Source organism: Salvelinus alpinus, chromosome 7 (assembly GCF_045679555.1).
Source record: "Salvelinus alpinus chromosome 7, SLU_Salpinus.1, whole genome shotgun sequence".
Classification (NCBI taxonomy): domain Eukaryota; kingdom Metazoa; phylum Chordata; class Actinopteri; order Salmoniformes; family Salmonidae; genus Salvelinus; species Salvelinus alpinus.
In genome coordinates, this window is record NC_092092.1 from 43,213,629 (window position 1) to 43,357,807 (window position 144,179).

A 144,179-nucleotide genomic window follows, 5' to 3' on the forward strand; every position below is an offset into this window, starting at 1 on the left:
ATTAAAACAAAGCATTGTGAAGCCTCAATGTGAGTGTTGACGCGATGTGATTTCTGCTCATTGCTCTGAATGTCAAAGTGAAGAAATTCAATGAAGCGCGGGTAAACGGCAGGAGTAACTGTGACCCTCTTAAGGAGTCCTTAGCCCAGGACATTGGGGATCCATGCTTCCCGAATTAATGCAAAGTCAAATATAGGCGACTCCAAACCATACATTGTGTTACCTGCTTGCAGGTGGCCCTAACATAGCAACAAACAGGAGCAAAAGGTGCCTTCAGGTCGAACGAAATCCTGGTCCAGCTGAGAGTAACTACCTCGAATAGGTTAAGACAGGGGAGGTAAGGCAAGACGGCAAAGTCAGATCCATAACTTCGGGATAAATAGTACCATAGCCCTTGGAGGGCTCTTCCAACCCCTACTCTGTGTGTCACCTGTTTGAGGGAGTCTCTCCAACGGCTAGGAGGCAAACTGTCTCTAGTACACGGAGTGTAAGGGAGATAACGAGGTAGCCCTCTAGCAGGACACTTCCGATCCCTCCCTGTGTCACCTGTTTTTAGGTGTTGCTAACGATGCAATCCAAACGGGAGTTACCTGCAGATGGTGACGGCTGTTGATCGTTTACGGATGGCGGCAGTCGATCCTGGAATATGGGGCTTTCGGTCAAGCATGAAAATGTGTGGGCGGTTCCACCAGACTCAATGATTTGCTGCGGGGCTCTTGTAAATTAATCCTGACCTTGACAGGAAGCCAATCTGAGAATGATGGCTTGAACGCATCCCTGGCTTTAGCTGGGAGGGGAGAGTTAAGTCCTAGGAGACGGCTGATGAAAGTGTAGTACTGGCATCAGTCTGATCACAGAGCGGCTGTGGTGAAACGTTTAAACACGCGTCCCCCGTATACTTAGCTAACTCTAAACCACGAAGGTTTGAATCGAACGCTGGCTTCGGCTGGACCAGCTAACAGTGGAGCACTAAGTAGAGATGGAATGTGCTTAGCGGTTATGGATACTGCCAGGTCTCAGGACCGCCTGGGTGCGGGACTCTACACATTCTATGTGGGAGCTCTCCTCCACGCTCCTTGGAGCATGTATTGGAGATGGCATGTGCCTTACCATTAGCTGACACTACCAGGCCTCAGGCTTGCCTGAGTGCGGGACACCACACATTGTAGGTGGGGAGGTCTCCTCTATGCTCACTAGACTCGAGGCGGAGACTTAACCCATTGAACCCGCAGTGATAGGGAATTGCATGGATCTGGCTCATGCCCTACGAAGTGGAGAGAGGTATCTCCAGCTTGTCTGGGGAGGGAGGCCTACATCTGATGTGGGTAGTACCATCCACACCTATTGATTTGCTGCAGACCTCAGAAAACGGACGGAAGAAGCCTAGGTTCCCACTGGGCACGGATCACTGAATGTCAACTTCATGAAATTCAAAGGAGCGTACCCATCTGTAGTAATCCTGCTCAGTACGAGAGGAACCGCAGGTTCAGACATTTGGTATATGTGCTTGGCTGAGGTGCCAATGGTGCGAAGCTACCACCTGTGGAATAGCCCTAAACGTAACAATACCGTAGCGCTGCAGATCTTCGGTTGGCCTGGCATAGCCTGCTTCTTTTGGCAGGTGACTAGAGCCGTTCATGACGGGGTTGGGGTGCAGCCGGATGAGCTGACCCCCCTCTCCTGATGCGGACCGCATCTTTGTGGGGAACCTGGTGCTAATTCACTCGTAGACAAGTGAATGGGTCAAGGTTTCGTACGTAGCAGAGCAGCTCACACACTGCGATTTATTGAAAGTCAGCCGTCGAGCCAAGCTTTTGTCGGGGACGGAAGGCGTCTTCCTCCACCACCATCCCTCTTTACTAACGGGTTACCAGGTGCACGAAGAAGGGCCAGAGGCCAGACACAGAGTGTGAGGAAGGCCCCAGGAAGAAGGCCCAAGTGAATAGGTGTGTGTGACACTATCCTTCCGGGGGGCAGAGCAGGCAAATTAATGTAAAATGAAAATGGACAGACGAAAGGGTATGCAATGTGTAAGTCCACTGAGTGTACATTCAGAACCTTGTTTGAGGTCAGTAGGTCACATGACCAAGGGGCTATTGAAATTCTAAAGTTTACACAATTTATGTAAAATCGTGTGAGATGAAAATGGACACACTAAAGAGTGTGCAATATAGAATGGTAGTCAGTAAACTTCTTGAACCTTGTTTGAGTCCAGAAGGTGCTATTGAAATTCAAAACAATGAAAAACAGAAAAATTCAAGTAAAATCACCTGAGATTAAAATAGACAAACTATAGGGTGTGCAATATATATTGCTAGTGAGTGGATGCGCTGAAAGTAGTTGAGTTGTAGGTCACATGACCAAGGAGTTATTGAAATTAGAAACATTGAAAAACATTTAAAATGAAAGTAAAATCATGTGAGATGCAAATGGACAAACAAAAGGGTGTGCAATATGTAGGCCCACTGAGTGTACATTATGAACCTTGTTAAAAGGTGTGTGGGTGCTATTGAATTTCAAAAATGTAAATAAATAAAAAGTGCGAGATGTAAATCTACATCAGAAAAGTGTGCAATGTGTCTATGCCATCGGGTTAGCTAGAACCAGTTTAAAGTTTTAGGAGTAATGGTTAAAGAGCTATTGAAATTTGAAAAATTTGATTTGTCACTATGTTGACGGTCCCTAACTGCTGTTGGAAGACTAAGGAAAACTACAACCGAATATCCAACCTGAATCTGTCTTTACCTCGGTATGCCAAAAGGCCAAGGAGAGGAGTGCCCCCTACTGACCATCTTCTGTATGTACTGTACCAATTCTTCTTCATGGCATTATAATGGAAATTGCCATAATATTCACAGAACTGCAAAGTGATAAATGTACTATAGAACATGTAAATGTCTACTAAATTTCAAGTTTAAGTTCATAAGTGCTTTTCAAAAAGCCCTTTATTTTTTGAACACATGACAATTACAATTCATCATGTCATACAAAAGTCATTAGTATCTAACAATTGTACATAAAAGTTAACAACAAGCGTATCGTAGGCTAATGTGTAAGTTGGACATACAAAAAAAAAATGGCTATTATCCATGACAATTCAGGTTACAGTATAAGGGATGGAATTTAGCCTCCTTTGTTCAGCAGAATTCACTGTTTGCTATTGCCGTTAATGGGCAGTTTCTTGTAGGCGTCAGAGTCTAGGAAGGCCTTGATTTTGGGACGGGCAGACATCTTCTCGACAAAATTCTTCAGGGAGGGGAAGGTATCCAAGCAACAGGAGCAGAGCACCAGGTGGTTGAGCAGGACTTCAAACAGACTATAGTCAGCAAAGGAAGGCTATGTAGGATAGGGTTAGGGTTAGGATCATAGATCATAGAAATAGAATCTTGCATTATGGCATTATTAACTTCAATGGGGATGCCTGCTCTATTCATTCTAGTTTTGTGATAGGTAACAGACAGTACTGTGATTACAAGAGAACCATTTAGTTAATGCATTTTGGTAAATATAATTTTTTGGGACTACAACTAATGATCGCAGTATGTACTATGTTAGAACTCCATTTATTCAAGAACCCTATTTTCGTGCATTGCAGGATCGGTTACCTTGTCGCCAACAAGAAAACCAGTCTTGTTTTTGGCCATCACAGCTTCAAACTTGTCAAGGTGGTTAGGGAGGTCTTTGATGTATGCGTCTTTACCAGTATCCTATGAAAAGAGAAAGTGATTAATCATAATGACCCTTCATAAATGTTTACCCATTAAGCTGCATAAAAAAAATGTAAAACGTTTTGTGTCTCTACACTTTGAAACAAATGTTTACTGCACAGTACAGGTAAAATGTTTTATGAACTGTACCCTTAGTCCGAATTTCAGCTTTCATGAATACTTACGTATTCCTGGTAAATCATTTTTACGTATTTAAGACGAAGGTCCTCAACGCCATCACACATCATGTCAATGAGCGCAGCCTCCTTGCCATCTTTCCCATAGGCATCTGTGTGTGTGTTCGAGTTAAGCATGAAATGTTAATTATACTTTCACCTATATTTGATAGATTATAAAGGATAAATAGAGTGAGGAAAACAATGTAAATATATGGCATAACGATTGAGATCAATTACCATGATTGCGGCCCAAGTGCCTCAGAATGGCATTTGACTGGTACAGGGCAAATCCTCCATCTTCTAACTTGGGCAACTGACCAAATACCTAAAACCCCAAAATGGAAATGTTATTTATTATAGATTTTAACAACTAATGGGGACATGGGGGTTTACATTTGTTGTCGCTGAATCAAATCTACATTGATGATAACAGAAGATACAGGTAAATAATGGAACACAAAGCTCATGAGGTAAAATCTCTCTACTTAAATAAGAATGGAAAGCACCAGCAGAGATTGTAGAAACAAACAGTGTACACTAAACAAACCGATCATCCTTCAAATGCACATCCCAGCTGTTATCACTAGACCATCACTGGCTAAACTGAACATGTTGACAAATTAAAAAGATGGTAACAAAGGAATGATCCATTCCCCACTCACACAAGTGGCTTTCAGATCTCCCTTCATCCAGTCCGCAAAGTCCACCACGATCTCCTTCCATTCCTGTCCCTGGTCGGCCATCATGATTCTCATAGCGCCACAGCGCCCTGTGGTAAACAAGGGTCTCTGTTAGCACAGGTCAACCAAAACCGATCTCAATCATAAGACACTTTGGAACAGATCTAACAAGTCATACTTAGCACTAGTGTTGGGCAAATACATATGTTTCCAGACTAGATAATTATTTATACATACAACCTTTCTTGATTATTCAAGTCAAAAACCTTTTATGGGTTCAAGTCAATGAACCCTTAGTCCCATGACACAATTGTTCACCAGTGCACTCCACATTAATCTGGGTCACATGCTCCTGACAGAAAGCCAGCCCTTCTCATTGCTCAAGCACCATGAATAATGTAAACAAATACGAGTACTTTCGAAACAAAACTGTTTAAGTTCATGAACAGTGATCATGGGGGCCAGCTGAGCCAAACTAATACTCCAAGTATTTCCTGTGATAACAATCAAAAAGGTATGGGTGAGGCTAAACTGCCACTGTGATCTGAATCAGCTGTGCAGTGCTAGGGCAAAAACTAAAACACACCATTTGGGAAACCCTGGGCTATTGGGTAATGAATGACAGATAAAGGCTTTGGATATGACACTTAAATGCAAAGGTCATGAATATGCGCAGTAGCATTAGCAAGGCTTTTGTCTTTGACTTCAAACAATCTTACTCCATCACAATATAACATGTATGGCTGTCAAATTGAAGGAAAGATTTAGTAATAAATTATCAATATGAAAAGCTTATAACAGGGAATGCATTCTCCAATAGTAGGCTATTATTACTTCAAAACAATAGCCAGGCTCTATCATGTGATGTTGAATAGGATTAACTGACTCAACATACCTCGGACTCCAAAGTAGGTGATTGTGTAGGGACCCACTGGGGAGAGGTGATACAAGAACACAACACACGTCAAGTTATTCAAATAAAAAATATTTTAAATCAATGTAGTTGAATTAGTCTGACTTATTACATGGATTCAGACAAGTCTTTGTCCCGTTGATATTTCAACTAATTACATAGCTGATTTTAGTATGGTATAGTATCAAGTGCTATTCGCATGTGAAAATGCCATGCAACATTACATATTGCTTGACATAGTTTTGTTGCCAAACAAATCTGTCAGTGTGACCAGTCTGTGGGTCTTTTAGTTTTTTTTAGCATATCAAGTATCCGGGTCCTTTCTGGTCAAGTAAAGTTCACCCACACCACTGTAATGCAAGGAACATAAAAATCTTTGGCAACTGTCTGACAACACATCTCAACCGACTAAAATATAGACATGCTCGAATACGAAGTTTTAATCTGCACGTGAAAACATTGCACCTTCAGCTAACTAGAATATAATGAATTAAAAACGTCAACCATGCATAACTGGGTAGAAGGGCTATCGGTTGTGCCGTTACATAAGAACCATCCGTTTAAACTAAGAAAATAGCCTAACTTCCAGCTAACTATTGTGCCTTTCGGTCGTATTTTTTCTTTACCGACGATCAAGTTGCAAAAACGATTAGCCCTAGATAGCTTGGCTAGTTCAAATTAGCTTAATTAAAAGGCACCGTGAGTGCACGCACGACCGACTAAAGGACAGACAGCTGTCTGTGTGCTAGTATGAGGTGTAAATCCTAATTTAGAGTAGCTATTGCACATCGCTTTATAATGTTTAAAAGACATTACTGTCTATAGCTAGTTACTTACTTTTATGCTGTAAGAGTCGTGGTGGCCCTGACAGTAACTATGGAACCAGTGTTGCCAACTAATTTTCAGGGTAAGTTGCTAGAGGACAGTGTTGCCAACTACTTTTCAGGGTAAGTTGCTAGAGGCAGGTTGATTTGTTGCTAAAACGACGTTGTGATGTCATTGCGTGATAACGTAAAACTGCGTCATTGCGTGGAATACACAATAACGTTACTCAATTTGACATGACCATTCTCCCACCAGTCCTTCTCCACTACCCTCATCAACTTGCTGCACCACAACCTATGTACCAGCTACGGTGTCTGTTTTTATTGCCATAACATGTAAATGAAATGTTCTCCATATTTACTGTAAGATTTATTTATGGTAACATTGCACATATTGTAACATTATAGTCCTTTTTCATACATGACTTAACTACTTTGCATAATGCTCAGTTTACCGACTAAGAAATCAAACATTAATTAAAATATTAAAGCTGCATTATGTATTACTGTGTCCAATTGATTCTGATTGGTTGTAATGTTTTTGAAAACTTTCACGACACAACTTATTTTGCTGATGGTCGATCCTGTCGGAAACTTTCATAATATCAAGCCTTTTGGAACACATCACCAATTAACATTGGCTGCAGTTTTCTGAACTTTACTAGGTAGTTATGCAATAAACATTTAGGAAAATTCCCATTAAATTAATTAAAATTTTATTTGTCACATGCGCCAAATACAAAAGATGTAGACCTTACAGTGAAATGCTTACGTACAAGCCCTTAACCAACAATCCAGTTAAGAAAAATACCTTAAAGAAATAAAAGTATAATTAAATAACAAATAATTAAAGAGCAGCAGTAAAATGACAATATTGAGGCTATATACAGGGCATACCTGTACAAATTCAATGTGCGAGGGCACCGGTTAGTCGAGGTAATATGTACATGTAGGTAGAGATATTAAAGTGACTATGCATAGAGAGTAGCAGCAGCGGCGTGAAAGAGGGGGGGTTGCAATGCAAATAGTCTGGGTAGCCATTTGATTAAATGTTTAGTAGTCTTATGGCTTGGGGTAGAAGCTGTTTAGGAGCCTCTTGGAGCTAGACTTGGCGCTCCGGTACCACTTGCTGTGCGGTAGCAGAGAAAACAGTCTATGACTAGGGTGGCTGGAGTCTTTGGCAATGACACCAAATGTTGGTGACTGTAGAATTCCACTCTCCATTTTCTCCCTGAAGGCTGCGTAAGTTGGGTGAATTGGCAGCCTTAAAATAATGCTGCATGTATTTGCTTCCGGGAAGATCCTGGCAGCCTGTCACGATCCTCCTCCTGGAAATGACTGGACCAAAGCGCAGCGTGATGAGCGTACATTTCTCTTTATTTGAAATGAATGTCGCCAACAAAACAAGGAAACGACCGTGAATCTTAACTTGGGCAATAGTGCCACTAACAAAGTTAACTACACACAAATGCAAAAGGAAAATAGCCTAACCTAAGTATGATTCCCAATCAGAGACAACGATAGACAGCTGCCTCTGATTGATTGAGAACCACACCCGGCCAAACACAAAGAAATAGAAAAAATAGAAATAAAGAAACTAGAATGCCCACCCTAGTCACACCCTGGCCTAACCAAAATAGAGAATAAAAGCCTCTATGGCCAGTGCTTGACAACCTCCTTCTCTTGTTTGTGTAAGAACTGTAGCTGTGGCTCCGCTGGGAATCCCAGCCTAGGAATGGCCGAAGTCCCCGAAGTGAAAAGGAGAACCTTCTCCAGGGTTAAAGGTTATGCGTTCCCCTCTGAAAAAAGAAGAGGAGGTCATTAATGTCCATAAGTAACACTTATTGGAGAACACAATACTAAGTGAAAGTAGTTTGGGATTTAATTGATCTATTAGGTGAAAGAATAAGGTTATAACATGCTGTCCCACAGTTGTGAGAGTGATTAGGTGATATATTTTACTGATGTGGGCCGTGTTACTTCAATGATCATGGTATTGCATCTAACCTTCCACCTCCAGCAGCCAGTCCCTCCAGAAACATATGCCTCTGCTCTCTATTGCTCTTTGATTGGTACCAGGTGGGGAGAGCTCTGCTTTAAAGAGAGAAGCTATGTCTTTGGCCAAAAGAGGCTTCTCGGCGTAGATGAAAACCTCTCTGAAGAAGCTTGAGAGTCTATTAATGTAAGGCAGGAGACCTAGACACTCCAGACCCTCTTTGAATCTATAAAGTAAATAAAGTCACATAAGAATTTGTCCTGAAGAATTTAACTCAGCTTATGAGATGCCTTAGATATATGGAAACTCACTGCTCAAGAGCATCCTATAGCCTGCTTTCTAAGTAGAACTTCGTGGCTGACTCCACCAGGGCATCCCTCTCCTCCAATGTACGAATGTATCATACTGAACCCAACATGACCAGTTGTTTGGAGGCCTCTATGACCGCTTCCTGTGCCTCATCAACAGTTTGTGCTAACTGGATCTTGGATAGTTCAATAACAGTGTTTTGGGACAAATTAGCAGAACAATAAACTGATTATCACTACCCTTAAAAAAGATTGACTGCCAACAAAAGGAAACCAAATCCATGTGGAAAAGTATTCATGAACAACTACAACCATAATATTTTTTCAAACTTTGTGCAAATTAACAGTCACATAATATCCATGACAGTCTAAAGTTACTTACCTTCTCCAACTTCTCTCTGAGTCATATTTCGCAATTTCTGTTTTGGCACAGGAGGTTATAGGCGACACACTTGCCTGTATAGCCTCTCTGAAGAAATGTGTGGCTCTACACCCCCATGTACCAGACAGACCGCAATCATGCGGCCCACCTGCTTGTATACGCCATCATAGAGTGCTGTCACACAGAAGACAAACAGTAAATGAAGGACACATTTCATAACATAAAAACCAAATGTCTTACTCAAGTCATACATATTGCCATAAACAAATGTGTCTTTGTTGGTGTAACTCACCTTGAGAGTTGCAAGAAAGGCATTTTTGCCAATCAGTTCCCTCAAATATTGCAGAGGAATGGATGGCACTCATTACCAGCCAGAGAAATTCTCTTGAAGGACCACCCTCATCAGCTGCCCCTTCTCCGTCAGCATCCCTAAAAACCATGTCTATTTTTGCGGGATCTCTTAAGCCACAATCATAAACGTTGTCCCTCATCACGTTCATTTGGTTGGCATCAGGGGCAAAAGTGAGTCAACCTTGCTGCTCATTAACTTCAGCAGTACCTTCTACCTTTTAATGGGGTTATGGCTCCCTCTAATGTCCATTTACATACACACAGTCTGTTACCTGCCATTGCACTTTGACCAACCAATATCCAGACTGAATCCTACTGTAAAGATGGGATGGTACCTTTTCCCATGTGTTGAACTCTCTGTTACCTGCCATTGCACTTTGACCAACCAATATCCAGACTGAATCCTACTGTAAAGATGGGATGGTACCTTTTCCCATGTGTTGAACTCTCCTAAATCTCACCGAGCATAAACAAACGATATGAACCCTGAACCCGAACTATACTAAACCCGAAAATTAAACATGTAAAGATCCAAAAGGGGGTTTTCCCACTAGCTAATGTAACCCTGCGTTGTGTGTGGTTGATTGAGACTATAGACGTGGACTTTGGAGATCAGGTAGTTTTAATTAAGCAGAATTCACTCTCTGCATCCTGCATCTGCATCCAAAAGAAAATAAAACATTTGTAGAGCACATATGTTCTGCGAATCGTCATCTCTTTCCACAACAGATGCACAATACAAGGGACTGGGATCATTCGAGGAGCTAGCCATCGTTCACACATACAATAGCCTGCTAATACCTTAGCTAGCTATTAACCACATGTTGAATTCAGAATGTTGATATCATCCTAAAAAGTACAATTACAAGTGCATCTTAACAATACCATCCACTTATGAGTAACCTCTAAATATACAACATTATTCATGAACAAAACACTGTGTGTATGACTTTGTGCTTAAAATAAAACTTTTCTGAAGACGACAGAAAAAGCCTGCCTACCTCTCATAGTGCATCAAAATGATTTGAGCACGAGCACGCAGGGCAAAACGTAAGTACACACTCCCCTATTCCCAGGATGCAGGCATGCATAATAACAAATCAACATGCGATATTAATACACTGCTCAAAAAAATAAAGGGAACACTTAAACAACACAATGTAACTCCAAGTCAATCACACTTCTGTGAAATCAAACTGTCCACTTAGGAAGCAACACTGATTGACAATAAATGTCACATGCTGTTGTGCAAATGGAATAGACAAAAGGTGGAAATTATAGGCAATTAGCAAGACACCCCCAATAAAGGAGTGGTTCTGCAGGTGGTGACCACAGACCACTTCTCAGTTCCTATGCTTCCTGGCTGATGTTTTGGTCACTTTTGAATGCTGGCGGTGCTTTCACTCTAGTGGTAGCATGAGACGGAGTCTACAACCCACACAAGTGGCTCAGGTAGTGCAGCTCATCCAGGATGGCACATCAATGCGAGCTGTGGCAAGAAGGTTTGCTGTGTCTGTCAGCGTAGTGTCCAGAGCATGGAGGCGCTACCAGGAGACAGGCCAGTACATCAGGAGACGTGGAGGAGGCCGTAGGAGGGCAACAACCCAGCAGCAGGACCGCTACCTCCGCCTTTGTGCAAGGAGGAGCACTGCCAGAGCCCTGCAAAATGACCTCCAGCAGGCCACAAATGTGCATGTGTCTGCTCAAACGGTCAGAAACAGACTCCATGAGGGTGGTATGAGGGCTCGATGTCCACAGGTGGGGGTTGTGCTTACAGCCCAACACCGTGCAGGACTTTTGGCATTTGCCAGAGAACACCAAGATTGGCAAATTCGCCACTGGCGCCCTGTGCTCTTCACAGATGAAAGCAGGTTCACACTGAGCACATGAGCACATGTGACAGACGTGACAGAGTCTGGAGACGCTGTGGAGAACGTTCTGCTGCCTGCAACATCCTCCAGCATGACCGGTTTGGCGGTGGGTCAGTCATGGTGTGGGGTGGCATTTCTTTGTGGGGCCGCACAGCCCTCCATGTGCTCGCCAGAGGTAGCCTGACTGCCATTAGGTACCGAGATGAGATCCTCAGACCCCTTGTGAGACCATATGCTGACACATGCACATTTGTGGCCTGCTGGAGGTCACGCTCTGTAGTTCTTCTGTATGGCCTGCTATTGCTTCCAAGACCATTCCTATCTTAACATCGATCACTTTAGTAATGTTATTCGTCATTCTTTGAATCACCAGGTCCATTGTGCCTGGATCCACAATAGTGTTAGCTTCGCTAACGTTAGCTAGCTCCTCCTGCACATCATCTACAGAGGTGGTGGTTTTGGTCGAGTTCTTAGTAGTGCTGCTGGGCATTTTGTCGGAAATTTTGGAGAAATAGCCGTCAATACTCATTGTAGGATAGCTTATTTAGCAAATTATTTAACACTTTTTCAAGCTATAAAATGTATATAAAAAGAGAAATTAACGAATGCCACGGAAGTTCGCTGAAACACAGTGTTCTCTCTACGGCGCCATTTTGTCCCTCCCGAATCAACCTTGTTAACGTGGACTGAAGGGCATCAAGTCCAGGATTATTGGAGAGCAGAAGCCGAGTGCAGTCATTTAGGGTTTGTTTGCAGCGGATAAGGAAGTTCTTTCTCACAATATGGTGTTGTTGCTTTAAACTGACTGTACACCGATTAATGAAATCTGTTTGAAAGGAGGAGCTAGGGAAATTGGTTAGTAAAATTAGCATAATAAAGAACACGTTAAGTTATCGTGTGTAAGTGTATATTTAGCAGCTGTAGGTGTTAATTTGACTGTGCAGGACCGCTTGCAGCTGTTTATTTAGCACATTGGACCACCTGCAAGAACATTTGCACGTGCTTATTTGACGCGTGTAGGTGTTAACTTAGCGCTTGAAGACGTTACCTTAACGAGTGATGAGTGAACGCGTTAACGCCTGCACCTGCTTACTTTATTATTAAAAAGTATTAAAAAGATTGCGTTTTGACCACATGGTTTATTTTCCAAACGGCGTTCCATAGCTTTCTGCCAAGTCATACTGATTTACCATCACTGAAGTTACGCTGTTGCCTTGAATGAGTTGCAAAGCTTCTTTGTTTCCAACAATAGGCTGTAGTCTTGTGATATCAATCATGCAAATCCCAAGCAAAGTCTCAGGCGTGACCTTCAAGTCTATAGTCACGTTCTCATGGAACGGCGTTCCATAGCTTTCTGCCAAGTCGTACTGATTTACCATCACTGAAGTTACGCTGTTGCCTTGAATGAGTTGCAAAGCTTCTTTGTTTCCAACAATAGGCTGTAGTCTTGTGATATCAATCATGCAAATCCCAAGCAAAGTCTCAGGCGTGACCTTCAAGTCTATAGTCACGTTCTCATCGTCTGCAAGTCAATTGCTTATTTACAGTGGTGGAAAAAGTACCCAATTGTTACTCTAGAAAATCACTAAATTAAAAACTTAATTCACCCACTAAAATACTACTTGAGTAAAAGTCTAAAAGTATTTTGTTTTAAATGTACCTAAATATCAAAAGTAAATGTAAATGTTAAAATATACTTAAGTATCAAAAGTAAAATTATAAATAATTTCAAATATATTAAGATTTTTTTTTAAATATATGGATAGCCAGGGGCACATGCCAACACTCAGACACAATTTACAACTGTAACTCAAAGCATTTGTGTTCAGTGAGTCCGCCAGATCAGAGGCAGTAGGGATGACCAGGGTTGAGGATTATTTCTGTCTGTAATAAACCCCTTTTGTGGGGAAAAATGAATTCTGATTGACTGGGCCTAGCTTCCAAGTGGGTGGGCCTGTGCCCTTCAAGGCTCTCCCGTGGCTGTGCACTTGCCCAGTCATGTGAAAACCATAGGTTAGAGCCTAATGAATTGATTTCAATTGACTGATTTCCTTATATGACCTGCAACTCAGTAAAATCTTTGAAATTATTGCATGTTGCGTTAATATTTTTGTTCAGTGTACTTAACTGTAATTTTAACCTAGGTCTATTCTTTGGAAAAATATAGGCTCAATGACTTGAGGCAAGATGTGTGCTTTTTATATATGTCTCTGGAAGGTTCTTTGTGTAAATATGGGGTAACTCAAATGTGAGTACTATACATCTACAGACAACTATTATGGTAATTTCTATGACTTGGCAAAATCTCATGATCTGCATAAAGACATCTGTGGCCAGCCAGTGCATATCAGAAAATCTGTTTATCATTCTGAGTCACCCTGTCTACACCCTTAGAAAAAAGGGTTCCAAAAGGGTTCTTCCACTGTCGCCATTGGAGAATCCTTTTTGTTTCCAGGTAAAACCCGATTTTGGTTCCAGGTAGAACCATTTCGGGTTCCATGTAGAACTCTCTGTGGAAAGGGTTCTACCTGAAACCAAAAAAGTTATACCTGGAACAAACAAGGATTTTATAAAGGGTTCTCCTATGGGGACAGCCTAAGAACCCATTAAGCCCTTTTTCTAAGAGTGTACTGTAGATCTATCTTCAAGCATATCTCCTCATGTGAGCATGTAAAAATGCCTTCTCTAAGGTGTGGTCCATGAACATGCTACAGTTTAACTGTCCATGAATTCCATGCATACCTGGAATTAGGCCAAACCACAGAATATTGGGAAATTGAGAGCAAACAAATGTAGAGCTGCAAAAAGTTGACATTTCCTAAGGTCAATGAGTCTCTTTCAATTATACTGAACAAAAACATAAACACAACATCCAACAATTTCAATTATTATACTGAGTTACAGTAAATATAAGGAACAGCAATGGGTGGGCCTGGGAAGGCAAAAACCCACCCACTGGGGAGCCAGGCCCAGTCAATCAGAATGAGTTTTCCCCCACAAAAGGGCTTTATTACAGACAGAAATACTCCTCAGTTTCATCAGCGGTCCGGGTGGCTGGTCTCAGACGATCCTGCAAGTGAAAAAGCTGAATGTGGAGGTCCTGGGCTGGCGTGGTTACACATTGTATGCGGTTGTGAGGCCAGTTGGATGTACTGGCAAATCCTCTAAAATGACATTGGAGGTGGTTTATGGTAGAGAAATTAACATTACATTCTCTGTTAATAGCTCTGTTGGACATTCCTGCAGTCAGCATGCCAATACCACGCTCCCTCAAAACGTAGGAAATCTATGGCATTGTGTTGTCTGACAAAACTGCACATTTTATAGTGGACTCTTATTGTCCCTAGCACAAGGTGCACCTGTGCAATGATCATGCTGATTAATCAGCTCCTTGACCACACCTGTCAGGTGGATGGATTATCTTGGCAAAGGATTAATGCTCACTAACAGGGATGTGAACAAATGTGTGCACAACATTTGAGAGATATAAGCTTTTTGTGTGTATGGAACATTTCTGGGATCTTTTATTTCAGCTCATGAAATATGGGACAACACTTTACATGTTGCGTTTGTATTTTTGTTCAGTATAAATGCTCACTATATATGACTGCAAATACCAAACCTGATCCTCCTTCCCTATACATTGTCTCCTCACACTCTTTCTTAACTTGACACCTGACAACAACCGTGACTTGCACATTTGGCTCTTCACTGTATGTAAGTTGAGCTGCTGTTTGTAATAGAATACTTGAGACAATGTTTTAGTCAATTGTTTCTACAAGTGTCAATAGGATCCACGATCACTTATTCTAAAAGGAAAATATTAGATTTCAAATATTTAAGCAATGAAGCCCAGGAGGGCATGGTATATTGGATATATTGTCACGGCTGGGAGAAGGTGGCTGGAAAACTACCTAGCCATTACAATATATCTGATAGACCACAGCCTCAGGGGTATTATTGCTTTTATATAAAACGTATCTGCCAATATTTTCAACACACAAAACAATAGTGGAAATTCTATGTATATGCAAATGTACTTTATTAAACAATAACATAATTTTTAACACTCCTCGCTGCAAGTGGGTAGGACTGGTACCAGGCACAAACAGACAGAGACCTACTCCACCAAGACTCACAGTACTCAATATACAGCCAAATTACAATTCAAGGTGATCCATTCTGGTTGAATGTATACATATTGTGGCATATTAGATATGATATAATATTGAGGTACGATAAGTGGACTAAGGCCACATGGACTTCAAGCTCTTTTTCCAGGAATGATGGGTCTGTTCTTGAAGTCGTCGCTATGAAGGTAAGCGTGCAGGTTGGGTCGGGCACACAGCCTCTTCAGGTAGCTCTGGAGGGAGGGGAAGGCATCCAGGCAGGGGGGGCTGAGGACTTGGTGGTGGATCAGCAGGAGCACCAGGGCGTAGTCGGCTAAGGAGATCTGCCAGAGAGAGGAAGAGAGCATGAGTACATGAGAAGTCCAGGTCCAAAACAACCCCTTAAAACCCCTTACCCCTACCCCCATGTACAGTATATGCCAGTTGACATCTTTGATGATAATTAGAAAACATAAATAAATGTACCTTGTCGCCAACCAGAAAGCCTCCTTTATTGCTGGACAGGGTTTTCTCGAAGGGCTTCAGACCTGTTGGCAGTGCTTTAAGGTACCCCTCTTTACCGGAGTCCTGGGGAACCAAATATCATTATTAATCATTTTGGGGCTCAATCTAATCAAACTTGCATTGCAGTTACAGTAGGTAAGTGGCAATTTTTCCTACAGTCAATACTAAACTACAACTGTACTATGATATAAATATAGTATATTCATTTGATCACTGTTGTTGCAGAGAATTTTCCTGCTCTGAAAGAAATGATAAGTGCCCTAGTAGTAACAAACAGTTATCTTTCTCTCACTAGATCTCTCACGTAAACAAATGCCTACTGTAGCATAACAAAACTAATTTCTGTAAAAACTTTTTAAAGAATAATCAATTCCTCCTGCTGCAGGATTATTTTACTACTGTGACAAAACTGGTCAAATTAAGATCCAGCAACAGATCTGTATTATGAGGGAGACGATGGGTTTAGATCAAATTGGTTACATTTACCATACATTTGAACACTTACATCTTTCTCGAACATCAGTTTTATGTATTTGTTCAGGAGATCTTGAAGGGCTTCATCCATCATGTCAATGAGAGCAGCCTCCCTCTGGTCTTTGCCATAGAGTCCTGGAGCAGAGGATTGATCAAGACATATTGGGTGAGTCAATATGAATTTCATTATGTTGCAAGCAGGATTTTCTGTTTGTTCTCCATTTACCAAGTTTCCGTGCGAGATGTCTCCTTATTGCATTGGTCTGGTACAAAGTGAGGTCGCCGTCTTCAAATATAGGGAGCTGACCAAACAGCTGTGTACAAAAAGCAAAGGAAAAATGATCAACAATTCACTTGTAATCCTCTGTCAAAAATCAGAATTGTGATTTGTCATGTCCTGAATCACTTAGCATCTAAACGTCATGATTCAAATATGACGTTTTGGTAACACCTCCTATGAACACCCTCTTCATAATGCATTATAAGTGCATGCGCAACACCTTGTGAGCCATGCATAATGCACAGAAGTGTGCTTTATATAAAGACAGTATTTGTGATAGGTATGTTTTCTATTGATATGTTTATCAAGTTCCGTTTGGCTGATCTTGCATCCAACCTCCCCCTATAGAGCTTGTTAGGGGCTCTCTCCGTCTCTGTAAGGCCCACATGGATAATGTTGCTTAGAAGCCCGGGTTGCCAGTGTCATGTTTGCTCAGTTGATATCTAAACTGCCTTTTTAGGAGAACATTGTCGACGGTGTATCAGTAAACATTCAGCCAAGGATACACATGTATTCACTTTTTGAAAGTATTTTTTTTCTCAAAGGTTACTCCCTCCCCTGAATTAATTAAGACATTTTTGTCTGCATGTAAAAGTGATGTGAAATGCAATAACATAACTTGTCTATGGTACACTGGTTACCGGGTTACTCACACAGCTGGCTTTGAGAGTGCTCTCCGTCCACATCTCCATGGTGATGACCTTCTCATCAAACTCTGCCCCTTGGTCTTTGAGCATCACTCGGATGACCTCAGCACGACCTGTTATAGCACAGACCATAGAGATCCTATTCAAATACATTGTATTCTAATTCTTAATTCTACGGCACAGGGAAAAAAAATTGGCCTTTTTACACTGCATTGTTCTTAGCCCCGGGCTAAGGTGCAGTGTGAACGTGCCTAATCTCTACCAAATGAAACCCTATTAGAGCCTGACAAAATCTCTGGTTCTTACAACAAGGTTATAAAGAGAGTTATGGGCAAAATGCAATTTACTGTTTAATAAGCAAACTCTATATCAATAATTGTTTCTGTGTTTAAAAGAAAAGGTTAAAAAGGTCCAATGTAGCCATTTTTATCTCAATATCAAATCCTTTCTGGGTAACAATTAAGTACCTTACCGTGATTGTTTTAAATTAAAATGATACAATTATCTATATAAAAAAACACAGGTAAATCACGTTTTTAACTGCATTGGGCCTTTAAAAAGTCTACTTCAATAGCCAAGTTTGGCATGAAAATTCCATAAAGTGTTGGCAAGAGAGCAGAAACAGACTGACAGCCAGAGTAAATGTTGGCTACAGTATTTTGCACTTCAATAGCTGTCCATTCTTAAAGCTGAAAAGTTCAACATTGATGGAACATTGATCAGGTCAACATACAGTACCTCGGACTGGAAAATATGTGAGTGTGAGAGACACTAAAGAGAAAACAAAAAACAGTAATTATTAGTAAGAAAGACAGACAATTAAAGGCTCTGCACACTACAGTTAGTTCTCTGAAGTGTGCAGTACAAAGTCAATGTTCTTTGTCAGTTTCCTACTTCAGAATATCCAGCAGCACTTGCATAAATATATTGAATGTGCATGTTTTCTACCCTTTTTATACAAATCAACCATAATCCATAACTAAACAGGTAAGAAGAGTAGATAAAAAGTTTTGCTGTGCATTCACTTACTCTCTGCTATCAGCTGTGGTTTGTAGAGCCAAGTCGTGTGTTAACGCAAAATGCAATACCTGCTCTCCTCTTTGTATTGGCCTTATATACACCTTTGTTGGTTTTGCAATATGACTTGCACATTCAAGTTACCAATGGGAGGAGAATGGGTCATATACTAGAATTAAAGGTGTTCCCCCAGCCAATGAACCAGTTAGACTTGCCAGAAAGCAGAAAGTCTGCTGTTTTGGCTGAGTCATGATGATATATACTGAACAGTGTTGGTCCCATGTTTCATGAACTGAAAGAAAAGATCCCAGAAATGTTCCATGTGGACAAAAAGTTTATTTTGCTAAAATGTTTTGCACAAATTTGTTCACATCCCTGTTAGTGAGCATTTCTCCTTTGCCAAGATAATCCATCCACCTGACAGGTGTGGCATATCAAGAAGCTGATTAAACATTATGAGCATTACACAGACACACCTTGTGCTGGGGACAATAAAAGGTCATTCTAAAATGTGCTGTTTTGTCACACAACACAATGGCACAGAAGTCTCAAGTGTTGAGGGAGTGTGCAATTGGCATGCTAACTCCAGGAATATCCACCAGAGCTGTTGCCAGAGAATGTAATGTTCACATATTTTTTGAGAATTTGGCAGTACATCCAACTTGACTCACAACCGAAAACAATGTGTTACCACGCCAGCCCAGGACCTCCACTTCTGGCTTCTTCACCTGTGGGGTCATCTGAGACCAGCCAACCTGACAACTGATGAAACTGTGGGTTTGCATAACTTAAGAATTTCTGCAAAAACTGTCAGAAACCGTCTCAGGGAGGCTCATTTACGTGCTCGTTGTCCTCACCAGGTTATTGAATACACAGAGATATCGTGACGAGATCCTGAGGCCCATTGTCGTGCCATTTATCCACCGCCATCACCTTACGTTTCAGCATGATAATGCACGGCCCCATGTCGCAAGGATCTGTACACAATTCCTGGAAGCTGAAAATGTCCTCGTTTTTCCATGGCCTACATACTCACCAGACATGTCACCCATTGAGCATGTTTGGGAGGCTCTGGATTGGCGTGTAGGACAGCATGTTCCAGATTCCACCAATATCCAGCAACTTCACACAGCAATTGAAGAAGAGTGGGACAACATTCCACAGGCTACAATCAACAGCCTGATCAACTCTATGCAAAGGAGATGTATTGTGCTGCATGAAGCAAATTATGATCACACCAGATACTGACTGGATTTCTGATCCACACCCTAAGGTATGTGTGACCAACAGATGCATATCTGTATTCCCAGTCATGTGAAATCAATAGATTATGGCTACATTTATTTATTTAAATTGACTGATTTCTTTATATGAACTGTAACTCATCATTCATGTTGTGTTTATATTTTTCTTCAGTGTATGTACAGGTATCTGACGATAAAAGAAAACCACATTTTGGGTTCATTCAGAATATTTATGCTGTATTGTACATGTTAAAGTACCTGCCCAGTGTTCACAGATATCTATTAAAGATGACCTATAATTACTTACAATAGCTTTTCTGTGTTGGAATGGTGTGGGTGTATCCCAACAACTGAATGGTTTGGGCGTATACTGGTCATTACAAATATGAACGCAAGTAGACCACTGATTGGCCAGCTCATCTTCCTCTAGACTGCTGATTGGCCAGCCCATCCTCCTCATGAATATGACATGTTCTATGAGGAAATAGCAAGCATTTTTTAGTTTGAGGTGGGGTTTTTTAAAGTGTTTTTTTCTCAAATGTATGCTTTGGTCACAAAAATGAGTATAGGGTGAGTCAACATCATTTGGATATGAGTTAAAAGAATATGAACTTTTAAAAATGAGATTTTCACTGGGTAGCTACTTTAACCACATTAAACCGCCTGACATTCCACTTCTTCCTCTTCTTCTTCCCTTGCAGACATTGTTATTGGTTATTGACGTGAAACAACAACTATCCTTAAAATACAGCATAAACAGTCTGAGTGAACCCTCAGTGTAGTTTGTTTTATCTGCAATTGATTGATTTGGGACCTAAATCCCAATCTTCTATAGCGCACCACTGCCCTCTAGCTTGTAAAGACTATTTGCAAGGATCCCACTCTGCTATTGAACGTCTTGAATGTTTCCCTCATGGTGACGCTCTACTACCAGGTTTATACTTGATATAAGGGCTTTGCTACCTAATATCTTAGTATTACATTTACTCATGACTAAACAGGCTTGTAATAAAACATGAAATATGTTGGATTTGTATTAAACAATGTTTGTTTTCTCATCTCCTTTCGTTTGTGCTAAAAGAGTAGACGAGTGTATTTTGACTCCAAAGGTTGCCCTTTTAAAGAGTGCTTATGTTTACATAATGCTTTGCCTGGTCCCAAATCTACCTAATACCTTAGTATTACATTTACTTATGACAAAACATACAACAAAATCATTCCAACTCTGCTTTTTTCCAAAGGAATTTTAAAAAGAAAACAGGTTAAAAATATGCATCTCCATATAATTTCTAGATCATCTCATTCTACAATTATGTAATTATAACCATCAAAATAAAGTCATACATATGGATATATGAAAATGCATAAGTTAAATGTAAAAAAAATACCCTACTGTAACCAAAAAATAATGATGCCAGCTTTTCCCCACAAAATAGTTGCTGCGTCTATCCAAAACTAGTGGAGGCCTACAAGAAATCACTCTTTGATAATATTGCACATTTAAATATTACATACTGTATATATGAGATATATTGTATGAGGTTTTCCATTGCTTATCTAAAGCCTTCTTTATAACACAGCAGCTATGGATTTTCATATACAGTTGAAGTCGAAAGTTTACATACACTTAGGTTGGAGTCATTAAAACTCGTTTTTCAACCACTCCACAAATTTCTTGTTAACAAACTATAGTTTTGGCAAGTCGGTTAGTGCATGACACGTAATTTTTACAACAATTGTTTACAGACAGATTATTTCACTTATAATTCACTGTATCACAATTCCAGTGGGTCAGAAGTTTACATACACTAAGTTGACTGTGCCTTTAAACAGCTTGGAAAATTCCAGAAAATTATGTCATGGCTTTAGAAGATTCTGATAGGCTAATTGACATAATTTGAGTCAATTGGAGGTGTACCTGTGGATGTACCTGTGGATGTATCTCAAGGCCTACCTTCAAACTCAGTGCATCTTTGCTTGAAAATCAACAGAAATCAGCCAAGACCTCAGAAAAAAAATGGTGGACCTCCACAAGTCTGGTTCATCCTTGGGAGCAATTTCCAAACGCCTGTAGGTACCACGTTCATCTGTACAAACAATAGTACGTAAGTATACACACCATGGGACAACGCAGCCGTCATAACGCTCAGGAAGGAGACGCGTTCTGTCTCCTAGAGATGAACGTACTTTGGTGCGAAAAGTGCAAATCCATCCCAGAACAACAGCAAAGGACCTTGTGAAGATGCTGGAGGAAACAGGTACAAACGTATCTATATCCACAGTAAAACGAGTCCTATATCAACATAACCTGAAAGGCTGCTCAGCAACAAAGAAGCCACTGCTCCAAAACCACCATAAAAAAGCAAGAATACGGTTTGCAACTGCACATGGGGTCAAAGATCATACTTTTTGGAGAAATGTCCTCTGGTCTGATGAAACAAAAATAGAACTGTTTGTCCATAGACCATCATTATGTTAGGAGGAAAAAGGGGGGTGCTTGCAAGCCGAAGAACACCATCTCAACCGTGAAGCACGGGGGTGGCAGCATCATGTTGTGGGGGTGCTTTGCTGCAGGACGGACTGCTGCACTTCACAAAATAGATGGCATCATGAGGAGGAAAATTATGTGGATATATTGAAGCAACATCTCAAGACATCAGTCAGGAAGTTAAAGCTTGGTCGCAAATGGGTCTTCCAAATGGACAATGACCCCAAGCATACTTCCAAAGTTGTGACAAAATGCCTTAAGGACCACAAAGTCAAGGTATTGGAGTGGCCATCACAAAGCCCTGACCTCAATTCTATAGAACATTTGTGGGCAGAACTGAAAAAGCATGTGCGAGCAAGGAGGCCTAATACAAACCTGACTCAGTTACACCAGCTCTGTCAGGAGGAATGGGCCAAAATTCACCCAACTTATTGTGGGAAGCTTGTGGAAGGCTACCCGAAACGTTTGACCCAAGTTAAACAATTTAAAGGCAATGCTACCAAATATTAATTGAGTGTATGTAAACTTCTGACACACTGGGAATGTGATGAAAGAAATAAAAGCTGAAATAAATCATTCTCTCCACTATTATTCTGACATTTCCCATTCTTAAAATAAAGTGGTCATCCTAAATGACCTATTTTCCCTCCGATTAAATGTCAGGAATTGTGAAAAACTGAGTTTAAATGTATTTGGCTTAGGTGTATATAAACTTCCGACTTCAACTGTATACATACAAATATTTGTTTTCAACTATTTCTGTTGTCCTCAAAACTAGATTTAAAAGAGAACACTATAACCGAAATACTACAATTATTGAGTTAGAATAAACATTCTTTACAGTGTCTAAGAACATCCTAAGGAAAGACTTTCTATCAAATACATGTTTCTGTTCCCTAGTATAATTACAAAATGGTTATCGGACAAAGGGAATTAAATATCCTGCATAGATTATTAAGGAAATCTAAAGATATTTATCAAACCAATAAATGCATAAGTGCAGGTGTAAACCAACCCTGGCCCCGGAAAGGCAATATTCCACTTTCTATCCACAATTTTACACCAGGGCTACGCTACACAGAGAAAATAGGTTGAGACACACAAGGACCTCGATCAATAAGGTGGCAATGTATTCGACATAGCCTTGTATGGTGTATTTGACATTTGCAGTACAAGGAATTTTAAACGGAATAAGGAGACCCACATATAAGTATGTGTTATAGCATAGAATATACTGTAAGAGGCATGTTATATAGAATTTGTAACATTTGACCTGAGAGAAATGCTCAAGCAAGTCCCATCTAAGATGGAATGTCAACTACTGTATATCGTAACAATAACGTAAGATGGCTGTTACATCCATAGAATTAGAATGAATAGAATGATCGTCCCCATGCAGTTCAATTATGCCTTAAGTGCGCTAATGAGTTTACCAGTCAAAAGGCTGTGGGTTTCAAGCCCATTATACTAGTTCTATTTATATGGTATTTATATGTTTATATTTATATGAGCACCCTGTGGTTGTTGAAAGAGGCATTTCGGAATCTTAATGTCAAGCTTATGAAGGTGTTACAGGTTACATGTTATTCGCCTATACTGTTAACTGTATCACATTTACACACTCCAGGACCAGGGCTGGACACTTCTAAAACATAACATTTCTAGAATCCTGCAAAATAGCCAAAGCACTAAGACCAACAAGACCAGTGTTTATGTAGAAAATAAAGGTGCTTTGCAACTAGATGGATTTCAGTAAAAAAAAAAAATCACAATGACATTAATCAATGACTGATTATTTTATTTCTGAGGAAAATCTTGTCAGATAAACCTACTGTTTGGTTCAAAATCTCTAACGAGAGAAAGAAACAGATGAAACCAGTATTACACAACCATTGTCTAAGGCACGTGTCAAACACATTCCACGGAGGGCCGAGGGGCTGCGGGTTTTTGCTCCTCCGTTGTACTTGATTAATTAATTAAGGTCACTGACTAGTAAGGAACTCCCCTCACCTGGTTGTCTTGGTCTTAATTGAAAGGCAAAACCAAAAATCAGCAGACCCTCGGCCATAGCATGAGTTTGATAGCCCTGGCCTAAAGTGTATGTCTCAACAGAGACTATAACACTATTTGTTGCATAAAATACTGTATCTGCTTTTTTGCATTGGATGCATCTCAATCCGCCGAATCGCACTTCCGCATCTGCGGTGAAAGTTGGCAGAGCTAGAGGTGAGAAATCCTGAAAATTGGTGTTCTCACGAAAACGTCTGTAGGTGGATTGCCTATTGCTCTATGGAAAGGGGAGACTCTCAATAACACAACGGTGGTGTCCGTTTTGCTCTTACGACCCCAACAACTGTCAGGGGACTCATCTGAAGTTGGTACCGTCGATGTGCCAACTTCTGTTTGTAGCTTACGAACCGCTTGGGCTACAAACTTATATGACCCCAGTGTGGAAAGAGGAGATTCTCGCGAACACGATGTTCTCCGTTTTGCTCTATGTCCCCCACAAGCGTCACGGGATTTGTCTGAAGGTAACCGGTACCGGTTTTACAAAAAAAATTGAAGTATGAAGGTAGTTTTGTGCCTACCCAAAAAAGTGGTTAAATATGTGTAAAAAATATATATTCCCTGAGCTTTCTTATATCTCCTAGATATAGAACAAACACTTCAAAACCTTGTTTCTCATGATTTATTTGTTGACTGTTTGAATGTGTTATTCAATGTGTTTCTCTGGACTATAGTAGTAAAGGCCAAATGCAATATTTTATCTAATCATTTTTTGGGGAAACCTAAAGGGGTCCAAAAATTCTAATTCAAATAGCTAAATGATCCATAGTATGACCATCTTAAAACAATTCCATATGTCAGCTTAGAACCCCCACCAATATTTAATATTCATCTGAAAAATCTCTAACACTTTGACGTAATGGACAATTGTGGCTTTCAGGTGAAGTTTCCTCTAGGTACAGATCTAGGATCAGCTTCCGCTCCCCCAATCTTAACATCTAAGGGCAGCCTCTCCCTACAACAGAACAGTGAGGCAATCTTTTTTGCTATTTCCTTGTGCTGTTTTTGTCTGTTTAAACTACCTTCATGCAAAATAGCACATTGTCATTTACAAAACAACCTGGCCCGTGGGTTGCTGTGGAGGGTGTGGGGAAATGCTGGGATGTTGGCTGCTTCGATATACTCTTCTCTCTTGCATCTCTTGAACTGTGGGTGGTGGGGGGGGGGGGTCACTTGTAGGGCAAGCGTGTAGTAGGGCCTAGTTTCAGTTTGTCACTCAGTTTCTGGATAAGCAAGGACAGCTCCTCTGTAGCCTGAGACTTGTCTTCCAGGAGTTCGTAACGTAAACTGGAGATGTCCTGCTTGATTTCTTTCAGTTCACCTGCAAAGTAACATAATGTGAGGTCCTAACAGAAACAATGTGAGGTCCGTTCAAGTTGTTTGTATTGAGGAATTCTGTTAAAGGTTTCTCAAATGAAATATTTACTGAAATATTCACTGCATGACAATGTTGAACTGATGCACTCTCCATAATTCAATATATTTTTTATATACTGTACACAATGCAGTTAGCACGGTTTATTTGAGCTTCAAACACCAACGGGAACCCTGTGGAATTTGCAGTTTGTAGACCTCTTTCTACTCCTGAGAAATGTTCATTTTCTGCATTGTGTAACAACACCGCAAAAGATTCTCAAAGACTATTTCAAAGTAAAAGTGAAGATGCAACTTTACCTTCATTGACCTCGTCGTTTTCTTTGTCCACTTGTGCTTTGAAAACGTAGCGTTTGATGAGTCGCTTTATGATTTGCTGCAACAAGGAAGGAAAATGTAAAAAATGTAGGCCTATATGCTGTTATGTTAAAGTGGGGCTAAATTTCCTGATTTGGCCTTGTTTTTCAGCTTGGTCATTATTAACAAATGCAGCAGCCATGACTGAAGCCAAACGAGAGTTGTCTTGGAGGGGGTGGTTTATTGTGGGTCTCTTGTGTGTGTGTTTGCAAGTGGCAAGTGTTTGTACATTCACTCTGCCAAAACGGTACACAGTTACAGTCACTCATCCTTCTAGATAACTTGAAACAGTCTAACCAAGACCCGGTCTCCCAAAAGCATCGTACGGCTAAGTTCATCGTTAGAACCTTTGTATGAGCATCGTTAAAACTCTGAGCTGTTTCCCAAAACCATCATAATTAACAATGCACTTGAAAATGCAGGTAATCTAACGCATGCCTCGGACAACTTGTAGAACAGCTAAGTGCATGGTTAGATGTTTTCCCCCCCCTCCCGCATCACTGTATGCACAGAAGATCTCCGCTAAACATCTGTGACCGCCAATGACTTCAAAACAAAGTTGTCGATGTCTTTGCAATTAATACAAACAAGCGGCGTGCAAAAATATTATTTAAATGAAAACCGAGATGACTGCATTAAAATAAAGGCTATAGGCGTATCTCAATCATATTGAAATACATTTCTATTTTGCTACTTTTAGGCTACTGTTTGTAATTTGTCTCAATATAGTTAATGATGTACAGTATAGCCTAACATGCGTGCAATGATGTACCAAATCAGTGCTTTAGTGCATTTTAATTGGGTAAGCATTAGAATAATCCGAATCAATATTTGCAGCCGTAGGTGGTAATATCTCTCTATGAGCTAGTCAGTCATCAGTATTGTGAAATAATGTTAAGGAAAGATTTGAATAGAGAAAGCTGACCCGAGAGCAGCAGTTCCTTTCTTTCGATCCTATCAGTATAGACATATGCTCCAACGACACACTTAGTGACCATTCTTTCTGCGTGGTGAAACGCATGTTACATCTTCGGCCGTTGTAGGAAAGATACATCGCTAACACACTGGTAAGCCTAGGTTCCATCGCTATTGGGAAATCAGGCCCAGGTCTTGTGTCTCGAAGTCACCTAGGCAAGCTAGTGCTAGCCAACTTCTTCAGCAAATTAGCTTAACCTGGCAGGTGTGCGACCATGGCAAAGTTGGTTTGACATTGGATAACCTCTCTCTGGGCTAGTTAGGAAACATCAATAAATTTCACAAAGTAAATTGGACAATATTTTCATATTTTAGTTGTCTCATTAAATGCTTTCAATATTTGTATTTGAATTTCTACAATTTATAATTGGTTTGAGGTTTTTAAGTCATTGAAATTTGTATGTGTCAGCATATGGTCTCACAAGGGGTCTGAGGATCTCATCTCGGTACCTACTGGCAGTCAGGCTACCTCTGGCGAGCACATGGAGGGCTGTGCGACCCCACAAAGAAATGCCACCCCACACCATGACTGACCCATCGCCAAACCGGTCATGCTGGAGGATGTTGCAGGCAGCAGAACGTTCTCCACTGCGTCTCCAGACTCTGTCACGTCTGTCACATGTGCTCATGTGCTCAGTGTGAACCTGCTTTCATCTGTGAAGAGCACAGGGCGCCAGTGGCGAATTTGCCAATCTTGGTGTTCTCTGGCAAATGCCAAACGTCCTGCACGGTGTTGGGCTGTAAGCACAACCCCCACCTGTGGACGTCGGGCCCTCATACCACCCTCATGGAGTCTGTTTCTGACCGTTTGAGCAGACACATGCACATTTGTGGCCTGCTGGAGGTCATTTTGCAGGGCTCTGGCAGTGCTCCTCCTGCTCCTCCTTGCACAAAGGCGGAGGTAGCGGTCCTGCTGCTGGGTTGTTGCCCTCCTACGGCCTCCTCCACGTCTCCTGATGTACTGGCCTGTCTCCTGGTAGCGCCTCCATGCTCTGGACACTACGCTGACAGACACAGCAAACCTTTTTGCCACAGCTCGCATTGATGTGCCATCCTGGATGAACTGCACTACCTGAGCCACTTGTGTGGGTTGTAGACTCCTTCTCATGCTACCACTAGAGTGAAAGCACCGCCAGCATTCAAAAGTGACCAAAACATCAGCCAGGAAGCATAGGAACTGAGAAGTGGTCTGTGGTCACCACCTGCAGAATCACTCCTTTTTTGGGGGTGTCTTGCTAATTGCCTATAATTTCCACCTTTTGTCTATTCCATTTGCACAACAGCATGTGAAATTTATTGTCAATCAGTGTTGCTTCCTAAGTGGACAGTTTGATTTCACAGAAGTGTGATTGACTTGGAGTTACATTGTGTTGTTTAAGTGTTCCCTTTATTTTTTTGAGCAGTGTATTTTTTTAAAAATTGTCCCATATACATTGAGGTCATTTACTGATGGTCCCTAACTAGCCCCATTGGGATATTGAATGTCAAACCAAATTGACCATGGGCATTACGATTAGGTACCGTGCAGCTGTGCTCCAAATTGATGATATCATGTGTGGCTCAGTCGGTAGAGCATGGTGCTTGCAATGCCAGGATTGCGAGTTCGATTCCCATGGGGGACCAGTACAAAAATATAAGCACTCAGTCACTCTGGATAAGAGTGTCTGCTAAAATGTAAATGATTACTTGGGCAGGATTGAAATCAACCCAAGGAAAACTGTCATGGTATCCTTCATCTGTGACATACCTATCATCTCCCAAATCTCAGATTTGGACCAGACTGGCTTTATGACCAAAATTATCCTATTTATACTTTGTAGTAAATTTTGACACTAGAATACATGTTTCTGACTCATATCAATGCCACATAGGCCATTTTCAAAATGTAAAGTTGCTTTTTAAGGGCAGTCGATCTTTAATGTGACATTTTGCTAAACATTATATTTAGACTGACGGAGAGGTCAGCTTACCTGATAGCAAGTGGGTTGGTTCAGAATGCTGTGGGACTCTGCAATGCGTAGGTTGGACTGGGTGAAGAGATTGAGCTGCAAAAACAGACACGGACAAACAAAAGCACATTTGGATACTTTATCTAGATACTCAATTAACCATTATAAAAATAAGGACCAATTATCAACGAGAGTCTTAACCAGAGGTTGGAACCGGATCAGAGAACAGAACTGAAAAATAACTAAATCTTTCAAGGAACAGAAATGGAACCTGGAACGAAAGTGATCCATAATGTTCTGGAACAGAACTGTCATTTAAAAATCATGGGAACCGGTTAATATCGTTCTTTTACATTCCAGGCATTTATTTTCTAGTCCCACAACAAAACGCAACAAAGCCCTACTCTGTCACTCAGAAACGTATTCCAGTGTCTGCCTGCAAGCTGAAAATCTTTGCCTGTGAGTGTGCATGTTTAAGTTACCTGCGATCCTCCCCCCTCCTAAACAGACTCCTTTACTGACATTACAAGCTTGATTCAGAAGATAGGCAGAGACATTTGTAATTGGCTAGAGAAGAATGGATCAACATTTTCGATGCTAGTTAAGGATACTATAGGCCTAGTTATCACGTTTCACGTTGAATTTATTAACTACAAAAAGGTAAGACGTGTTTTTAATTCTGGTGCCGCTCTGCAATCACGAGCCTGTTAGCTAGCTAGCTCAAGCTTGTTAGCTAGCTAGCTCAAAGGACATTCAAAGCTCCTCCATAGAAGCCGCTCCTCCTTGGTATAATTCTGTGGACCTAATTTAGATAATGCATGTCATAACAAGATGCCCAGCGCTTCAAGCCTCCTCCTCAACTCTCTCTCGCTCTCTCCCCACCCACAAAATGTCTCCCTTGCTCTCTCCCCACCCACACAATTTCAGTAGCATCTTGCGCCATAGGCTACACACATGTAAACAACTAGCTTGCCTGCTCTCTCCGCACTGGTTGGTGAAGTCATGTAATCAGCTAAATGTTAAAAACTGTTGATTTCACAGGTTAAAAAATGAACAGAAAGGAACAATATAAACGGTTTCAAACCGGTTCAGAACCTTGTTTTGCTGGTAGGAACCGTGGTATGAAACAAAATAAATAGTGATGTTCAGAACAAAATGGTTTCAACCCCTGGTTTTAACACTTGCAAGCACACACACCCGTACATTTACACACACACACATATACGTTTTGGGGGATCAAAAAACGAATACTACATTGTTTCGCATCATTCCTGGAACATTGTCAAAATACCAGGGTCTCAACTGACCCTGTCACTGCTCTGATGAAGGCCGTGCATTAGCTGTCAGTGTCTTATGACTAAGGAGCTTGGAGAGGCTTCACTTACCAAGTATAGGTCGATAGTGTGTATAGTTCGATAGTGTGGTTAAAAAAAATTTGGACTGAAGGCCATCTGGCCTCAAGTGCACAGAGAGCCTTATTAGTCATCAGTCATGTCTTCTTCTTCCCATTACCCAGCCACTCTTCGATTCCCTACAGGCTAACAGGAGGTCTACCCAAGGACATTCTTGGCCCCTCACCCACCCGATCAATAGGTAGATAATGGAAGAAATACCTTGGGTTCAGGGTAACAGAAGCGGTGTCAACCCATTTTGCTTCTAGCCTCCCCCCCAAAATATAAAGACGTTTTGTGTGTCTGACCAGAAAGCACTGGAATTCAATGTACCCCATATTTGCATGTTTTAAAACCAAAAACCACATAACACACTATAGACCCCTTTCTGTGTTTGCAAACATTGCCGCATGAGCGCGATGCGCGCAAGTTGGTGGCAGAACACGGGGAAGTTCTTATAGCACGCCAGCAAAAAAAGCCTCTATTTATATGTTGCTTATGAGTGCATTTCACAATACTTTTGGATTATAATTGGATTTTAAGGCCCGTATGAATGTCCTGCTTAATATAATGTTTGTGTCATCATCGCAAGTCAACTGCATTATACTTAAAAAACACTTCAACTCAATAAAATGGCTCTTTGGCTAGCTTTTGCTACAGCCTATTGTATGTCAATTAGCGTTAGTATTCTAGCTAACAACTGCTGCATCCAAAATAGTTAATTTTGCAAAGGTCACAACCAAATATAATCTTAGCGACTGTTCAAGCAAGAATCAAAACATCACTGTAAGCGTATGAGAACCCCAAAAAGTTATTTTGTTTCGAAATAATAAGTGTAAATCTAGGCTATGTTGAATGGGCGCAGATGGCTTTCCTACTGCAGCCAAGAGTCGCGCGCATCTGTGCGTGACGTCAGTGTGTCGTGTAATGGAAAGGGGTCTATGTGACATTTAGACCAACTGCAACGAGTCTTCCTTGTGGCTCGCCTTCTGAGATAACAATGCTGCAACATTTCCATTCCACTTGTCAGATTGCCATGTGAAATATGCCTCAGAGAAGAAATCAATGTGGTCAAATGTAGTTAATGTAAAGGGAGAAAGAGAGAGAGGGACACAGAGAGAGACAGTAAGGGTGTGTTCGTAAATTCAATCTGGAGTTTCGCTCTTGGAGCGTTCAGAGAGCACATTGGACGCGCTGGCCGAGGAGTAGGTTTGATTTAGAGTGTTCTGACCTCACAACGGCAGTCAAGCACCCAAGCTAACTGACTAAATGTTGACTAGCTTGCTAGCTACTTTCAGACACAAATAAGAGAACACCTCAATCTGACAATTTTACTCCCCCTAGCAGAGCTGGTTAGGATGTTTTCATGTTATATAGAGCATTGGTGACTGTAACTGTGCTGCTGGCAACAATATAATTATGCTTTTATTCCGATGTTTACTGACACTGGAGCTTTGGTAAATGCATCAATTATTATGTGCTCTGTCACACTAAGACGAGAGTGCTCTGAAATTTGAGTAGATAGCCAGAGTGAATTAACTAACGCCCTGAGAGACAGAGAGAGAGGGTGACAGACAGACAAAGAGAGAAAGAATATATGCCATGGGGGCCTACTGATTCAAGATTTAAATAAATGATGTCTTCAAAGGGATCAAATTAGAGAGAGGCATCAAACTACATTGGTTCAAACCTCCATACATATACAGTTGAAGTCGGAAGTTTACATACACTTAGGTTGGAGTCATTAAAACTCATTTTTCAACCACTCCACAAATTTCTTGTTATCAAACTATAGTTTTGGCAAGTTGGTTAGGACATCTACTTTGTGCATGACACAAGTAATTCTTCCAACAATTGTTTACAGACAGATTATTTCACTTATAATTCACTGTATCACAATTCCAGTGGGTCAGAAGTTTACATACACTAAGTTGACTGTGCCTTTAAACAGCTTGGGAAATTCCAGAATATACCTTCAGAAGGTATTCACACCACTTGACTTTTTCCACATTTTGTTGTGTTACAGCTTGAATTTAACATTTATTAAATTTAGATTTTTTTGGTGACAGGCCTACATAATACCCCATCATGTCAAAGTAGATACATTTTTTTTTAAACAATGAAAAGCTGACATGTCTTGAGTCAATAAGTATTCAACCTTGTTATGGCAAGCCTAAATAAGTTCAGGAGTAAAAATGTACTTAACAAGTCACATAATAAGTTGCATGGACTCCCTATGTGTGCAATAATAGTGTTTAACATGATTTTCTAAAGACTAACTCATCTCTGTACCCCACACATACAATTATCTGTAAGGTCCCCCAGTCGAGCAGTGAATTTCAAACACAGATTCAACCACAAAGACCAGGGAGGTTTTCCAATGCCTCGCAAAGGGCATCTATTGCTAGATAAAAATTTTAAAAAACAGACATTGAATATCTCTTTGAGCATGGTTATTAATTACACTTTGGATGGTGTAATACACCCAGTCACTACAAAGATACAGGCGTTCTTCCTATAACTCAGTTGCCGGAAAGGAAGGACACTGCTCAGGGCTTTCACCATGAGGCCAATGGTGACTTTAAAACAGTTACAGAGTTTAATGGCTGTGAAAGGAGAAAACTGAGGATGTATCAACAGCACTGTAGTTACTCCACAATACTAACCTAATTGACAGAGTGAAAAGAAGGAAGCCTGTACAGAATACAAATATTCCAAAACATGCATCCTGCTTGCAACAAGGCACTAAAGTAATACTGCAATTAACTTTTTGTCCTGAATACAAAGTGTTATGTTTGGGGTAAATCCAATACAACACATTACTGAGTACTGTACCACTCTCCATATTATCAAGCATAGTGGTGGTTGCATCATGTTATGGGTATGCCTGTAATCATTAAGGATGAGGGGGTTTTTCAGGATAAAAAAGAAACGGAATGGAGCTAAGCACAAGGAAAATCTTACAGGAAAACTGGTTCAGTCTGCTTTCCACCAGACACTGGGAGATTAATTCATCTTTCAGCAGGACAATAACTTAAGGCCAAATCTACACGAGCCCAAATCTACACTGGAGTTGCTTACCAAGAAGACAGTGAATGTTCCTAAGTGGCAGAGTTACAGCTTTAACTCAAATCTGCTTGGAAATCTGTAGCAAGACCTGAAAATGGTTGTCCAGCAATGATCAACAACCAATTTGACAGAGATTGAAGAATTTTGAAAATAATAAATGGGAAAATGTTGCACAAGAGACTTTCCCAGAAAGACTCACAGCTGTAATCGCTGCCAAAAGTGCTTCAACAAAGCATTGACTCAGGGGTGTGAAAACTTGTGTCAATGAGATATTTTTTGTGTTTAATTTTCAATAAATGTACTAACATTTCTAAAAACATGTTTTCACTTTGTCATTATGGTTTATTGTGTGAAGATGGTTGAGCATTAAAAAATATTGAATCCATTTAGAATTCAGCCTGTAACAACAAAATGTGGAATAAGTGAAGGAGTATGAATATTTTTTGAAGGCACTGTACACACACACACACACACACACACATCAATACCCTGGACTTTGAACTGTCCAACCCCAGCTCTAGATCCTTCTTCACACTCCGTTGTCGGCAATGCAGCATGCCGACTATCCACCTGATGTGGTGGTAGAAGGACTTGGGAGTGGGAACGATGCTGAAGGGAGGAGGCAGTGTCTTGCCGTTGTCAAAGTACGAAAGCCATAGCTTGGAGCGTGCAAACTTCCACTCCACGTCTGCATCGTCCTGAGAGACAAGCAGAGTTATTTCTCTCTCTGAGCAAACACCCCCTTAACAGATTGACTTAGTGACGCTAGCTAATGTTACAAACACACATGATCAAACACCTATTTGAACTGATCATAACCTGTTCACTTCCTTTGCTGTAGGCCTAATCTGTGAGATAACAATAGTTTGTGATTTTTAGATAACAGCATTTGCCTAATACTGCCATCTAAAGTCATACACTAATTGTTGTCTCTGATAAGAAATTACAGCAGAGGCCTCATGTCACCTGTTGTCGCTTGTTTTGTGGGATTAGCAAAGGAAATTCCCACAACACATAACATGGATCACCTAAAAATGATTGATTAATGAAGCAATAATACACAAGGGGGCGTGATTCATTGTGGCTTTAGTACAGCTGTGCTGTGGTCATATGAGGCAAGTAGGGAAACAGTGAAAGATAGTCCCATTACACATAAGGATCATCTTGAAATGACTGATTTAAGACATATTCATTGCTGACCTGATGTTTCACAATCAGAGACATCAGAGCATAACTGCCTAGGATATGCTGTGCAACAGAATAATATATATATATTTACACAGTTGAAGTCGGATGTTTACATACACCTTAGCCAACTACATTTAAACAAAGTTTTTGACAATACCTGACATTTAATCCTAGTAAAAAATCCCTGTCTTAGTTCAGTTAGGATCACCACTTTATTTTAAGAATGTGAAATGTCAGAATAATAGTAGAGTGATTTATTTCAGATTTTATTTCTTTCATCACATTCCCAGTGGGTCAGAAGCTTACATACACTCAATTAGTATTTGGTAGCATTGCCTTTAAATTGTTTAACTTGGGTCAAACATTTTGGGTAGCCTTCCACAAGCTTCCCACAATAAGTTGGGTGAATTTTGGCCCATTCCTCCTGACAGAGCTGGTGTAACTGAGTCAGGTTTGTAGGCCTCTTTGCTCGCACACGCTATTTCAGTTCTGCCCACAATTTTTCTGTAGGATTGAGGTCAGGGCTATGTGATGGCCACTCCAATACCTTGACTTTGTTGTCCTTAAGGCATTTTGCCACAACTTTGAAAGTATGCTTGTGGTCATTGTCCAATTGGAAGATCTATTTGCGATCAAGCTTTAACTTCCTGACTGATGTCTTGAAATGTTGCTTCAATATATCCCCCAAAAAATTCCCCTCTTGATGCCATCCATTTTGTGAAGTGCACCAGTCCTCCCCTGCAGCAAAGCACCCCCACAATATGATGCTGCCACCCCTGTGCTTCACGGTTGGGATGGTGTTCTTCAGCTTGCAAGCGTCCCCCTTTTTCCTCCAAACATAACAATGGTCATTATGGCCAAACAGTTCTATTTTTGTTTCATCAGACCAGAGGACATTTCTCCAAAAAGTACAATCTTTGTCCCCATGTGCAGTTGAAAACCGTAGTCTGGCTTTTTTATGGCGGTTTTGGAGCAGTGGCTTCTTCCTTGCTGAGCGGTCTTTCAGGTTGTCGATATAGAACTCGTTTTTACTGTGGATACAGATACTTTTGTACCCATTTCCTCCAGCATCTTCACAAGGTCCTTTGATTTGCACTTTTCGCACAAGAGTACGTTCATCTCTAGGAGACAGAACGCGTCTCCTTCCTGAGCGGTATGACGGCTGCGTGGTCCCATGGTGTTTATACCTGCGTACTATTGTTTGTACAGATGAACGTGGTACCTTCAGGCGTTTGGAAATTGCTCCCAAGGATGAAACAGACTTGTGGAGGTCTACAATTGTTTTTCTGAGGTCTTGGCTGATTTCTTTTGATTTTCCCATGATGTCAAGCAAAGAGGCACTGAGTTTGAAGGTAGGCCTTGAAATACATCCACAGGTACACCTCCAATTGACTCAAATGATGTCAATTAGCCTATGAGAAGCTTCTAAATCCATGACATAATTTTCTGGAATTTCAGGCTGTTTAACGGCATACTCAACTTAGTGTATGTAAACCTCTGACCCACGAATTGTGATACAGTGAATTATAATTGAAATAATCTGTCTGTAAACAATTGTTGGGAAAATGACTTGTGTCATGCACAAAGTAGATGTCCTAACCGACATCCCAAAACTATAGTTTGGTAACAAGAAATTTGTGGAGTGGTTGAAAAATCGAGTTTTAACGACACCAACCTAAATGTATGTAAACTTTGACTTCAACTGTATATACACTAGCGTTCAAAAGTTTGGGGTCACTTAGAAATGTCTGTGTTTTTGAATTTTTTTATTCATTAAAATAACATAAAATTGATCAGAAATACTGTGTAGACATTGTTAATGTTGTAATTGACTATTGTAGCTGGAAACATTTGATTTATAATGGAATATCTACATAGGCATTATCAGCAACCATGCCTGTGTTCCAATGGCACGTTGTGTTAGCTAGTTTGCGCTGTTCTGTGAAGGTAGTACACCGCGTTGTACGAGATCTGCAGTTTCTTGGAAATTTCTTGCATGGAATAGCCTTCATTTCTCAGAACAAGAATAGACTAACGAGTTTCAGAAGAAAGTTCTTTGTTTCTGGCCATTTTGAGCCTGTAATCGAACCCACAAATGCTGATGCTCCAGGCACACAACTAGTCTAAAGAAAGACAGTTTTATTGCTTCTTTAAATCAGTACAACAGTTTTCAGCTGTGCTAACATAATTGCAAAAGGGTTTCCTAATGATCAATTAGCCTTTTACAATTATAAACCTGGATTAGCTAACACAACCCTGCCTTTGGAACACAGGAGTGATGGATGCTGATAATGGGCCTCTGTACGCCAATGTAGATATTCCATAAAAAATCTGTCGTTTCCATTCATTTACAGCATTAACAATGTCTACACTGTATTTCTGATCAATTTGATGTTATTTTAATGGACAAAAAAATTGTCTTTTCCTTCAAAAACAAGGTCATTTCTAAGTGACCCCAAACTCTTGAACAGTTGTGTATATATATGTGAGAAGGAATACAACAAGCTGTTTGTTTGTGGCTATGAAAGTTAATTGTTTGTGTGTGATCAGGGATGTATTCATTCCGCCGATTCTGTAAAAACAAAATCTTAAACAGAAGCAAACGGAACAAAACGGGGACATACATACGTGAATTTGTCCAATAGAAACTCAATTGTTTCATTGAACTGGGTGAATGGAATATGAATGACAGTCATACAATATGCTGTAATAGAAATAAGGCCATTCTCATAAAAATAAAAAATTGTCCTCCCTCATCTTAAACGGCACCGACGGCCACTACAGTACTAGTCAAATGTTTGGACACACCTACTCATTCCAGGTTTTTCTTTATTTTTTAAATATTTTGTACATTGTAAAATAATAATGAAGACATAAAAACGATGAAATCATGTAGTAACCAAAAAAGTGTTTAACAAATCAAAATATATTTTATATTTGAGACTCTTCAAAGAAGCCACCCTTTGCCTTGACAGCTTTGCGCACTCTTGGCATTCTCTCAACCACCTTCACCTGGAATGCTTTTCCAACAGTCTTGAAGGAGTCCCACATATGCTGAGCACTTGTTGGCTGCTTTTCCTTCACTCTGTAGTCTAACTCATCCCAAACCATCTCAATTGGGTTGAGTTCAGGGGATTGTGAAGGCCAGGTCATCTGATGCAGCACTCCATCACTTGCCTTGGTCAAGTAGCCCTTACAAAGCCTGGAGGTGTGTTTGGGTCCTTGTCCTGTTGAAAAACAAATGATAGTCCCACTAAGCACAAATCAGATGGGATAGCGTATCACTGCAGAATGATGTGGTAGCCATGCTGGTTAAGTGTGCCTTGAATTCAAAATAAATCACTGACAGTGTCACCAGCAAAGCACCCCCACACCATCACACCTCTTCCTCCATGCTTCACGGTGGGAACCACACATGCAGAGATCATCCGTTCACCTACTCTGCGTCTCACAAAGACACAGAGGTTGGAACAAAAAATCTCAAATTTGGACTCGTCAGACCAAAGGACAGATTTCCACCGTTCTTGTCTCCTTGTTCGGGCGGTGCTCGGCGGTCGACGTCACCGGTCTTCTAGCCATCATTGATCCATTTTTCATTTTCCATTGGTTTTGTCTTGTCTTCCTACACACCTGGTTCCAATCCCATTCATTACATGTTGTGTACTTAACCCTCTGTTTCCCCTCATGTCCTTGTCGGAGATTGTTTGTTGGTATGCTCGTGATTTATGAATGTTCCCTCAATCTACACACAATACCTCATGATGACAAATCGAAAACAAGTTTTTATAAATGTTTGCAAATGTATTAAAAAAAACGACATAAATGCCTTATTTACATAAGTATTCAGACCCTTTGCTATGAGACTCGGAATTCAGCTCAGGTGCATCCTCTTTCCATTGATCATCCTTGAGATGTTTCTACAACTTGAATGTCCACCAGTGAGTCCACCAGTGGCAAATTCAATTGATTGGACATGATTTGGAACGGCACAGACCTGTCTATATAAGGTTCCACAGTTGATAGTGCATGTCAGAGCAAAAACCAAGCCATGAGGTCGAAGTATTTGTCCGTAGAGCTCCGAGACAGCATTGTGTGAAGGCACAGATCTGGGGAAGGGTACCAAAATCATTCAGCAGCATTGAAGGTCCCCAAGAACACTGTGGCCTCAATCATTCTTAAATGGAGGAAGTTTGGAACCACCGCTTATCACCTGGCCAATACCATCCTTATGGTGAAGCATGGTGGTGGCAGCATCATGCTGTGGGGATGTTTTTCAGCGGCAGGGACTGGGAGACTAGTCAGGATTGAGGCAAAGATGAACGGAGCAAAGTACAGAGAGATACTTGATGAAAACCTGCTCCAGAGCTCTCAGGACCTCAGACTGGGGCGAAGGTTCACCTTCCAACAGGACAACGACCCTAAGCACACAGCCAAGACAATGCAGGAGTGGCTTCGGGACAAGTCTCTGAATGTCCTTGAATGGCCCAGCCTGAGCCCTTTCTTGAACCCAATCGAACATCTCTGGAGAGACCTGAAAATAGCTGTGCAGCAAAGCTCCCCATCCAACCTGACAGAGCTTGAGAGGATCTACAGAGAATGAAGAAACTCCCCAAATACAGGTGTGCCAAGCTTGAAGCGTCATATCCAAGAAAACTTAAGGCTGTAATCACTGCCAAAGGTGCTTCAACAAGGTACTGAATAAAGTGTCTGAATACTTACGTAAATGCGATATTTCCTTTTATTTTTTTATTTTTTTTTACACATTTGCAAAAAGTTCTAAAAACCTGTTTTTGCTTTGTCATTATGGGGTATTGTGTGTAACTTCATGAGATTATTTTAAAATAAGGCTGTAACAACATTTTGAAAAAGTTAATACTTTCCGAATGCACTGCATACAAAAAGATTACACCAAAATACACTAGTACCCCTATAACTATAATCAGATGTAATGGTGGGTCTACAGATGCCACTTACTTACCTCTGCGGCGAAGTTTCCCCCTACACACAGATCTAGGATCTGCTTCCCTTTCCCAATCCTAACCTTAATGATTAGTGGGGAATTTCTTTTATTTACCCAAGATCAGTATCTAGGGGCAACTTCACTACACCGGTGACTCACCTCGATTTCTTGATAGGAGCTGTTGATCATGGCGATCAGCATGTTGAGCAACACCACCACCATGGTCACGTTGTAGATTCCATAGAGAACGTAGCCGATGTTCTCGATGAACTTGTGGTTGTACTTGAGCACCACAGAGGACACCTCGGACAGTCCAAATATAGACCAGAACAGAGTCTTGAAGCTCTCCTCCACCCTATGGTGACAAGGAAGGAAGGAAGGAAGGAAGGGGATAAGAAAGCTATTGGACAAGCTGATCAGATCAGGGGTTTCTAGTTTGTTGTTGTGCCCTAGCGAAATCACAAACTATATTTGGCTGTTGCCCAAAGTGACAGGCGATAAAGCGCTGCTTCAAATAAAGTGATGTCACCTGTAGCCTAACTTATAAGTGTGTGGGGAATGAACCAAATATATCGGCATGTCTTGCTTAATACTAAAATGCATCATCCTGTGTTAAAGTATTCTGGTTGCCAAAGTCCCTTCGAGAAACATTTATAAACGTGAGAATTGTTGCCATGAAATTATATATATTTTTATTTCAGGTGATGTTGCTGTATTTTATATTTTGTGTAATATGAATTCCACAGATGTCCTTGGTAAGAGCAGAAATGACCATTGTGACTCTTGGCAATGTTAGATGTGTGTGTGTGTGTTCCATTTATGCCAAGGCAGCTTGGCTAATGAAATGCAATATGGACACTAAGACAATAGAGGAAAATAATAACCATAACAATGGGAAGGATTTCATTTTCTCAGCCTCAGCTTGGAAACAGTAACCTTGGCGGTAATCCACTCCAGTGTGAAATGAGTTATTTTTGCTGAGCTGCCACAATCTCGGCGGTGCCTTTTCCAATTCAGTTTAGAAGAACTCTTCGAAAGGGAATCCAAGGTTGGCCATTTTCAACTTCATTCTGCACTACAATGACTGAGTCGATAGACTGAATGAGCTAGCACCGCATGAATGGGCTCAAATAGAGGAAGAAAAGAGCTCCCTAACTGAATGGCGAACTCATTTGTTGGAGATTTTTGTTTCATGTAGATAGGTCCCAAGCAGTATTACTTTATAAAATGTGTACCAATCGTATTCTCAAGTCTTGTGTATTAATTTTAGGGGCTTTGGGGACAAAACAGTATGGTTGAACGTGTACAAAGCCTCCCTACTGACTGTCAGTCCATACAGAGTAACTGTGTACAGAGCAGTTCCTGTCACTGACTCCAGACCTGCCTGAGTGACCATCGATTAATGTTCTCTTATGTGGTGAGTCCCTATAAGTCTGTTCCCATAAGTGTCTCACCATATGTCTATTCCAACAAGTGTTCTCTATACACAAGTGTCCTCTATATGTTTGATATATCACTCACGTGGTGAAGGCCGGGTTGACCTTGGCACCCAAGTAGTACGAATAGAGGATGAACATGCCGATCATGAACGCCAGGAAGACCATGATGAACAGGACCATGAACTTGAAGATGTCTTTGACCGTGCGGCCCAGGGAGATCTGGAGCGGTCCGAAGCTCTCGTTAGCCGGCAGGATGTAAGCGATGCGTGTGAAACTCAGCACCACGGCGATGGCGTACAGCCCTTCTGAGATCAGCTGGGGGTCCGACGGCAGCCATTTGTCCCTTGCTAAGTGGAGGAATGGGCGACAGCAACATGAACAATGTGTTTAATGCATTGCGCTATATGACTGCTCTACACAATGGTTGGGTTACACCTTGTTTTACAGTCCCATTATGTCTTTGTGGGCTTTGAAATAACACAGCAAATAGTAATTGTATAATAATACCCCTAAAAGTAGTCTTTTGTTTCTTTACGATTCATCAACACAAGCACCAATACATACAATTTCTCAGTAAATATCAGCTAAAACTAAATGAAACAGGACTATAAAATAAGGTGCTACCACAATTTGCATAGGCCACTTATGCTCTCAATGTCAAATTAAAAACAGGTGTTTATGTGATTTTAAATGTTTGCCCTTTTGCATGTTCTAATGATATACCTAATGATAATTTTTCTCCCTTCTGCGTGCAGTGTACTAGGTGGATAATGTTGCACTTAAAGTTATTCTGTATGTGTACGTCACTGTGTACGATTAGACAATTAGAGCGGTAAGAATCTAATGATTCTTGAGATTAGTGTGCCTGCCCTTAAGCATAATCATTGCTAACACTGTTACACGTCTTGCAGGGCAAGTGGTCAGGAAACATCTGTATTGACATTTGTGGTAGTATTTGTAGATGTGTGCAAGATGCCTAATTGTCTCAACTGTATCACAGGTTTAAGAAGATGGCATTGCAGTGGATAGCTGCTGTTTTACGGGCTCCTGACGAAGCCTGCATTAAAAAATAATTTGGTTGTTGCTGATCTTACATTTTTTTTGTACATAATGTTTCTCGCCATCATTTCATATGACCGAAAACAGCTTGTGGACATCAGAACAGTGATCATTAACCTCGATTTGATGACGATTTCTACTTCAGCGAGTTTTGGACATTCTGCTTACCCCGGACCAGGCCCTGATCCCTGGCACTCGAAAGAGAAAGCAGCGGCGAAAGAGAGGCAAGCGAGGTGGTGTCTTGACTACGTTGGCAAGCAAGTAGACCATCATTGCCCTCTACTTTGTTGGCGGACGTGCAGTCACTGGAGAATAAACTGGATGAGCTCCGTTTGAGACAATTCTATCAACGGGACCGGAAAAAACTGTAATATCCTATGTTTCTCGGAGTCGTGGCTGAACGAGGACATGGATATCCAACTTTTTTCTCTGCATCGTCAAGATCAGATGGCAGACGAGAGGTGCAGCGGTGTGTCTCTTTGATAACAACAGCTGGTGCACGATCTCTAATGTTTAGGAAGTCTAGAGTTTTTCTTTTGACCGAGTTAGAATACCTCATGATAAGCTGCAGACCATACTATTTAACAAGAGAGTTCCCATCTATATTTTTCGTAGCTGTCAATTTATCACCACAAATCAATGCTGGCACTAACACCACACTCAACAAAATCCGTTTTACCAGATTTTTACCAGCATGTCACCTATGCAAATAGAGGCGACAAAACTCTAAATGACCTTTATTCCACACTCAGAAATGCATACAAGGCCCTCCCTCACCCTCCCTTTGGGAAATCAGTTACATCAGTCACCGGCTTCATTAATAAGTGCATCGACGACGTTGTCTTCACAGTGACCGTACAGTGGTTGCTCCTTTAAAAGTTGTGTCACACTGCAGCACACCTTGTGGGCTGCAGCAGCATTCTGTGGCACGTTATTTAATTGTCAGCCATTTTATCTGTTGATGCAAGTTAGTGCTAGTTTGACCACCAGTGGGCATCTTTGAGAAGCATTTGATAGTCTTCCATATTGGCATTACCAGCGAATTTAAAACCTTTTTTGTAATACCATAGTATATGGGATTGATTTTAAGAAATTTTGCTTAAATAATTTGAATAACATTATGGTGTTTCTATTCCGAGAAAAATTTAAAACAAAACCCTCAGGGTTTCCATTAGGATGGAATGGCGCTGTACAACGTGATGGTCGGGATTAGGTTACAGCATAAGAGGATTCTAAATTAACATAATATTTCCACACCCTAATTGTAGTGTAACCAATACCCAAATGGAGATAAAAATCTCATTGATTTATCAAGACCAGTCCCCATGCTTGTCTCAGAGCGGCGCGAAACCACCTGCGTTTGTTTAGTAGGCTACTGTGCAGTCTGACAAGTAAACATAGCCTACAACACATACTATAGTAAACATGGGAAAGTGCCTAATTCCTTACATAAGGGAGAGCACGCCATGTCCAGACTTTCTCCGTGACCTCAAGTACCTTCAATAATGGCTGTACTAAAGAGATGCGGGAGACCGGGGTTCAATTCCCCGACGGGGAGGAAGTATATCTGTCCTTGTAAAAAAGCTCTTAACTGTGTTATTTCATAGTTGTGATGTCTTTACTATTATTCTACAATGTAGAAATAGTAAAAATAAAGAAAAATCCTGGAATGACTAAGTGTGTCCAAACCTTTGACTCGTACTTTCTTAATTCATTTGATTAATATTATGGTGTTTCTACTCCAAGAAAAACTAAAAACCCTCTGGGTTTCTGTTAGGATGGAACAGAAAATATGGCACTGTACAACGTGACGGTCGGCAGTACAGTACTGGGCTATTTAGCTAAAGAATCCCTGTGTCGTGCGGGCTGGGCACGCGGGAGACCGGGGTTCAATTCCCTGCCAGGGAGGAAGGAGTAAGCTGTCCTTGTAAATAAGAATTTGTTCTCAACTGACTTGCGTAGTTAAATAAAGGTTACACTAAGAGCATAACATTTCATCACCCTAATTTTCTAATTCTAGTCTAACCAATACCCAAACGGAGATTAAGTGAAAATAAAATGTAATTGATTTATCAAGCTCATTCCCCATGCTTGTCTCAGAACAGTGCAAAACAGTGCTAAAATAGTTGTAGGCTTTTGCTTCTAACTTCAATATGCTCTTTAAATAAATAAGACCTACACCACTTTTAACAGGACATTATTCAACACTAGTGAGACTCGTGTCGCCTAGGGTAGGCCTACAGTATATCGAAAAATATGACGTGGCTCTCCGCTAATAATTACATATAGAGGATTGGAGGATTCTAACTTAAAACCAAAAGCCACCTCATGGGTCTCCCGGTGGCGGTCGGCACAGGTATCAAACCTGCACCAGCCAGTTAAGTTATTTTATATTGGTCTAGGCTCCGAAGAAATAGAATCCAAATAAGCGCTCTTGTTGTTTGTAAAGTCAAATTAAAATGAAGATTATTGTTGAAATGAATTGCTCGACTGGTGTAGGTTCTCTCCATCTGTTGGTGTGCAACACTTGCATAACAGGTTAGCTATATTTTCAGCACCTGCCACTGTTCAACTCCTATTGATTGCGCTGCGGTTGCCGCCAGTTTTTTTTATTTTTATGTAACCTTTATTTAACTAGGCAAGTCAGGTAAAAACAAATTATTATTTACAATGACAGCCTACCCCGGCCAAACCATCAATTCAGGACTAAGATTGAATCCTATGCTGGCTCTGACGCTCGACTGATGTGGCAGGGCTTGTAAACTATCATGAATTATAAAGGGAAGCCCAGCCGTGAGCTGCCCACCGACATGAGTCAACCAGACAAGCTAAATGCCTTCTATGCTCCTTTGAGGTAAGCAACACTGAACCATGCATGAGAGCACCAGCTGTTCTGGATGATTGTGTGATCTCGCTCTCCGTAGCCGATGTGAGTAAGACATTTAAACAGGTTAACATTTACAAGGCCACGGGGCCAGATGAAATACCAGGACGTGTTCTCAGAGCATGCACTGACCAGCTGGCATGTGTCTTCACTGACATTTTCAACCATCTCTGACCCGGTCTGTTATACCAACTTGTTTCAAACAGACCACCATAGTCCCCATGCCCATGAACGCCAAGGTAACCTGCCTAAATTACTATCGCCCAATAACACTCACATCTTTAACCATGAAATGCTTTGAAAGGCTGGTCATGGCTCACATCAACACCATCATCCCAGACACCATGAACTCACTCCAACTCGCATACCGCCCCAACAGATCCACAAATGACGACATCTCTATTGCACTCCACACTGCCCTCACCCACCGAGACAAAAGGAATACCCATGTAAGAACACTGTTTGCCTGAGGCTGATGCCGTGCAGGTGTTTGTACACATGCATATTAACACACTCTCATTCAAATAAACACATACAAGAACACACACATACATGTAATAGTGCCAGACATGCACACAAACGCATACAGTTGGCATTACTGTTATGATTTTAGTTGTTCTTGATGTCCTTTGTTAAATTCATTATTTTGTTTTATTATTTCTTTGCAATGTTGTTTGCTGTTTTCTTCTGTCTTTTCCTTTTTTCTATTTAGTTAATTCTCTTGGTTGTTGGTGCATTAAGGGGTTCTGGTTGTTGGTGCATTAAGGGGTTCTTGGGGGTGGGGAATGGAATTAATTGTATTTTCTTTCTTCCTCGGGAGGGCCTGTGGGAGGGGTCTCGAATGGTTGAGGGACAGCTATTGGGGAACTGTAGGGGGATCTTGGAGAGTTGGGGTTCACGTGTTTTGGCCTGGTGGTTGGATCGGTCAACATGCCCTTGAGCAGGGCATTGACTCTGTGTATTAAAGATTTTTACTTTAAAAAAGAAAGAAAAAAAGAATGCTGTTCATTCACTAAAGCTCAGCATTCAACATCATAGTGCCCTCCAAGCTCAGGACCCTGGGACTGAATGCCTCCCTCTGCAACTCAATCCTGCACTTCCTGACAGGCCGCCCCCAGGGTAGGTAACAACACAACCGACACGCTGACCATTAACACGGGGCCCCTCAGCGGAGTATGCTTTTGTCCCTTCCTCCCTGTACACCCACGACTGCATGGCCCGCACAGCTCCAACACCAAGTTTGCTGATGACAAGACGGTGGTAGGAGTGATCACCGATGTTGATGAGGCAGTCTATGGGGAGGAAATCTGTGACCTGGCAGTGTGGTGCCAGGACAACAACCTCTCCTTCAACTACAGCAAGAAAAAGGAGCTGATCGTGGACTACAGGAAACGGAGGGGCAAGTATGCACCCATCCACATCGATGGGGCTGTATTGGAGCGGTTCGAGAGCTTCAAGTTCCTCTGTGTCCACATCAATAAGGAATTAACATGGTCCATACACACCCACATAGTTGTGAACTGGGCACATCAGCTCCACTTCCCCCTTTTCAGGTGCCTGAAAATATTTGGCATGGGCACTCAGATCATCAAAATGTTCTACAGCTGCACCATTGATAGCATCTTGACTGGCTGCATCACTGCTTGGTATGGCAACTGCAAGGCATCCGACCACAAGCCGCTACAGAGAGTAGTGAGTGCGGCCCAGTACATCCCTGGGGCCGACCTCCCTACCATCCAGGTCTTCTACACCAGGCGGTGTCAGAGGAAGGCCCAAAAAATGGTCAAAGATTCCAGCCACCCAAGTCATACACTGTTGCCAAGTTTGGAACCAACAGGACCCTGAACAGCTTCTACCCCCAAGCCTTAAGACTGCTAAATAGCTAATCAAATGGCTACCCGGACTACCTGCATTTACCCTTTTTTTGCACTAACTCTCTTGCACTCTTTGCACACATACTGGACTCCACCCACACTGACATCCCAACACACACACACACACACACACACACACACACACACACACACACACACACACACACACACACACACACACACACACACACACACACACTACAGACACACACACTACAGACACACACACACTACAGACACACACACACACACACACACACACACACACTACAGACGCCCACACATAGCACGCGCACACATGCGTACTGACGCCACACACACACACGCTATTGCTACTGTCTGCAGTCACTTAAACCCTACCTATGTGAACATAGCACTGGAAGACACTGGAAGATGGCCCCAACGGAGATGGCAGCATCACTACTAGCTCTAAGAAAACTTTGCAGTATTTGGTTTCTTTATGTACTATTTTTTACATTATTAGCTCAGGAAATGTTTTGTGTCATTACATACAGCCGGGAAGAACTATTGGATATTAGAGAAGCGGTAACTCACCAGAACTACCAGCATTACGACCAGGAATACAACTTCCCTGGAACAGATCCTTTGTTCACTCTTCCCAGAGAAATTCAACTTATTCCAAAGTCCGACCCAAAACATTGCCGGTGGAGGAGAGGCACTCGAGGTGGCCTGCTGGTTTGACTTAGAGGCGCACACACCACCCAACGCTTCCGAGTATATTACTCGCTAATGTTCAGTCTTTCTTTCCAGAGAGACATCGGGCCCTGTAACATACTTTCTTTCACAGAAACATGGCTCTCTCGGGATATTCTGTTGGAGTCGGTAAAGCCAGCAGGATTCTCAGTACATCGCGCAGACAGGAATAAATATCTCTCCAGGAAGCAGAAGGGTGGAGGGGTGTGTTTCATGATTAACGACTTATGGTGTAATTCTAGGAACATACAGGAAAACTCAAGTCCTTTTGTTCACCCGATCTAGAATACCTCACAATTAAATGCCAACCATATTATCTCCCAAGAGAATTCTCCTCCATCATCGCCACGGCCGTTTACATCCCACCTCAAGCCGAAACCTTGACGGCCCTCAAAGAACTTCACTGGACTTTATGCAAACTGGAAACCACATATCCTGAGGCTGCATTTATAGTAGTTGGGGATTTTAACAAAGCAAATCTGAGGACTAGGCTGCCGAAGTTCTATCAACACATTGACTGTCCTACTCACGCTACTAAGACTCTCGACCATTGCTATTCAAACTTCCGGAATGCTTACAAGGCCCTCCCCCACCCTCCTTTCGGCAAATCTGACCACGACTCCATCTTGCTCCTCCCGTCCTACAGGCAGAAACTCAAACAGGAAGTGCCCGTGCTGGTCATTCAATGCTGGTCTGACCAATCGGTATCCACGCTTCAGGATTGGTTTGATCACTTGGACTGGGATATGTTCCGGGTAGCTTGCAAAAATAATCTAGACGCATACACGGATATGGTGACTGAGTTCATAAGAAAGTGTATAGGAGATGTAGTACCCACTATGACTATTAAAACCTACCCTAACCAGAAACCCTGGATAGATGGTAGCATTCAAGCGAAACTGAAAGCGCAAACCACCACATTTAACCAGGGCAAGGCGACTGGTAATATGGCAGAATATAAACAGTGTAGTTATTATCTCCGCAAGGCAATCAAACAAGCTAAACGTCAGTATAGAGAAAGTGTAGTCGCAAATCTACAGCTCAGACACGAGATGTATGTGGCAGGGACTACAGACAATCACGGACTACAAAAGGAGTCTTGCTCCTTTTGTAGTCTTGCTTCTGGACAGGAGTCTTGCTTCTGGACAGGCTAAACACATTCTTCACACGCTTTGAGGATAACACAGTGCCACCGACGCGGCCCGCTACCAAGGACTGTGGGCTCTCCTTCTCTGTGACCAACCTGAGTAAAATATTTAAACGTGTTAACCATTAACCACCATTAACCAGCTGGCTGGTGTGTTTACGGGCATATTCAATATCTCCCTATCCCAGTCTGTTGTCCCCACATGCTCAAGATAGCCACCATTGTTCCTGTACCCAAGAAGGCAAAGGTAACTGAACTTAATGACTATGGCCCTGTAGCACTCACCTCTGTCATCATGAAGTGCTTTGAGAGACTAGTCAACGTTCATATCACCTCTACCTTACCTGCCACCCTAGACCCACTTCAATTTGCTTACCGCCCCATTAGATCCACAGACGATTCAAACGCCATCCCTCTGCACACTGCCCTGTCCCATCTGGACAAGAGAAATACCTATGTAAGAATGCTGTTTATTGACTATAGCTCAGCATTCAACACCATAGCACCCTCCAAGCTCATCATTAAACTTGAGCCCCTGGGTGTGAACCCCGCCCTGTGGGTCCTGGACTTCCTGACGGGCTGCCCCTAGGTGGTGAAGGTAGGAAACATCATCTTCACTCCGCTGATCCTCAACAATGGGGCCCCACAAGGATGTGTGCTCAGCCCCCTCACTCATGACAACTCAATCCTCAAGTTTGCAGACGACACAACAGTAGTAGGCTTGATTACCAACGATGACAAGAAAGCCTACAGTGAGGAGGTGAGGGCTCTGGGAGTGTGGTGCCTGGAAAATAACTTCTCACTCAACGTCAATGTCAACAAAATAAAGGAGATGATTGTGGACGTCAGGAAACAGCAAAGGGTGCACCCCCCATCTACATCAACGGTACCGCAGTGGAGAAGGTGGAAAGCTTCAGGTTTCTTGGCATACACATCACTGACAAACTGAAATGGACCACCCACACAGACAGTGTGGTGAAGAAGGCGCTACAGAGCCTCTTCAACCTCAGGAGGCTAAAGAAATTTGGCTTGTGACCTAAAACCCTCACACATTTTTACAGATGCACAATTGAAAGCATCCTGTCGGGCTGTATCACCATCTGGTACGGCAACTGCACCGCCCGCAATCGCAAGGCTCTCCAGAGGGTGGTGCGGTCTGCCCAACGCTTTACCGGGGGTAAACTATCCGCCCTCCAGGACACCTACAGCACCCGATGTCACAGGAAGGCCAAAAAGATCCTCAAGGACATCAAACACCCGAGCCACTGCCTGTTCACCCCGCTATCATCCAGAAGGCGAGGTCAGTACAGGTGCATCAAAGCTGGGACCGAGAGACTGAAAAACATCTTCTACCAGAAGGCCATCAGACTGTTAAACAGCCATCACTAGCACATTAGAGGCTGCTGCCTATAGGCAGACTAGGAATCACTGGCCACTTTAAGTAATGGAACACCAGTCACTTTAAAAATGTTTACATATCTGGCATTACTCATCTTATATGTATATACTGTATTCTATACTATTCTACAGTATCTCATTCACTTAATAATGTTTACATATCTTGCATTACTCATCTCATATGTATATACTGTATTCTATACTATTCTACTGTATCTTAGTCCGTTCCGCTCTGACATCGCTCGTCCATATGTATATAGTCTTAATTCATTCCTACTTAGATTTGTGTGTATTGGGTATATGTTGTGTAATTTGTTAGATATTACTTGTTAGATATTACTGCACTGTCGGAGATAGAAGCACGAGCACTTCGCAACACCCACAATAACATCTGCTAATCACGTGTATGTGACCAATACAATTGTATTTGATAGCAACCTCAATTACCTTGTACCCCTGCACATCGACTCGGTACTGGTACATATAGCCATGTTACATTTACTCCTTAATATTATTCATTATTCACTGTGTATTTATTGCTCGTGTCACTATTTCTGTGACAAATAACATTTGATTGGGTGCATCCTGACTTTAGGAAAAAAAATCGATACAGTAGCTCTTCTCTCACCGTAGGTAAAGTATTTGACCTCCGGGGGTAGGGTCACTAGGGAGAGGTCGGTGGTGTGGATCTTTTCGTTGACGTACTGCTGGGCTCTGGTGGCCTGGAGGAAGGCAAAGAACCGAGCGGTGAAAGCGGCAATGAAGATGGAGAGCATGCCAAAGTCCAGAACGTTCCACAGCTGCTGCATGTACTCCCTGGGCCCCTCGGTCCACAACTCCTTACACTCCGACCACATCATCCCTGCAGAGGAGGCAACAAAGTTGTGGGTTGTGTTCAATAGGCACCAAACAGATTAAAAGGTTCTGAAACTGAGAGACAAATGTCTGCAGAGGAAACAACATCAAGAAGAAATGGGTTGTGTTAATTAGGTAACTGAATTAACTGAAAAAAAGGTCTGAAACGAAGAGGGACTATCTGGACGTATCCAATAAGAATGCCCATTGTCATTTTCCGTTGCAAATTGTTTTGCTATGTCATGCCCTAATTAACATGACTGGCAATAGTGAGACTGCAGTGTGTTGATTCAGTAATCACCTAATGTCTACCTAAAGAAACCACATTGAGGGCCTGAAAATAGGTTCATTTGTTTATTAAATCAACTGAATGAATCTAGCTGTGAATTTATTTAAACACTACAGATTAGAAACTCTAAGCCCTGGTACAAACACAGCTCTATCGCTGCACCAAACTAAAAAAGATGTCCATTTCTGTTTGGATCGTAGAGTGGGGATAGAGTGCCATCAAACTATGCAGTGCGCCTAGTCTGACTTTTGACGATAGTTCGCCAGCCTCTGCCGCAAGGTTATTTTAGTAAACGAAAACGAAAAGAAAAAAAATTACATTTGGAAAAGCAATTTAGTATACGCTGAAAAGGAAAATCCTAGCAGTTTAGAGAGTTGCGCCAGTAACCAAAAGGTCGCTGGTTTTAATCCCTGAGCTGACTAGGTGAAAAGTCTGTCGAGATGCCCTTGAGAAAGGAACTTAACCCTAATTGCTCCTCTAAGTCACTCTGGATGAGTGTCTACTAAATGACACAAATTTGAATATAGTAAACTGAAATTGTCACGCCCTGATCTGTTTCACCTGTCCTCGTGATTGTCTCCACCCCCTCCAGGTGTCGCTTATTTTCCCCAGTGTATTTATCCCTGTGTTTCCTGTCTCTCTGTGCCAGTTCGTCTTTATGTTTGGAACTGGAAACACTTACTGGAAACACTTATCTCCCTCACTAGCTTTAAGCACCAGCTGCCAGAGTGACTCACAGCTCACAGATTACTGCACCTGTACATAGCCCATCTATAATTTAGCCCAAACAACTACCCCTACTGTATTTATTTATTTATTTTGCTCCTTTGCACCCCATTATTTCTATTTCTACTTTGCACATTCTTCCAATGCAAATCTACCATTCCCGTGTTTTACTTGCTATATTGTATTTACTTTGCCACCATGGCCTTTTCTTGCCTTTACCTCCCTTATCTCACCTCATTTGCTCACATTGTATCTAGACTTATTTTTCTACTGTATTATTGACTGTATGTTTGCTTATTCCATGTGTAACTCTGTGTTGTTGCATGTGTCGAACTGCTTTGCTTTATCTTGGCCAGGTCGCAGTTGAAAATGAAAGCTTGTTCTCAACTAGCCAACCTGGTTAAATAAAGGTGAAATAAAAAAAATTAAAAAAAAATGTTAAATGCGTGCAAATAAAAGTTGCTTCGCTACCACACCCACAACGGAAGAACAATCATGGCCTTGGATTCTGAGATGGAAGACTTTTGTTAGTTCGGTGAGATGATAGGGCTGCGTTTGAACTATTAACATAGGACCTTTCATTATATGAGCTTCATAGAGATATCTGAAACACAGTTCCTAATAAGGCTACACAGTATTCATCACAGCATAGGCTATCCATTAATTTCAGATATTACAGAAAGGCTACTTACCAGGCTTTCTCGTGATTCCTTAGTAAAAGGGAGTTATGAAATCTGAAGACACGTTACACTAACCGAGACACATTAAACCAATCATATCCACTGTTTCAAACAAACTTTTCACTGCAATAAACTTGTGGTTTCTTTAACACAAGAGGGCGTTGTTATGTCTGAATTCATCCTCAAACCAACTAGGAAGTCTGCAGTGTTGAGAGCCAGCCTACACTTAATTTCTATTCAGTTATGACTCACCATATATTCGGAGTCTGAACTGTGCGTAACATAACCATTCAAAATTCAGAAGATGAAACATAGGCATAGTCACTGCATTGATTTGTTCGCTCAATACGTCATAGGGGGATAGAAAAAGGAAGAAATGTTCCCTCAGAGACAATTGATCTTGCGTTTAGATGCTTGGTCACAGTTTCTAAACCCAGAGGCGCAACATCGTAAGACTTCCGGTAACGCTTGCTAAACAGACCAAGCAGACCAGGCCGAGAAAATGAGAGAAGTGATCAATTATTCTTATTTTCTCGAAATCTAAAGTACAACCGAGCCAATGTCTTAAGTAATTGAAAGTGACAAACTGACCCTTTTTCATTTTCGTCAAAAACAACTTAATATCGAAGAAGTGCCTTTAATTTGAGGGCCTGCAAATGCACAGTTTGTCGCAAGATGACCGTTAGAATCGATGTGCTTCTGCGCATGAGCTTAGCTAGCCAACGTCACCATGATACCGCCTACAGGTGTGATTTGGTATTTCTATTGGAAAAGTAGTTTATTTCTATCTTCAAACTGTAATGTTGTTTGGTAAATGAAGGTCAGCGGACCTCTTGGGTCATGTCAAAAGACCGGTAGTGACTCATTATAATAACTTCCTATCCTACCAAACGAGATGCATCTTTAATAGTGGAGCAACCTCGCAATACCGGTCATTTCAAATCAAAATAGATATAAATCTAAATCAATATATTCTAAATAGAATACTGCTTATGTCAAATTGACATCAAAAGTTGAAATGTTTTGCATTTTAGCTAACCCTAAACCTTAACCCTTTTCCTAACCTTAACCTAATTCTCCTACACTGCTGTGTAAGTTCGCCTAACCTGCTACAAAAAGTAGATTTTGAGATAAGATGTATCTAATCTAGTCAAAACCTGCAGTACCTGGCAATGGTGTCACCCTCGACCGGGCCCGATGAGGGCCGTGTTCATTTGAGCAAGCAACGGAAACAGATTTTGAAACTTTTGCAACAGAAAACTAAAGTCCATGTAGTTTCTCCTTGTTTCAGTCCGTTTTCTTCCATTTGATGCCAAATTAACACAATCCTGGAAACCTCCCCATGCTGAGAACAGAATGGAGACTGTAGAGGAGAGGAAGGAGAGGGTTCATTTGCAGATATGTCACCATAATTGGTATTTCAATCTTGCGGGAGCCGCAGGGGGACTGAAGACTGCTCCTCGCCAAAATCTCATCTGTTTTTGCTCTCCCCAGAGAGTTGCCTGATCCTCTCGCTCGTAAGTATGTATTGTCACCTGCTCTTTCCAATTTAGATCAGTCTGGCTGCTAAGAGTTAAGAGATGGAAAGTGAATTGAAATTGTTCACTTTTCATTGAAAAGACCTCATTACTGTCAGTGTTTACATCAGTGTTTTAAAGGCAGAGATAGTCTCCTGACGATTGTGCCATACAGCTGGTCCGTTTTAAATGCTAGGTCCTTCAGAGCACATTGAAAAGGGATGTCCCTGCTAGATAAGTAGAGCACAGTATACAAAACAATATATTTAATTTAATTTGAATCTATCCAGGATAGTCCACTCCGTAACAATTGCCACAACTTTCAAGGGAGTCCTGGGAAATATATATGTAAATCAAATCAAATCGTTATTGGTCACATACACGTAATTAGGGAATGTTATTGCGGGTGTAGCGAAATGCTTGTGTTCCTAGCTCCAACAGTGCAGCAATATCTAACAATTCACAACAATACACACAAATCTAAAAGTAAAATAATGGAATTAAGAAATATAAATGTTAGGACGAAAAGTAAAATAATGGAATTAAGAAATATAAATATTAGGATGAGCAATGTCAGAGTGGCATTGACTAAAATACAGTAGAATAGATTACAGTATATACATATGAAATGATTAAAGCAGTATATAAACATTATTAAAGTGACTAGTATCCCATTATTAAAGTGACCAGTGATTCAATGTCTATGTACATAAGACAGAAGCCTCTAAGGTGCAGGGTTGAGTAACCGGGTGGTAGCCGGCTAGTGATGGCTATTTAACCTCTCTAGGGTACGTGAGACGGTAGCGTCCCACCTCTTCAACAGCTAGTGAAACTGCAGGGCGCCAAATTCAAAACAACAGAAATCCCTTAATTAAAATTCCTCACACATACATATATTTTACACCATTTTAAAGATACGCTTTACGACGAAAGCAAACCAAACGATTATGTTAGGTGAGTGCCTATTCACAGAATAACACAGCCATTTTTCCAGCCAAAGAGAGGATTCACAAAAAGCAGAAATATAGATAAAACGAATCACTAACCTTTGATGATCTTCATCAGATGACACTCATAGGACTTGTTACACAATACATGTATGTTTTGTTCGGTAAAGTTTATATCCAAAAATCTGAGTTTAGGCAAGACGCTACTGTCTCACTGGGCAAAAAGCCTGAGAAATTGCAGAGTGCCATATTCAAATTAATTACTATGAAAACTACTACAAAATCAAACTTTCATTAAATCATACATGAAAGATACCAAATTAAAGCTACACTGGTTGTGAATCCAGCCAACATGTCTGAATTGAAATAGGCTTTTCGGCGAAAGCATACGAAGCTATTATCTGAGTATAGCACCATAGTAAACAAAGAGAGATAAGCATATTTCAAACCTGCAGGCGCGACACAAAACGCAGAAATAAAAATATAATTCATGCCTTACCTTTGACGAGCTTCTGTTGTTGGCACTCCAATATGTCCCATAAACATCACAAATGGTCCTTTTGTTCGATTAATTCCGTCGATATATATCCAAAATGTCCATTTATTTAGCGCGTTTGATCCAGAAAAAAACAGGTTCCAACTTGCTCAAACGTGACGACAAAATATCTCAAATGTTACCTGTAAACTTTGTCAAAAAATGTCAAACTCCTTTTGTAATACAACTTTAGGTATTTATTAACGTTAATAATCGATAAAATTGTAGACGTGATGATATGTGTTCAATACAGGATTAAAACGAAATGTAGCATGCCTTCTGTTTGATTGAAGCGCATGTCCAGGACACCTGGAGTGACTCGACTTCAAGATGACCGTATTTCTTCATTACACAAAGGAATAACCTCAACCTATTTCCCAGGACTGTTGACATCCAGTGGAAGCCGTAGGAACTGCAAGCAATTCGCTTAGAAATCTGGTTTCCCAATGAAAATTCATTGAAAAGACAGTGACCTCAAAAAAAACCCATCTGAATGGTTTGTCCTCTGGGTTTCGCCTGCTAAATAAGTTCTGTTTTACTCACAGACATGATTCAAACAGTTTTAGAAACTTCAGAGTGTTTTCTATCCAAATATACTAATAATATGCATATCTTATCTCCTGGGGATGAGTAGCTTGCAGTTGAATTTGAGTATGCTTTTCATCCAAACGTGAAAATGCTGCCCCCTACCCTAGAGAAGTTAAACCTGAGAAAAAACAGGAAGTGAAAATTCTGAGAGTGGTCGTTGTTAAAGTCATCGCCTATTCAATTCCCTGTAATATATGGATCTGTTTGCACTTCATACGCCTTCCACTAGATGTCAACAGTCAGTAGAACGTGGAATGAAGCTTATGCTGTGTTGTGGGACTGAAAGGGAGGGGAATGAGTCAGTGGTCTGGCAGATTGCCAGTTCCTGGTCACGCGCTTTCCTCATTATATCGTCTTGCGTTCCATTACTTATAGACTGAAAAGAATTCTCCGGTTGGAACCTTATTGGATATAAATGATAACAACATTCTGAAGATTGATTCTCTACTAAGTTTGACCAGTTTATTCGACCTGGAATATAACTTTTTGAAGTTTTCGCCCGAGTTCGCCTGGACCGGCGCCAGCGTTTGGACACGTGAACTAAACGTGCTAGCAAAATTAGCTAATTGGACACTAGTAATGGACATTATCGAACAAAACAACGATTTATTGTGGAACTAGGATTCCTGGCACTGCATTCTGATGAAAAATCATCAAAGGTAAGGGAATATTTATGATGTAATTTCGTATTTCTGTTGACTCCAACACGGCGGAGAAATGTTGTGTATTTCTGAGCGCCGTCTCAGATTATTGCATGGTATGCTTTTTCCTAAAGTTTAAAAAAAATCTGACACAGCGGTTGCATTAAGAACCAGTGTATCTTTAATTATATGTAAAACATGTATCTTTCATCAAAGTTTATGATGAGTATTTCTGTTATTTGACGTGGCTCTCTGTAATTACCCCGGATATTTTGGAGGCATTTCTGAACATGGCGCCAATGTAAACCAAGATTTGTGGATATAAATATGCACATTATCGAACAAAACATAGATGTATTGTGTAACATGATGTAATATGAGTGTCATCTGACGAAGATGTTCAAAGGTTAGTGATTAATTTTATCTCTATTTCTGGATTTTGTTACTACTATCTTTTGCTGGGAAAATGGCTGTGTTTTTCTGTGGCTATGTACTGAGCAACATAATTGTTTGGTGTGCTTTCCCCATAAATCCTTTTTGAAATCAGACATGTTGGCTGGATTCACAACATGTGTAGCTTTAATTTGGTGTCTTTCATTGATTTTAATAGTAATATATTTGAATTTGGCGCGCTACATTTTTTTCTGGATTTTGGCCAAGTGGGACGTTAGCGTCCCACATATCCTAGAGAAGTTAATGCAACCGCTGTGTCAGATTTCAAAAAAGCTTTACGGAAAAAGCAAACCATGCAATAATCTGAGTCGGCGCTCAGAGCCCAATCAAGACACAAATATATCCGCCATATTGTGCAGTCAACATAAGTCAGAAATAACATTATAAACATTCACTTACCTTTGCTGATCTTCATCAGAATGCACTCCCAGGAATCCCAGTTCCACAATAAATGTTTGTTTTGTTCAAAAATGTCCATAATTTATGTCCAAATTCCTCCTTGTTGTTCTAGCGTTCAGTACACTTTCCAAACTCACGACGCGCGGGCAAGTCCAGCGGAAAGTACGGACGAAAAGTTAAAAAAGTTATATTACAGTCTGTAAAAACATGACAAACGAAGTATTGAATCAATCTTCAGGATGCTTTTAACATAATTCTTCAATAATGTTCCAACCGGAGAATTCCTTTGTCTTCAGAAGTGCGATGGAACAGAGCTCGCTCTCACATGAACGCGCATGGTCAGCGCATGTTCAGGTCATGGTAGACCTTACTCAATCCCCTCTCATTCGGCCCCACTTCACAGTAGAAGCATCAGACAAGGTTCTAAAGACTGTTGACATCTAGTGGAAGCCTTAGGAACATTACCAATATCCCACTGTATCTTCAATAGGAGCTGAGTTGAAAATCGACCAACCTCAGATTTCCCACTTCCTGGTTGGATTTTTTCTCAGGTTATTTGCCTGCCATATGAGTTCTGTTATACTCACAGACATCATTCAAACAGTTTTAGAAGCTTCAGAGTGTTTTCTATCCAAATCTAATATGCATATTCTAGCTTTTATGGCTTTGTAGCAGGCCGTTTACTCTGGGCATGCTTTTCATCCGGAAGTGAAAATACTGCCCCCTACACCAAAGAAGTTTTAACAGTCTGATGGCCTTGAGATAGAAGCTGTTTTTCAGTCTCTCAGTCCCAGCTTTGTTGCACAGACTGGAATATGTTCTGGGATTCTTCCGATGGCATTGAGGAGTACACCACATCAGTCACTGGCTCCATCAATAAGTGCATCGATGACCTCGTCCCCACAGTGACCGTACATACATACCCCAACCAGAAGCCATGGATTACCACATTCTTTTGGAGAGATTGGAAACCCAAATTGGTCTACACGGACAAGTTCTGGCCTGGTTTAGATCTTATCTGTCGGAAAGATATCAGTTTGTCTGTCACGACTCCGACCGAAGGTGGCTCCCCTTCCCGTTCGGGTGGCGCTCGGCGTCGCCGGCCTACTAGCTGCCACTGATTCTTTCCTCCCCCTCCTTGTATGTTTATTGGTTACACCTGTTATGAGTTTGTGGTGATTAGTAGGGCTTTATTAGTCAGCCGGCCCGCCTGTTTCTTTGTGCGGGATTGTTTGTGGTAACAATTGTGTATGTTGGAGACGAACGTGTTTGTTCCTGTTTGTGGGTTTTGCTGGACTGTTTTAGTCCCCGTGTTTGGGGCATTTGTTTTTCGGCACCCAGTGTTTCGTGAGGTGGCCTATGTCCGCAGTGTGTGTGCATTAAAGAGCACTATCTTGAACTCTCTGTTTCCTGCGCCTGACTTCACACCCACGACACCCAGATCGTTACATTGTCTCTGTGAATGGTTTGTCCTCTGACAAATCAACTGTACATTTCGGTGTTCCTCAAGGTTCCGTTTTAGGACCACTATTGTTTTCACTATATATTTTACCTCTTGGGGATGTCATTCGAAAACATAATATTAACTTTCACTGCTATGCGGATGACACACAGCTGTACATTTCAATGAAACATGGTGAAGCCCCAAAATTGCCCTCGCTAGAAGCCTGTGTTTCAGACATAAGGAAGTGGATGGCTGAAAACTTTCTACTTTTAAACTCGGACAAAACAGAGATGCTTGTTCTAGGTCCCAAGAAACAAAGAGATCTTCTGTTGAATCTGACAATTAATCTTGATGGTTGTAAAGTCGTCTCAAATAAAACTGTGAAGGACATCGGCGTTACTCTGGACCCTGATCTCTCTTTTGACGAACATATCAAGACTGTTTCAAGGACAGCTTTATCCAATCAGACATTTTCTGTCCAAAACTGATGCAGAAAAATTAATCCATGCTTTTGTTACTTCTAGGTTAGACTACTGCAATGCTCTACTTTCCGGCTACCCGGATAAAGCACCAAATAAACTTCAGTTAGTGCTAAATACGGCTGCTAGAATCCTGACTAGAACCAACATTTATCATATTACTCCAGTGCTAGCCTCCCTACACTGGCTTCCTGTTAAGGCAAGGGCTGATTTCAAGGTTTTACTGTTAACCTACAAAGCGTTACATGGGCTTGCTCCTACCTATCTTTCCGAGCAGCTCCTGCCGTACATACCTACACGTACGCTACGGTCACAAGACGCAGGCCTCCTAATTGTCCCTAGAATTTCTAAGCAAACAGCTGGAGGCAGGGCTTTCTCCTATAGATCTCCATTTTTATGGAATGGTCTGCCTACCCATGTGAGAGACGCAGACTCGGTCTCAACCTTTAAGTCTTTACTGAAGACTTATCTCTTCAGTGGGTCATGTGATTGAGTGTAGTCTGGCCCAGGAGTGTGAAGGTGAACGGAAAGGCTCTGGAGCAACGAACCGCCCTTGCTGTCTCTGCCTAGCCGGTTCCCCTCTCTCCACTGGGATTCTCTGCCTCTAACCCTATTACAGGGGCTGAGTCACTGGCTTACTGGTGCTCTTCCATGCCGTCCCTAGGAGGGGTGCGTCACTTGAGTGGGTTGAGTCACTGACGTGATCTTCCTGTCTGGGTTGGCACCCCCCCTTGGGTTGTGCCGTGGCGGAGATCTTTGTGGGCTATACTCGGCCTTGTCTCAGGATGGTAAGTTGGTGGTTGAAGATATCCCTCTAGTGGTGTGGGGGCTGTGCTTTGGTAAAGTGGGTGGGGTTATATCCTTCCTGTTTGGCCCTGTCCGGGGGTATCATCGGATGGGGTCACAGTGTCTCCTGACCCCTCCTGTCTCAGCATCCAGTATTTATGCTGCAGTAGTTGATGTGTCGGGGGGCTAGGGTCAGTTTGTTATATCTGGTGTACTTCTCCTGTCTTATCCGTTGTCCAGTGTGAATTTAAGTGTGCTCTCTCTAATTCTCTCTTTCTCTCTCTCTCGGAGGACCTGAGCCCTAGGACCATGCCTCAGGACGACCTGGCATGATGACTCCATGCTGTCCCCAGTCCACCTGGCCGTGCTGCTGCTCCAGTTTCAACTGTTCTGCCTGCGGCTATGGAACCCTGACCTGTTCACCGGACGTGCTACCTTTCCCAGACCTGCTGTTTTCAACTCTCTAGAGACCGCAGGAGCGGTAGAGATACTCTTAATGATCGGCTATGAAAAGCCAACTGACATTTACTCCTGAGGTGCTGACTTGCTGCACCCTCAACTACTGTGATTATTATTATTTGACCATGCTGGTCATTTATGAACATTTGAACATCTTGGCCATGTTCTGTTATAATCTCCACCCGGCACAGCCAGAAGAGGACTGGCCACCCCTCATAGCCTGGTTCCTCTCGAGGTTTCTTCCTAGGTTTTGGCCTTTCTAGGGAGTTTTTCCTAGCCACCGTGCTTCTACACCTGCATTGCTTGCTGTTTGGGGTTTTAGGCTGGGTTTCTGTACAGCACTTTGAGATATCAGCTGATGTACGAAAGGCTATATAAATAAATGTGATTTTATTTGATTACAGGCAACATCCGCATTGAGCTAAAGGGTAGAGCTGCCGCTTTCAAAGAGCGGGACTCTAACCCAGAAGCTTATTAGAAATCCCGCTATGCCCTCCGACGAACCATCAAATAGGTGAAGCGTCAATACAGGACTAAGATTGAATTGTACTACACCGGCTCCGACACTCGTCAGATGCGGTAGGGCTTGCAAACTATTACATACTACAAAGGGAAGCACAGCCACGAGCTGCCCAGTGACACAGGTCTACCGGACGAGCTAAACTACTTCTATGTTCACTTCGAGGCAAGTAACACTGAAGCATGCATGAGAGCATCAGCTGTTCCGGACGATTGTGTGATCACGCTCTGTGAGTAAGACCTTTAAACAGGTCAACATTCACAAGGCCGCAGGGCCAGACGGATTACCAGGACTTGTACTCCGAGCATGCGCTGACCAACTGGCAAGTGTCTTCACTGACATTTTCAACCTGTCTCTGACAGTTTGTAATACCAACATGTTTCAAGTAGACCACCATAGTCCTTGTGCCCAAGAACACTAAAGTAACCTGCCTAAATGACTACCGACCCGTAGCACTCGTCTGTAGCCATGAAGTGCTTTGAAAGGCTGGTCATGGCTCACATCAACACCATTATCCCATTAACTCTAGACCCACTCCAATTTGCATACCACCCCAACAGATCCACAGATGATGCAAGCTCTATTACACTCCACACTGCCCTTGCCCACCTGGACAAAAGGAACACCTATGTGTGAATGTTATTCACTGACTACAGATCAGCGTTCAACACCATAGTGCCATCAAAGCTCATCACTAAGCTAAGGAGCCTGGGACTAAACACCTCCATCTGCAACTGGATCCTGGACTTCCTGACGGGCCGCCCCCAGGTTGTAAGGGTAGGTAACAACACATCAGGGGTGCGTGCTCAGTCCCCTCCTGTACTCCCTGTTCACCCATGACTGCACGGCCAGGCACGACTCCAACACCATCATTAAGTTTGCCGATGACACAACAGTGGTAGGCCTGATCACCGACAACAATGAAATAGCCTATAGGGAGGTGGTCAGAGACCTGGCCGTGTGGTGCCAGGACAACAACCTCTCCCTCAACGTGATCAAGACAAAGGAGATGATCGTGGACTACAGGAAAAGGAGGATCGAGCACGCCCCCATTCTCATTGACTGGGGCTGTAATGGAACAGGTTAACCTTTCTCGCCCCGGGGTTCCGCTAGCGGAACACCGACAACATTTCGCAGCGCGCGAAATTCAAAAATATTTTTTAGAAATATTTAACTTCCACACATTAACAAGTCCAATACAGCAAATAAAAGATAAACATCTTGTGAATCCAGCCAACATGTCCGATTTTTAAAATGTTTTACAGCGAAAACACAATATATATTTATGTTAGCTCACCACAATAGCCAAACACACAACGCCATGTTTTCACCGCAAACATAGCTTTCACAAAACCCACAAATAGAGATACAATTAATCACTAACCTTTGAACAACTTCATCAGATGACAGTCTTATAACATCATGTTATACAATACATTTATGTTTTGTTCGAAAATGTGCATATTTATAGGTATAAATCGTAGTTTTACATTGCAGCCACCGTCACAAATAGCACCAAAACAGCCAGAATAATTACAGAGAGCAACGTGAAATAGATAAATACTCATCATAAAACATTTATGAAAAATACATGTTGTACAGCAAATGAAAGATAAACATCTTGTGAATCCAGCCAATATTTCCGATTTTTTAAGTGTTTTACAGCGAAAACACAATATATATTTATGCTAGCTCACCACAATAGCCAAACACACAACGCCATTTATTCACCGCTAACATAGCTTTCACAAAACCCACAAATAGAGATACAATTATTCACTAACCTTTGAACAACTTCATCAGATGACAGTCTTATAACATCATGTTATACAATAAATTTATGTTTTGTTCGAAAATGTGCATATTTATAGCTACAAATCCTGGTTTTACATTGTGAATACGGCGCCATAATGCACCAAATTGTCCGGAGAAATTTTGGACAGTCACTTAATCTAACCAAAAAACGAATCATAAACTTTACTAAAAAATACATGTTGTACAGCAAATGAAAGATACACTGGTTCTTAATGCAACCGCTGTGTTAGATTTAAAAAAATAACTTTAGTACAAAGTACAGCATGCAATATTGTGAGACAGCGCCCAGCAATTCTCCGCCTTGTTGGAGCCAACATATACCACAAACATACGAAATAACATCATAAATATTCTCTTACCTTTGATGATCTTCCATCAGAATGTAGTGCAAGGAGTCCTATTTCCACAATAAATCGTTGTTTTGTTTTAGAATGTCCATTTCTTCTGTCGAATTAGCAACTTTGGCTAGCATTGTGGCGCACACGTGTCCATCAACTCTTGGCGCATGGAACGAAAAATTCCAAAAGTCACAATAAACGTCGAATAAACTGGTCAAACTCGGTTGAAAATCCATCTTTATGATGTTTTTCTCATATGTATCCAATAAAGTCCGAGACGGAGCATTTCGTCGTGTATACCTAACGCATTTCAGAAGACAATGTCGTGTTCCCTGGTGCGCAGTTGAATACTGCCAATAGGGCGGACCTGTCACTCCAAAAGCTCTCATTCGGTCTCACATCAAGCTAGACACCCCATTCAACATTCTACTGCCTGTTGACATCTAGTGGAAGGTGTCATGACGTTGGGTTGGGGGTAGGTTTATGACAGTCATAAATACCTCTTTCCCCCTTTTTCTCTCTCCCTACTATAACTGATGTGACATAAGAAAACCCATTGGTTAACATAGAGATTCTGGGGACATCAGAAGGTGGGGGGAAATGAACTATATTCTGGTAATCCGACCAACTGAACATATGCGGTGGTACTTAAGGTATATTATGTCAGTTCGGTTGCCCTCTGACACATTCTCATCAATGATAGAATGACAAACTCTACTGTGGAAAGTCTAAACGTCAGAGGTATCGGATTCACATGGAATTGTTGTTTAATTCAAATGTTTGAATATGAAATTATTTGTGAAGAGATTAAATGTAATTTTAGCTTCCAAATGAGAGATCTGGGCTTTCATAAGTTTTCCTCTGCTCACAGTGGCCCGTCCCTGTGAAGAGGCATGGGTTATAAACTTTTCAGACACACCCCTCTCCATCCACTATAAAAGCCATTGACAAGAATATAACTTTCTGTTCCGGGACATTTAGGATGACGATCCGATGTCAGAATGGTTCAGACAATAACTACAGAACTAAGCCAACATCAGCATGGACTTTGGTTGCAAATGGTATGAACTTTGAACTCGTATTCACTACAGAAGTGATACCGCCTAGCCGTTGAGTTAGCAACAGCCGCTACAAACGCAGGTTAGGAAGGACAGTCCGAGTATCCCGTCTACTACACACGACGTTACTCCAACGTATCCAGTGATCACCAGAGACATTCTTCAAAGGACAGAGGACTCGGGTTGGCGATACGGTCTTCCATCTACCACCAACCTACTGAAGCGCAGCTCAGAGTAAATATTTATTGCATTTTCCTTTTCAAATGGCCGGTAATTTAGAATGCATAAGATACTGTATTTCTGATAGCACAGCTTCGGCCCTGTCCCAGTCTCCCGCTCTTTCACTAAAATCCCGCCCCTTTTCTTTGTGTAACAAGCTGTCATATCTATTCCGCCCGCTAGGAACGTTTTCTGTATGACGGCACTTTGTAATCAAGTTATGATTTAATTGTATATGTGTGATTCTGTGTGATTAGTTAGGTATTTAGTAAATAAATAAACCCAATTTTGTATTGCTGATTCAACTTGTTAGCCAGGATTCTTGCAGATAATCAAGGATTTACAACTTTCAGATGAGACTGAATAAACTGACGATTAATGTGACTGCTATGAATGTAAAATATTCCTAAATCTTTAAGAGTTTATTCGAAAGATAACAGCTCTATAAATATTATTTTGTGGTGTCCCTCTCTAGTTAATTACATTCACATGATTAGTTCAATCAGGTGATATTAATTACGGAGAAATTATTTTATAGAATAGCATGTCATAGCAATTAATCTGGCCTAGTCAAAGACACGACAAAGGCGTATTAAGTGCATACAGATCCATAAATATAAGGCAATTGAATAGGCAAGCCCTGACACAGAGCCCCATTTTCAGAATTTTCACTTCCTGTTTGGAAGTTTGCTGCCAAATGAGTTCTGTTTTACTCACAGATATAATTCAAACAGTTTTAGAAACTTCAGAGTGTTTTCTATCCAATAGTAATAATAATATGCATATTGTATGATCTAGAACAGAGTACGAGGCCCAAAGTGAAAACAGCGCCCCCTATTAACAAGAGGTTTTAAGAGCTTCAAGTTCCTTGGTGTCCACAACACCAATAAACTATCATCGTCAGAACACACGAAGACAGTCGTGAAGAGGGCACGACAAAGCCTATTCCCCCTCAGGAGACTGAAAAGATTTGGCATGGGTTCACAGATGCTCAAAAAGTTCTACAGCTGCACCATCGAGAGCATCCTGACTGGTTGCATCACTGCCTGGTATGGCAACTGCTCGGCCTCTGACCAAAAGCCACTACAGAGGGTTGTGTGTACGGCCCAGTACATCACTGGGGCAAAGCTTCCTGTCATCCAGGACCTCTATACCAGGCGGTGTAAGAGGAAGGCCTTAAAAAATTGTAAAAGACTCCAGCCACCCTAGTCATAGACTGTTCTCTTTGCTACAGCATGACAATCGATACCGGAGCACCAAGTCTTGGTCCAAAAGGCTTCTTAACAGCTTCTACCCCCAAGCCATGAGACTCTTGAATAGCTAATCAAATGGCTACCCAGACCGTTTAATGATGCTACTACTCTCTGGTAATGATCTATGCATAGTCACTTTAACACTACCTACACGTACTGTGGCAGACCAGGGGGTTGGGTCAAAACGTTTACACAGATCAGACACGGACAGAGTAGGATTAGCTCAGTTTCAAAGGTGTTTATTAAAATAATAGTCCAAAAGAAAAGAGTAGGTCTCCCCAAGAGACCCTCTCCGGGATACCGTCATCTGGGCTCCGGGTCGTGCTGTATCCTGTGGGGATCAAAACTGAACTCCCTCCTGTTACCTCTGGTACCGTCCCCAAACCATCCCCCAAAAACATTTCCACTGCATTTCAGCCCTGCCACAAAAGGACCAGCTGACATCATGTCAGTGATTCTCTCGTTAACACAGGTGTGAGTGTTGATGAGGACAAGGCTGGAGATCACTCTGTCATGCTGACTGAGTTCGAATAACAGACTGGGAGCTTCAAAAGGAGGGTTTTGCTTGGAATCATTGTTCTTTCTCTGTCAATCAAGGTTACCTGCAAGGAAACACGTGCCGTCATCATTGCTTTGCACAAAAAGGGCTTCACAGGCAAGGATATTGCCAGTAAGATTGCACCTAAATCAACCATTTATCTGACCATCAAGAACTTCAAGGAGAGCGGTTCAATTGTTGTGAAAAAGGCTTCAGGGGGCCCAAGAAAGTCCAGGAAGCGCCAGGACCGTCTCCGAGTGCATCTGCACGCACAGTGAGGCGAAGCCTTTTGGAGCATGCCCTGGTGTCAAGAAGGGAAGCAAAGAAGCCACTTCTCTCCAGGAAAAACATCAGGGACAGACTGATATTCTGCAAAAGGTACAGGGATTGGACTGCTGAGGACTGGGGTAAAGTAATTTTCTCCTGTGTCATGCCAACAGTAAAGCATCCTGAGACCATTCATGTGTGGGGTTGCTTCTCAGCCAAGAGAGTGGGCTCACGCACAATTTTTCCTAAGAACACAGCCATGAATTAAGAATGGTACCAACACATCCTCCGAGAGCAACGTCTCCCAACCATCCAAAAACAGTTTGGTGACAAACAATGCCTTTTCCAGCATGACCTTGCCATAAGGCAAAAGTGATAACTAAGTAGCCCGGGGAACAAAACATCGATATTTTGGGTCCATGGCCAGGAAACTCCCCAGACCTTAATCCCATTGAGAACTTGTGGTCAATCCTCAAGAGGCGGGTGGACAAACAAAACCCCACAAATTCTGACAAACTCCAAGCATTGATTATGCAAGAATGAGCTGCCATCAGTCAGGATGTGGCCCAGAAGTTAATTGACAGCATGCCAGGGCGGAATGCAGAGGTCTTGATAAAGAAGGGTCAACACTGCAAATATTGACTCTTTGCATCAGTTTCATGTAATTGTCAATAAAAGCCGTTGACACTCATGAAATGCTTGTAATTATACTTCAGTATTCAATAGTAACATCTGACAAAAATATCTAAAGACACTGAAGCAGCAAACTTTGTGAAAATTAATATGTGTCATTCTCAAAACTTTTGGCCACAACTGTACAGCTGGTGAGCAATCAGCCCCAATTAGTCCTGGCCGGAGATCCCGTCGAGACCTGGCACGTCATGATGTATACTCGGTCTGTCACCAGGCCTCGACGAGTCTCCCCCTGGTGGCTGACCTGCTGTACCCCCCCCCCCCCCCCCCTTAGCTCTGTCCGGGAGGGGACGGTCATCAGTGCGACATATGTCTCCCTTCTCGATAGGGCATCCGCATTTCCATGCTTCGCCCCTGACCTGTGCACAACAGAAAAAGAGAAGCGTTGAAGGGACAAGAACCACCTGGTGACCCGATTGTTTGTGTCCCTTCCCCTGGCCATCCAGACCAGGGAGGCATGGTCCGTGACCAGGGTGAAATAGGCACCTAACAGGTAATACTTGAGAGTGTCTAGCGCCCACTTCACCGCTAGACACTCTTTCTCAACGATAGAGTATTTTTTCTCTCTGGGTATCAGCTTTCAGCTGATGTACATGATGGGGTGCTCCACCCCATCGTGTATCTGGGACAAAACGTCTCCTAGTTCCGTGTCACGTGCATCTGTCTGGACCAACATCGGCACCTGGAAATTGGGCATTACGAGAATTGGATGGGAGCACAGCGCTTCCTTCAGGCGGCTGAACGCCGCTTCTGTCTCTTCCGTCCATTTCACTGTTTTCATGAGGCGGGCCCTGGTTAGATCGGTGAGGGGGGAAGCTATAGCCGCAAAGTTGTGGATAAACTGGCTATAGTATCCTGCCAGTCCCAGGAAGGACTTGACCTGTGTCTTGGAACAGCTCCCGGGCGATTCCCTTGGACACCGCCACCAGTAGGGGAATGGCCTCGGGATACCGGGTGGCATAGTCTACGATTACCAGGATGTACCGGTGTCCTTGTGCTGTTTTTACCAGGGGTCCCACTATGTCCATGGCGATGCGTTAAAAGGGCACCCCGATAATCGGTAGGGGGACCAGTGGGTTTCGGAAGTGTGCCTTTGGGGTAGTCATTTGACACTCCGTGCAGCTGCAACAGTAGTCTTCTACGACCCAACTCATCCTGGGCCAGTGGAACCGGGCAGCGATCTATTCCCGGGTCTTCTCTATTCCCAGGTGCGCCCCCAAAAGGTGGGTGTGGGCCACGTACCGTCTGGGCAGCAACAATACCTCTCGAAGTTCCCCCTGTTGGTGCGACACCTGATACAAAAGGTTATTCTTGATTTGGAGATGGGGGTATTGCCAGTCACTCACCCCCGGAAGTAGCTGTCCATCCACCGCTATCACTTGGGCTGCGGCGGATTTCAAGTTAGGGTCCTCCCACTGGGCTGTCCCGAATTGTCCCCTCAGTTGGCCCCCAGGGAGTGTCTCGACTGGCCCCTCGAGATCGAGGAAGGGAAGGCTGGGCTCTTCTTCCCGTGGTTCCCCAAGGGGGTTTGGGTTCCGGCACCCCCTCCGACTCCGGACCCGTAGATACAGGAAGGTCAACCGTTTGCTTCCGGGCTGCACAGGCGATGGGTCGTCCTTGCTCTCTTCTTCGGATGGCTCGTACCTTCTTCCTCAGCCCGTGCCCCCACCGGGCCGCGAACAGTGGACAATCTCGTCCCACTAGGAGAGGTACCGGCAACTCTGGTACTGCACCCAGCATCATCTTGCAGTTCCCTTGTGGCGTCACGATGTTGGCCCATATAGTTGGATACCACTTTGTGTCCCCGTGACACAGAAAATGGACATCCCCCTACCCTGTTCGGTCTCCTGGTTCAGCAGGCTCGTGGTTACGAGGGTAACCATACTTCCGGAGTCTAATAGAGCTTCCGTGTCGTGTCCGTCAATCTTCACCGGGACAATGGGTGCAATTGATTCGTGGTGTGCCCAACAGGTGACGTAGTTCACTGCGTGACCCACCTCGCTTCTGGGGCTTGCTGATGGCATCAACTCCTCTCGAGCCGGGCAATTCCAGGCCATGTGCCACCGGGCGCCACACTCAAAACACCTCCTTTGGTCTCCATCTACCTGGGGTCGTCGGTGGCGGGTCGGCCCTACCCCAGCCGTCTCTCCACGGGTTTGCGGTCCTTTGGCCCTGCCGACTGTTGGTTTGGGGTACCCAGCAGTGGGGCTGTCCTTCCGACTCCTCGAATGGGTCGTCGACTCGGCCCGGCTCCCACTCAGCAGGGCCTGAGTGTTCTGATGCGTCTCCACTGCTTCCAGGAGGCCCTCCAAGGTCTGGGGTGCGCATAGACTCGCTGCCCTCTTCATGTCGTGGGGTAGTACCCGTAGGAAGCGATCCAGGACCACTTTGTCTAGGATGGAAAGGGTGGGTACGTCGGTTAGGAGCCATCCCCTGGTGACGCGTAGTAGGTCGCTCATCTGGGCTCGGGGGAATGCATCGGCTACGAACCTCCAGTTATGAAATAGTTGAGCCCGATGGGCCAGGCTGTACCCGTAGCGGCTGAGTATCTCCTGTTTGAGTCCGTCGTAGTTAGCCGCCTGTTCATCGTTTTGGGCATTCCCAGAGAGGATCGGGGCCAGCAGACTGGCCCACTTCTGCCTTGGCCATGTTTCCCGTAGTGCTGTCCGTTCAAACGTACAGAGGTAGGTTTCGATGTCGTCATCTTCTGTTAGCTTGATTAAAAACTGGTTTGGATGTAATTCAGTAGACGCTCCTCCTTGTAGCTTCCTAATTTCCTCAATGAGCCGGACGTTTTGTAGCCGCTGTTCCTCCAGCGTTCGTTCCTGAACCGCCTGTTGGTCATGTTGGGTCTGGATGAACTGAGCTATCAACTCATCCATGCTGATGCTGCGTAAACATCAACCCTGATCTGACCACGTTGTCAGAGTGCCCGCATTCTCCACCACTTGTGGCAGACCAGGGGTTTGGGTCAAAACGTTTACACAGATCAGACACGGACAGAGTAGGATTAGCTCAGTTTCAAAGGTGTTTATTAAAATAATAGTCCAAAAGAAAATAATATGTCACCCCAAAGAGACCCTCTCCGGGATACCGTCTTCTAGTCTCCGGGTCGTGCTGTATCCTGTGGGGATCAAACCTGAACTCCCTCCTGTTACCTCTGGTACTGTCACCAACTACACGGGAGTCCTTTCCTCCCCCAGTCTCTCCCTAGTGTGCTGCCCTTCTGGCAGCTTTATGGGACTTGTACAGCTGGTGAGCAATCAGCCCCAATTAGTCCTGGCTGGAGATCCCGTCGAGACCTGGCACGTCCAGCAGATGGAGCCATCGCCTCGTGATGTATACTCCATCTGTCACCAGGCCTCGACGAGTCTCCCCCTGGTAGCTGACCTACTGTACGCCACAAGACATATTACCTCAATTACCTCGACTAACCTGTGTCCCCGCACATTGACTCTGTACCGGTACCCCCTGTATATAGCATCGCTACTGATATTTTACTGCCTCTCTTTAACTATTTGCTATTTACATTTTTTACTTAACACTTATTTTTCCTTTAACTGAATTGTTGGTTAAGGGATTGTAAGTAAGCATTTCACTGTAAGGTCTACACATGTTGTATTCGGCGCATGTGACAAATACAATTTGATAGCAGGGTGAACAGGCTGAATTTTTTCTGGATTTGGGGACTATGAAAAGTCTGGTGGGATAAGTGTGTGTGTCAGAGCTATGCAAACGTGAATGTTTCTTATAAAAAGAAGAAGTAATGCAGTCAGTCTCTCCTCAACTCTTATCCAAGACAGACTGGCATGCATAGTATTAATATTAGCCCTCTGATTACAATTAAGAGCAAAACGTGCCATTCTGTTCTGGGCCAGCTGCAGCTTAACTAGGTCTTTCTTTGCAGCACTGGACCAAACGACTGGACAATAAGTCGTTCAATAAGGCTCTAGTTTTGTCTAATCTTGATTATTTCAAGATTAGACAAAACTAGAGCCTGCAGAACTTGCTTTTTGGAATATGGTGTCAAAAAAACAGAGCATCTCTTTATTACGGCTAGACCTCTCCCCATCTTTGCAACCAATGAATCTATATGTTTTGACCATGACAGTTTACAATCTAAGGTAACCCCATGTAATTTAGTCTCCTCAACTTGTTCAACAGCCACATCATTCATTACCAGATTCAGCTGAGGGCTAGCACTTAAGGAATGATTTGTACCAAATACAATGCTCTTGGTTTTAGAGATGTTCAGGACCAGTTTATTACTGGCCACCCATTCCAAAACAGACGTCAGCTCTTTGTTAAGGGTTTTAGTGACTTCATTAGCTGTGGTTGCTGATGCATATATGGTTGAATCATCAGCATACATGGACACACATGCTTTGTTTAATGCTTGTGGCAGATCATAGGTAAAAATAGAAAAGAGTAGAGGGCCTAGAGAGCTGCCCTGCGGTACACCACATTTTACATGTTTGACATTAAAGAAAACCCTTTGAGTTCTATTAGATAGGTAGCTCTGAATCCACGATATGGCAGAGGTTGAAAAGCCAGAGCACTTAAGTTTTAAACAACAGGTTATGGTCAATAATATCAAAAGGCTGCACTGAAATCTAACAGTGCAGCTCCCACAATCTTCTTATTATCAATTTCTTTCAACCATCAGTCATGTGTGTCAGTGCAGTACATGTTGAGTGCCCTTCTCTATAAGCATTCTGAAAGTCTGTTGTTCATTTGTTTACAGAGAAATAGCATTGTATTTGGTCAAACACAATTTTTTCCAACAGTTTGCTAAGAGCTGGCAGCAAGCTTATAGGTCTGCTGTTAGAACCAGTAAAGGCCACTTTACCACTCTTGGGTAGTGGAATTACTTTGGCTTCCCTCCAGGCCTGAGGACAAAGACTTTCCTTTAGGCTCAGATTAAAAATATGACAGATAGGAGTGGCTATAAAGTCAGCTACCATCCTCAGTAGCTTTCCATCTAAGTTGTCAATGCCAGGAGGTTAGTCATTATTGATCGATAACAAAAAAAATCCACCTCTCCCACACATAACTTTACAAAATTCAAACTTGCACTGCTTTTCTTTCACTATTTGTTTTTTATTCATGGATATAATTGCTCACTGTTTGTTGTGGGCATTTCCTGCCTAAGTTTGCCCACTTTGCCAATTAAATAATCATTAAAATAATTGCCAACATCAAATGGTGTTGTGATGAATAAGCCATCTGATTTGATGACAGATGGAGTTGAATTTGTACTCCAAAGTTTTTTTTCCATTACTCTTTATACCATTGATCTTGGCTTCATAATAACGTTTCTTCTTCTTTTTGTTGAGTTTAGTCACATAATTTCTCAATTTGCATTAAGTAAGCCAGTCAGATGTACAGCCAGACTTATTAGCCACTCCTTTTGCCCCATCTCTTTCAACCATACAGTTTTTCAATTCCTCATCAATCCATGGAGCCTTAACAGTTCTAACAGTTAGTTTCTTAACAGGTGCATGTTTATCAATAATTGGAAGAAGCAATTTCATAAATTCATCAAGTGCAGCATCTGGATGCTCCTCATTAATCACATCAGACCAACACATATTTTTTTAACATCATCCACATAAGAGTCACAGCTAAATCTTTTGTATGATCTCTTATACACTATTTTAGGCCAGGCTGTTGGAACTTTGGCTTTCCTTGATGTAGCCACTATATTGTGATTACTGCATCCAACGGGTACGGATATACAGTAGTTTTACAACAAAGTTCTCCAGCATTAGTGAAAATGTGATCGCTACACATGGATGCTCTTGTTCCTGTAGTGTTTGTAAACACCCTGGTAGGTTGATTAATAACCTGAACCAGATTACAGGCACTGGTTACGGTAAGAAGCTTCCTCTTGAGCGGACAGTTTGATGAAAACCAGTCAATATTCAGGTCCCCAAGAAAGTAGACCTCTCTGTTTACATCACATTACAAGCATTTCACACATATTATTTAGATACTGCTGTTAGCACTTGGTGGCCTATAGCAACACCCCAAAAGAAAAGGATTTAGATGTGCCAAGTGAACCTGCAACCAAAACACTTCAATAACACTTAACATAAAATCTTCTCTAAGCATTACAGGGATATGGTTCTGAATATATACAGCAACTCCTCCCCATAAGCATTTCTGTCTCTTCTATAAATGATATATCCTTGTATTGCTACTTATGTATCATCAAATTAATTATCTAAGTGAGTCTCAGAAAAGGCTAATATATGAATGTTATCTGATGTTAGCAAGTTATTGATTTCATCACTTTCCTGGGTAGCTTATCACAGATAGACATAATACTGAAAAAAATATATACATTCAGCAGTCCATTAATCAATTGGTGTGTGTGTGCTGCGGGGTTGAGGCTATGAACCCATAGGATTGGCTCTCTCATCCCTTCCAGGCTTCTGGTAGGGAGGGTGGACAATGAGCCTGTCGTAGCGGATGTATGCAATGTCCCCACGCGCTCTGGCAGCTTTCATGGCTGAGATCAGTTATTTCCTCTTCTGGAGCACAGCTTCAGGATAGTCCTCGTTGAGGAAGATATACATTCCTCTCAAGTTCTTGGCTCTTTCCAGAACAGCTACCTTGTCCTTGAACCTCAGGAACTTGACCACTATCTGCCTGGGCCTGTCACCTGGGCCAGTGGTGGGTTTTCCAGTCCTGTGGGCGCGCTCCACCTCAATCTTCCTGTAGTCCATCTTCAATTTCTTAAAGATCACTCACTTTGTCCTCAGACTCCATCCAGGTCTCATGTGGAGATTCTGCAATTCCTTCCACAACCATGTTGTTTTGCCTTGATTGTCCCTCGAGATAATGACAGATAAATCAGACTGTTATCATGGATTCACAGACAGAACTGATGTCCTCTCTCAATGACTTACAGATTGCTGTCATCTTGTTTCAACTCATCGAGCTGACCCTGGGAGAACTGCAAACTGTTCTTCAGGTCCTGGACCTCTGGTCAGGTCATCCATTCTTTTATTAGTAGAATCCACAAGTATTTGGACAAAACACTTGAAACTATTTTCTTGTTGTTGTAACAACTACTTATAGGTATCTTTTTGTTCGTTTAAAAGATCTTTCACGTGTGATAGAGAGTCACCACTGGCACTGTCCTCAACGGTACTCCCGCCGGCTTTGGTCTTTGTCATGGTAGCTAGCAACGTATGTTAGGCTGTTACTCCTCGCAGTTCAAGACAGGGCAGGTCACGGGGAAAATTGAAAACAACAAACAGCAGGAATCTAGACAACCACAAACCCGGGACAATCCGCGGTCGCAGCCACAATGACTAACCGCGTCGTGGGCTGCATACAGGCCAACAGGATGCTCTCAATTGTCCATCAGTTTGTGAGGGTCTTAGGGGCCAAGCCAAATTTCTTCAGCCTCCTGAGGTTGAAGAGGTGCTGTTGCGCCTTCTTCACCACACTGTCTGTGTGGGTGGACCATTTCAGATCATCAGTGATGTGTACGTTGAGGAACTTGAAGCTTTCCACCTTCTCCACTGTGGTTGCATCGATGTGGATAGGGGCGTGCTCCCTCTGCTTTTTCCTGAAGTCCACAATCAGCTTCTTCATTTTGTTGACGTTCAGGGAGAGGTAATTTTCCAGGCACCACTTCGCCAGGTCCCTCACCTCCTCCCTGTAGGCTGTCTCGTCATTGTTGGTAATCAGCCTACTATGGTTGTGTCGTCTGCAAACTTGATGATTGAGTTGGAGGCATGTGTGGCCACACAGTCATGGGTGAACAGGGAGTATAGGAGGGGGCTGAGAACGCACCCTTGTGGGGCCCCTGTGTTGAGGATCAGTGAAGTGGAGGTGTTGTTTCCTACCTTCACCACCTGGAGGCAGCCCGTCAGGAAGTCCAGAACCCAGTAGCACAGGGCGGGGTTCAGACCCAGGGCCCCAAGCTTGAGGATGAGCTTGGAGGGTACTATAGTGTTGAAGGCTGTGCTCTAGTCAATGAACAGCATTCTTACATACAGTGGGGAGAACAAGTATTTGATACACTGCTGATTTTGCCATTTTTCCTACTTACAAAGCATGTAGAGGTCTGTAATTTTATCATAGGTACACTTCAACTGTGAGAGACGGAATCTAAAACAAAAATCCAGAAAATCACATTGTATGATTTTTAAGTAATTAATTTGCATTTTATTGCATGACATAAGTATTTGATACATCAGAAAAGCAGAACTTAATATTTGGTACAGAAACCTTTGTTTGCAATTACAGAGATCATACGTTTCCTGTAGTTCTTGACCAGGTTTGCACACACTGCAGCAGGGATTTTGGCCCACTCCTCCATACAGACCTTCTCCAGATCCTTCAGGTTTTGGGTCTGTCACTGGGCAATACGGACTTTCAGCTCCCTCCAAAGATTTTCTATTGGGTTCAGGTCTGGAGACTTGCTAGGCCACTCCAGGACCTTGAGATGCTTCTTACGGAGCCACTCCTTAGTTGCCCTGGCTGTGTGTTTCGGGTCGTTGTCATGCTGGAAGACCCAGCCACGACCCATCTTCAATGCTCTTACTGAGGGAAGGAGGTTGTTGGCCAAGATCTCGCGATACATGGCCCCATCCATCCTCCCCTCAATACGGTGCAGTCGTCCTGTCCCCTTTGCAGAAAAGCATCCCCAAAGAATGATGTTTCCACCTCCATGCTTCACGGTTGGGATGGTGTTCTTGGGGTTGTACTCATCCTTCTTCTTCCTCCAAACACGGCGAGTGGAGTTTAGACCAAAAAGCTCTATTTTCGTCTCATCAGACCACATGACCTTCTCCCATTCCTCCTCTGGATCATCCAGATGGTCATTGGCAAACTTCAGACGGCCTGGACATGCGCTGGCTTGAGCAGGGGGACCTTGCGTGCGCTGCAGGATTTTAATCCATGACGGCGTAGTGTGTTACTAATGGTTTTCTTTGAGACTGTGGTCCCAGCTCTCTTCAGGTCATTGACCAGGTCCTGCCGTGTAGTTCTGGGCTGATCCCTCACCTTCCTCATGATCATTGATGCCCCACAAGGTGAGATCTTGCATGGAGCCCCAGACCGAGGGTGATTGACCGTCATCTTGAACTTCTTCCATTTTCTAATAATTGCGCCAACAGTTGTTGCCTTCTCACCAAGCTGCTTGCCTATTGTCCTGTAGCCCATCCCAGCCTTGTGCAGGTCTACAATTGTATCCCTGATGTCCTTACACAGCTCTCTGGTCTTTGCCATTGTGGAGAGGTTGGAGTCTGTTTGATTGAGTGTGTGGACAGGTGTCTTTTATACAGGTAACGAGTTCAAACAGGTGCAGTTAATACAGGTAATGAGTGGAGAACAGGAGGGCTTCTTAAAGAAAAACTAACAGGTCTGTGAGAGCCGGAATTCTTACTGGTTGGTAGGTGATCAAATACTTATGTCATGCAATAAAATGCAAATTAATTACTTAAAAATCATACAATGTGATTTTCTGGATTTTTGTTTTAGATTCCGTCTCTCACAGTTGAAGTGTACCTATGATAAAAATTACAGACCTCTACATGCTTTGTAAGTAGGAAAAATGGCAAAATCAGCAGTGTATCAAATACTTGTTCTCCCCACTGTAGGTATTCCTCCTGTCCAGGTGGGATAGGGCAGTATGCAGTGCAATGGCAATTGCATCGTCCGTGGATCTATTGGGGCGGTAAGAAAATTGAAGTGGGTCTAGGGTGTCAGGTAAGGTAGAGATGATATGATCCTTAACTAGCCACTCAAAGCACATGCGAACAGAGGTGAGTGCTACAGGGTGATAGTCATTTAGTTCAGTTACCTTAGCTTTCTTGGGTACAGCAACACTGGTGGACATCTTGAAGCAAGTGGGGACAGCAGACTGGGATAGGGCGAGACCGAATATGTCCGTAAACACTCCACTCCAGCCAGCTCTGAGGATGCGGCTACGGATGCCGTCTGTGCCGGCAGCCTTGCGAGGGATAACTCGCTTAAATGTCTTACTCACGTCAGCCACAGGGGATGGAGTAGCATTTTCCGCAAATTTGCTTTGTTAAAATCCCCAGCTACAATAAATGCAGCCTCGGGATATGTGGTTTCCAGTTTGCATAAAGTCAGGTGTAGTTCCTTGAGGGCCGTCAAGGTTTCGGCTTGAGGTGGGATATAAACGGCCGTGGCGATGATTGAGGAGAATTCTCTTGGGAGATGATACGGTCAGCATTTGATTGTGAGGTCTTCTAGGTCAGGTGAACCAAAAGACTGTCTTCTTCCCGGAGAGATGTTCATTCCTGTCTGTGCGATGTCCTGAGAACCCAGCTGGCTACATGGACAGGGACAGTATATCCGGAGAGAGCCATGATTCTGTGAAACAGAGTATGTTACAGTCCCTGATGTCTCTCTGGAAGGAGATCCTCACCCTGAGCTTATCTACTTTATTGTCCAGAGACTGAACACTAGACAGTATAATACTCAGAAGCGGTAGATGGTGTGCCTGCCTCCTGAGTTGGACTAGAAGTCGGCGGTGGCGTTTAGGAGCAGCCTCTGGGATAAGTTCAATTGCCTTGGGGGGTGTGAACAAAGGATCCAATTGGGGAAAGTCATATTCCTGGTCGTAGTGCTGGTGAGTTACCACCGCTCTGATATCCAAAAGTTATTTACAGCTGTATGTAATAACATCAAAAAACGTTCTGGGCTAATAGTGTAAGAAATAGCACACAAAAAAACAAAATACTGCAAAGTTGCTTAGGAGCTAAAAGCAGAGCTGCCATGTCTGTCCGCGCCATCTTGCATTGTTTGTTTCATATATCTGTTTAATATGGTCTACGGTAAATATATGTAAATATAGGGATTCTAAGGAATTTGTATATGAATGTTGATATTTTGAGTGTCTTTTCGAAACCCAAATACTACTGTACGAGTAGTATATCAGAACACATGGTTTCACATGACATCCTGACTTGCTCTATATACCATTGAGGGTCCCCTCATCCTTACAATAATATTGATACCATAACTTTTACTGTATTAAGCCGGACAAAGTTGAATTACTGTTTAAGGTTTAAGGAATGCCCCCCGCCTCACTTTTCTCCACCCCCCCCCCCCCCCCCCCCCCAAAAAAAAGTAAAAATCAGATGCATTATTTTTTGGCCAATATATGCGGCTCTTGGTTTATAATGCCATGTCCGCTCTCCCTTGAGGCTTTCCCAATTTGATGCCCAAGAGACCAAACAGCCTCAGATCACTCGCTCAGATCATGTTCGAGCCTCGGATTGGACAGTGAAACACACGCTCGCACCTGCAGGCGACGTGCAGATGTTTCATTTCTCTCTCATTCCGTCATGGCTGAAGCCAGTGCAAATTCCTACTATTTATGTCTCCAGGTTAAATGTAGGACGTCCCTCATTATAAACAAACAGTCGGTTAAATTAATGGTTATTGCATCATTTTCAGATCTAGTAGAAGCGATTAATAGACGAAATAACAATGTAATTTAACCAATTGACTGGCCAGAGAGGCATTCATTAGCAAAGACGCAGTGCAAGCTGATAGTATTTTGGACAACCAAATTGAAGTCAAAATGATTGATGAAATCGAAGAGTGTCAGCTGTATGGTGATTTGTGATTCATAACTTACATATTACCGGTACTACCAGTAGTAGTAGGCCAACCGATAACAGCCCGACGGAATGCGTTTGAAGTGATGATGCACCGCCGAGAACAGCTAGCATGTCGAGCGAAGTACATCGCCAGTGGCACGCGCACACTTCGTGCAGATCAGCAGGTGGGGGCTTTTCGTGGCAGCCAGACGAGACAATCGAAGGAGGATGCGGTGAACAAAGTTACCGGGCTCGAATTTAGTCACGCTTGCTCTATATAAATTGATGCTTCTAATTGTGCATGTTATAAATGACATTTTTCTTTTGGATGATGATGAAATGTTATACTCTAAGGCTGGATTTATGTCTTTTTTTCCAATGCTATATTCATTTGGCAGATCTAACTTGATTGAACCTCTTTCTAAAAGGCCTAGTCTATGAGAGGCCTAATCATATTTGTATGAATATTTTGTTAACGCCAAGGCTATAGAGATGCGTTCAGGTAATGAACTCATTATTATGGCTCAACATTTTAATTTGATTACAATTATTTATTGTCAATCATTCTTTAATTTGTTAGGCAATACAATGAAGTAGATTAATTAACTGATAATACATTCATACATAACTTTTTTTTCAAAATTGTTTGAATATGATAGGATGTATAATATAATGCAATATTCTATGTGAATAATGTTCATTGATGTTAATTTGTGTATTAATAATAATCATAAAATCAGTTTGAAATGGAATATTTTGCCTATTGTTCATAGGACAATGTGATAAAGTACTGTTATTCCTTATCCACCGAATTAATTATTATTATTTATTTTCTGCTCGTCTCACTTTTCTGGGGGGAAAATCCGTTAAACAGTGAATCAATTTTGTCTGGCCTAAGTTGGGTAACTAATTAACTGACACAATGAGCAGGGCACCACCAAGGCGATTTGAGTACTGCTTTTGGAGAAAAGCTACTTTCAGTTGATTGAAGTGGCTGCGCATCTGCGGTGGAAGGTGGCAGAGCTACAGCGCTGTTTGACAGACAAGGAGACATCCCAAAAATTGATCCGACAACGAAAATGGCTGTTGGGCCACAAACTACTAAGACACTCACGAACACAGTGGTGTTCTCTGTTTTGCTCTGCCATCCCCACAAGTGTCACAAGTGTCACAGGGTAACTCGGTACTGGTTAAAAAAATGAATGAAAGTATGGAAATCGTAAAAATACATATATATTTCCTGAGCTTTCTTATATATCCTAAATATAGGACAGACATCTATTTTTCCATTTATGAATGTGTTATTCAATGCATTTCTATGGCCTATAGCAATAAAGCCCCCCCCCCCCCCCCCAGAGGCTTAGACCTTTAGCCATCGTTGAACTTTATTGTTTAATCACTGAGGTTTTTCTCCTTTGAAACTTTATGGAATCTTTATGCACCCTGAAACATGGCTCTGATATATCCCCTTGCCTCTGACCACACGTTTCCAAGCCCCTCTGGTGCAGTCAACCCTGCACAGTACCACAAAATGTTAAACAAATAAATCCTGTCTCACCTGTGACCCAGACCATGATGAGTATCTCGGTCCAGCTGAATTCGGTGGTCTTGACCCGGTAGATCTGCATGGGATGGTCAGTGACGGTCACGTTTGGCATGGTGCTGATGCCCTCGAAGCGGTCCGATGCGTTGAACAACAGCAGGCACAGGAAGATGATGAAGGAGGCGGCATGGGCCACAAACTTCATGAAGGGGCTGCGCAGGACATTTCCCAGCTACATAAAATAAAACAGATCACATTTACACTTCAGTCATTTAGCAGATGCTTTAATTCAGAGTGACTTCCAATCAGTGCATTCAACTTACATACAGTAGTAGGTAAAACAAGCACATAACAAGTAATACCTTCAGTGGGGTCAGTGGGATGCAAAGCAAGAATTCAGTCGATAAGAAGTCTACAGAGTAACTATGCTACAACCACTTAACCTTATGGAAATGATTTATAGTGAAATCTGGAACATTGCAAACAACATCACTTAAGATATAAAATGTAACACTAACATTCATTGGAGCGTTGCAAGATACCCTTGCTATACTACTAGCACGTACCCGTAAAGCAGGGTAAGTTAATATAAACAAATAAACCCACTATGCACTCACACTCCTAGACTTACTTACTTAAATCGAAGGTGGCTGTAAATGTCTTTGTTCTACTTTTAAGAGGAAGAGTTAGGGTAATGGACACAAGAGGCCCTATACATTACTATTCTATATGTCATTCTATGGACTAGACACGATACTCTTCATGTGCTCTGGTTTGAGTTTAGATAATTGAAGGGAACACAATTGGCGAATTCTGTCCCCAACACAGTCTCTGTATTTCAAATTTAAATCTACAGCCTGGACATACTCCAGTTGTGAGGTTCTGAGTGGCAGGAATGATGGAGGTGGGTGGCCTTGCATGCCATAATTCTATCTATACTCGTTTGGCAGATATTACTTTTCACATTGCAAAACAATTAGCAATCAAATTCAATCAATCTAATTGATTTTATAAAGCCCGTTTACATCAGCGGTTGTCACAAAGTGCTATACAGCTACCCAGCCTAAAACCCCAAAGAGCAAGCAGTGCAGAAGCACTGTGGCTAGAAAAAAACTCCCTAGAAAGCCAGAAACCTAGGAAGAAATCTAGAGAGAAACCACGCTTCGAGGGTAGTCCAGTCCTCTTCTGGCTATGATGGGTGGAGATTATAAGAGTATGGCCATTAAGGCCAGATTTGAACGTCTTGAAGAACAATGTTCATAGATGACCAGCAGGGTCAAATAATAACCATATTGGTTAAAGAGGGTGCCACAGTTCAAGAGTAAATGTCAGTCGTGGCTTTTCATAGCCAAGCATTCAGAGGTCGAGAGAGCAGGTCAGAGAGAGCGAAAGAGATTCGAAACAGCAGGTCAGGGCCAATCACACATATTGGTTTGAAGTTTGTAGTTGTAAATAACTATGTTCTAATAATTTTGGATAGAAAAAAGTCTAGGTAGCCTAGTCAGCCCAAGTATGAATATAAACCTAATTTGATCCCATTCACATTTTCTCACAAACAAATGGGCTATAGATACACAACGTTACCGCTTCGTTTACCCTGGCCAGAGGGACAGGGTGCATAGTAGGCTACACTATGCAGCTTGTGTTGTTAGTAGCCTACAGCTGATCACACTGAAAAACGGTCTCGTTTCCATGCAATACAACATATCAGATCGCTAATGTTTAGGTATATAGGTTTTTGCTTGTGTCTGTTGGGAGTAATGTGTTATCACGCTTGCTAACTAATTACCAGAGGGGAGTGGAGAGCATGCCTTGAGCTTTGTGCCCGACCCGCGCGACCTGCGATTTCCGTGAATCCGATTGGTCAAGACATGCAAAGAGTCTGCACCAGCACTCCGATGTGAAGGACAGAGAAATTGTGCGTGAGTTGACAAATAATGAGGCAAAACGGTAAAAAAAAAACTGCACTTTGCCACTATTTAACGCTTTGAATCAATAGATTTTATTAAACCCAAATCAAAAGTGGTTAAACAGTGCTGTGTGAGCGTACACGTTCGTTTGTGCAGTTTTGTGAACAACATACTCCATCAACATTGCTCTGACCAAGACTACATCTGAATTCTGACCAAGTGTTTCAGGTTGGTAAACGACACTCAGCGGTTTTGTCAGAGGACGTTGTACTCTTACCCGACTGCAGGGAGCGAACCAGTAGCCCATGGCCAGTAGGGGCAGACCAAAGGCCACCGCCACCACCACCAGGCACTTCACAGCGATGGTCTGCTCCCTCAGGCCCGACAGGTTCTCATACCAGATCGTCAGCAGCTGCTGCTGGCAGTTGGGGTGGGCCACAAACTGTAGGGGAGGGAGAACCGGAAATAAAATATGTACTGTAAAAGTTAATGCAATGGGCAAGGAGTCTGGGAAGAAAAGAGGCTGAGTGGCAGGCCTGGTTCATCCTCTAGGCTGTCACGCAGTTTAGTCTGGAAAATGAGGACGAAGACCCAGTTCCGAATATATCCCGTAGGCACCAGGCAGAAATCAGGAAAAGGGACTGCTGGAGTGGAGGCACCAGTCATCGGTTGGTCATTTGCATTTTAAGTGGGCCTATAAAGTGTGTTTGTGTGTGTGTGTGTGTGTGTGTGTGTGAGTGTGTGCGAGAGAGAGAGAGCTTCTCATATGATCACATTAACAGGCTTGATCAAATCTGGGAGAAATGCATTAGGCTTTCGCCAGTGGCGGCTGGTGTCGGAAGAACTAGGGAGGTGGTGTTCCCTGTAATAGAAGTGTTTAATCAAAACCCACCGAGCCATTAACGAAGTGGACAGTTCTCTCTGTGAGTTTCCTTGACACTGTCTGCCAGCCCAGTCAATCCATAACCATTTCATAATAGTACACATTTGGTTATTTGCTCTGTAAAGACCAAACACCACAAGATAAGAACATCAACCTGTCTGAAGGGGATGTAAATAGTTTAGGTTCACATGTTTATAATAATATGGGAAAAGATAGACACGCAATTCCAATTGAAGAAAAAGATAATGGACGGGAGTGGTGGTCATTTTCGGTTCAAATTCTATTTGTTGAATCGAAATGGGATTGACCCCCAAACTGTTGCTCCCAGGGACTTTGAGAATCACTTGTTCAAGTTCATTTCGAGACACAGACTCGTGAATTCTGGGTCAGTGAGAGGTGCATTACCACCTGTAGTAAGGAACAAGTTCCATCCTCAAGTTGTGCAAGGTTAATGAATAACACAACTCTGTGACTTTGGGTTTTTAATGTCATGGTTGTCCTACATTGGCTCTCCCTTTTTCCTAGGAGGCTAGCAAAGATTGAATTGGAAAATATGGCAGATTAATTATGCAGTTGGATGAGGAATCAAGGCGAAGCCAGAACGGCTATAAATAAGGAGCAGCGAGTCTATTATTAAAGATTCTTTGGAAAGGGAGAAATGTGTGACATTCATACATTTTTGGGATAAGTGGGATGAGTGTACTGTGAGGGATGTACTAAACGCTTGGGAAAAGTTGAGGTGAAAATTAACTTTGCAGTTAGAGGATAAGGACAATGTCACAAAATTGTCCGTAGCGTCCGAACGGTTTGGCCTACATGTAACGGCTGATTTCCTCCTCTTCGTCTGAAGAGGAGGTGTAGGGATCGGACCAAAACGCAGCGTGTTGTGAAGACATGATGAATTTATTTAGACAAGACGAACACGTAACACACTTGAGAAATTACAAAACAAAAAACGACGTAGACCGACCTGAACATATGAACTTACATAAACACGAAGAACGCACGAACAGGTACAGACTAGAACAAACGATACAGTCCCGTGTGGTATAAACACTGACACGGAAGACAATCACCCACAAACAAACAGTGAGAACAGCCTACCTTAATATGGTTCTCAATCAGAGGAAACGTCAAACACCTGCCCCTAATTGAGAACCATATCAGGCAACACATTGAACCCAACATAGAAACACATAACATAGACTACCCACCCAGCTCACGCCCTGACCATACTAAACAAATACAAAAACAACGGAAAACAGGTCAGGAACGTGACACTACAAAACTATTATGACCCCTCTATGGATCTATGTACTTTGCTCCGTTCATCTTTGCCTCGATCCTGACTAGTCTACCAAGGGGTCTGAATACTTTCCGATGGTCACTCTATCAACTGGTTCCCCATTGATCTCTGTAGGGGGTAGTGCAGTTTTGTTCCTTCTACAATCAATTTATCTCTTTTGGTTTCTTAACGTTTTTATCAAGAAAGTTATCTGTGCACCATGTACTTTAATGTAATCTCAACTAGAGGTCAACCGATTAATCGGAATGGCCGATTAATTAGGGCCGATTTCAAGTTTTCATAACAATTGGTAATCGACATTTTTGGACACCGATTGTGCCTACTTCGCCAAACGGGTGATGATTTAACAAGCACATTTGCGAAAAAAGCACTGTTGTTGCACCAATGTGTACCTAACCATAAACATCAATGCCTTTCTTTAAAATCAATACACAAGTATATATTTTTAAACCTGCATATTTAGTTAATATCGCCTGCTAACATGAATTTATTTTAACCTCTCTGGGATATGTGGGACGGTAGCATCCCAACTGGCCAACATCCAGTGAAAATGCAGAGCGCCAAATTCAAATAAATTAGCATAAAAATGCAACTTTCATGAAATCACACATTCAATATACCAAATTAAAGCTATACTTATTGTGAATCCAGCCAACATTTCAGATTTAAAAAATGCTTTAAGGTGAAAGCAAACAATGCTATTATCTGAGAATAGCATCCCAGCTAACAATCAGACCATCATACACTGCTCAAAAAAATAAACACAATGTAACTCCAAGTCAATCACAATTCTGTGAAATCAAACTGTCCACTTAGGAAGCAACACTGATTGACAATAAATGTCACATGCTGTTGTGCAAATGGAATAGACAAAAGGTGGAAATTATAGGCAATTAGCAAGACACCCCCAATAAAGGAGTGGTTCTGCAGGTGGTGACCACAGACCACTTCTCAGTTCCTATGCTTCCTGGCTGATGTTTTGGTCACTTTTGAATGCTGGCGGTGCTTTCACTCTAGTGGTACCATGAGACGGAGTCTACAACCCACACAAGTGGCTCAGGTAGTGCAGCTCATCCAGGATGGCACATCAATGCGAGCTGTGGCAAGAGGGTTTGCTGTGTCTGTCAGCGTAGTGTCCAGAGCATGGAGGCGCTACCAGGAGACAGGCCAGTACATCAGGAGACGTGGAGGAGGCCGTAGGAGGGCAACAACCCAGCAGCAGGACCGCTACCTCCGCCTTTGTGCAAGGAGGAGCAGGTGGAGCACTGCCAGAGCCCTGCAAAATGACCTCCAGCAGGCCACAAATGTGCATGTGTCTGCTCAAACGGTCAGAAACAGACTCCATGAGGGTGGTATGAGGGCCCGACGTCCACAGGTGGGGGTTGTGCTTACAGCCCAACACCGTGCAGGACGTTTGGCATTTGCCAGAGAACACCAAGATTGGCAAATTCGCCACTGGCGCCCTGTGCTCTTCACAGATTAAAGCAGGTTCACACTGAGCACGTGACAGATGTGACAGAGTCTGGAGACGCCGTGGAGAACGTTCTGCTGCCTGCAACATCCTCCAGCATGACCGGTTTGGCGGTGGGTCAGTCATGGTGTGGGGTGGCATTTCTTTGGGGGCCGCACAGCCCTCCATGTGCTCGCCAGAGGTAGCCTCACTGCCATTAGGTACCGAGATGAGAGCCTCAGACCCCTTGTGAGACCATATGCTGGTGCGGTTGGCCCTGGGTTCCTCCTATTGCAAGACAATGCTAGACCTCATGTGGCTGGAGTGTGTCAGCAGTTCAAACAAGTCAAAATGAGGCTCAGTAGTGTGTGTGGCCTCCACGTGCCTGTATGACCTCCCTACAACGCCTGGGCATGCTCCTGATGAGGTGGCGGATGGTCTCCTGAGGGATCTCCTCCCAGACCTGGACTAAAGCATCCGCCAACTCCTGGACAGTCTGTGGTGCAACGTGGCGTTGGTGGATGGAGCGAGACATGATGTCCCAGATGTGCTCAATTTTATTCAGGTCTGGGGAACGGGCGGGCCAGTCCATAGCATCAATGCCTTCCTCTTGCAGGAACTGCTGACACACTCCAGCCACATGAGGTCTAGCATTGTCTTGCAATAGGAGGAACCCAGGGCCAACCGCACCAGCATATGGTCTCACAAGGGGTCTGAGGATCTCATCTCGGTACCTAATGGCAGTCAGGCTACCTCTGGCGAGCACATGGAGGGCTGAGCGGCCCCCCAAAGAAATGCCACCCCACACCATGACTGACCCACCGCCAAACCGGTCATGCTGGAGGATGTTGCAGGCAGCAGAACGTTCTCCACGGCGTCTCCAGACTCTGTCACGTCTGTCACATGTGCTCAGTGTGAACCTGCTTTCATCTGTGAAGAGCACAGGGCGCCAGTGGCGAATTTGCCAATCTTGGTGTTCTCTGGCAAATGCCAAACGTCCTGCACGGTGTTGGGCTGTAAGCACAACCCCCACCTGTGGACGTCGGGCCCTCATACCACCCTCATGGAGTCTGTTTCTGACCGTTTGAGCAGACACATGCACATTTGTGGCCTGCTGGAGGTCATTTTGCAGGGCTCTGGCAGTGCTCCTCCTGCTCCTCCTTGCACAAAGGCGGAGGTAGCGGTCCTGCTGCTGGGTTGTTGCCCTCCTACGGCCTCCTCCACGTCTCCTGATGTACTGGCCTGTCTCCTGGTAGCGCCTCCATGCTCTGGACACTACGCTGACAGACACAGCAAACCTTCTTGCCACAGCTCGCATTGATGTGCCATCCTGGATGAGCTGCACTACCTGAGCCACTTGTGTGGGTTGTAGACTCCGTCTCATGGTACCACTAGAGTGAAAACACCGCCAGCATTCAAAAGTGACCAAAACATCAGCCAGGAAGCATAGGAACTCAGAAGTGGTCTGTGGTCACCACCTGTAGAACCACTCCTTTATTGGGTGTGTCTTGCTAATTGCCTATAATTTCCACCTGTTGTCTATTCCATTTGCATAACAGCATGTGAAATTTACTGTCAATCAGTGTTGCTTCCTAAGTGGACAGTTTGATTTCACAGAAGTGTGATTGACTTGGAGTTACATTGTGTTGTTTAAGTGTTCCCTTTATTTTTTTGAGCAGTGTATATACAAAAATCGTCCGACTAATCGGTATCGGCTTTTTTTGGTCCTCCAATAATCGTATCGGTGTTGAAAAATCATAATCGGTCAATCTCTAATCTCAACTAACTGTAATCCATGTCATTTGGTTGTGCTATTAGATCAAGCACAATGACAACACATTAAGCTGTTGTATAAATAAATGAAATATCTGACATTGTATTCCTATTTGAACTTTGGTGTGCTTTTAAAATGGTTGAAAGCATAGTAATAACACATTGGGATTTCAACAAACTTTTAACTGTCTTTTTGAGTGGGTGAAAATAGGTTGGAATCTCATTGATCAATCTATCTTTCCAAATATGACCTAATTCTCCACGTTGAAATGACATGGTGTGCCCAGAAGGAAGGATCCAACATCCTTTTTAATACATAATATACCATTCATTTCTATTGGGCTCAAAACAATCTGAAACAACCAAAACAACAACAAATGCATCCAACAAATTTATAGTCACAAGCTTGAGGTAGTCATTGCATCCAATGAATATGGGACCAAATACTTAACGTTTTACTACTTTAATACACATACAGTATAAGTGAATTTGTCCCAATACTTTTGGTCCCCTAAAAAGGGGGGATTATGTACAAAACATTCTGTAATTTCTAAACAATTCACCCAATATATGAAAATACCCTCAAATTAAAGCTGACAGTCTGCACTTTAACCTCATAGTCATTGTACCATTTCAAGTATCCCAATACGTTTGAGGCTCACTGTGCATGTGCATGTACATTCAATATGTTGACTGTGGTTTGGTTGGAATTATGCTGTGTTACTTCTAGGCACTCTGAACAGGAAGATTATGTTTAGTTATTAGTTGACCCCTGAACTTTGAGGTACAGCACAGGGATTTCTAGTATCACATATTGTAGTTCTGGCAAAAAACAAAAGCACCCAGCATCGGAGCAATGCAAATTGCTAAAATAAGACAAAATGTTGATGAAAAACGGATGGATGCTGCATATGAGACAGATAATGTTACAAAAGTTGCCCTGTTGAGTTGGAAGGCATGCTCGTTTTTTTTTTGCTCGGGTGAAAGTTTGCCAGGTAATATTATAGGCAGGGCCAGTGGAGGGGTGTAGAAAGGACAGAAGGGACAGAGATGCAGGTCTGGTACACAGGCAAGTAACAATGGAATCCCTTGGATGTAACGTGGTGTGTCTTGGGAATTGTTCGGACTGAACTACTGTATATTCTAGAAACAACTTACAAGATAGAGATTAGAGAGAGAAGTCAACTACTTGCAAGGCCTTAGAATAGATCAAGAAAACTGTTAGCTACTTACCTTTTTCACCTCGTACTTGATGGCCAGTTTGACCCTGCTCAGGAGAGAGCGAAGGCCCTTCCCCGCCTCCTTCTCAGCAGTAACATCTCCATTCAAAATGGCTTCCACTTCCTCCGTGTCCCGACAGAGGTCCAGCACTCCCACTACAAAGTCCTTACACTGCATAGACAGCTTGCGATAGTCATTCTGGACGGAGGGAGAGAAAACCCAGGTTAGAGCCAAGTCAGCTGCTGTAGACAGGGAAATGCAAGCTCGTCTGCATAAATCTCATTTACAAAAGTAATATGTGACACGGACATAATATAAACTTACAGTGGTATTTTGTTCAGCAACCATACTATGGTTATAGAAGCTATATCAGTGAGGAAACAACTCAAAATCTCAGAAAACCCTTTTAGCATTTCTGAGTAACTGAGTACTACTTAGCTGGACAAAAAGAGCCATATGCCTACGGTAGTGGTGACCCAAAGGGAATGTCTGTGTGTAATGATCTCGGCAGTGTTATATATGCACATTTCAACAAATGTTATTATTACTCAAGTATGAAAATCTGAAATACATTTACATCTTAATACTGTGTACTGTACAAGGGGGAGGTCAGGTCACGGCCGCGGGAAGATGCTTTGGGGCGGTGCTGAGGAGTACTTTTCTCCGCTCATACAGGAGTAATAAAGGCCTAGTTCACAAACATTGTTGATTATAAAAAAAATTATATGTATATTTTGGGACTTTTAGAAAATGATTTTATATATATATATATATATATATATATATATATATGACACATATATATATAAAATAATTTTCTAAATTTGATTTATCAGGGGGTGCTTTGGATCAGATAATGTAATTGTTGCCGTTTTATCAATTGCTGTGCTGATCAATGGACAGTTCATTACCTCTGTCAAAATATGTAGCTTAAAGTTATGTTTGTACTTGTATTTCTTGTTGCAATAAAGATGCCGACGCAACAATAATACACATTTACAATAGGCCTATATTAAAAAATACATATAACAAAATTGTGTATGTATATACAGATCATTCGGGAAGTATTCAGACCCCTTGACTTTTTCCACATTTTGTTATGTTACAGCCTTATTCTAAAGTCGATTAGATTACATTTTTTCCTCATCAATCTACACACAATACCCCATAATGACAAAGCAAAAACAGGTTTTTTGAAAGTTTTGCATAAGTATTTGTAGTTATTTACATTAGTATTTAGACCCTTTCCTATGAGACTCAAAATTGAGCTCATGTGAATCCTGTTTCCATTGATCATCCTTGGATGTTTCTACAACTTGGGAGTTCACCTGTGGTAAATTCAATTGATTGGACATGATTTGGAAAGGCACACACCTGTCTATATAAGGTCCCACAGTTGACAGTGCATGTCAGAGCAAAAGCCAAGCCATGAGATCGAAGGAATTATCCATAGATCTCCGAGACAGGATTGTGTCGAGGAACAGATCTGGGGAAGGGTACCAAAACATTTCTGCAGCATTAAAAGTCCCCAAAACACAGTGACCCCCAACATTCTTAAATGGAAGAAGTTTGGAACCACCGAGACTCTTCCTGGAGCTCGCTGTCCAGCCAAACTGAGCAATCGTGGGAGAAGGGCCTTGGTCAGGGAGGTGACCAAGAACCCGACGGACACTGATAGAGCTCCAGAGCTCCTGTGTGGAGATGGAAGAACCTTGTAGAAGGACAACCATCTCTGCAGCACTCCACCTATCAGCCCTTTATGGTAGAGTGGCCAGACGGAAGCCATTCTTCAGTAAAAAGGCATATGACAGCCCACTTGGAGTTTGCCAAAAGGCACCTAAAGACTCTCAAACCATGAGAAACAAGATTCTCTGGTCTGATGAAAAGCTTGGTCTAAATGCCAAGCATCACATTTGATGGAAACCTGGCACCATCCCTACGGTGAAGGATGGTAGTGGCAGCATCATGCTGTGTTGATGTTTTTCAGCTGCAGGGACTGGGAGACTAGTCAGGATCAAGGGAAAGATGAACGGAGCAAAGTACATAGAGATCCTTGAATGACAACCGGCTCTCAGGAGCTCTCAGGACCGCAGACTGGGGCGAAGGTTCACCTTCCAACAGGACAACGACCCTAAGCACACAGCCAAGACAACGCAGGAGTGGCTTCGGGACACGTCTTTGAATGTCCTTGAGTGGCCCAGCCAGAGCCCAGACGTGAACCCAATCGAACATCTCTGGATAGACCTGAAAATAGCTGTGCAGCGACGCTCCCCATCCAACCTGACAGAGCTTGAGAGGACCTGCAGAGAAGAATGGGAGAAACTTCCCAAATCGAGGCTGTAATCTCTGCCAAAGGTGCTTCAACAAAGTACTGAGTAAACGGTCTGAATACTTAAGTAAATGTGATATTTCAGTTTTTATTTTACTTTTTATTTGAAAAAATGCCTAAAATTTGCCTTGTCATTATTTATTTAATCAATGTTAGAATATGACTAACGTAACAAATGTAGAAAAAGTCAAGGGGTCTGAATACTTTCCAAAGGCACGGTACATTTTACAGACACACTATATTTTACATTCGTTTTCATATTGTTTTTAGTCCCACCCTTCAGCTCCACTCAAACCCTCCCATCTATCGCTGAACAACATCCAGTTTCTATTTTTCAACTGTGCTGTGATGTTTTACAAAAGTTCTGAACCTTTCCATTCTCATAGTTTCTAGTTGTTTTTGCTAAAAGTATTAATATATTATTGATCGATTAACTATGACTTTTCAAATCACCCAGCAGTGCTATTTGCAGAGTTAGCTCCAGGTAAATGTTGCAATTATTCAGCCATTCCTGAACCTGTGACCAAAAACCAGCTATATATGGACAGTACTGTACCAAAACAAATGATCTAATGATTCTGACTCTTCACAGCAAAATCTGCAGAGCTGGGATGGTTGTATGCCCCATGTATATACCATTCTATTGGTTGCAATAATGTTGTAGTATTGAATGCACAGTCATTTTGTGTATCTGTTCATAAACCATGTGTCACGGAATTGGTACATCAAAAATAACTTCCCAATTATTTTACTAACTATATAGCACAGCTGTCAATTTTTTTGGTCCTTAAATGAAACTGGTATACTTTTTTATTTATCACAATTTTCTTTAACCAATGTTGTTCTTTAATGCAGGATCGACAGACAAGTTCCTTACTTTTCCCCCCTTCCATTTTTGCGGTAATGCTGCAATTCATTGTAATTATGGCTAGAACAGACATTACCATATATTTTTGTTAGCTGCATGTGTGACATAACTCCACCAGTCTGATTTATTATATATTTGACAAAGATTATACCTTTTTCTATTGTAAAAAATAATGTTTTTTTAAAATCAATTAGTATATTTGAGTTTAACTATAATATTTGTTGTATTATATGTTCTGTCTTTTCTGGAGGGTTAAACTGAAATTGAAACCAACCGTTTATGGCATGTTTTAAAAATAGCTATATTTTGGAATAAATTCTTACTAATCTGCTACAGAACCAGTTCTTGTCTATTAATGTTCTGTATTATGTCATTTTTTAGGTTTTGTGTTGACCCCAGGAAGAGTAACTTTTGCAACAGCTAATGGGGATCCCAATAACATACCAAAATACCAATTAACTTGAGTAGTGTGGCAGTTTCAAACCTAACGTAACTAGCAAGTTATGTTTTGTGTAAGAAAGTATGATCTATTGTGGTGCATGAACTGGCCATACACAGCTAACGTTACAATCTTATGTTGGCTAAGGTTACTTTGCTAACTAAAGTTAATTGCCTATCATAGCAGCCAAGGACTAATGTATTTGTGCATAGTTGTTTGTGCTCCGATTACACGCAAGTGTCTAGATCAGCAGTTTACACATGACTTCAGCCTTATGTGAAAAACCTTACTTGGCAAAATATAGCTAGCTATTTAGCTAGCTTTCCTTGTTAGCTACATAACGTTAGCTAGTTAGCTAGCTAATCAAAATATTTGATTGCATTTATTGATTAACCTGTTTGAATACCAACATATAGCTAGCTATATACAGTATCCTAGGTTTGGTCGCATACACTTATTATGACCCGCAGTGGTAGCATGGTGCAAGCAGCTGTGTTGTTGCTGAGCAACCAATCCGGTGTTAGAACTCTGAGTTTCGGCTAAAAAATGATGTTAACATTGTCAGAAATGCTAGAAAAAGGTAGCACATCGTTGGTTCTTAACGGACAGAAATTTGCACTTGAGGGCGATAAATTATACATTTAATAAAAAACTGTTGCGCCTACAAATTTAGTCAATCCGACATTTTTTTTAATCCAATGGTCACTTTATGGATGCTATAGTCTCGTTTTAATCTGACGTTTAGAATTTGAGCTGGGTACGAAATACTAAACCAATCAAATTGATTTGCTAATTTTCATCGAGATTGGTATTATATTGGCTTCGATATGGTGATAGGGAGATTTGAATTTAACACTGAGCTTCATTCAATCCCTATAATATGATAGTACTATCATCCTATAAATGACCCAGCTAATAACCGATACTCCCGAGACACCACTTTTATTTGAGTTCAGCAAAGTGCGTTAGTTATTGAAATGAAAATATTATTATCTTTGAAAATATGTAGCTTGGAGTGAAAAAAAATCTATCACATTGTTGTTTCAACCTTGCTCTAAGAACACAATTCGTGATGCATCCCTGTATGTAGGGATTAAGAGAAACTGACTTGTAGCAGGATAAATAATAATAATATCCAACAATAATAATAATAGTAAACAGTATAGCAGCAACATAAGTGGTGGGTGGGTGTTTGCATGGTGGTGAGAGTGTGTATGTAAATGTGTGTGTGTGTAACAGTGTCAGTGTGGGCATGATCGGCAGATAGTTTTGTATGTATAGTGTATGTGGACACCCCTTCAAATTAGTGGAATAGGATGCCACCTTTCCAACAAGTCAGTCAAATGTCCTGCTAGAGCTGCGCCGGTCAACTGTAAGTGCTGTTATTGTGAAGTGGAAACGTCTAGGAGCAACAGCGGCTCAGTCGCGAAGTGGTAGGCCACAGAAGCTCACAGAACGGGACCGCCGAGTGCTAAAGCACGTAACGCGTAAAAATCGTCTGTCCTCATTTGCAACACTCACTACCGACTTCCAAACTGCCGCTGGAAGCAACGTCTCACAATAACTTTTCGTTGGTAGCTTCATGAAATGGGTTTCCGTGGCCGAGCAGCCGCACACAAGCCTAAGATCACCATTCACAATGCCAAGCGGAGGCTGGAATTGGGTAAAGCTCACCACCATTGGACTCTGGAGCAGTGGAAACGCGTTCTCTGGAGTGACGAATCACGCTTCACCATCTGGCAGTCCGACGGACGAATCTGGGTTTGGCAGAGGCCAGGAGAACGCTAGCTGCCCAAATGAATTGTGCCAACTATAATAGTCTGGGGCTGTTTTTCATGGTTCGGGCTAGGACCCTTAGTTCTAGTGAAGGGAAATCTTAACGCTACAGCATACAATGACATTCTAGACGATTCTGTGCTTCCAACTTTGTGGCAACAGTTTGGGGAAGGCCCTTTCCTGTTTCAACATGACAATACCCTGTGTACAAAGCGAGGTTCATACAGAAATGGTTTGTCGAGATCGGTGTGGAAGAATTTGACTGGCCTGCACAGAGCCCAGACATCAACCACATCGAACACCTTTGGGATGAATTGGAAAGCCGACTGCGAGCCAGGCCTAATCGCCCAACATCAGTGCCCCTAATGCTCGTGGCTGAATGAAAGCAAGTCTATGCAGCAATGTTCCAACAGTTAGTGGAAAACCTTCAAAGAAGAGTGGAGGCTGTTATAGCAGCAAAGGGGGGACGAACTCCATATTAATGCCCATGATTTTGGAATGAGATGTTTGACGAGTAGGTGTCCAAATAGTTTTGGTAATGTAGTGTATATAGTACATGTAAACAGGGCTGACAAGTGACTGGTAGCAGAAATATATACATACTTATGGTAATATACTAAATGGTAATACAGGAGTAACAGTGACCAGTAGCAGGATAAATATATAGATACTAATGGCAATCAATAATCAATGAACAGCAGCATAGTGGTATTAATATATCAAATCAATAATAATTTTACAACAAATATTATGGCTGAACTCAAATGTGCTGGTTGATAAAAGTCCTGTATTTATGGAAAATATGTTTTTGAAATTATATTTTAAATTGGAATGTAGGTGTCTTTCATGGAGTTATCAGAATTATGTGGGAAGGTTTGCTCAATCCAAGATCACAACCAATTGACTACAGCATTAGCCCAAAAATGGAAAGAGCAGGTGGCAGCGGGAGGAGGTAGGGAACTGGTCTGTCTTCCCAATATAAAGGATCAAAACTGGCGGAGGAATAAAAATAGCATAAATAGGAAAGTATACCAATTCCATTTGAGGACCAGGATTTTGAAAACTGTGCCTTACAGATTGCTGGGAAGAGATTTCTGATTTCCATGCTACAGTATGAGTTGATATATAACACGATACAAGATTCAAGACTAAAATTATTACATAGAATTCTTGCCACCGATGATTTTTTTTATATTTGGGGCATACAATCATCGCAGCTCTTCAGATTATGTTGTGAGGATACACAGTCAAAAGACCATTATGTTCTGGTATTGCCCTCAGGTAGCCCGTTTCTGGTCCCAGGTTCAGGAATGGCTGGAAAAGCATAACATTCATCTAAAATTGACCCTAGAAACAGCATTGTTGGGAGATCTGGAGAGACATGGTCAGTCAATTACTAATATACTAATACTCTTAGTAAAAGTATTTATCTTCAACTCGCAATCTGTGGATTCTATTCAATTAGATTGGAGACAAGTGGGAGTGGACTTGCTGGGCTGGGGATAGAATGACGATAGAATGACGGGTCCCAGTTTTTGACCTTGTGAGAGATCTGTCAACGTGCTCTTGAGCAGGGCGTTGACCCTGGTTGCTCTGGATGGGAATCTGTTAGATGTCTGAATGTAATGTAAATGTTAAGTGGCTTCACTGCAATAATATTCAATAATAAACATTTCAAAAATAATTCTAGCAGCAGCGTAGGTGTGAGGGGGAGCAGTAGTTGTTAGCAATTTAACAGTCTTATGGCCAGGGGATAGAAGCAGTTTAAGAGTCTGTTGGTCTAAGCCTTGATGCACCGGTACTGCCTGCCGGATAGGAGAATGGAGAACAGTCCAATGTGCTTTCAAATGTGATTGTTTGCTGAGAGCATTTATTCTTGATTTAATTGCCATGGAACAACTTGACGTTCAGAGTGTATCTGCCACTTTGTTCATGTCTAGTGCTTTATTCTTTCTAATTGTGACCGATTGTCATTATCCCTCTGTCCAAAGACAGAATAGAATGGGAGACAATTTGAATACAGTCTTAGGCAAGTCCAATTCCTACATTCCCAGTTACTTATAACTGAACATTGTGATCCAACTGTAAAGTGAAGCATTGCACCGTGTGGCAAGAGGCAGTGCACTATTTACTGCGCTTGATTCACTAGAACATGTTCTGATATCATCTCTCACAGAGGGAGGCAAAAGGACAATTCAGAGAACAGATGGAAGGAAACAGGTTTCAGAACAAAAAGATAACAAGCCCTGTATGAGGCCGGATATTGAGAGCTATATGTAACGTGTGAAAACCTAGGACTATATGTATTGTCTATTTTTAGTTTAATCCTAGGTTGAATTGAAACAATAGCTGTCGATGACTTCCCAAATGCTATACAGTCCTAAATAGCATCATGGATGATGTATGATTGATACAGTATGGTTACATTTCATTTGCTCTGTTAAACCTACCCTTCGGAATGACTTTGATAGCACCAGTGAATCTACTAAATGGAGATTTTTCAACAATCATCACGATAGCACATTGGTAACAGTTGGTGACAGATATCCAAACTAAGCAGGACTGGGCTTGGTTAAAACCCTGGATGGGATACCAAAGGGTATCTATAGGTAGATCAACTTTCCAGTAGGCAGTGGTGCCCAGCCTATAGTTTTTTTCTTATAGTGGACATTACATTGAAGATCTGACATTGTTTCAAAGGTACAAATTCAACATATTTTATACAAGGTTTGTCAATGTTGACAATTGGTTACCATGATGACAGTCATGTGGTTGTAATTTCCCTCTCAAAACAAGTTTAGACTTTTTCAAATCCATTGTATTTTCCATGTAGATTCCACGTCACAATACATTGACAAATTATGTTGAAACAACATTGATTTAACCAGTTTGTACCCCGTGGGGAGTGGCAAGGAGTGGAATGTTACCTAAAAAGACTGGTATCCAGACTACAAACAAGCATCCTTTCCTAAAATGTTCTCATTTAAAACAAATTCAGTGTAGCTTGTTGCATCGTACAAGCTCAAACTGGTTGTTAATGTGTCATATGTTTAACAGCATGGAACACACTAGCAAATTTGGATAACAAGCTTTTGTGGCAATGTGGTTCAGTGAACTCATTTTTACAATCAATACAAATAATACAAAAAATCTAAGTTCTTAAAGGAGAAGACATGTTAGTTTTCCCCCCCCCTATCTCCCATTAACTGCTCTTGTAATTCAAGTCTCTTTCAGAATGTTTATCTGCAATGTCAATGAATTGATGTAATTAAAAATATTTACCAGGGAGAAGCAATTGTGCTGCATGGTCTCTTTTTTATGGCTCTTTTTATCCTGGTGGTGACAGCAGCATAACACACACACACACAGGTTGAAGATTCATGACATGACAGCATCGGTGTTAAATGAAAACATGAGGCAGAAATTAAACGGGTAGTTAAGCAGCATCAACACATTGCTATTGTACAAGACTTTGCCTGATAACAATCATCAATCTTGTAGGTACTAGGGCTGGGCGATGTACCGGTAATTAGACCGGTTTGGGTTTTTACTTTACCTTCTTTAAACGGTATTTTAATGTTTGGTTTGTTAAATGTGATACGCCGTGTGTAACGCACATTTTTATAGTTTACTCCGCTACTTGAGTCATCCCTCTCCGCTCTCTCTCTCTCCATGCAGCTTTCCACACAGACCTAGCCCCGTCCCCTGTCACTCAAGGAGCGCATTTGTTTTTGCTTGACTACGAGACACTTTCGTTCAGTCTGCATGGTCAATGCAGCAATGTTGATGACAACAATGTTGTTTCCACTTTGATCTTAATATACATCCACAAGCGTTCTATAATTACAATATTAGTTTGTGTTTCTTACATCTAGAAACAGCTAGTTTGTATTTTCTTAGCAAGTTCAGCTAAATCGTTTTAGCCACTAATGCTAATCACTATTTAGCTGGCTAGCTAACTAGCTAATAAAAGTACTGAGTCAGAGCAAACGTAGCTAGCTAATACAGCCTGATACCAGTACTGGTAGAGGCTTAAAACAGCATGCTGTTTGTGCAACAGTATATTCTAAATCAAAGAGGAATAGGCGAAGCATGAATATGTTGGCTATATGAATAAAGATTTAATGTAGCCAAAGATTATAGGGTCCCCTAGTAAACACTGAACATTCCTTTGGTTCCTACCCTGTCACAATACCTCATCCATGGCATTTTCATTCGTTGTCATGTCAAACAACACTGTATTCAAAGTGCCCACTATTATTTATATTCTAACTATAGAATTATAATAAACATTCCATTTCCATGATTCCAAAGGTTCACCCAAGGGTTTTGATCTAAATCGCAATTGCAACATTTGGTTAAAAATAAGGTATTATAGTATTTTTGCCCATATCATGGCAGTGTGGAAATGATCTCAAATGAGTGCAGGAAATGCAGAAATTGATGGAAATGTAGGAAATTATTTTAGGTTGAAGTTGAACATTACAAAACAATCAGAATGGAGAAAGACCCATTGAAATTATTTAGAATATATGTGTTGCCACCCTAGGGTCACACACTCCTCATAAAGCAAATTTAGAACTATTATTCATCAAAAACATAAAATATAGTGAAATACCGTCATACTGTCAAAAATGTGAATTTTGGCCATATCGCCCAGCCCTAGTAGGTACCATGCCAAGAAACCGATCAAACTTGGTTATGCCATCAAAATAAATGCAGAAAAAACAACAGACCATTGAGCATTAAGCTTCTGAGTAGAAGGTTTGCAAAACTCTGTACATTTCCCCAAATTCCTAGGTTTCTCTGAAAAACCAAACAATGTTGAGAACGTTCTTAGAAATAGATTTCCAAAAAAAACAGAATTTAGGAATGTTTCCAGAATTTTGCAATCCTGAGTGCGAGTAACTCATAAGTGTCCTACCTTGAACTCCTTCTCGATGTCGGCCAACTTGGTCAGTTCATTGCTGAGCTCCAGCGCGGTGAGCACCGGGTCCTCGCTAGACAGCGAAAGATAAGCCGGGCTAGCCAGGCCCCGGTAGGCATTGATGCGCAAACGTGAGTGGCTGAAGGCGTCTTTGCCCTGTTTCTCGGTGCATTCTGGGCACTTGCAAAAGTAGTCATGTGGCCGCTCAATGCGCGCGCCCTTCAACAGCAGCATGTGTACCACCTCGTACTTCTGGCAGTGTGCAGCCAGAATGATGGGGGTGATGTCGGGCGAGAAGCGTGTGCCATCCTCGTCATACGAGTAGAAGTCATCGTCCTGCAGCTCACACGGACTCCGCGTCAGCCGCTCGCTGGCTTGGAAGGATGGATGGGCCAAGATGGCTTCCACGATCCTGACATACCCTTTCGAGATAGCCAGGAGTAAGGCGTCACCGATGCGTGCCAGGTTGTCCCTCCGCAAGAGCAGTTCCATCACCTCCAGATGCTCGTTGCCCACCGCAAGCTGCAATGCGTTCTGGCCCATGTAGTCCACACAGTTGACATTGAGCGTGGTGGACTCCTCCAGCATCTTGCGGACCACAGGGATGTTGCCGTACTCGGCGGCGTCCAGAAAGCGCTCCTCCTCGGCGGTCATGCTGGTGGTGTGGTCGTTGAACATGAAGGCCGGCCCACGCATTGCTGGTCGACGACCCTTCTCCCGCGCCCCTGTCATCCGCCGGTGGGCGGGGAGCTCAAGTTCCGCCGACCCTTTCCTTGCAGAGACGGAGAAAACAACATCATGGTTACTTCCTCTGTGAAGAGCCTTGACTTTTGCAAACATACTTACCACAAAGTTTACTACAAAAAAAGAAAAATTGCCCCTCTACAAGTTAAAACAAGCTGCTTTGTCCTTAAACTATAAATAGATGACTTCAGTTGTAGCTCTATGTTTTACAAAGTCTACTAAACGAACCTTCACCATTCAAAGAGACCAGTAATATAAGCTTGGAGCTAATGTTACGTTCTGGCATAAGGGCTCATCTAGGGCATCATCTTTGCTGTCTGCACAGTCTCTGTTGTTCTTTGACCCACAGCCACGTAATTCCACCACCCCATGCCACCCCTACTTTCACAACAGAATGGAGAGTGGCAGCCGGACAGCCGTGTATTCATTAGAACCCAGCCACCCCAGCCTTCTCAGTGAGAGGTGAGCCAGTGACAGAGCGCCACACAGACTGAGTGAGAAATCCTCCTGGCGTTAATATCATTTTAATGAAACACAACAGATGCATGAGTAATATCACTACAGGTTGCACTGACATATCATGGGTATCTCAGCCAGGTTTGAATCTGAGCAACTGCTCTTTCCAGAGATGAGAGTCATAGCCATAAAGGACATTGGATTACTTGTTTTTGATTTTGGCATAATAATATCCAAGGTTATTTGGTAAGTATTTGTACATGTCACATACACGTGTTTAGCAGATGTTACTGCGGGTGTAGCGAAATGCTTGTGTTTCTAGCTCCAACAGTGCAGTAATATCTAACAAGGTTTTGTAGGTGTTGTATTGAACTCAATGTAATATCAAACAATTTTACAACAATACACACAAATCTAAAGGAAAGGAAAGGAATGAATAATATATAAATCTTTGGACGAGCAATGTCAGAGTGGCATAGACTAAGATAGAGTAGAATAGGATAGAATACAGTATATACAGTTGAAGTCGGAAGATTGCATACACTTAGGTTGGAGTCATTAAAACCTGTTTTTCAACCACTCCACACATTTCTTGTTAACAAACTATAGTTTTGGCAAGTCGGTTAGGACATCTACTTTGTGCATGACAAGTGATTTTTCCAACAATTGTTTACAGACATATTATTTCACTTATAATTCACTGTATCACAATTCCAGTGGGTCAGAAGTTTACATACACTAAGTTGACTGTGCCTTAAACAGCTTGGAAAAATCCAGAAAATTATGTCATGGCTTTAGAAGCTTCTGATAGGCTAATTGACATAATTTGAGTCAATTGGAGTTGCGGTCATACCGCTCAGGAAGGAGACACGTTTTGTCTCCTAGAGATGAACGTACTTTAGTGTGAAAAGTGCAAATCAATCCCAGAACAACAGCAAAGGACCTTGTGAAGATGTTGGAGGAAACGGGTACAAAAGTGTCTATATCCACAGTGAAACGAGTCCTATATCGACAACCTGAAAGACAGCTCAGCAAGGAAGAAGCCACTGCTCCAAAACCGCCATAAAAAAGCCATACTACGGTTTGCAACTGCACATGGGGACAAAGATAGTATTTTTTGGAGAATTGTCCTCTGGTCTGATGAAACAAAAATAGAACTGTTTGGCCATAACGACCATCGTTAAGTTTGGAGGAAAAATGGGGAGGCTTGCAAGCCGAAGAACACCATCCCAACCGTGAAGCACGAGGGTGGCAGCATCATGTTGTGGGGGTGCTTTGCTGCAGGAGGGACTGGTGCACTTCACAAAATAGATGGCATCATGAGGTAGGACAATTATGTGGATATATTAAAGCATGACATCTGAAGACATCAGTCAGGAAGTTAAAGCTTGGTCACAAATGGGTCTTCCAAATGGACAATGACCCCAAGCATACTTCCAAAGTTGTGGCAAAATGGCTTAAGGACAACAAAGTCAAGGTATTGGAGTGGCCATCACAAAGCCCTGACCTCAATCCCATAGAAAATTTGTGGGCAGAACTGAAAAAGCGTGTGCAAGCAAGGATGCCTACAAATCTGACTCAGTTATACCAGCTCTGTCAGGAGGAATGGGCCAAAATTCACCCAATTTATTGTGGGAAGCTTGTGGAAGGCTACACAAAATGTTTGACCAAAGTTAAACAATTTAAAGGCAATGCTACCAAATACTAATTGAGTGTATGTAAACTTCTGACCCACTGGGAATGTGATGAAAGAAATAAAAGCTGAAATTAATCATTCTCTCTACTAGTATCCTGACATTTGACATTCTTTTAAAAAAAAGTGGTGATCCTAACTTACCTAAGACAGTGGATTTTTACTAGGATTAAATGTCAGGAATTGTGAAAAACTGAGTTTAAATGTTTTGGCTAAGGTGTATGTAAACTTTCGACTGTATATGGATATATATATTTACCCCAAAAATATATGAGGGATTGGAAATGATGCAGACAATTACATTGATGGAAGCAACAATCTATCCGCAATATTAAAGCTGATCAACCCCTCAAAAAAAACATAGCATCCCTCTGTTTGAGCAGGGTGTTTGAGTAGGCTAAACTAGCTAGCTGCATCTGCTAACTTAGTAAGTGAAACTGAAAGTGAAAAAAAATTATGAAATATCTCTCTCTCTCTTGCTTCTCCTTCATTTTTGAAGAAATTAATTTCTTCAAAACGGTTCAGCTATTGTCTTTCTCTCTCTCTGAGTCAACTACTCACTACATTGTATGCACTGCAGTGCTAGCTAACTGAGGCTTATGCGTTCAGTAGTGATTCATTATCTGATCCTTTGATTGTGTGGACAACATGTCAGTTCATGCTGCAAGAGCTCTGATAGGTTGGAGGACGTCCTCCGGAAGTTGTAATAATTACTGTTTAATCTATGGAAGGGGGTGAGAACCATGAGCCTCCTAAAAATCGAATCAAATCAAATTTTATTGGTCACATACACATACTTAGCAGATGTTATTGCGGGTGTAGCGAAATGCTTGTGTTCCTAGCTCCAACAGTGCAGTAGTATCTAACAAGGTTTTGTAGGTTTTGTATTGAACTCAATGTACCCAGACGAGGACAGAAGCTAGCTGTCCTCCGGCTACACCATGGTGCTACCCTAGAGTGCTGTGGAAGCTACTGTAGACCTTGATTTAAAAACCGTGAGTTTTAATAAATTTGGTGACGTGAATATATTTAGTATAGTTTTATCTAAAAATAACTTTTTTAGTTTTACAATTTACATTTTTATGAAATTCACTGGGGAGGGTGGTCCTCCCCTTCCTCCTCTGAGGAGCCTTCACCGTTCCAAATGCATCCATTTGAGGCGAATGCTGTGGCAGAAAAAAATGGACTCCCATTTCTGAACAGGGAGAGGGTGTAAGTCAAAAATTCTTAATGCGAATAGAGCCCATACTTCTGATGCAAAATATCAATATTACGGAATACAAAATGCATGCAAACGGAGAAGGAAAATACATGTTGCATAACAACCTGTTTAATGCCTGTGCCATTAAACCCCTACAACTCATCCAGAACGCCGCAGCCCGTCTGGTGTTCAACTTTCCCAAGTTCTCTCACGTCACCCCGCTCCTCCGCTCTCTCCACTGGCTTCCAGTTGAAGCTCGCATCCGCTACAAGACCATGGTGCTTGCCTACGGAGCTGTGAGGGGAACGGCACCTCCGTACCTTCAGGCTCTGATCAGGCCCTACACCCAAACAAGGGCACTGCGTTCATCCACCTCTGGCCTGCTCGCCTCCCTACCTCTGAGGAAGTACAGTTCCCGCTCAGCCCAGTCAAAACTGTTCGCTGCTCTGGCACCCCAATGGTGGAACAAACTCCCTCACGACGCCAGGTCAGCGGAGTCAATCACCACCTTCCGGAGACACCTGAAACCCCACCTCTTTAAGGAATACCTAGGATAGGATAAAGTAATCCTTCTAACCCCCCCCCCCCCCCCCTTAAAAGAGTTAGATGCACTATTGTAAAGTGGTTGTTCCACTGGATATCATAAGGTGAATGCACCAATTTGTAAGTCGCTCTGGATAAGAGCGTCTGCTAAATGACTTAAATGTAAATGTAAATGTAAAACAACAACAAACAAACCAAGAAAAGGCTACTACACTGGTGTTGAAACTAGGGCTGACCCCAATTAGTCGACTGGGCAATTGTTTGGTTGATTGTTTGATCGATTGGCTGTTGGAGTAGCACATTTTTTTTTTTAAATGATGGCACACAAGACCCCTGTCTGATTCGCTCCCATCTCAGTGAACTAATCCATTGCGGAGACTGCGCGGATGACACAGTCGATGAAGGGGAGTGTGAATGCGCTCTCTCCCCCCAATTTGTGCACATTCATTGTTTAATGACTTCATTGTGTCAATTGTTTGCGTTTGATTGTTAGTGTCTATCAATTCCCCATTACATACAATGTATCACCAGTAGCACATTTACAGTTCATTCCTACAATTTCTAATCTACAATGTTTGTTTGGTTACGGTAATTTATGTTAATGCATTTAAAATACTATTATTCCAGTCTTTTACCGTCCTCATTGTCGGAGTGGACACGTTTGCAGAGTGCACAACCTATGATTCTGAGAAACAAGTTTTGGTATATTTCATTTTATTTATGAGTTGTCAATTTAGTCATTGTCTTTGGTTTGGAGCGCTCCTGTCAATGTTGAGTAAGCACCCGATTTCGCATAGAAGCAAACTTACCTAATGACCTCTTATCCCTTGCACAAATGCCTACAACTGTGTTATTTCTGAGCTCAATGGCGCAGGAAACTGAGGGAGCAGAATATTTTATACCATTTATTTATTTATTTTATTTAACTAGGCAAGTCAGTTAAGAACAAATTCTTATGTATAATGACGGCCTAGCAAAAGGGAAAGGCCTACTGAGGGGACGGGGGCTGGGATTAAAAATTAAAAAGTAGGACAAAACGTGATGTGTGCATCACGACTCTTGTTGCGGGCTGGGCACATGCACGTTGACTTCGGTCGCCAGTTGTATGGCTGGATACCGGGTTAAGCGAGCAGTGTATTGAGAAGCAGTGCGGCTTGGCAGGTCCGTGTTTCGAGGACGCATGGCTCTCGACCTTCGCCTCTCCCGAGTCCGTAAGTCAGTTGCAGCGATGGAACAAGACTGTAACTACCAATTGGAAATCACGAAATTGGGGAGAAAAAATGGGTAAAAAGTAGAAAAAAAGAAAGATAAAATAAAATACAAAACTGAGAGTATACTGGGGGTGAACGATACATCTGACCTAACGAAGGGCCGGGATACTCTTGACCTACCGAGGGGGCAAGATAGACTGGACCTACTGGGAAAGCAGGGAACTCTAGACTTACTTGAGGAAACACTTGGCCTACAAGGAAGACAGGAAACGTAAACCCCACAACAGATGAATGCACAATCTTCTTCTTCTTTAAGGTGTTATTGTCATACTACAACCAAATAGGTGTATTGCTGCCACCTACTGGGTGGGGTAAAAACAGATCCTTTAACGAAAAATAAATCAACAATAAAAATAAGACACACTAATATAATTTTCAAAAAACTAAACAAAAGTTAATTTTTTTAGACGCTTTGACAATGATTTCCAGTTTCTTACATTTTTGTTAGTTTGTCCTGTAAAATTACTCACCTGCGCAGTAAATCAACCTTCTTCATGATTAGTGTTTCAGGATCTCTCAACCGACTGACATCCACAGACTGTTGGGCATCCACTGCCATAGCTTCACCATCTCTACTCGCTGCTTCGACAATTTTCACTGCCCCTGAATAGTAAACAGTAAACACACTGATAACTTTGTCGGCAGCCAAACTTCGGCTTCGGGGAAAGTCACAGTTACAGGCTTGGCCTTTTTTACAGTCACAGCCGGTGGGGACACTGACTAGCCTGATACACTGCCTAAGAAAATGCCTGGACCTGACAAAGCCATTTAGTCATAGCTTTGGCCCGAACTAATTATACAATACAAAGGCCTCAATTGCTATTGTAAGTTGCCTTGTCAGAGCCTGAACGGCTCATAGGGCAGAAGCCTGTCTCCTGTTTCTGTAGAGTGAGGCTGCTTAATGTACAAGTACACCTACTAGACAGTATGTTCGTCTATTGTGGGGCCTTAATATTGTACTAATTACTATTGTAGACCTACACTATTTCCATGACACTCCAGAGGATTTTTGTTCACATAAGAGAGGTACCAGTGTCATGATAACAATTTACAGTGCAGAGTGCCTTGTGAGAATCTGCAATGGGACTTTGAGTGACATTAGGTCAGGACTACATTTTGATCAGGACTACATTTTGAACAGGTCTGTTAATTACATTCATTAATAAATCACTGATCCTGTAGCTTGTCTGATATACCTTAAGTCCAAAAGAAAGCATTACGCCAGGTCAGAATTTTGCCAATTTTGTCAGGAAAGGGAAATATTACCACTGCGCTGGAACAAACTACCAAAGATTTTTGTTTTGACAATACAGTTGCTTTGCACCATAATTAGAACCCCAATCCAATGTGTAAAAATGTGTAAAAACACATACAGTAGTAGGATTGATCCATCAATTAGTAGTGTACCTTGGTGATAAAAAAAACAAACATTTTATTTAACCTAATTTTAACATTCATAAAGAGCACATGTTCAACCATTTTACGAGGTTAAATACAATTACTACTAAGTGCCTATTAAGTGCCAAATAAAGTCACAGGGTTAACCGTAACATAAGTCCCCTTGTCGTGTGCAACAGGGAGGGGCAATTCAACGCAAGCTTCACTTGAACAAAGAAATTGATAAAACATTTCTAGCCTGTCTATCTGTGGGTAACAGGGTTATCGTGTTGTGCTCAACCTGCTCAGTTTTCCACCACAAAACACCAGAAAATGGCCAAAAAAGGTAGAACCAGCTCACCTGCTTTTACACTATGATTTGACTATTAGATGTTAACTGTTTCATTTGAAAAAATGATTTTAAAAGCAAGTTTCACCGGAAGGTGTTGCGGGCAGCACAACCAATCACATGAGACACACTGCCTGCCCTCCCAGACATCTACAGCACCCGGTGTCAAAGGAAGGCCAAGAAGGACCACAGCCACAGACTGTTCCCTTGGCTACCGTCTGACAGACGTAGACAGTACAGGTGCATCAGAGCCAAGACAGAGAGACTAAAAAACAGATTCTATTACCAGGCAATCAGACTGTTGAACAGCCATCACTAACTGTCTACCAGGTGATGCACACTCACTCACACAAGCCATCACACACACCTCATATTCACAAACACACGCACGCACGTACACACACACACACAAACACACAGCCAACGCTGCTATCTCATGCTAGAGACATTGAACTTCCTGTTTCACACTGTGAATTTAAATACTATATCCCCGACGTAGCTCATCATAATATTTCTATTACTGTACATTGTATTTTAGTTACACTGTTTATACACACTGCATATGCATTTATACACTGGATTGATGACGTTGCTTAATCTAATATACAGTATCTACTGCTGTACATTCTTAGCTGATATTGTGCAAATTCTCCCGGTGTACATATGTATAGATTGCATTTGATTACTGCCACAGTGCTATTTGGGTTGTTAATCAGATTTGTCCCGCCGTTCTTGATTTCATGTCTTTTTCTATTTTCTTACATTTAATTGTTTGACATTTTACTGCATTGTTAGGAGCTAGTAGCATAAGCACTTCGCTGCACCCGCTATAACACCTGATAAACTGTGTACTCGACCAATAAACTTTGATTTGATATTAAAACAAGAGTTCCGTTCACATAACAGGGTTGACCTTAAAATGAGGGACAGGTTGTCTTTTTTTTACCTTGAATCACTCATCTTCAGAAATGACTTTGTCAAAGCAACAACATACCTATGGCTTTACAATGATGTTGAAAACTTGGATAAATGTTGGGATTAAGTGGGTTAAAATATTCCTAGAATTCACAGTGGATGCACTGAGGGGCATGTCAAAATGCAGATTTTTGGCACTTTAGCAAGTCTTTATTCAACCAGTTTCTATTCTGATTCAATCCATTTTCCATGTGGTCCATAATAAAGAGGACTTCGTTGAATATATCAGGCTTTTAAAATTCTATATTTGTGCACAATATCTACTTAAAATATCAAAGAGATGCCAAAGGCACTCATTTCGTGGAATGACCCAGTTCATGTTCTTCATGTTTTGTTTTTGTCTAGACTAAAAACCATAAGACAATGGGAGGTCTTGGAAGGTCACAGACGATCTTCTCAGAGGACAAATGTCACTGCCTAGAGAAGTTCATGACCTTTCATTCCTGGGTGGTCGAGGTCCAACAATACTTTCTTGTACTCTGTCAGTGGATATCTTCTGCTGAAAATACTGTCAGAATCCTGTGCCTCTCTCACTATTCTACACACGCAAGTGGCTATTGTGTTGCCATATTGAGAGACCACAAAAAAATTATCCATGGACTGAAGAAATATCTAAATTCTACTCATTCTAATTCTATTGGGTCTCCATAGCCTGAGTGCCAGTCTGGTTGTGATATCATGCCAATTCCTTGTCACCGATTGTCATGCAAAACAATGAGCTTGACAATGAGCAATGGAGTTGGTAAGAGCACAAACAGATCGGAGACCAGGCTAGGGTCTCTACACCTAAGGCGCAAATCACATGATGGCAAGGCATACCATTGGCAAGGCATAAAATGGCGTTGGTATCTTAAAATGCAAGATATCCACTTTTGTCGTATTCACAAACTCAACATATACCCAAGGAATATCTAAGTAAATATCAAAATCACAACACACAAGACTTGAGCTATTACTATCCCCAACACAGCAGGGTTGGGGAACTGTGGTAGGTCTACTGTTTGACAGGTTCATTTTAAAGTGTTTCTACTGACTTTTCAAACGTCATTTTTAATATACAGCCGTAAACTCAGCTTAGCCTGACAATGTAAGGTGGCACCAGCTCGCTAATCATCAACAACACCCTAAACACATAGAGTTTATGTCCATAGTTAGAAGGACGTTAAACACTGCATGACTTACCAAAGGCCTGTGCTACATGTAAAGTGGCTTCAGAAAGTATTCACACTCATTAATATTTCCACATTTTGTTGTGTTACAGCTTGAAATATTAATTAAATCGATTCGATTTAGATTTTGTGTCACTGGCCTACACAATACCCCATAATGTCAAAGTGGAATTATGTTATTAGACATTTTTACAAATTAATAAAAAATGAAAAGCTGACATGTCTTGAGTCAAAAAGTATTCAACCTTGTTATGGCAAGCCTAAATAAGTTCAGGAGTAAAAATGTGCGTAACAAGTTACATATTAAGTTGCATGGACTCACTCTGTGTGCAATAGTGTTTATCAAGATTTTTGAATGACTACCTCATCTCTATACCACACATACAATTATATGTAAGGTCCCTCAGTGGAGCAGTGGATTTCAAATACAGATTCAACCACAAAAACCAGAGAGGTTTTCCAATGCCTCGCAAAGCAGGACACCTATTAGTAGATGGGTAAAAAAAAGCAGATATTGAATATCCCATTGTGCACGGTGAAGTTATTAATTACACTTTGGATGGTGTATAAATACACCCAGGCACTATAAAGATACAGGCGTCCTTCCTAACTCAGTTGCCGGAGAGGAAGAAAACCACTCAGGAATTTTACCATGATGCCAATACTGACTTTAAAACCATTAGAGTTTAATGGCTGTGATAGGAGATAACTGAGGATGGATCAACAACATTGTAGTTACTCCACAATACTAACCTAAATTACACAGTGAAAAGAAAAAAGCCTGTACAGAATAAAAATATTCCAAAACATGCATCCTGTTTGTAATAAGACTCTAAAGTAAAACTGAATTTTTGGGGGCAAAGAAATTAACTTCATGCCCTTAATACAAAGTGTTATGTTTGGGGCAAATCAAAACACAACACATGTTATGGGTATGCTTGTCATCAGCAGGACTAGGGAGTTTTTTTTGGATAATAAGAAACGGAATAGAGCTAAGCACAGGCAAAATCCTAGAGGAAAACCGGGTTCAGTTTGCTTTCCAACAGACACTGGGAGACAAATTCATTTTTCAACAGAGCAAAAACCAATAAACACAAGGACAAATATACACTGGAGTTGCTTATCAAGACGACATTGAATATTCCTGAATGGCCTAATTACAGTTTTGACTTAAATCGTCTTGAAAATCTATGGCAAGACTTGAACGTGGCTGTCTAGCAATGATCAATAACCAACTTGACAGAACTTTCATAATTTTTTAAAGAATAATGTGCAAATATTGTACAATCCAGGTGTGCAAGGCTCTTAGAGACTTACCCAGAAAGACTCACAGCTGTAATCACTGCTAAAGGTGTTTCTAACATGTATTGACACTTAGGGGTGTGAATACTTATGTAAATTAGATATTTCTGTATTTGACTTTTTCAATACATTTGCAAAAACTTCCAAAAACGTTTTCACATTGTCATTATGGGCTATTGTGTGTCGATGTGTATTTGTTATTTAATCCATTTTTAATTCAGGCTGTAACACAACAAAATGTGAAATAAGTCAAGGGGTATGAATACTTTCTGAAGACACTGTATTAGCCCAAAGCAAGTATCACCAGGATACGATAGCATAAAGCAGAGTAACCACCCCTGTTAGCACACTTTACATCACCACACATGTGACACATGATAACATCTTAATTCATGGGTAAGATATGGAGAACCTTTGAAGACTGGAGTGGATTTATACACACACGTGCACACAGCTAAGTGTATTAGATTTACATACTCCTGTCCAGATGATCATCTGTGATGTATGGCTATTGTATTAAACATGTATGGCAATTTAGCTAGCTAGCTTGCTGTTGCTTGCAAATTTGTCCTGGGATATAAAGGTCTATTTAATCTCATGTTCCTATGCAGACACAAAATAACTTGGATGATTCCAGTTGTATTATGTGCCTTTCCTTGATATTTTAAACCCCCTGTGTAATCCTTTTACATCGTTTTTTTATGAAACAATACCCATATTTAATGCTTTTTGACCTGTCCCCAAATGAATATAGTTGGTTCAGAGTTCGTTTTGATTTTTCAACCTGTGTGTCCTGATCGCGTCTGGTGTGGGTGGACAAAATGAACATGCGATGGCGCACGCGGACGCGGTCTAGTCAGCATGTCATGCATTATCAACCAAACTGACGCTCTCTTGTCTGCACAATGTCATGTGTGACAAGCGAACGAAGTGGCACAAGTATTGTCACAAATGTCCAAAAATGCAGCTAGATTACGATAATAGGATATAATTCTACATTTGGGTTTGGCCCAAAACAACATCATTGCACTATTAGCTACCAGTTAAAAGCTTCGTATCGGAGGATTTTATATGACATGTCAGTGCAACAAATGTGAATAGTCTTGATCATCGAAGAGCGCATGACAAATTATGATTTTTCATTGGACCAAAGGCAGAAAAGTTCATTTAAAGTAGCCTGTGTCATAAAATAATAATTCATGACATTTCAACAGTTTTAACTAAACATGTTAATCCACACAAAGATAGTATCCTATCTCAGTTCCCGTGCCCACGTTATCAAACCTATAATGAGTTCTCCATAGACAGTAGGCTAGTTTACTCACATTATAAGCACAATATCCCGAAGAGTTCCAGACTTTTTGGTCGGATATTAGGTCATGTGCATTCACACCGTCGTTGTCCTCTATCCAGCACTGTTCATCCTCCTCTTCGAAGAACGAGACTCTCTTGTGATACTTTCTGGCCTTCGTTAACATATGGGCAGTAGTGACTCTCTCTCTCTACTGTCTCATTTTTTTGTGACAAAGTTCCGAAGTCAGCACGTCAGTTTGGGCTTCAGAATGAAGCCGGCGTGTGCTTGAGTTCTCAGCCAGCCTACCGTCTATTTCCCCAGGTCGTTGTACAACTCCGGGCTAGTTTGCAAAAGTGAATTGAATGGGAGGTTGTAGTGGTGCAGCCCATTTCTGCCAAATGAACGCTCACCAATCACTGTCTTCATCTTCACCACTGCCACCACCACCACTAGGCTACTAAAATCACACAAGTAACAGGTGAAGTGTTTACCTTGGTACTGAAAGATGTTTGCTTGCTTTCCATTATTACTTTATTTGGATAATAAATCACCGATCTGTTGGTTTGTAGCGCTCAGCCATCTGAATACTAGTGCAGTACTCTTACAGCAATCTAATCTGCTTCTAATTTGCTTCTCAGCTTCTAGAGTGGTTCTAATTTCTTATGAAAGTATGTATGCATGGTGACACCATATCCCCCAAGGTACTGTTACATGATTCAAACTGGCATACTGTACATGGAATATGCACACAGTAAACGGTAGATATAAAACGCTTAATTACTGGCCACCTCAGGGGGGATGTGTGAAATGTTTGACTCCAAAGGTCGTGAGTGACAATAGAAAAAACGCTATAGTAGACCATAAAAAATTATATTAAAAAATATATATTTAAAGTCTAAATCGTTGGGGGGGGGTTCTAAACTGACATATGGAATTGTTTTAAGATGGTCATACTATGGATCATTTAGCTATTTGAATTAGAATTTTAGGACCTCTTTATGATTATTTGTTAAAATTGTGATTTTGGTCTTTACTACTAAAGCCCATAGAAACACATTGAATAACACATTCAAGGACAGTAAAAAAAAATCATAAGAAGAAATAAGGTTTTGAAGTGTCCTAAATCTAGGAGATATTTTTTTAAATTGAAAATATTTAGGATATTTTTAACACATAATTATTTAACCCCATTTTTTGGGGTAGGCACAAAACTACCTTCATACTTCCATTTGTTTTTTAGAACTGGTGCCGGTTACCTTCAGACGGGTCACATGACACTTGTGGTCCCTGAGCAAAACGGATGGATTTTGATGGGAATTTTTTGCACTGGTGCGTCAATCGACTCTAGGGGGTTAAATGCGGCTGAGATGCAATATTGCATAGGGCGGAGCACAATTGTCCCAGCGTTATACGGGTTAGAGGAAGGTTTGGCCGGGGAGCTTTACTTAGCTCATCGCACTCTAGCTACTCCTTGTGGCAGCCGGGTGACTGCAAGCTAATTTCGGTCGTCAGTTGAATGGTGTTTCCTCCAAGACATTGGTGCAGCTTTCTTCCTGGTTAATCGAATGGGTGATTAAGAAGTGCGGCTTGTCGGGTCATGTTTCGGAGGACGCATGACTCAACCTTCGCCTCTCCCGAGCCCGTTAGGGAGTTGCAGCAACGAAACAAGATCGCAATTGGATATCACAAAATTGGGGAGAAAAAGGGGGTACATTTTTTTGTTGTTATAATATTGTCAATATTGCAATTTTGCAGTGGTGGAAAAAGTACCAAATTGTCATTCTTGAGTAAAAGTAAAGATACCTTAATAGAAAATGACTCAGGTAAAAGTAAAATACTATTTGAGAAAAAGTCCAAATATTTTAAAGTATTTTTACTTATGTACTTTACGTCGCTGCAATTTTTATGTGAATTTGATGAATTATGTTGAAAACCTATGGCAAGACATACAGCTCTCATTTCAGCACCAACAACAGATCAACTCAATACAGCAGAGCGCTGTTCATTTCAGATCCATGGACAGCTCCACTAAGTACCAAATTGGCCATTCATCAACATAGACAGCAAAGTGTACTATAGTACCGTGTTGGCTACTATTACAGTCCCATGGACAATGATACTAAGCACCTTGTTGGCAACTGAGCACCATAGATAGCTATGTGTACTATAGCTCAATTGTGTCTCCCATTTCAGCACAATGGACAACTCGACTCCCCACATCTGGTCATTTCAGATCCCTGGACCGCTCCTCTCACCACAGTAGCCTGCTCACCAAGGACAGCACTGCAGCATTTCTTACTCAGCACACCTGTGTAGCTGATCAGGATTTGTCTGCCCATCCAGACTATATGGTACAAAGTGACCTAAGCTATTTCGTTTACTCCAATTGAACACCAAGGGGTTGGAGGATATATTCACTTGCATGCTGCAAGTCTCTGTCTTGGGAAACATTAACTTTTTCAGACATCAAACAGATCATCCTATGCAGAGATTTGTAGCACAGTGCAGATGGCACCACTGCTAAAATATGTAAGCGATTCAAATCAATATACTGGGTTTGAATTATTGTGCAACTGCATGCCTCATTAATAAACCAATACCAGGTAATCAGATCATATTTTGAGGGTGGACAGCAGTAGTCATAAGTCACTCGAAGGCTGCTTAGAAGAAGTAGCAGAAGAGGATGTGACAATAGAGAGCTGCCACTCCCAGATCTCACAACCTCTATGCTGTGTCTTCTGATGAGGACAAAGAGCACAACGGGCACCGGAGGAGTCCAGGGGTCCAGAGCAGGAAGAGGAAGATCGACATCCTGTCATCCCTGGCAGAAAGGATATAATTGATGGTGTTCCTGGCACCTCGAACATCAACGCAAGCAGAGAAATCACTGTGGGCACACATTTGGCCAATGCCAAGTTGGCGTTCTCACTCAAATCTTTCAACATATACTGCTAACTGGATTGAAGTTCATGGACAATATGAATGGACATATCAGAAGGTGCATTGGGTACTGGAAGAATGGAGACTAGGTTCAGACAGATTACTAGTTTGTTGTACGGCATCACTGAGCTCACTGCAGTTTATGGAAAGTATTTGCTGTCCTACCCTCAGCTTCAATTTCCTGTGGGGCGGCTGGTATAAAATGCACCAGCAATAATTATATACAGTGGGGCAAAAAAGTATTTAGTCAGCCACCAATTGTGCAAGTTCTCCCACTTAAAAAGATGAGAGAGGCCTGTAATTTTCATCATAGGTACACTTCAACTATGACAGACAAAATGAGAAAAAATAATCCAGAAAATCACATTGTAGGATTTTTAATGAATTTATTTGCAAATTATGGTGGAAAATAAGTATTTGGTCAATAACAAAAGTTTATCTCAATACTTTGTTATATACCCTTTGTTGGCAATGACAGAGGTCAAACGTTTTCTGTAAGTCTTCACAAGGTTTTCACACACTGTTGCTGGTATTTTGGCCCATTCCTCCATGCAGATCTCCTCTAGAGCAGTGATGTTTTGGGGCTGTTGCTGGGCAGCACGGACTTTCAACTCCCTCCAAATATTTTCTATGGGGTTGAGATCTGGAGACTGGCTAGGCCACTCCAGGACCTTGAAATGCTTCTTACGAAGCCACTCCTTCGTTGCCCAGGCGGTGTGTTTGGGATCATTGTCATGCTGAAAGACCCAGCCACGTTTCATCTTCAATGCCCTTGCTGATGGTAGGCTTTGTTACTTTGGTCCCAGCTCTCTGCAGGTCATTCACTAGGTCCCCCCGTGTGGTTCTGGGATTTTTGCTCACAGTTCTTGTGATCATTTTGACCCCACGGGGTGAGATCTTGCGTGGAGCCCCAGATCGAGGGAGATTATCAGTGGTCTTGTATGTCTTCCATTTCCTAATAATTGCTCCCACAGTTGATTTCTTCAAACCAAGCTGCTTACCTATTGCAGATTCAGTCTTCCCAGCCTGGTGCAGGTCTACAATTTTGTTTCTGGTGTCCTTTGACAGCTCTTTGGTCTTGGCCATAGTGGAGTTTGGAGTGTGACTGTTTGAGGTTGTGGACAGGTGTCTTTTATACTGATAACAAGTTCAAACAGGTGCCATTAATACAGGTAACGAGTGGAGGACAGAGGAGCCTCTTAAAGAAGAAGTTACAGGTCTGTGAGAGCCAGAAATCTTGCTTGTTTGTAGGTGACCAAATACTTATTTTCCACCATAATTTGCAAATAAATTCATTAAAATTCCTACAATGTGATTTTCTGGATTTTTTTTCTCATTTTGTCTGTCATAGTTGAAGTGTACCTATGGTGACAATTACAGGCCTCTCTCATCTTTTTAAGTGGGAGAACTTGCACAATTGCTGGCTGACTAAATACTTTTTTGCCCCACTGTATCAATCATATGAGCTATAGTAGCCTAAATAAAAATATAACTTCTCACATGTAATGTACAGACATGTATGCTCCATAGGTCCCCAATGTGTGTGATAACTCCAGGCTTGACCATGTGAACGCTAGAATACTGATGTTGCCATCCAACCAGCTACCAGGCTGTCCTTTGGGTTTTAATTTTCCCATTAACATGATTAGCACATATCCCTCTGTGCTCCCTCTAAAAATAAGGGGAATTAGCCAATAAACGGAGAGACCTCCTGCAGCATAACCAGACCTCTATTGATGTGCAGATGCAGTGGTTCACTAGAAGGATTGACTGGTACAGCTCTTCTATTGCTGTGTGTGGCCCATTTGACACAAGAAGCTCTGTGTGGCTGTGCATGAAGTGTGGAATATGTCTCAGTCAGACAGAACAGTCTGTTTTTTGGGGCTCCACAACGTGGTGAGAGTACTCTGTCTTAAAGCATCTGACAGATCGTGTTACCACATTTTTGAGTTGGTGGATTTTTGATGGCCTCAAAATAAGTTATAATTGAGAACAGGAGGTGAACTGTAGTGTTTTGACAGTATTTTGACAGGTGTTTTGTATTAGAGAGAGGCTTGATCAGTCTGTTGGGCACCGGGCTTGTTCCAGCATTATGGTGTGTCTTGGAAGTCTTAGATCACAGAAACTGGTGCGAAGCAGGAGCCAAATTTGCAGCAGGAAGTTTATAGGTAGCGAGTGATATCGGAATGAGCTTGAATGGGACTGCCAATTCCTAAATCAAGTGTAACCTCCCTCCATTCAGATGAGTTAACACAGTACCTATTTAGCCATTGCCTGGCATTGCTTGATCAATTTATAACTGCCAGTGTGAACCACCGGGTTTCAAACCCAGGTCTCCTTTTTACTACAAGATTGTGTTAGCCCACTGAGCTAAAGCCTATACATTAGCTTGGCAAGCTAAATCAAGTCATCAGGTCTCAAGCAAGGTTAAACATCAAACAAAGGTGGTTTACTAAAAAATAAGAAAAACAAGAAGGAGAATACTTTTTCCATTATCTTCCAGAGAAGGAAAATTGTTCATTTTGCTCACAAACACCTCTGTTACACTGACAGGCGATGCGATTGGTCGATACAACTTCATAATTTCCAAACCATTTTCCACAGGCAGATTCATGCAAACGCATGCTTCCAGCTGACAGCTTCTAACAGGTTAGGACAGCTCTTAATAAGGTCTTCCAAATGGTTTATTGAAAGGACTAAAGGGCTTAATAAGTCTTAGGCACATCTTTTATTCTTACCCATAAATGCCTTATAAATGGTTTATTATGGACCCTTAAAATTAAGTGAACCCGTCCTAGTGGTGAATGAATAGATACATATATTAGACAAAGAAAATCACTGAATAAATTCCTTATGGATGACCATTGGATTATATAATACCTTATAACTACATACTTAAAATGAGTGCATTTTAAGTTTACCCCCTGCCCACTCATCTAAATGTTTAAATATTAGGCCACATACAATTCAAAAGAAGAACACTGACAGTGACTGACAGTTCCTTAATGTTTTGGCTGTATAATACAGCCAAAGGCTACATTGAGGAACTGAATTCAATATACAACGTTCTGTGTTTATGAAAGAAGTAGTTTATGTGGATGTGGATAGATTTCCTGTGTTGTGGTTTGTTTGACATTGCTGCACGTGAATGCGTATCTTTCTGCCAAGAAGTGGTGCCTTTCAGCGAATGAAATGAGCAGGGCTTTCCAACCTTCAGTGCAGTGGCTATGTAATGTAATCCGACACCATAGTCACTTGTACCTACAGCTCAAACTCACTAGCTGGGCTGAAGAGACTGAGATTCAGAAGTGAATAAACATTGATAAAACAATTAAAATACACAGAAAGTCCCCGAATTGACCTTTAATGTAATACATGATGACTTGTGTTTAGTAAAAAGCACTGCACAAATGTCTAGTAGATGGCTATTGCTAGGGCTGTTGTGGTGAACGTATTACCGCCACACCGGCTGTCACGGTTATTAGGCTTCTCCAAGCTCTGATGCTGCTGATGATACTCAGCACTCTATTGTCCCTCTAATCACTCTGATATCAATGCAAATGTAATTGAAAATCTTAACAAACACTTCATGAGAGCCCATATGCTCATGTTGCGCAACATATCTATAGGCAATCCAATTGTGCGAGAAAACAGAGTGATGGCCTCTATTAAAAAGAGGAGGATCCCATCAGCTTTCTATAGGCTAGGCCTACTATATTTATTTCTCAACTTTCCTAATATTAAGCACATTGCTTATCTTTACAACAGGAGTATAGCGTACCTAGTTGGCATGAAAATGAAAGCGTCCTCCATTCGCTATTTAAGTGCATAGATGACTGGTATTTTTTCCCCTGCCCCTGTTTCGAGACAGGTGCATGATAATGGTCCATTCTAAATCAAAACAAATTTCCCATATATATTATTTAGTATATTTAAAGATTAAATGAAGAATAGTCTGATGAGTGACAATATTAGCCTATCACTTGTGAATGATATATTATCACTTGTGAATGATGCCCAGCTTAAGGCAAGAAACAATGCCTTTTTTTGCACCTTTTTTTAATCATATCATCGCACACCTCATCTAGCCTTTTCTCAATATAGGGGGTGCTGTTTCAACGTTAGCATTTATCGTCTCCAAATTAAACTGCCTCATACTCAATTCTTGCTCGTACAATATGCATATTATTGTTATTATTGGATAGAAAACACTCTCTAGTTTCTATAGCCGTTTGAATTATGTCTCTGAGTGAAACAGAACTCATTCTACAGCACTTTTCCTGATATGGAGTGAGATTTCAGAAATGTTGGCCTCTGGTCCCAGGTCAGTTTTAAAGTCCCTGTAAATCCTATGAGGATACAAACACTGCCCATGCCTTCCTCTAGATGTCAGTAAGAGGTGACAATTTGAATGGAGTCGATTGCGCAATCAGGGCCTGTATAAAACGCGAAAGACCGGATGTACCGTTCTTTTCCTGCTGCGCCTGACGCAAGATGGACGTCGGACTGGCTCTCTTTCCAAGCGTTGGTTTAGCCACTTATATATCGCCGGTCATGTTTTTACTCGTTATAGGTGTTAAAAACATCATAAGGTAATTCATTTAAACCGTTTTATAGCAATTTATATCCGTTTAGTGCGATTTTGAGGCATTGCTTTGTGATGCACTTTGAAGCGCCGGGCACGTTTCGGGGTCCCGGTCGAACGTTAGTGGGCATTTCGACGGACAAGAGGACATCTTTCGACCAAAAGAAGATTAGACCCAAGAAAGGATACATTGCCCAAGATACTGATGGAAGAACAGCTCACAGTAAGAACTATTTATGATGATAAATCGCTGTTCTGTTGAAAAATTTTAAACGCATATATCGCCATTTTGTTATGTGTAGCTTCGCTTGGCGGACCCGGTATTGCACAGTAAGGATAATTTTAGAAATGTAAGTCAGCGATTGCATTAAGAACTAATTTGTCTTTCGATTCCTGTCAACCCTGTATTTTTTAGTCAAGTTTATGATTAGCTATCGATTAGACTAGATCACTCTCAAAGATAGCGCCCGACATTTTCAGGCCAGTTTTGCTACTATTCTCATTGTATAACCACGTTTTTTTGTGGCTAAATATGCACATTTTCGAACAAACTCTATATGTATGTTGTAATATGATGTTACAGGAGTGTCATCGGAAGAATTCTGAGAAGGTTAGTGAAAAAATTAATATATTTTGGTGATCATAACGTTATCGCTCCCCTTGCCTTGGATTCATGCTGGGGTAACGTTTGCACATGTGGTATGCTAATATAACGATTTATTGTGTTTTCGCTGTAAAACGCTTAGAAAATCTGAAATATTGTCTGAATTCACAAGATCTGTGTCTTTCCATTGCTATGCTTTGTCTATTTTTATGAAATGTTTTATGATGAGTAAATTGGTAATACACGTTGCTCTCTGTATTTATTCTAGTCGAGTTGTGATGGTGGGTGCAATTGTAAACTATGATTTCTACCTGAAATATGCACATTTTTCTAACAAAAACTATCCTATACAATAAATATGTTATCAGACTGTCATCTGATGAGGTTTTTTCTTGGTTAGTGGCTATCAATATCTTTATTTGGCCGAATTGGTGATAGCTACTGGTGGAGAGAAAAAATGGTGGACAAAGAAAAATGGTGTCTTTTGCTAACGTGGTTAGCTAATAGATTTACATATTGTGTCTTCCCTGTAAAACATTTTAAAAATCTGAAATGATTGCTGGATTCACAAGAAGTGGATCTTTCATCTGGTATCTTGGACTTGTGATTGAATGATATTTAGATGCTACTATTTACTTGTGACGCTATGCTAGCTATGCTATTCAGCTTTTTTACTGGTGGGGGGTGGGGGGTGCTCCCGGATCCGGGTTTCTGACTCGGTAGAAGCTAGCCTAGCTCATAGTTTATATGTTTTGAAAAGGTTTGTATCACAACTAAAGTGGCCAAATAGCTTCTTAATATTAGGCACATTAATCCGCTTTACAAGGGGTGTGGAGCCTAACTGGCATACATACGAAGCGCGCGAGTTTCAAGTTTGGGGAAGATCATTTTCACCATAAAAATGCGCAATTGCTGTCACTTTTGAGAATGGTGTTTTCTGCTAATGAAACATTTGCGCTTATAGGCTACTGCCATGTGCGCAATGCTGCTCTTATAATGTGAAGAAATTGCGTAATAGTTTATCACATTTTAAGCTAAATGTCCTGAATTGTTGCGTCAGCCTCATTGTGTAAAAAATATTTTTTGACGCTAGTGATTGTTTTAATTTGGGATCTATCGTGCCCACACCTGTCCTTATGTTTGGAATATTTATTTCTCACACAGAATAGAATAGGTAAACATTTGTACTATGGGGGATATTAGATTGACATAGGCTAGTGCTTTTGCTGTTTGTTAGGCCTACTCGTTAGCCTATTGTCTTATATGTGTTATAAAAGCCAATCTAACAACGTGTTAGGCTATATTGAAGTAGACCTTATTAGGTACAAAAAAAAAATCCTTCTGGAGATAATAAGGGGGTAGGTTTAATTTTGATTTGTTGTAATGTTTGTTTTATTTTTATTTAACCTGGTGTTCTTTTGTTGTTGTTTTTTTATACATTAATCATATGCTAATTTATTTTGTTCACATGCCTGACTGTAAAAGGAAGAAAAACATGTTAGTAATAGTTGACAGTAACTCCAAGTTGGTTGGAATATACACCTTGAGTGGTATATAGAAGTGTATAAAATGATACCGTTACAGTCGGAAGTTTACATATTATTCAAATACATTTGAACTCAGTTTTTCACAATTCCTGACATTTAATCCTGGTTAAAAAAAATCCCTGTTTTAGGTCAGTTAGGATCACCACTTTTATTTTAAGAATGTGAAATGTCAGAATAATAGAGAGAAGGATTTATTTCAGCTTTTAGTTATTTCATCACATTGCCAGTGGTTCAGAAGTTTACATACACTTAATTACTATTTGGTAGCATTGCCTTTAAATTGTTTAACTTGGGTCAAACGTTTTGGGTAGCCTTCCACAAGCTTCCCACAATAAATTGGATGAATTTTGGCCCATTCCTCATGACAGAGCTGGTGTAACTGAGTCAGGTTTGTAGGCCACCTTGCTCGCACACGCTTTTTCAGTTCTGCCCACAAATGTTCTATAGGATTGAGGTCAGGGTATTGTGATGGCCACTCCAAAACCTTGACTTTGCTGTACTTAAGCCATTTTGCCACAACTTTGGAAGTATGCTTGGGTTCATTGTCCATTTGGAAGACCCATTTGTGACCAAGTTTTAACTTCTTGACTGATGTCTTGAGATGTTGCTTCAATATATCCACATAATTGTCCTACCTCATGATGCCATCTATTTTGTGAAGTGCGCCAGTCCCTCCTGCAGCAAAGCACCCCACAACATGATGCTACCACCCCCATGCTTCACGGTTGGGATGGTGTTCTTCGGCTTGCAAACCTCCCCATTTTTCCTCCAAACATAATGATGGTCATTATGGCCAAACAGTCCTATTTTTGTTTCATCAGACCAGAGGACATTTCTCCAAAAAGTACAATCTTTGTCCCCATGAGCAGTTGCAAACCATAGTCTGGCTTTTTTATGGCGGTTTTGGAGCAGTGGCTTCTACCTTGCTGAGCGGCCTTTCAGGTTATGTCGATATAGGACTCGTTTTACTGTGGATATAGATACTTTTGTACCTGTTTCCTCCAGCATCTTCACAAGGTCCTTTGCTGTTGTTCTGTGATTGATTTGCACTTCTCGCACCAAAGTACGTTCATCTCTGGGAGACAGAACGTGTCTCCTTCCTGAGCGGTATGACGGCTGCGTTGTCCCAAGGTGTTTATACTTGCGTACTATTGTTTGTCCAGATGAACGTGGTACCTTCAGGCATTTGTAAATTGCTCTCAAGGATGAACCAGACTTGTGGTCTACAATTTTTTTTCAACTATGTGTTGAAGTAATACTTTGTCATACAGTGAATAGTTTGCCTGGATTTCCTGAATCAGAAATGCCCCAAACTAAACCGTTGATCTGGTCTGTCCTCTCTCGAGGTTATGGCAAAGGTGACTAAATGCATGGAAGGGATAATTAGACCGAGAACAGTGTGATCCTCAACCACCACTAACCGGCTGGAGTAATGGCGACAATGGCGTTCACTATGGCCCTGTCCTTCTCCACTTCTACATGAGTCCTGAGACCGTCCACGTGGAGTGAACATGGAGAGAGATGTGTTCTAAACTTCTCTCATGTTTCTGGTATACTGGTCGGTAAATAGAGAAGACATAATGGGTGATAAAGGTGGTGGCAGCTCAGGTGAGACATGAGTCTGTCTGGGAAAATCAGATTATTTCTCATACATTGAAAATGGGGACATTATCATGGGCCATCCACTTTGAACATGTGTGCCATTGGGAAGAGGAACTGTAAAGCTATCTGAAGAAGACAACGACGAGACGCCAGAAGAATGAGTGCCGTGCCCGTAATTGATTTAGACTTGTCCAAAATTGTTTATTTTGGATATCAAGTTGATTGTGGAGGCCTACACACTGAGCAATTTATAGTAATTTAGACTAAGAATACATTGAGATACTGATCTGTAATTATGACCGTGATGAGAAAAGTTAATACTAGAAGTATAAAATGAATATACTGTATGTTCATGTAAATGTACATTCTTCTAGTGTCGGTGTATGCTAAGCTGAGGGTTTTAACTTGGAGTGATAGAACTAACATGAATCACTAAGCAATGTCGTTCGAAATTTGGGTTGGATAATTTATCAATAGGTCTAATTATGATTTAGGAAGGCGAGGCTTCTAGAGACAGAGTGAGGGGAGCCACTAGAATGTAGCTTGCCCCAATATCATTCTTAACAAGGTTGGTAAGTGTTATAACATGTGTCCTCTCTTCCCTGTGAAAGTCAATATGGTCTTAGTTAGGTAGAACATGAAAGTGATCATTGTTCCAGATGAGGGATTGTTGGAAACTGGGGATGAGGGATTGTTGGAAACACATTTTTTGCAACTGACTTGAGCAAGTGTTTTAGTATGTTTATAACTATATAAGGAGAGAGCAATGAATGTGTTATGGGTTAGATGGAACAATTTATGTGTAAATGTATTTGCGGAGAAGGTGGTAATCGTAGAAGGAGTCCTGAGCGTAATGGGCCTCCCGCGTGGCGCAGTGGTCTGGTGCCACTAGATTCTAGGTTCGAGTCCAGGCTCTGTCGCGACCGGGAGACCCATGGGGCGGTGCACAATTGGTGCACAATTGGCCCAGCGTCGTCCGGGTTAGGGGAGTGTTTGGCCGGCAGGTATGTCCTTGTCCAATCGCGCACTAGCGACTCCTGTGGCGAACCGGGTGCAGTGCATGCTGACATGGTCGCCAGGTGCATGGTGTTTCCTCCTACACATTGTTGCTGCTGGCTTCCGGGTTAAGTGAACATTGTGTCAAGAAGCAGTGCGGCTTGGTTGGGTTGTGTTTCGGGGGACGCACGGCTCTCGACCTTCGCCTCTCCCGAGTCCATACGGGAGTTGCAGCGATGAGACAAGACTGTAACTAGCAGTTGGATACCATGAAATTGGGGAGAAAAGGGGGTACATTTTTTATATATCTATATATAAAGGAGTCCTGAGTGAAAGGAGCCGGTCTGGAGTAGAGGCCCAGAAGTATATGGTCATTGTGGAAGGAGAGCCCCTTTCCCCTCACCTGCTTGAGTGGAAATTGCTCGTTTGAACATTTGATACCTGTATGCTTACTCGTCATTTTTTCATTTTATTTAGATTACTCTCAAAAGTGGGGAATGAGGGAAAAATCTATGTTCACCTTTTTAAGTTTATATGACTTCTAATGTGTTGAAGGATCTCTTTAAGGTTGAGAAGTTTATGCTTGTGTGTGTGTGTGTGTGTGTGGGTGTGCAACCACACACCCTCTGGGCAGACGCAAAAGGTGCTTGCTTGACGTCAATGGGACAACCTGGTTAAGTAAAAACTACTCTTCCAAAGAAATAAAAATGATTTGACATTAGAAAGTCATAAACTTTTAAAATGTTTATACTTTTCCAGTTATAACTTTTCAGTAGTAGGTGGAAACAGTGCCACGCCCCCCCCCCCCCCCCCCCCCAGAATTGTTGTTATTGTTTCTGTTGCCGAACTGAGGAGACTTCACGCAGCATTGTGAAAAAATAGATAATAATTCCAGTAAATATTGTAAATATTGTGGTCTTCCCGTGTGCAATGATGTCCGAGCGGAAGAAACGGTGTTCGTTGTTTGCAGCAACTTATTTGTTCGCAAACGGATGTGGTGAAAGTAATATTTCAGTATTGATATGTCTAGCAGTTCTGGCATCACACAAATTAGGAAAACTATTTGAGCAGAATCACTATTTTCCCTTAATTTTATTTCTGCCCTTGTGGATTGTAGGCTACACTGCAACATACAGTGCCTTTGGAAAGTATTCAGACCCCTTGAATCTTTCCACATTTTGTTGCGTTACAGCCTTATTCTAAAAGTTATTGAATCGTTTTTTTTCTTCATCAATCTACACACCTATCATGACAAAGCAAAAATAGGTTTTTAGAAATGTTTGCTAATTTATTAAAAATAAAGAAATGAAATTTGACATGTACATAAGTATTCAGACCCTTTACTCAGTACTTTGTTGAAGCACCTTTTGCAGCGATTACAGCATCGAATCTTCTTGGGTATGACACTACAAGCTTGGAACGCCTGTATTTGGGGAGTTTCTCCCATTCTTCTCTGCAGATGCTCTCAAGCACTCAGGTTGGATGGGGAGCGTTGCTGCACAACTATCGTCAGGTCTCTCCAAATATGTTTGATCGGGTTCAAGTCCAGAGACTTATCCCAAAGCCACCCCTGCGTTGTCTTGCCTGTGTGCTTAGGGTCGTTGTCCTGTTGGAAGGTAAACCTTCTCCCCAGTCTGAGATCCTGAGTGTTCTGGAGACGGTTTTCATCAAGGATCGTTCTGTACTTTGCTCCATTCATCTTTGCCTCGATCCTGACTAGTCTCCCAGTCCTTGCCGCTGAAAACCATCCCCACAGCATGATGTTGCCACCACCATGCTTCACTGTAGGAATGGTGCCAGGTTTCCTCCAGACGTGACACTTGGCATTCAGGCCAAAGAGTTCAATCTTGGTTTCATCAGATCAAACCAGACCATCTTGTTTCTCATGGTTCGAGAGTATTTAGGTGCCTTGTGGCAAACTCCAAGCTGGCTGTCATGTGCCTTTTATTGAAGAGTGGCTTCTGTCTGGCCACTCTACCATAAAAGCCTGATTGGTTGAATGCTGTAGTGATGATTGTCCTATCTCCACAGAGGAACTCTTGAGCTCTGTCAGAGTGACCACCGGGCTCTTGGTCATCTCCATGACCAAGGCCCTTCTCCCCCAATTGCTTAGTTTGGCCGGGCGGTGAGCTCTAGGAAGAGTCTTGGTGGTTCCAAACTTCTTCCATTTAAAAATGGAGGCCACTGTATTCTTGGGGACCTTTTTTATACCCTTCCTCAGATCTGTGCCTCGACACAATCCTGTCTCAGAGCTCTCTGGACAATTCCTTCAACCACATTACTTGGTTTTTGCTCTGACATGCACTGTCAACTGTGGGACTTTGTATAGACAGGTGTGTGCCTTTCCAAATCATGTCCAATCAATTGAATCTACCACAGGTGGACTCCATTCAAGTTGTAGAAACATCTCAAGGATGATCAATGGAAACAGGATAAGCCTGAGCTCAACTTCGAGTCTAATAGTAAAGGGTCTGAATATTTTTTGAAGTTTTTAAAAATACATTTGCAGACATTTCTAAAAATCTGTTGTTGCTTTGTCATTATGGGGTATTGTGTGTAGATTGCTGAGGATTTTTTTTGGTCCATTTTTGGTCCATCGTCTGAAAAATTTCCGAAGGCACTGTACATTACCTGCTCTACTCAACACCGTTCGATTAGGGCCAGTATCACGTTTGGCAGTTGCAGTCACAGTTTTCATGATTGAGAGCCCCTCACTGTGTGTTAGGTGTGGTGTAACTGGTAAATGGGTAGTGAGAAATGAGTGTTAGTATTAACTTGAAAAAAATGACATGATTGACTTTCAGGCTAAGGTCTCTCACTCTCTCCCCCCTTCCTTCAAAATGAAAAGCCTGTCTATTTACAGTGAGACCATTTCTGTTTTTCATGAATGGGAGAATGAGAATTGGGTGTAACTATTGCCTGATACATGTTTATGCTATTGACTTCTTCTAAAGGTCTCTCTCTTTGTTTGCTGTACCTTCATCTCCCTAATCTCTATTTCCAATAACTTTGCCTATGGCATTTGTTACTGTCAGAAAGCAGTCAGGGTTACTGCTTGTGGGCCTTGTTCTATTGTCCACTAACACAGATGCAAACACACACACACAGCCCTCCCCCCACCTTTAACCAATGACATAGTATCCCTGCACTACGTCAGACCTTGTATGATCAACAGCTTCCGGCAGCCAAAAGCCTTTCGCATTAGGTCATGGCTCCAGACTGGCTAGTTGTTATGAAATGTCACCGTCCATCTCTCTTGTAGCCAGGCAGTGCTATAGCCACATCATTTGATGCTCGTGTGACAGGAGGATGTGACAACGGTCTTGGAGGCTACGTCCCCAATGGCACCCTATTCCCGTTATAGTGCATTACGTTTGACCAGGGCCAAAAGGACTCTGGCCAAAAGTAGTGCACGATAAAGGGGATAGGGTGCCATTTTGGATGCAGTCAGAGGCTCTGATAGCAGCTGGAGATTCTGCCATGTGGGCTGTGATATTCATGTAAATAGGTTTCTTAATGGCTTGGCCTCTGCCTTCTGCTGTCCCGTCTTCCAAGGCTCTGGGAGCAATACTCTATGCTTAGTGTGTCACGCCCTGACCTTAGAGAGCCTTTTTTCTGTCTCTTTTTGGTTTGGTCAGGGTGTGATTTGGGTGGGCATTCTATGTCCTTTATTTCTATGATTTGTGTTTCTATGTCTGGGTATGGTTCTCAATTAGGGACAGCTGTCTATCGTTGTCTCTGATTGGGAATCATACTTAGGCAGCCCTTTTTCCCACCTGTGATTGGAGGTAGTTACCTTTGTTAGTGGCACTATAGCCCTCGGAAGCTTCACGGTCGTTTATTTTGTTTCTTGTTTTGTTGGCGACATTATATAATAAAAGGAAATGTACGCTCACCACGCTGCACTTTGGTCCACTTCTTTCGACGGCCGTGACATAGTGGTTATATTATACTATGATATCAAGGCCATGTTGGTGGTCAGCCAAGCAACACATTGGCGCCGAAGTGACTGTAAGCTGAATATCAGGGTCAATTCCTTTTTCAATTTGATCATTTCTGGAAGTGAATTGATAATATCTTCACAGACCTTAATTGGCTATTTTCAATTCAGAAAGTGAATTTCGATTGGAATTGCCTGGTTATCTATCTGTATATAAAAATAACATTATTGGCTCTGTGAGCAGAATGGCTAGCATTTAATCTAGTGAATTTTATAGTATTTGTGGTACTGAGCTATACTCTATGATTACTATAGTGAGTTTATGGTGAGTTTAGTAATAAAGCTAAGGGGGTTGGGACTGTACATTTCCCTGAAACAGAACACTTGAGTAAGTACATCCGCTCCGACTGATTCAGACAAATGCCAGCCAACCCAATTACACATGAGTGGTACTGATGTGGGCACAGGGATGGATAGTTAATCATCATACATAGTCCATGAAGAGAACAGAACAGAGAGATCCAGCTAATCGTTTCTAGAGACACACACGCTCCCACCACACACACACACACACACGCAAATAAGTTCCCCAGACTTCCATTTGCGTGGGTAATGGTATGTTTACTTTGTTCAGATAATGGTATTCCTGGGTCTGGGTCCACACTGTATGTTCTTTGATTGGTCGGAGTGTGTGTTGTCGAGTTTGATAAATCGGATCCCTCCATCTGGATGAATCCGTGCTGACAGAGAGGGAGACGGGCAGTCTCAGATGTTTGAAGCCCTGTATATTTGAAACTGTGTGTGTGTTTGCGCGTGTGCATACTGTGTGGCTACCTCATTATAGAGGCAAAGACACATCAAAATATTTAATAAGACTGAAAGATAAGAGGCGGTTCTGACAAAAATCTCTATGAAAGGTTTTAAATTGTTCAATGCAAGTGCTTTGATATTATGGCGTTCTACCACTGAACACATACAGGTAACTGACTAAATAAAAGAAACACCAACAAAGTGACTTAATAGGACGTTGGGCCACTACAAGCCAGAACAGCTTTGATTCTACAAGTGTCTGAAAACGTATTGTTCCATGAGAAATTCCATCGTTTAGTGTTTTGTTGATGGTGGTGGGAAATGCTGTCTCAGGCATCGCTCCAGAATCTCCCCTAAGTGTTCAATTGGGTTGAGATCTGGTGACTGAGACGGACAAGGTTTACAACGTTTTCATGCTCATCAAACCATTCACTGACCACTCGTGCCTTGTGGATCGGGGCATTGTCATACTATGGGGGCATAGCCAACTACAATAATGGGCAAAATAATGGCCTGCCCAACATTTTTATACATGACCCTAAGCATTATGGGATGTTTTATTTTCATTTTATTTTTACAATTTGTATTATTATTCTGTATTCAATTAATCGGCAGAATAAACAGCACTGGACAGATGACATACCATGTCACTGCACGTCCATATCACATGATAATAATTACATGCTTTACATGCTTTACATGCATCAATAACATAAGGTACATTAATTGTACATGCACCTACCAAGAAACAATAGATACTACTCTAATGGATTCTACCATTACAAGTAAAACAAAAAACAAGATGAATTAGAAAATAAACCCCAAATAAAACCCACCCGAGGGACCCTTTAGATTGAACTTCTAATAGCAAGAGATCTTACACTTTCAGCTGCATTTGACCACATTAATAAGGTTCTTTCATTGGCACCATGACAATGAGCAGTGGTCAATTCTTAAAGAACAGTATCTTAAAAACGAGAATACCCATTGGAGCCAAGCCAGTGTATGTTAGGGCTTCCATCTTAGGCAATATTATTTTTGCAGTGGTTAGGCCTGCTAGCCACTGTCCTTTTGTGATCTAACAACATTGATACTGATGTGCTGTCATTCAACAGCAACAGAACAGGAGAGCAAGGTACATCGACTCCCAAGTATGTGGGATAGGGATATAGTGATATTTTTTCAAAAACAATAAACCTGAAGATAATTCCACATTACATTCATAAATGAGCCGATGGCTTTCTGTGAACAGAAGGTACATAACGGGGAGGGTACTAAAGACAATTTACATATTTGATTCTTGGTCTTTTTCTATTCCAAATAAAACTGGAGATTACACTATGAAGCCTGTCCCAATATCCTGTTACTTGCCACAGAGGAATTATAGAGCTTAGAGGTGATACGGGGCAACACATTCATTGTAATTTGCGAGACTGGAACAATAATGTGGACTGAGTCCATCTATATAATCACATTCAACCTTATTTAAAAAGGAAGTATAATTCTTGGTCACAATCGCTTCCAGACTCTTGTAAATGTCATCTCCCTGATATCTAAAGCCGTGTTCATAATCAAAAATGTTTCCTGCAGTCTGAACATTCAAAAAGCACATGGAATCCGATATTTCAAGCCGCATTTCAAACTACCTTCCTAGGTGATCAAAAAGAAAAGAGAACCAAGGCACTCTTCATATAATTAATTAAAATGCCTTTATTAGTATGGCATGTTCAATAGAAACAAAGTTTTAGAAATCTGACGCGTTTCGGCTGCATGGCCTTCGTCAGGAAGTACAAAAAAATAATACAATGTCCTCTTTTGAACAGCTTTTCCAATTAGCCCTAATTAGAAGAGGGAGTGGTTACAAAATTGATTGGACACACCTAGTAAGCAATACTATACACATTAAAAAGTGAAATACTGTAGCTATGTTATCATAGTAGTTCTAACCTTAAATATGACTTGGAGAAGTGTCAAGAATAAGAAAGCAATATATTCCACAGTACACTAGAACACAGCAAAACCTCTTTCTACTACCTTCCTAGGTGGTTTGAAGCCAGATACAAATCTGATTCTTGGCCATGTGACTTGTGTCTGAACATTCAAATCTGGTTGATTTGCCCACAAATGGTTTTTAGACTGTTATTTGACATATCTTGTTGCTTACTAGCTACTCTGTTGACAGTTTGACAACAACATGTGGTAGCTAATTAGCTTGTTAATTGTTTAGAAATAAATGATTGAATGTGCTAGAAAGCTGAACAGCTACCTAGCTAGCTAGTGGACTGCCTTGGCTAGCCAAAAATGACTTGTTTTGAAAGTTGGATCATCTTATCCTTTGAGGCTTTAAAAGTGTTCTAACACTATGATTTTAAACATTCAAAGCAACTGGGAAACAACCATGGTAGGCATTGTGTCACCTTAGCTTGTCACAGAACTTCTGAGTGATAGGAAGCACAGCACCACCACCAGTCAGCCTACACCACTGTGCAAACACCCATCGTTACTATGACAACTAGCATAGCCGTGTCAGAAAATGACTGCTGTCTGAACACACACCAATCCTATTTGGTCACTTGGAACTTGCTGTTTGGACAGTCAGTATTCCAAAATGGATTAAAAAAATATATTTGAGCATTAAAGTTGCACTATGCATTAAACGCTTTGCCATTTCCTGGTTGCTGAAACTAATAGTTTGCCTGATTTTCAGTTTGTGTGACAAAATAAGAGGGTACAATAGTTCTGTACTCTATACTATCTAAACCACTGTGAAATATATTTTTCATAAGCAAACATATTGTTGTTTCAGCTGTTTGAAGCTGGTGTACAAAACTGAAAGTGAAAGAAGCAAAAACAAAACTTAAGAACAGGAAGTATAGAAGTAGCGTGCATATAACATATCTACATCTTCTTAGACTTTCAAGTATTAGTGTAGATCTATAACTCACATTTCTATGTGAATTTGGTCGGGTCACCCCAAAAAATTACATATTGCCACTTTAAGGCCTGCAGTGTGAACAAGGCTTATTGTTGACATAGTCCCAAAAGTTTTCAAGATAATGTATGTAACTTTTAAAATAAATAAATGATCTACATATGGTGCATTTTGCATCATATGATGCTGGGTTTGGCAAAACATTTTGGGACTATGTCAGCAATGGACTAATGAAACAATTACCAAAATATAGTTTTTGGGTGGAATTCTCCTTTAAGGTCTTCAACACAGTGTATCAGCTATCACAGTGTCATTGGAATTGTTAAGGGGCAACAAAGCAGACTTTTGATAGTTCATTTTATATGCTGAGAAGCTACTACATTTACTAAATAAATCAAGTACAAAGGGTGGAGTTTGTGAGATGTTGTTCAAAAACAAGAGGACATCATCTGCATACAGCGAAATAAAATGTGGAGTGTCATGGATAATATTGGTTCTATGACATTGAATTGCCATAAAGCTTGACCTAGAGGCTCAAGTGAGAGAATGAAAAGCAACGAAGAAAGAGGATCTCCCGGCCTAGCCGCTCTGGAGATGAACAATTAGTACCAGTCATCACCATTGCGCCAGAGTTGGAGTATAAAACTTTAATCAGATTGATATATTTAGCACCTAAGACCTAAGACAAGATGACCTACAGTAGTACCATCCATAAGTATTGCTATTCTAACCTATCAAAGGCTTTTTCAACATCTAATGATAAGATAGCAGAGGAAGCATTTGAATCTGGAGCAAAATGAATCACATGCAATAGTCTTCTTAGATTGTCTGATGCAAGGTGGCCCTTAACAAATCCTGTTTGATCCCCATGTATTAGTTTGCCAAATACTTATTCAGACGGCGTGTTAAAACCTTTGAAAATATTTTTTATCTGAATTAATAAGTGACATATTACAATAACTAGAACATAACACAGGATTTGTATCCTTTTTCAATAACAGTGAAATGAGAGCTGTGTTTACAGATTTTCTGAAGGAACCCTTTTGAATCGAAGTATTGATCATGTTCATCAGCAGAGGGCCCACTTCTTTCCAGAAAAACAAATAGGGACTCCATCTGGCCCTGGTAAAAAAATATATATTTTACAGCTTCCCATAATTCATTGAAATGTATGCCAAGATAATGGAAACACTTAAGTAAATGAGGGATACAAAGTACAGTCATGGCCAAAAGTTTTGAGAATGAAACAAATATAAATTTTCGCAAAGTCTGCTGCCTCAGTTTGTATGATGGCAATTTGCATATACTCTAGAATGTTATGAAGAGTGATCAGATGAAGTGCATCATTGCAGTGATTCTCTCGTTAACACAGGTGTGAGTGTTGACGAGGACAAGGCTGGATATCACTCTGTCATGCTGATTGAGTTCGTATAAAAGACTGGAAGCTTCAAAAGGAGGGTGGTGCTTGGAATCATTGTTCTTCCTCTGTCAACCATGGTTACCTGCAAGGAAACACGTGCCGTCATCATTGCTTTGCACAAAAAAGGCTTCACAGGCAAGGATATTGCTGCCAGTAAGATTGCACCTAAATCAACCATTTATCGGATCATCAAGAACTTCAAGGAGAGCGGTTCAATTGTTGTGAAGAAGGCTTCAGGCCCCCCAAGAAAGTCCAGCAAGCGCCAGGACCGTCTCCTAAAGTTGATTAATCTGCGGGATTGGGGCACCACCAGTACAGAGCTTGCTCAGGAATGGCAGCAGGCAGGTGTGAGTGCATCTGCACGCACAGTGAGGCAAATACTTTTGGAGCATGGCCTGGTGTCAAGAAGGGCAGCAAAGAAGCCACTTCTCTCCAGGAAAAACATCAGGGACAGACTGATATTCTGCAAAAGGTACAGGGATTGGACTGCTGAGGACTGGGGTAAAGTCATTTTCTCTGATGAATCCCCTTTCCGATTGTTTGGGGCATCCGGAAAAAAGCTTGTCCGGAGAAGACAAGGTCAGGGCTACCATCAGTCCTGTGTCATGCCAACAGTAAAGCATCCTGAGACCATTCATGTGTGGGGTTGCTTCTCAGCCAAGGGAGTGGGCTCACTCACAATTTTGCCTAAGAACACAGCCATGAATAAAGACTGGTACCAACACACTTCTCCCAACCATCCAGGAACAGTTTGGCGACGAACAATGCCCTTTCCAGCATGATGGAGCACCTTGCCATAAGGCAAAAGTAATAACTAAGTGGCTCGGGGAACAAAACATTGATTATTTGGGTCCATGGCCAGGAAACTCCCCAGACCTTAATCCCATTGAGAACTTGTGGTCAATCATCAAGAGGTGGGTGGACAAACAAAAACCCACAAATTCTGCCAAACTCCAAGCATTGATTATGCAAGAATGGGCTGCCATCAGTTAGGATGTAGCCCAGAAGTTAATTGACAGCATGCCAGGGCGGATTGCAGAGGTCTTGAAAAAGAAGGGTCAACACTGACTCTTTGCATCAACTTCATGTAATTGCCGATAAAAGCCTTTGACACTTATGAAATGCTTGTAGTTATACTTCAGTATTCCATAGTAACATATGACAAAAATATCTAAAGACACTGAAGCAGCAAACTTTGTGGAAATTAATATTTGTTTCTTTCTCAACATTTTCGGCTACGACTGTATATTGAAAGCGGGTGCTTCCACACAGGTGTGGTTCCTGAGTTAATTAAGCAATTAACATCAAATCATGCTTAGGGTCATGTATTAAAATGCTGGCAGGCCATTATTTTGACAACCATCCCACTAGGCGCAGACATCAGTTCAACCTCTAATTTTGATTTACATTTGGTTGAGTTTTCAACTAATGTGAATTCAACATGAAATCAACAACAACAAAAATGTCAACATCTCATTGGATTTAGTTCTAGGTTAAATGCCCCTACGTTGATTACTTTTTGCAAATCCAATAAGTTTTCCACATTGATTCAAAGTCATACATTTTTTGTTGTTGAAATGATGCCAGCCCAAGCCAGCCCACTGCTGGCTTGCCTCTGAAGATAAGCAGGGTTGGTCCTGGTCAGTCCCTGGATGGGAAACCAGATGCTGCTGGAAGTCACGTTGGAAGGCCAGTAGGAGTCACTCTTTCCTCTGGTCCAAAAAAGAAATGCCCCAAGGCAGTGATTGGGAACATTACCCTGTGTAGGGGGATGTTAAATGGGTGTCCTGACTCTCTGTGATTACTAAAGATCCCATGGCACTTATTGTAAGAGTAGGGGTGTTAACCCCGGTGTCCTGGCTAAATTCCCAATCTGGCCCTCATACCATCATGGCCACCTAATCATCCCCAGCTTCAAATTGGCTCAATTATCCCCCCTTCCCTGTAGCTATTTCCCAGGTCATTGCTGTAAATGAGGATGTGTTTTCAGTCAACTTACCTGGTTAAATACAAAATAAATGGTGTTGTATCCCTTGGATAGAGTTCCAGACACTTGTAGGATCTATGTCAAGGTGTGTTAAAGCTTTTCTATTTAGCTTGAAGGACTATGCTAGTCACGCCATGGGATATCCTTCCGCTTGGCGGCAGGATGAGTCAAGGTATTAATATCAGAGTAATTCCGTGCCACAGGTGTGATGCGCGTGCCCCACCCCCTTTAAATACCTGGGAGCGTAGCATCATTTCCTCTTTTCTTCCCTCGGCTACGCAGGTGAGTGAATAGTGGATGTAGAAGGTGCCATAGTGAGTTCTGCATTGAGAGTGTAGCACAGGGTTTCCCAAACTCGATCCTTTGGACCCCAAGGGTGCACGTTTTGGTTTTTGGCCTACCACTACACTGCCTTATTGCTATTATAAACTGGTTATCCACGTAATTAAAGCAGTAAAAATGCATGTTTTGTCATACCCGTGGTATACGGTCTGATATACCACGGCTTTCAGCCAATCAGCATTCAGGGCTGGAACCACCCAGTTTATAATATTACTTAATTTACATATTGCCTGAGAACAGAACACTTTATACTTACACCTGGTATAGTATTAAATGGGTGTTATACAGATTGTCTATAAGACATATCTGTATTTCTTATTCTGTCTAGACAGGGAGAAGTTTATCCATGCCATACTACTTCTATAAATGCATTGCTGAAGGATTATTACTCAGGTGTCCAAACTCCTCTCCCTCTTAAAACGCTGAGATTTCCCGTGCTAATGGCAAAGCCATACGGTCATCTCGTCTCGCAGACAGATTTGGCTCTAACAGACAAAGATGTTGGTGTCCGTGAAGAAACCCTTTATGGGATGATAGTACTAAATTACCTAGAAGATTCGCTAATCTGCACTCAATCACGAGAACAGGCAGCAGTAGACACAACATCTCTCCTGAAGCACATTTCAGAGCTACGCCTCAGGTTGAACAGGCAAAAAAGCCACAGGCAAAAAAGCCACGACACAAACTGTGACGTTTGTGGGCATGCGGATCAACTCGTCTCTAATAAGCCAAAGAGCGAGTCCATAAAATTGTTGATCGCCTCGATATTTTGGTCCAAGACCAGAATATGACTGTTCTTCAATGTCAGACACCGATGGGTCTCTTCTCCGCAGCCTTTCTTTTGACCCTATTGGGCCTTCTACAGTTAAAACCCCTACAGAGGTGGTTCAATGCTCAAGGTTTACATCCCAAGGAACACAAGTATTGTTGCCTGACTGTGTCCAATGAATGCGTACGACCACTGGGAGATGGTGATCCCTGAAATTCCTTTCAGGTGGGATACCTCGGGCAGAGTCCATCAGCGGGAACTGGTTCAAACAAACACCTCCTTGACAGGCTGGGGGAGCAGTTTTGAGGGGATGGACGGTCAACGGAACACGGAGACCTGCTGGCCTAAACTCCACATCACCATGCTGTTGAGAGCAGTCCAACTTGCTCTGCTCAACTTTCTTCCCCAACTGCGGGACAAACATGTGCTGGTACAGTCCAGCAAGGGGGTCTGGGTTCCATCTGCCTCCACCAGATGGCACATACACTTCTGCTGTGGTCACAGAAGAATCTGACCTCAGTAAGAGCTGTACACCTCCCAGGGCACCTGAACACTGCTGCAGACATGCTGTCCAGGGAAGGCCCTCTGGAAGGGGAGTCACGACTACATCCCCAAATAGTGAGTTGCATGTGGGGATTCTTTGGGGAAGCGGAGGTGGATCTGTTCGCCTCAGAAAGGAACACACAGTGGGAACACACTGTGGAACACACTGTGGAACACACTGTGGTGACTCACACTGTGGTGGAACACACTGTGGTGACTCACTCCACCAGGGGAGTTTCCACCTACTGGGCACTGATTAAGGCAATCCCCTTCTCTAATATGTGTGGTTGCCAGCTGTGCTTCCCCCAGTCCCTTTGCAAGGTTTTACTTAGTGAATGTGGCTGATCCTCACAGTGTCTCACGCTTTTCTCACACTCTTTACCCTTTGTAGTGTGTGAAACTACACAATGTCTTGCGGGAACCTGGACAATGTTATAACAATACATTATTTTGATACATAAAAAAAAAAAAAAATCTGTATTTTCCCCCACTCTAACCCAGCCAGGTGCAAATTGGGGGAGGGACACAACAAATACACTGCTCAAAAAAATAAAGGGAACACTTAAACAACACAATGTAACTCCAAGTCAATCACACTTCTGTGAAATCAAACTGTCCACTTAGGAAGCAACACTGATTGACAATAAATTTCACATGCTGTTGTGCAAATGGAATAGACAAAAGGTGGAAATTATAGGCAATTAGCAAGACACCGCCAATAAAGGAATGGTTCTGCAGGTGGTGACCACAGACCACTTCTCAGTTCCTATGCTTCCTGGCTGATGTTTTGGTCACTTTTGAATGCTGGCGGTGCTTTCACTCTAGTGGTAGCATGAGACGGAGTCTACAACCCACACAAGTGGCTCAGGTAGTGCAGTTCATCCAGGATGGCACATCAATGCGAGCTGTGGCAAAAAGGTTTGCTGTGTCTGTCAGCGTAGTGTCCAGAGCATGGAGGCGCTACCAGGAGACAGGCCAGTACATCAGGAGACGTGGAGGAGGCTGTAGGAGAGCAACAACCCAGCAGCAGGACCGCTACCTCCGCCTTTGTGCAAGGAGGAGCACTACCAGAGCCCTGCAAAATGACCTCCAGCAGGCCACAAATGTGCATGTGTCTGCTCAAACGGTCAGAAACAGACTCCATGAGGGTGGTATGAGGGCCCGACGTCCACAGGTGGGGGTTGTGCTTACAGCACAACACCGTGCAGGACGTTTGGCATTTGCCAGAGAACACCAAGATTGGCAAATTCGCCACTGGCGCCCTGTGCTCTTCACAGATGAAAGCAGGTTCACACTGAGCACATGAGCACATGTGACAGACGTGACAGAGTCTGGAGACGCCGTGGAGAACGTTCTGCTGCCTGCAACATCCTCCAGCATGACCGGTTTGGCGGTGGGTCAGTCATGGTGTGGGGTGGCATTTCTTTGTGGGGCCGCACAGCCCTCCATGTGCTCGCCAGAGGTAGCCTGACTGCCATTAGGTACCGAGATGAGATCCTCAGACCCCTTGTGAGACCATATGCTGACACATGCACATTTGTGGCCTGCTGGAGGTCATTTTGCAGGGCTCTGGTAGTGCTCCTCCTTGCACAAAGGCGGAGGTAGCGGTCCTGCTGCTGGGTTGTTGCTCTCCTACAGCCTCCTCCACGTCTCCTGATGTACTGGCCTGTCTCCTGGTAGCGCCTCCATGCTCTGGACACTACGCTGACAGACACAGCAAACCTTTTTGCCACAGCTCGCATTGATGTGCCATCCTGGATGAACTGCACTACCTGAGCCACTTGTGTGGGTTGTAGACTCCGTCTCATGCTACCACTAGAGTGAAAGCACCGCCAGCATTCAAAAGTGACCAAAACATCAGCCAGGAAGCATAGGAACTGAGAAGTGGTCTGTGGTCACCACCTGCAGAACCATTCCTTTATTGGGGGTGTCTTGCTAATTGCCTATAATTTCCACCTTTTGTCTATTCCATTTGCACAACAGCATGTGAAATTTATTGTCAATCAGTGTTGCTTCCTAAGTGGACAGTTTGATTTCACAGAAGTGTGATTGACTTGGAGTTACATTGTGTTGTTTAAGTGTTCCCTTTATTTTTTTGAGCAGTGTATATCAAATCAAACTTTATTTGTCACATGCATCACATACAACAAGTGTAGATACTTACAACCCTTAACCAACAGTGCAGTTCAAGAAGAGTTAAGAAAATATTTACCAAAGAAACTAAAGTAACACAATAAAGAGGCTATATACAGGGGGTACCGGTACCGAGTTAGTGTGCGGGGGTACAGGTTAGTTGAGGTACTTTGTACATAAGGTAGGTAAGGGTGAAGTGACAATGCATAGAAAACAAACAGCGAGTAGCAGCAGTGTACAAAACAAATGGGGGGGGGGGAGGGGTGTCAAAGTAAATAGTCCGGTGGCCATTTGATTAATTGTTCAGCAGTCTCATGGCTTGTGGGTAGAAGCTGTTTTGGTCCTAGACTTGGCGCTCCGACACCGCTTGCCGTGCAGTAGCAGAGAAAACAGTCTAAGACTTGGGTGAGTGGAGTCTCTGACAATTTTATGGGCTTTCCTCTGACACCGCCTATTATATAGGCCCTGGATGGCAGGAAGCTAGGCCCAGTGATGTACTGGGTCGTACGCACTACCCTCTGCAGAGCCTTACGGTCAGATGCCGAGCAGTTGTCATACCAGGATGTGATGCAACCGGTCAGGATGCTCTCGGCATTGCAGCTGTAGAACTTTTTGATGATCTGGGGACCCATGCCAAATATTTTCAGTCTCCTGAGGGGGAAAAGGTTTTGTCGTGCACTCTTCACGACTGTCTTGGTGTGTTTGGACCATGATAGCTCGTAGGTGATGTGGACACAAAGGAACTTGAAACTCTCGACCCGCTCCACTACAGTCCAGTCAATGTTAATGGGGGACTGTTCGGCCACCTTTTCCTGTAGTCCATGATCAGCTCCTTTGTCTTGCTCACATTGAGGGAGAGGTTGTTGTCCTGGCTCCACACTGTCAGGTCTCTGACCTCCTCCCTATAGGCTGTCTCATCGCTGTCAGTAATCAGGCCTACCACTGCTGTGCCGTCAGCAAACTTAATGATGGTGTTGGAGTCGTGTTTGGCCACACAGTCGTGGGTGAACAGGGATTACAGGAGGGGACTAAGTACACACCCCTGTGTTGAGGATCAGCAAGGCAGACGTGTTGTTGCCTACCCTTACCACCTGGGGAAGTCCAGGATCCAGTTGCAGAGGGAGGTGTTAAGTCCCAAGGTCCTTAGCTTAGTGATGATCTTCGTGGGCACTATGGTGTTGAACGCTGAGCTGTAGTCAATGAACAGCATTCTCACATAGGTGTTCCTTTTGTCCCGGTGGGAAAAGGTTAGTCTGAAGTGCGAATGAGATCGCGTCATCTGTGGATCTGTTAGAGCAGTATGTAAATTGGAGTGGGTCTAGGGTATCCGGGAGGATGATGTTGATGTGAGCCATGACCAGCCTTGCTTATGGCCTTATAGAGTTGATTGATTGCGGTCTTCACGCCAGCATCGGTCTGTGGTGATAAATAGACGGCTACGAATAATATAGATGAGAAATCTCTTGGTAGATAGTGTGGTCTACAGCTTATCATAAGGTACTCTACCTCAGGTGAGCAACACCTCGAGACTTCTTTAATATTAGACATCGCGCACCAGCTGTTATTGACAAATAGACACACACCACTATCCCTCGTCTTACCAGACGTAGCTTGTCTGTTCTGCCGGTGCATGGAAAATCCCACCAGCTCTATATTATCCGTGTCGTCGTTCGGGCCCGACTCGGTGAAACATAAGATATTACTGTTTATAATGTCCCGTTGCTAAGATAATCTTAATTGTAGGTCATACATTTTATTTTCCAATGATTGCTCGTTAGCCAATAGAATGGATGGCAATGGGAGTTTACTCGCCGCCTACGAATTCTCTGAAGGCAGCCCGACCTCCGCCCCCTTTTTCTCTGTCTTTTCTTCACGCAAATGACAGGGATTTGGGCCTGTTCTCGGGAAAGCAGTATATCCTTCTTGTCGGACTCGTTAAAGGAAAAAGCTTCTTCCAGTTCGAGGTGAGTAATCGCTGTTCTGATGTCCAGAAGTTTTTTTTGGTCATAAGAGACGATAGCAGCAATATTATGTACAAAATAAGTTACAAACAACGCAAAAACACCAACAAAATAGCCCAATTGGTTAGGAGCCTGTAAAAAGTCAGCCATCCTCTTCGGTGCCATCTTTTGACAAGACATATATAGCTTTGCATGTGTGGCTCCTTACCACAATCAATCAATATGGCAAAATTAATCTCTGCTCAGAGGGCCTTAGAAATAATTTTTGCAGAGAGAACAGCTAGAAGTCAGCAACCAGTTTATGCAGGAAGAGAAATTTGGATGTCAAAAAATTGTGAAATTGCCCAAGGAATGAGCCACCCCGCATGGCTGCCAATGTGATGAGGATGCAACCAGGGCCGACGCGGGTGGCGGTTACTCATGTGCAGGACATAAAGTCTTCTTTTGAACTGTTCATCCCAGACGCCATCCAGAAAATCATTCTGGACTGCACTCATTTGGAGGGAAGGCATGTTTTTTCTTATCCTTGCTGGTGTTTTCAGATCCAATGGGGAATCCACAGAATCCCTGTGGGATGCAGAAACTGGCAGAGAACTTTTCAGTGCAACAATGTCTCTGGATAACTTCCACACTATTTCCAGGATTATCCGCTACGATAACCGAGACACCAGACCAGCTAGGCAGCAGAGAGACAATCTAGCTGCAATCAGGACAGTGTGGGACAAGTGGGTGTACCGCCTTCCCCTGTTTTACAACCCTGGGCCCAACGTTACTGTTGATCAGCAGCTTATGCCATTTAGGTGCCGCTGCCCCTTCAAGCAGTACATACCGTCTAAACCCTCAAAATATGGAATAAAGATCTGGGCTGCCTGTGATGCTGCTTCATCATATGCGTGGAACTTACAAGTGTATACGTGGAAGCCAGATGGAGGAGCCCCTGAGAAGAACCAAGGGATGCAGGTTGTCCTGGACATGACACAGCAAAAATGTGGTACTCATGAGTACGCTGCATAGAGATTGGAGAATCTGTAGCCAGGAACATAAAAAAACAGAAATCATTATTGATTGAAATGCCACAAAAGGAGGGGTTGACAATTTAGACAAGCTGGTGACTGGCTACAGCTGCAAAAGAAAAACCCTACGCTGGCGTACAATACGTTTGTCGATGGCGTTGAACCCAGGTTGGAACAGAGGGACGCTCCACAGGTGACGGCTCTTTCATGAGGAGCTGGGCAAGGCATTGGTAAGACCTCAAATCCAGAGGAGGCAACATATCCCAAGGACCCCAGCTTCTGCAGCCAACGTGAGGAGGATTCAGGAGGATGCTGGATGCTGGTGCCCCATCCTCCCATCCTCCCGACCCACAGAACCAACAATTCCAATACCGGAAGTAAGTGTGAGTGATGTTGTTGCATGTGTGTGTGTCTGACTCTCCTACCTTGGCCTGCTGTAACTATGTGAGTGAGTGAGTGAGATGTTAGTAAAATTCCTGAACTAAGGGTTTTCATCATTCTAGATTGCAGCCGGTAGCAACAAGAAGAAGTCCTGCGATGTGGTTGACCGGCCTTAATTTGTGTTCAATGGGGCTCATTTATCATTTCCATAAAATACTGCACGTAAAATGTGTCCTTCCAATTTGTTCAGTTCGAAGCAATAAACATCCATAGTGATTTAAACCTTGTTTCCTTTATATCTGTTCAAGATAAACATGATTTATTCCCCCCATGTCTTGATTAAAATTGATCTTTGTTAACAAAAATCACATTTTATCAACAAAAAAACTGAGGAAAATGGCAAATATTAACCATGTATGCTGTCTATATTGCTTGTAATTGATATAAGTCAACATCTAAGTATTAAGTATTTTTACGTAAATTGTTATGGCTGTATTGTATTAAAAACCCAATAATGGTGTGGTTCCATCAGACCCGCGAACATTGGGTGAATAACAAAAACATGAACACCACACAAGGGTTAAATTACACAACAAATATTAAACGACTATTTATCAATTGCTCATTCAATAGCTAAACCAAGCATGCTGAAAAGTAAATAGACCGGCAGCCTTGACAGTATGTAGCCTAGCCTATTTAAATTCAGAGTCTATACCAAGGCAAGAGAAAGAAACACAATAACATATTGATAAACAAAATATTGAACAACAATTAGTATTTTGCATAGAACAATCAATCTTGCAGAATTTTCTTTCACCTTTATTTAACTAGGCAAGTCAGTTAAGAACAAATTCTTATTTTCAACGATGGCCTAAAAACAGTGTGTTAACTGCCTTGTTCAGGGGCAGAACGACAGATTTGTACCTTTTCAGTTTGCCGATTTGATCTTGCAACCTTTCGGTTATTAGTCCAACGCTCTAACCACTAGGCTACGCTGCCACCCCATGTGCTGGCAGTGTTTGGCAATCGCTAAGCTGCATCCATTTTTAGTTTGGAAAAGTCACTGAAACATTTTGCCCACACTTCTACAGAAATGTGATCAAATTTGCCAATGCGCTTTCTTTTAGGAACTATCCTGGCCCAGTTCCAATATCTCCAAATCATACAGCAAATGACTGTGTTTTTGTTACCATAAAAGTTGAATGGAGGGCGTTTTCCAGGCGGGGTTGTAACGCTTGTTCAAGACCGCACAAATATAATATGGCTCAGATTTATATGTTGCGTGCATGTATATATTGCATGCCACCGATAAATCCCAATCGTTTGTGGGTCACGCAAATCCTAGAATCTCCACTTACGCCAGAATTTTGTAGGAAATTTAAATAGGGTTGATAAATGAGGCCCCTGGTCTGAAATTAATCAATTAGCTGCAAGGTCAATCAAGATGCAAAGTTAAATGATCTGGTCCCGTTTAGGGGGCTCACGTACTAATGGCGGAATCAAGATCACTAGCTAACAGGGAAGAAATCTAAGGGGGAGCAAGGGGCGTGACTGGGTCAAGCTAGAAGAGCTTATGAAGTTGCTAGAGCCGTTCGCAATCCACACGACCAACTTCAAACTGACAGCCATTCGCTGTTTGAAGTGGTGCCGGGTCTTCTCAACCTTGAGGCTCACTTGCAGTTAACTAATGTTGCAAAACAGTTGGCACAGGTCCTCCTGAAGACGCTGCGTGAGCGCGTCGCATGCATACTGAATCCTCTGGCAGTCATCTTCGATGCAACACCTACAGCAGTTTGCCTGATGGACCAAGTGTGTCTTTAGCACTTCGCTCAACAGAGACTGATGAGGGAAGCAGAGTATTTTGTGGTGTAAAGTACTTAAGTAATAATACTTACATTTTCCACCACTGTACTTAAGTACATTTTAAACCAGATACTTT

The 144,179-nt window shown here is 42.0% G+C and overlaps 3 protein-coding genes across 6 annotated transcripts; all 3 read right to left on the reverse strand.

Moving 5' to 3' along the window:
* Window positions 1–2,913: 2,913 nt before the first annotated feature.
* Window positions 2,914–6,501, reverse strand: LOC139581068 (glutathione S-transferase P-like). Its single transcript, XM_071410431.1, has 7 exons — window positions 6,317–6,501; window positions 5,462–5,497; window positions 4,549–4,655; window positions 4,124–4,211; window positions 3,893–3,996; window positions 3,606–3,707; window positions 2,914–3,336 (listed from the first exon to the last, which is right to left on the reverse strand). Coding segments are annotated over exons 1-7 (627 nt in total). The 5' UTR covers window positions 6,318–6,501; the 3' UTR covers window positions 2,914–3,147.
* Window positions 6,502–15,236: 8,735 nt separating this feature from the next.
* LOC139581069 (glutathione S-transferase P-like) lies at window positions 15,237–18,395 on the reverse strand. Its single transcript, XM_071410432.1, has 7 exons — window positions 18,276–18,395; window positions 17,985–18,017; window positions 17,253–17,359; window positions 16,546–16,633; window positions 16,351–16,454; window positions 15,807–15,908; window positions 15,237–15,664 (listed from the first exon to the last, which is right to left on the reverse strand). Coding segments are annotated over exons 1-7 (624 nt in total). The 5' UTR covers window positions 18,277–18,395; the 3' UTR covers window positions 15,237–15,475.
* Window positions 18,396–23,776: 5,381 nt separating this feature from the next.
* LOC139581070 (short transient receptor potential channel 3-like) lies at window positions 23,777–112,129 on the reverse strand. 4 transcript variants are annotated; one of them, XM_071410433.1, is made up of 14 exons: window positions 111,767–111,869; window positions 105,740–105,872; window positions 99,359–100,133; window positions 97,717–97,767; window positions 89,035–89,220; window positions 82,667–82,831; window positions 80,495–80,711; window positions 50,469–50,702; window positions 40,847–41,111; window positions 39,485–39,680; window positions 33,666–33,875; window positions 28,739–28,813; window positions 25,737–25,812; window positions 23,777–25,383 (listed from the first exon to the last, which is right to left on the reverse strand). In XM_071410433.1, the coding sequence occupies exons 2-14, from the start codon at window positions 105,826–105,828 to the stop codon at window positions 25,232–25,234; spliced, it is 2,691 nt and encodes an 896-aa protein (XP_071266534.1). In that variant the 5' UTR covers window positions 105,829–105,872; window positions 111,767–111,869; the 3' UTR covers window positions 23,777–25,231. The 4 variants fall into 4 exon arrangements, with proteins under 4 accessions (XP_071266534.1, XP_071266537.1, XP_071266535.1 ...); XM_071410436.1 differs by lacking the exon at window positions 105,740–105,872 and having other exon boundaries at window positions 99,359–100,128; window positions 111,763–112,129; XM_071410434.1 differs by lacking the exon at window positions 33,666–33,875.
* Between the last annotated feature and the right edge of the window lie 32,050 nt (window positions 112,130–144,179).

What these genes read in the sequence shown, in the direction of transcription:
- LOC139581068 (XM_071410431.1), bottom strand. An exon ending in CACCTACTTTGGAGTCCGAG is followed by an intron (nt 4,656 to 5,461) that starts GTATGTTGAGTC and finishes TGTTTACCACAG; the next exon opens with GGCGCTGTGGCGCTATGAGA. An exon ending in GTTTTCTTGTTGGCGACAAG is followed by an intron (nt 3,337 to 3,605) that starts GTAACCGATCCT and finishes TATCCTACATAG; the next exon opens with CCTTCCTTTGCTGACTATAG.
- LOC139581069 (XM_071410432.1), bottom strand. An exon ending in CACATATTTTCCAGTCCGAG is followed by an intron (nt 17,360 to 17,984) that starts GTACTGTATGTT and finishes GTGCTATAACAG; the next exon opens with GTCGTGCTGAGGTCATCCGA. An exon ending in GCACTCTCAAAGCCAGCTGT is followed by an intron (nt 16,634 to 17,252) that starts GTGAGTAACCCG and finishes TTTTGTACACAG; the next exon opens with CTGTTTGGTCAGCTCCCTAT.
- LOC139581070 (XM_071410436.1), bottom strand. Translation starts at nt 111,919, where the DNA reads ATGTTAACGAAGGCCAGAAAGTATCACAAGAGAGTCTCGTTCTTCGAA. An exon ending in TCAAGTACGAGGTGAAAAAG is followed by an intron (nt 82,832 to 89,034) that starts GTAAGTAGCTAA and finishes CCTCCCCTACAG; the next exon opens with TTTGTGGCCCACCCCAACTG. An exon ending in CATCATGGTCTGGGTCACAG is followed by an intron (nt 50,703 to 80,494) that starts GTGAGACAGGAT and finishes CCTCCTCTGCAG; the next exon opens with GGATGATGTGGTCGGAGTGT.